Source organism: Mercenaria mercenaria, chromosome 15 (genome assembly GCF_021730395.1).
Source record: "Mercenaria mercenaria strain notata chromosome 15, MADL_Memer_1, whole genome shotgun sequence".
NCBI classification, from domain to species: Eukaryota; Metazoa; Mollusca; class Bivalvia; order Venerida; family Veneridae; genus Mercenaria; species Mercenaria mercenaria.
This window is the reverse complement of record NC_069375.1, coordinates 214,120-358,298: the sequence shown is the minus strand read 5'-3', so window position 1 is coordinate 358,298 and position 144,179 is coordinate 214,120. Positions and strand designations below refer to the sequence as shown.

Here is a 144,179-nt window from a genome sequence, read left to right as displayed (position 1 = left end):
GTGTCGGTGCAACGTTAAACCTAACAAAAACGACCTACTCGGACGGTAGCAGACGATATTGTATTAAATTGAACGAAGAGCGTTTTTTTTTTCGAATCTTTGGACGTAGACATATCATATCGATAATTTTGCGTCTGTAAAAATATTAGAATCGATTTCATAAGTAAAGTATCAATACATAGAGAAAAGTGGAAACTTCACAGGTCGCTCAACACGACAGAAACGAAAATGTTGCAGGCTCGGTTTGATTGAGCCTGTTCATGGACGGTAGTGGAAATGCATGCTACCATCCACGCCCTCTAGCCCCGGGTTGAGCAGAACTCAACATTTACACATGCTAAAAGTACCAAAAGCAATTTAGAGACATCCGCAGATGTATTCAAACGGCGGTGAACATGGAACCTTCAATGATACACGTGTTGAGGCGTGTAATTCCATGAAGAGCGGCGTTTGGTCCCCAGATAAAGTAAAGGGTTTGCCCCAAACGAGAAAACAATGGGCAGAACTAAACAAACTGGAATTTAGGAAGGGGATCTGAGGTTATGGAGCCTGCGTATCACAGGAACTGTCAAAAGACAAAATTAAAAAGCAGACACCATATCCAAGGGGTGATTATACAATACCCAAGGCTATGAAAGCGGGAGTATTGGAACCACCCAGGCCGAAATGATCATGTTGAGAAACTAAACAGTACCAATAACACGACATAAAAGTCGTGCTGAACGATCTGAGAAGATCGAAATATAACAGCCCTGATTGAATGTACGGGGAGACCTTTTACGGCCGCCACACGGCACAAACAACGCTGCTGTGATAATAAAATAGAGAAAAGTGGAAACTTCACAGGTCGCTCAACACGACAGAAACGAAAATGTTGCAGGCTCGGTTTGATTGAGCCTGTTCATGGACGGTAGTGGAAATGCATGCTACCATCCATGCCCTCTAGCCCCGGGTTGAGCAGAACTCATATACTTTTTCAGTAGAAAACAGAAATAGATTAGTTCATCTTTTTTCTTTAAATATTTGCATTGTATGCACAGGCGTTGGAAATGTGCAGAAGAAAGAGTTAATTTATACTTGCATTTGATTTTTACAATGGCAATGATCCACGGATGTATTTATCACTACAAATAAATAGGGATGAATTAATTATTTTTTTTTCTCAATTGGATATTTAGATTACATGTTAAAATAAATCGGAAACGCGCAAGATGAAATGATGGATTCATTCATGTCTTTGATTTTATACTGTCACAAACTGACATACCGGCCTCAATGTATCTGTAGTTTAAATGAATGTATTGCATCATCTTTTTGTATATTTTTGAGTTATTGAGGTAAATGTCAGATTTTTCGAATGAAATACCTCTTATGTTTTTCTGTGTTTCATAACTTAAATTTCCATGTAAATTTTATTAAATCCGTTCGGTAATAAGAAAGTTGATATTTTATAAACTTCAGTAGTTTATGTTTTCATCCTCAAAAGCCTTAAATTGTCAAATTTCAGTCTGCGCCAAAGTGGTCAGATTTCCCGGCTATATCATGATTCCCGTGGAAATGCAAATAGTCAGAGTACACGCATATGTCGTGAGTCCCATGAAATTTAATATTTGGCGGAACATTACCCTACAAATAGACTAGATTAGATATGCCTAGTGCACACCACTTTCGACATTAGACGAATTTACGTCAGATTGATTTTTCTTGGTAGAAATTTATGCTTGATCGAGGTAAGAAATTTATTTGTTAGATTTGTGTATAAGTTTTGAATCACGATTTTTATTTAGTAATTTTTTGTTCATTCTACAGGATTTTGCAACATTTACTTTTTGGCATGTGATTTTGGCTAGTTTCGGTATGTCAGGATTATTTATTAAATTTTTCAGGCTTTTGTAAATTATTTCGAATGAGGAATCTAAAATGTTTCGTTTATATAAGCTGTAAGATTTGTACTGAAAGTTGTGTAACATGATAATTGTAAAGTACTCTTTATCATAGACATATGTCAAACATTTCGTTTGTTAATTATGGAACGCCGTTACTGCATTGCATTGTAATGTATAAATCTATGTGGGAAGTCTAGTACCGTGTTTGTAATATGTTATTGTAATTTGAAATTATTGCCAGTCTACAGCATATACATACATTGTCCGTTGTATGGTACATACCAGCCATTGTATAACGTTTATTTACATTGCATTATGTTTTTTTTTAATTTAATTTGTTAATTTATAAATTTTATTATTATTATTAATTATTATTATTAAAAAGTTAATTTGTGGTTGTAAATAATAGCTGCAGTTTATCATTTTCCGTATCTATAATTTTTCATCATAAACTTTTCATAACTTTTCTATACTTTAGCTTTAGACTTGTAAGTAATTAATTTTAGAAATAACGGAAGTAATAAGTGACGTAATTTAATCACGTGACGTATGAACTTAGTAGCACATATATTTTGTATAAGTAGCACGTATTATTTATGGGAGCCTACGGAGGTATGATGCATCCAAAGGAGCAGTTTAATGCCCTGACTTGTATTTTGCTATGGTGCTTACCATATGTTATATATTTTAGCTTCTTCCACCAGACGACTTTTACCTGGTGATGTCACTACCCGGAAGTACAATACCCGAGGCTATTTTATCTTCACTCACCTGGATGTGATTTTCCCAGCGCAGAGCTTTCGTCTCAAGGTTGTGCCGTAAACCGCAAAGACGATGATTTTTGTGATCCACTGAAGTCAGCTCAGGAATGCAATCACCTACCATCATAAGGAGCCAAAACGGAGTCAACGTTTTCACGGTTTAGATGGACTTTACTTGAAGATATGTTGTTTATTTCTGTGCTACTTAAAGTTCGAAGTTAACGGAAACACATGTGTCACGGAACTTTTAGTATTAGGACTTTATACCTGTTAAAAAGAGATACTGAGCTCAGATTTATATTATTTTTGGTTCATTCTTTCTTACAATAAGATTTTTTCTTCACTTTTCATTTATTATCATTTTCTGTAAATAAATTTGTAAATATTGTAATGAGTGTTAATTTGTTAAAGTAGCTATTGTCCCCGGCACGTCCATCCTGTCACATATACCTGTTTTGGTCTGTGAATGATTTTCTTTTCCAGTTCATGACATATTAGTTTCTAACGTTTCTTTCTTTCAATATTAGCATTCATTCTGCATACATGTACAAGTTCGAAAACATGCAAAACTTTTCACCTTTGAAATGGCCGGACAATATAATTTTTACTACATATATTGATTGCATGGATTAATCAATCATTCTAACACGATCCGATTCATTTTCCTATTAAACAAAGAAGGCAGAAAACAGTGAAGTATTATACAACAGTTCACTGTTCTGACGTCACAACTTTTTACGTCATAGCGTCATTTCGGCGCAGTGGAAAAAAGAACGATTGAAAACAGGCCAATATTTAATGAATGCCGTCAACGTAAAAGTCCATGGTAGCGTGTTAGAATCGAAGTAATATATCTCATTTAGTGATTTGCTCTTCAGATGCGTATTATTATATCACTCGGGCATCGCCCTCGTGATATAATTCCTTCGCATCTGAACTCCAAACAATGATTTATTCTGCGACAAATCACTAAGGAGATATATTATTTCTTAATTTTTTCATTAGTATTGACATGGAAAAGAATGATAGCTTAGTCCATCCTAATTGCTTGTATTGAAAAATCAATCAATATTAACATTGAATCAGAATTGTTTGAAACATGCACGAAGAAGGATGAATTATTCGAGGTCTTTGATTTTATATTTGAGGTGGTCCACGAATGTTTCATTTTTTTTTAAGTTTGGAAACGCAAAAGAACAGAGAATTAATTATCCAATGTCTTTGATTTTCCATTTGAATGTGTTTTACTACAAGACATCCATCTTTTTCTATCAATATTAAAGGACCTGGACTCCAGATTTTTAAACTTTCCACTATTGATTAGATATGGAATGTTTTAGACACAGCTATACGTCAAGCATTTATCATGTAGCATGAACGTTTGTCACCTAACTCATGTGTAGCACTGCAAAAACTCACAAAAGCCAGATAATTTGATCTCATCTTGGGGCGTTAGTCGAATGGGAAACCTATACCAACGTAATATCTCTTAACACGACAACAACAAAGATGTCACCTGATTATTCTTCATGATCAACAAATAATATTATATCTTAAACTTTCTTTTTCTCTTTCAATCAATAATTTTTGCAAACTCAAATATGGTTAAAGTAAGTAAACAATGTTTCACAAAAATAAAACGCTTATTTCAACCAGAGCTACAATTCTATGTATATATGCAAAATATACGGTATCGTACTCGAAAATTATACAAGAAATATACTTCCTGTATTTTCCAAGAAGACGTGTAAATTCAAACCCCGTAATTCTGGCATATAAGTAACATATACGGGGTTGTAAACGAAGTATATACGGGAAATATAAGTCCAGTACTTTCGAAATGTACACATTTCTAAATCATGTATTTCCGGCATATACGGGAAATATACGCAGTTGTATACGAAGCGTATACGGGAAATATACAACCCGTATTTCCGAAATATATAAATTATTTAAATCCCGTATTTTCGGCATATACAGGAAATATACGGAGTTGTTTACAAAGAATATACGGGAAATATACATTCCGTATTTTCGAAATATATAAATTATTTAAATCCCGTATTTTCGGCATATACGGGAAAATACGGAGTTGTAAACCAAGCATAGACGTGACATATACGTCCCGTATTTTCGAAATATACAAATTATTATAATCCCGTACTTCCGGCATATACAGGAAATATACGGAGTTGTATACAAAGAATATACGGGAAATATACATCCCGTATTTTCGAAATATATAAATTATTTAAATTCCGTATTTTCGGCATATACGGGAAAAATACGGAGTTGTAAACCAAGCATAGACGGGACATATACGTCCCGTATTTTCGAAATATACAAATTATTTTAATCCCGTATTTCCGGCATATACGGGAAATTTATGGAGTTGTATACGAAGAATATATGGGAAATATAAGCCCCGTATTTTCGAAATATATACAAACTATTCATATCCCGTATTTCCAGAATATACGGGAAATATAGGAGGATGTATACGAAACATATACGGAAAGTATAAGCCCCGTATTTTTGAAATATACAAACTATTCATATCCCGTATTTCCAGAATTTACGGGAAATATACGGGGTTGTATACGAAATATATGCGGGAAATATACGTCCCTTATTTTCGTAATATACGGATTGATGTATTCCCATACCCCATACATATACGGAAAATATACGGTGTTGTATACAATCATAATAGTATACGGAAATCCGTATTTTATTAGTATACGGACTTTTAAATATTCAAGCCCCGTACACGCCCGTATTTTAGTTTTCCCGTATTTCTTCCCGTATATGGGTAATATACGGAATCCCGTACACTCCGGTATACTACCTCTTTTTTCGCAGCGGATTAGCCCTGATGTTAAAGGTTAAAATTCATTTTCGGGTAAAAATTCAAAGGATAGCACTGTTATTTCATTTCTTTGTTGAAAGATATCTTCTCGTTATAACATGATGTTAATTCGTTTTAATCAACTGCAGCGTATTCTGCAGGTCGCTGGCATCTCCCCATAGCTTTTTCTAAAATGGGATGTCTGTGGGCCAAACTTTCTGGCGTGTTTCTTCCAGATAGGAACAGCTCTGCAGGATGTGGAATGGTGTTATGATCCGCACTGACATTAAGCTGTCTCTGCAGCATCCAGCTTCTTCATATGTTTTTTTCAGACCACAGTGTCCAGTGCGCAGACGGAGGATAGTTGTTTGGCTCTGCCTGCTTAGCTTGTTTCATTATTGGGCAGGTAGCCTCCATTTATATTATTTTAGTCTGACGCAAAGCTATTCTTCAGCAGAGTCTAAGCTTCTCTGTATGAATTTGGAAGTTGGGCTGTATTTGCCTGATTGCTTCCTTTGCAAGTTGGTCCGCAGCTTCATTTCCGGCTATGCCCACATGTGCAGGAATCCATTGAAATGCTACATCGTTGTTCTCAGACAGGAGATTGATGTTTTGCAGCAGCTATCTCTTAAAGATGTCTGATGTACCTGCTGAGAGAGCCTGAAGAGCTGATTTGGAGTCTTTAAAGAAGACAATAGTTTGTCCCTTTTCTCCTCGCTCATACAGTTGTACTGTGGCGGTTGTAAGGGCTTGCATCTCGGCTCTGAAGTTACAGCATCTCTTGCCGACTTGATGAGAGAGTATGAGAGTAAATTTGTCTGGAAATTTGATGTAGGCATCACTCCCAGCATTCTGAGCTGCTTTTTCCACTGATCCATCGGTATATGCTTGGATCCAAGAGTGTGCTGGGTAGCGGTCATTGATAATTTCTAACGTGAGAGATTGTTGGAGAGTTTGATGTTGTTTTCCCTTTTATTCTACTCCTGCACCTCTAATATGATCATGGGAGCACATTGTCTAAGAAACCATTCTTCGGGCACGAGCGGCACTGCCTCTGTGTCCAGTGCTGCTGCGTTCCATTTTTGCAGATCTTTGACGATGTGGTTGCGACAGTTTCGTTTCAGTCTGTTCTTGGCTCTGCTCTCGAGTTTTGAGTGGAGAGGGTGTGATGGTACTCTCTTTGCTTTCTCCGCCTGCACAAGGGCTTTGTACTCTCGTTTTGTCTGTAATGACTCAAGATTGGCTGTTTTTTTCCATTTCTTTTATTCGAGTTGTTTTCCTTGCTCCGAGAAATATCCTCAGGACTGAATTTTGAACCTTGTCCAGTTCATCTTTACTGGTTTTGGAAGCAGTTACCCATGAGGTGGATGCGTTATCTGCTATTGGCCGCACGGTGCCTTTGCAGACTTGCCGTAGGATCTTTTCATTTGCTCCCCAACTTGTTCCAGCCAGTTTTTTCATCATTGCGAGTTTCTTGAAGAACTCCCCTTTGACCTTTAATGTCAGATTTGACCTTCACTATTTTTTTTTCATTATTACGGAAACATGATATTGTCTGTTATATATACTTTGAAACTGAGTGAGAACTATAGAGTCTTTAAATAATGATCAGTTACTAGTTTTGACAAAAATACCCTAAAATAAAAAAGAAAAAAAATATTGGAACAAAACGCTGTTTTTGTGAATGGTCAAACAAATGTGACCCTTGACCTTTGATAAAATGTTTGGCTTTGACTTATTAGGATAAGACCTACATTGCTGACCTTGCTTAACATGTATACACTAATATAAATTGCTTACAGTGAATTATAGCAACAAGCAAGTTTTGAACAAAGTAATGAGTAAGTATGCTACATCTTTTATTCAAAAATGTCCCCAGACCTTTAATATCAGGTTTGACCTTGACTTATTTTCTCTTCCATGACATCGTCTGACATATATACATTTGAACTTGTCTGATTCCAGACGATATCTATATTACTGACATTGTGGGACATATATACATTAAAATAAATCACGAGCAAATACTAATAATGATTAAAAATATATGTTATATTTCAAACAGGAAGGTATTCGTGCGATTTTTTACACAAATTTTACCTTTGATATTAGATTTACCCTTGGCAGTTTTTGGATTACATCAGCACTGCTGACTTTGCCTGACATACAAATATTAAAAAGAATCAACCTCAGTGACTAATAATGTGAAGACATATTAAACAGATTAGGAAAAGTAAGAAACATTTTTCACATTTCTGCATGAAAATGAAGTTTGATCTTCACCTCAGGGTTGACTTTGGCTTTTTGCAATGTGATTTGCATTTCTGACTTTGGCTGATATATACACATTACATATATAAAGAGGAGTGACTTATGATAACAAACTATTTTTAAGAATAAGAATAAATTTCAAATATGGCAATTTTTGTGATTTTTACATACATTTCACCTTTCACCTTGAATATCAAGTTTGCGCTTCATTCTTTTTTGTTGCATTTCTTATTGCGGCCATTGTTTGACATAAACTGTTACTGACAATCAGATATTTTCTGTAATTTTAATCAAAAACAGTGAAAAACTAGTAGGCGTAAACTTTACCCTACCCCTAATATTTTTGTGAGTTTTACCTAACCTCTCACAAACGTAAGTGAAGAAAATATAGATAGGCACGGTTTTGACACTTAAGAAATGGGTTTTCATGGAGGATATGAAATATTGTTTCCTAAAAAGTATAAACTTCTTTTGGCCTCTATTGTTGCAATAAAAGTCGGTGAGCTCTCGGACCATACGTATTGACTTTGTTTTACCCGTTTAAGCAAATCAGGTAGTTTTTGTATAATAAGTATAACGTACTTGCGTAGTGGGCTAAATAGATTAATTAAATTGCAGTACACATTTGATGAAATACGAATTATTTTTTTTAAATAAATATCAAGATTGCGAAATTTTCATTTTGCGCCGATAAAAAAGCATAGATATTAATCAGGGTCAATAAGTAACTAAATAAAAAAGGAAAATGGACTTTAAACCACGCACATATTGATGTCGGACCACTGTATATGGAATAAAAAAAGTGGAAACATAGAAATGTGTAAACAGCGTGTAGATTCGAGTAGGAAATTTATATCAAGTTCTTTCTTCGATAAATTGATTCTTGTGTGCTTGTTATTATGTAAGTTTTGTTCTTTTACTGACCTTACTATTTCATTAAAGGCAAAGAAAATCTCCTATATAAGTGACCCCCCTCAAAAAGCCAGACATTTCAATCCCCAATAAACAGAATTCTGTCTGGTCCAGTCTGATAAGGGTCCAAAAAAAACCCTGTAGACTTGACATGTAGTCCATGTCAGAGGATCATAAATTTTATTGATATGTACAGATAACTGGTTATTTCTAGTGCTATACACTTCACTGATTGAAATGCAGCTTTTTTCAGATTATACACAATTTTTTTTTTAATTGATAATATACTAATTGTAATTGCTCATTCTTGTTGAGTAACGTCCTGACCAGTTAGATTATAATTCTTACATCAAGACAATTCTCACCATTTTAGAAAACTCTCACCTTTATTTAATGAAAAATGAAATAATTATTTAAAACTCAATAACAGAAACGACAAGCATTTTTTTTCAAATTATTAATTAATTATGATCTTTTTATCTAAGTTACAAAATAAAAACAGAAAATTTGAATATTTCTGGATTTTATTAGAAATTAATGAAGCGTTCAATTGCATTTTAAATAAATGAAAAAAAAAATATATGGACCTTGATAATAAAATCCAGCAATAAACAGATATCATTGTTCAAAATACATATGATTTATGTATACATTAATTATTCATCATTTTTAAAGAGGAGCCTGAATGCATTTTCTTTTCTCTTTTTTTTAAATTAAGCAATAATGAGATATAATTGTTTTAAAGCTTGATTAATTGAAAAATAGATATGCTGCTGTATTTTATCACTTTGTTTATTTAGTCCCAATTTAATCAGGCTTTCTAAATTCGTTATAGAAGTGAGAACTGGTTAGCTATAAAGATGAAAAATATCACATGCAATTTATGTACTGCACAGCAGCTATACAGTAGCTTAATACGATAAACAGAAGCAAGTCTATCTATCGTCCAGTCTTGTATATTGGCTCTTACCGCCAATACGCAGACCATAGGCCACATACCTTACATACCAGAATCAGTGTCTTTAAGTCGTAACAGGTTTTTAGTTAATTGTGGCTTTTTAAGATTCGTCTTATAGATATTTAAATCTATTTTAGAGATCCCGATATGACATCATTCTTATGACAGCATTGTAAAGGTGTAATAACTTTTAGATGAAATTTAAACGATAAGAATAATTCATTGCTAAACTTTGCATAACAGAATATGGCCAAAGAACATCCACATCTGTACAACCATGTCTTACCTCAGCTGCCTGATGATTTCAGATATTGTACATACCCTTTGCAATTCAATCGTCTCCAGGAAAGGTTTGTTAATGCAAATTAAAAGTATGTTCTATTGACTAATACAAATATATTTAGGATATTTTTTATTCAAGATTTTCATTTGCATGTTCTAAAGTGATAATTTGTTAAAGTTAACATACATTAGAATTGATCTATTGGATACCTCTAAGACTCGGATAAAATTGCTACATTCAATCTAACGTTAAAATGTTTGCTAAGTTTCTACAGAATTTTCATTCATTACTAGTAGCAATACTTAATTTCTAGAAAAGCAATTTCCCTGATTTGCAGCCATTCTTGATTCCAGATATTTCCGTCCTAGAAATAAAAAGCTCAAATCATGTCATAGAAGTTCTGTTTAGTGATATAATCATTATTTGATTCAGTACTTTTTCGGCTAAATCATGGGTTACTGACAGTTATGACCATTAATTATTACCTGATTAAGGTATCCGGTCCAAAAGAAGCAAGTTCATCATAACAGTGTATTTTAAATATATTAAATATTGATGCCTGCTAAGCTCATATAATTTTGGTATCATTTGAATGTGTATATCTAGTGAAAAAGTAACATAAATAACATAACAATATATGTTATATAATGTGTTTTATTACTTTATAGCTTCAAGTCTCTGACCTGAAGATTTGGCTAAAAATAACCTTTCTTTCAAATTGAAGTTTGGTTATATAATGAACATGAGAGTATGAGTGTTTCTAAAATATTCTAAAAATTCCAAATCTAGAAAAAAAGACGACCGCGTCGGGAATCGAACCCTGGACCGCCGCGGCAATAAAGACATTCTCCCGTTGTAGTAACCAATAGCTCTACAGCGGAATTAGTGAATTATGAGTTCTAAATATAGATATGTATAGTCGACACAATTTACCTGGGGTAAAGCGTTACAAACGCGTTTCGATTTTCATCGTTAAATGTAGTAAAAACAACAAATTCTCGTGTGTTGCCGTAACATATAGTTTGTCAGTAATTAAAATTTTAAGCCCTCTTAAGAAATATAATATTTGTTTCCAGATATCTGAAAAAAAAATTTTTTGTCGTCGAAAGATCTGGGGCCAGTCCCATTAAAACGATACTTCTCAGTTATTACAGAGTAAGATTAATCATTTCGCAGTCAAAAGCATTTGAAGAGAAAATATTACTTGATTGTGCCCGCCAGTATTGTTTGTTTGAAATTGATAGGGAATTGTGTCTGTCTGTCCGTCTGCTAGTCAGTCCGGATGTGGTTTTGACACAGATTCCTCAAAACTCACATGATCGTTACTCAGCACGGGAAAATGTGTACCTGGTGCATTAAATCAGATTTCACGCAGCCAGACCCAAGTAATAGCCCTTGACTTAGTCGCATTAACTCAAAACGTATTTGACACAGGATTGTGAAACATTACAGGAATATTCTTCAGCAAATGAAGTTGTCCACCTTGGATTTTATAAAAAGATATCACTCAGCAAGTCAAGAGTTATGATCCTTGACTTATTAAAAAATATGTATAGGAAGGGCCTGAAGTTGTTTTCGCATTTAACTCAAAACGTATTTGACCAAGGATTGTGAAAAATACAGGAATATTATTCAGCATATGATGTTGCTCAACTGTGTTTGTATTAGATAAACCACTCAGCCAGATAAAAGTTATGGCCAGTAACACTGTATGCGTAAAAGGCATAAAAGTATGTGTCGCACATATCGTAATAGTTGTTTTAACCTTGGAATATTTTTTTTTTTTGGTTGGATTTAACGTCAAACCGACACAATTTAAGGTCATATGGCGACTTTCCAGCTTTGAAAGACCACTCCGTGCATTATTTCATCACGAGCGGACACCTGGGTAGAACCAGCGACCTTCCGTAAGCCAGCTGGATGGCTTCCTCACATGAAGAATTTAACGCCCCGAGTGAGGCTCACATCGATGAGGGGTAAGTGATTTGAAGTCAGCGACCTTAACCACTCGGCCACGGAGGCCCCCTTTAACCTTGGATCATGAAACATCATAAGAGTATTATGCAGTATTATGAGGTTGTGCACGTGGGATTTTATTCTGGATTCTTGAGTCAGACCAGAGTTATGGCCCTTCATCTACAAAAATAATCATAAAGGGGAGACGAATTTTGTGTCGCATGTATCTCATTGAGTATTTTACATAACATAAGAGTCATAAAACATTAGGGGATTGTTATATAGCATGTGAAGTTATGCACCTTGTCTCTTGTGAGGGATTTCACTGAACCAGACCACAGATATCGTCCTTTACTCAGTAATGCACACAATGCACATAGAGAGCTTTAAAATTTATTTTGCATACGTCTTACAAATATTTCACATAGAACCATGAAACGTGTAAGAAGTAAGAATATTATCCAGCAAATGAATATGTGCACTTGAGTTTTTATCCTTCTTTCAATTTGTAAGGTCAGAGTTATGGCCCTTGACTTAGTAAAAAGTTAAATTTTGTGTCCAATATATCTATCTCATAATGTACTTGACTTAGAGTCATAAAACATTATTTAATAGTATGTAAGGAGTTGTTCTCCTTGTGTTCTCTTTGAATGTTTACTAAGATAGGCCAGAGTTATGGTCCTTTACGTAGTGAAAAATATAAATTGCTTAAAATTTTGTGTTTCATATATTATGTACAAAAATTAACTAGTGTCATGACATCATGCCTATTTTTTTTTTTTTTTTTTTTTTTTTTTTTTTGTGTTGGGTTTAATAGTCATTCAGTTATGTAACGGCGAGCAGTTAACCTAACCAATGTTCATGGATTCTGTAACAGTACAGACCTGTTCTCCGCAAGTAAATACCGAATTCCCAACATGAATCAGAGGTGGAGGACGAATGATTTCAGACACAATGCCTTTTATCAAATCGTCACGGAAAACATACGCCTCGCCCTGGGTTCGAACTCACGACCCCGAGATTCGTAGATCTATGCTCTCCTTATTGAGCTAAGCGGGAAGCGGATGGGCTCATGACACCATATACAGAGACAAGAGTTAAGGTTGGGGGTGGGGTGTTAAGGCACCCATGCCCTATTGGGACACATCTATTTTGATTACTCTGGGACTAAATCGATGGGTCAGTGCAACATGGTCGTAACTTGATTTTTTTACCAAATACACTTTTTTACGTAATTTGCCTTACTTAACATAAAATCATCACTTGTTAAAATATCTAAATCACATTCTTAAAATTGAAGTGAAAAAAGTAAAACTGCCAAAAGGTTGTATCTCAGGAAGACACTTTCAGTCAGTGCAACATGGTCGTAACTCAACATACATCTTTGTTGCACAGAGTTAGTATGCCATTTCACTTTGACATTTCTGTGCAACATGGTTGTAACTAACATTAAACTGTACAATATTACAATATAGTTAAATGATAAATAAGGATGATTTTTGTCTTTAAACAACTTAGAAAATGGTATAAACTACAAAATTAATATTGTTACCATATTTTATCAATGCAAAGTGGTGTTAAGAATTCATTGACCAACATGTTATGGATTTTTCTATAACATTTATTTTGTTAGAAAATTACCCTGTTAACTATTTCTCAGCCAAACTTCTTCCAAATTCAATATTTTTTAGCATCAGAAGCCCTATTCATAATGTCTTGACTTAATTTTAAGGGGGAAAATGCACCTTTATATACTTGTAATTAAATAAACTTTCCATTAGGCAAGTTTATGTAAAACTGTGAAAGGATAACAATGACATAACATTTTTCATTTTTGTATGCATATTTCCATGAATTGACTTATACTCATCGAAGTTGCATGCAACTACTTTGGCAAACAAAATAATATTTTCTTAAAATATAGACCAAAAACTGCACCAGAGGCCACCATTTTATGCCTGTATTTCAAAATTTCCAGGAGGGGAGATGCCCCTGAGCCCATAACAGGAGGGAAGTATCCTCTCCTATACCTCAACACTGTGTGGTGGGAGACATATTGATTTACTCCTGTCCGTCCGTCTGTCCATCTATCACAAATCTTGTCCACACTCTTAGGTCGAACATTCTCATCCGATCTTCACCAAACTTGAACAAAATGTGTTTGCCAATAAGTCCTCAGCATAGTTCGATAACTAGCCAAATCGGCCCAGGCAGTATGGCCTTTGAAACATGGTTTTTGATAAACAAAGCACCGAAAGTCTGATTTGGTTTTATTTGATAATCAAAGTACTGGAAGTCTGATTGGGTTGTATCAAAGCTCTGAAAGTCTGATTGGGTTGTCTTTTGATAATCAAAGCACTTGAAGTCTGATTGGGAATTAAGAATATATAGGGAGAAGGGTTTATGCTTGAACATTTCTCATGCAATCTTATACTTCTATTCAGATGATTAGGCAGTTGTGGAAGACATGCGTTTTTCTCAAAAGCAGCTCTAGTTTCACATCTACATTTCAAAAACTTCCAGAGGATACCCCCCCCCCCCCCCCCCACCACCCCAATAGGAAGGAGGTATTATGCCAAACAGGAAGGAGGTATCCCTCCTGTACTTCAAAATTTAGACCCAGAAATGCACAAGAGGCAACCATTTCATACCTAAATTTCAGAACTTTCCAGGGCAGAGCCTCTCCTCACTTGAGTCTCACTAACAGGAGGGAAGTCTACCCTCTTGTACCTCAAAATTTAGACCCAAAATGCACAAGAAACCATTATTTCAATGCTATATTTAAAAAATTTCTAGGGGAAACCCTCTGAACCACTTCTCTACCTTTATATCCCTTCTCTACCTTTACATTTAAACCCAGTTGCCCAGAGGCCACCATTTCATACCTATATTACAAAAGAAAATCTAGGGAGAGATCCCTCACCCCTTTAATAGAAGGGAGGTATCCCATCATGTAGCTCAAAGTTGTGACCCCAAAAAGGCACCAGAGGCTTCCATTTTATACCTATATTCCAGAGGGAGACTCCCCTGACCAATCTAACAGGAGGTGGGGACCCTCTCAATACCTGAAAATTTAGACAAAACAAATGCACCAGAGGTTGCCATTTCATACATATATTTCAAAATTTTTCAGAAACAGACCATACTGACATTCAAATTTCACATCAGGTGTATGGCATCTTTCTTGATGTGTAATAGGAGCGGGAAAATGTGCAGCCCGATACAGGACTCGAACCTTCTGCTTGCAAGTCAGATGCTCTACCAACTGAGCTAATCGGACAATCGATATCATAGACTATTTATATAGTATTACATTATATACACACTGCTACATTCCTCTCTCCTTTTTTCAAAGACAAGCTCAGATTCTTTTTGACTAACCCAGCCACTGCTTCACCCTAGCTCTAGGATTCCAAGGCTAGTCACCACACTCACGGCACCAATGTAATAGGAGCAGAAAAATGTGCAGCCCGATACAGGACTCGGACCTGCGACCTTCTGCTTGCAAGTCAGATGCTCTACCAACTGAGCTAATCGGACAATCGATATCATAGACTATTTATATACATTATATACACTCTGCTACAGATGTTAGTTTCATGTGACTGTATTGTTGCGCTGATCATGTGCTTTGATTATGGCATTTTCAGTTTTACTCAAGCTAAAGAGCAAATTTATACCATTGATAATTGTTTAGGTGTAGATATTTATGCAATAAAAAAACTTTTAGACTTGTTTTGAGAAGCATGCACATGTTGTTCTCTTGCAGAATAGTATTGTGCTCCTGGGGCGTGCATTATTTATGCTGCAGAACTGGTGCATATTTTTTGACGAAAATCTAATAACACAGAAATATTCAAATACCTTAGACCTTAAAGGCTCATAATGCCTGCATTCTATAAAATATGCAAATATCTTGTAATTTCAAGGCACTCAGTGTCTACATACTGTAAAATATTCAAGTTCCTTGGACCAGTCAAGCTCTTACTGTCTATTTACTGTAATTTACTGTAAAATACTGAAAAAACTTTGACCTTACAGGCTCTCAGTGCCTATATTCAGTAAAATATTCAAGTACATTTGACCAGTCAAGCTCTTATTCAGTATTGCCTATTTACTGTAAAATACGGAAATAACTTTGACCATAAAAGCTCTCAGTGCCTATATTCATTAAATTATGTAAGTATCTTGGACTAGTCAAGTTTCTGTTGTCCATTTACTGTAAAATAATGAAATAAGTTTGACCATAAAGGCTCCCAGTGCCTATATTCAGTAAAATATTCAAGTACCTTTGACCAGTCAAGCTCTTCTTGTCAATTTACTGTAAAATACTGAAATAACTTTGAATATTAAGACTCTCAGTGCCTATATACAGTAAAATATGCAAATATCTCGGACCAAGTCAAGCTCTTAATATTGTCTTTTAACTGTAAAATACTTTTAAATAATTTAAAATGTGTTTTTATAGTAGTACATTTTTACTTCTACATATTATATGATTTTTTTTGACATTTTTTGCGAGTGAAACAAGTCAATGAAAGTACAGAAAAAGAAATATGGATATGCTGAAAAATATTGAATTAATAGTCTTTTAAATAAACATCTCTGTTATGAATTATCTCCAATAAATTATTTGTTATCATTTGGTTACGACCTTGTAGCTCTAACTTTTTTACCATATTTCCTCACGTTTCAGCGCAACATGGTCGTAACTGGAAAACTTCCAAATAACTCCCCAGTGAACATTTTTTTGACATTTTTCCCATAGTATGGTAGTTATTGCTGTTATTTGATCAAAATAATATAGATTGTATTGTTTTTCATTACATCATTTGAATACAAAAATGTTTTTTGCTTCTCCTGTAAAGTTTTCAAAAACTGAGTTACGACCATGTTGCACGAACCCATCGAAATGTCGATGTTTCCTAAAATTAGCGATATGATAACTACAGTTTTTCCTGGAAGGGATTCACATATTTTTATGCTTAAAGATCACATTCGGTAACACTATATAGACAAAAGACAGTATTTCTACAAGATCCGTTTCTTTGTGTGTGTGTGTGTGTGTGTGTGTGTGTGTTTTTGTTTTTGTTTTTTTTTTTAACCCTAACCCTAACCCTTTATTTTTTTATTTTTTTTTTTTATTTTTTTTTTTAACTGTGTGTAAAAAATTTAAGATTTACTGAAAAATATATCTCTTTATTTTATTTCAATTGTGCGTCACTTTTGAAGAAAACTTCCCGCATTTATTTCTTTTTAGACTTCTTCGTGACATTCTAGCGTGCTGTAATATATTTTGTTAACTGTTTTTACAATATACGTACATTATATATATTATTTAAAAGGACTATCATTGTAAGTGTATGCTTTAAACATTTAAACCTGGTGATTCAACAAAACTTTAAATCTTCATTTCTAAAGAACTGGTGGAGAATCCTGAAAAAGATCAGTGGAACTCCCACACGAAAATATAATGCAAGTTATTTCCTATCAGCAGAATCCCGTCGTTGGACGTTACTACAGTACGCCAAATACTTAACACATGCGACGCAACCGTTGGCGGCGCGGAGATTTTCATGACCCTTAGGAGTCGCACATCACATTATGTTATACTGCAGACGATATTGCCACTACGCCAAAAATCAGCTACTTGAACGACGGCAGGACAATATCCAGTAGTATAGTGAGATACCTACTTGGCACAAACCTTGTTTATCAGTCTAACTTTAAAGATAAAACTTCTGTGTATCGGTTTATGCTATTAAGCGGTGATAGCAATGAAAAGCTTTTCAAATGGATCCATGCAATGCTGCTTTAAACAACACACATGATTACCAGCCTAGACTAACCTTGATCCTGAATAGATGTTATAAAGAACGAAATGTCAACACTACAAAATATGTCAAACAACTGTAACCACGAAAACACTATGTAACGAAAATGTTCAAAAAATGTTGGAAAAGTCAAATCCGACACAGGCAAAGTTTCAAAACTGGTAAAAATATTCAAGAATTCATAAAGAAGAGATCCAATATCTATCATCAAGTATTTGCAGTAACATACTAACTTTCGCGGTATGTCAGGACATAAGGCAAAGAAGAATATAAGATAAACATATCTGACTATCCTTGATGTGGAAGCAACACATTTAAATACCACTTTCATGCAAATAAACATGTGAAAAAACTGCAACTAAAGGGACACTGTTTATTGTTCTGTTCATGAAAAAGGAGTATGTTGCAAAAATGTGTATTTGGACAGTAGTTAATATTATGATGGTGCGAGCCCTATTTAACCTAATTTAACCTTTAGTCTTTGGTCCGGACTGACCAATGCCGGACAATTAAAAACCCACAGGTTTAAACCCAGTAAAAAGTTTTAAACAAATATAATATAATGAGTTTACAGAATAAAATATATTGTTTGAAAGAAAGAAAATTTACTGATAATATAAATCCTCATTATGTTACAACAAAAAACGGGAGAAAAATGATAATGGCTACCTGTTCGTCTTGTGGAAAAATGAAATCAAAGTTTGTTAAAAGTACAGGGGGTAATTTAGATATCCATAAAGGAATGTTACCTTTATTACCTAAAGAAGGTTTAACACTTCCAGGATATAATTATTGTGGACCAGGAAATCCTTTAGATAATGGACCTCCTGTCAACGAACTGGATGCAGTATGTATGGACCATGACTTTTGCTATGACAGCGGTGTAAAAAAGGGTACATGCGACAAAAAAATGCTTTCCAACTTAAATAAAACTAAATCAAAAACATTTGGAGAAAAGATTGCAAAACATTTAGTTGTAAAACCCGCAATTAAAACGAAATACAAACTTGGTCTTGGACAAAAACGAAAGTCAAAAAAGAATTACACAAACCAATTAAAAGAAAATTTAGGAAACGAAGAGTGATAGTTAATGATATTGATGATACTTGGTCAGCTGATTTAGTTGACATGCAAGCTTTTTCAAAATACAATAAAGGAGTAAAGTACTTGTTAACCGTTATTGATATATTCAGTAAATATGCTTGGGTTATTGCATTAAAGAATAAAACTGGAGAATCTGTTACTGAAGCATTTGAAAAAATAATTTTAAAAGGTAGAACACCAACAAACACCAACAAATTTATGGGTAGATGAAGGAAAAGAATTTTATAATAAAACGTTTGAATCATTTTTGAATAAAAATAAAATTAACATGTACCATACATTTAATGAAGGAAAGGCTGTAGTTATTGAAAGATTTAATAGAAGTTTAAAAAGAATAATGTGGAAATATTTTACAGCAAATAATACTTATACTTATTTAGATAATTTGCAGGAAATGGTTGATAAATATAACAAAACAAAACACTCTAGTATAAAAATGACACCAATCGAAGCTAGTAAAACCTTAAATAAAGGTACTGTTTACTTTAATTTATATGGTAATTTAAAGATACCAAAGAGTAAAGCAAAATTTAAAATTGGTGATCGAGTTCGCTTAAGCAAACTTAAAAGACATTTTGAAAAAGGATATACACCAAACTGGACAGAGGAAATATTTATAATTTATAAAATTAATAATACAAATCCCAGAAGATACACTATAAAAGATTTAAATGATGAAATAATTCAGGGTTCATTTTATGAACAAGAACTTTTACCTACTACACAAGAGGTTTTTAGAATAGAAAAATTTATCAGACGAGACTATAAGAAAAAACAAGCTTTAGTAAAATGGAAAGGTTACAATGAAAAATTTAATAGTTGGGTTCCGTTTAGTGAATTTGAAGAAATTTAATTTAAAAAATATTAATATTAATATTAATTATATAAATGAGTAATAAAAATCTAATTTCTAATAATGGAATAGAAACAATAGATCAATTAATCATTCACTTAACTAAACTAGCTGCTGCTTACAGAAAAAGTTATAAATTTTGTGGGAGAGTAAGTACTGGGTTATATATTACAGCAGGTATCTTTGGTTGCTCAGCTGCATTAGCACTTGTTCCAGCTATTTCTATATTTATAGCAGTTGCAGGCGCTGTTCCATCAGTAATTACCATATTTACTAACAGACTAAAACTTGACGACAAGAAATTTATTTTAAAAACACATCATCACAAAATGAAACAACTTATAACAAAAGCACGAATCGGAAAAGTAAATAAAGAAGAAGAGAAAAAAGTTATTCAAAATATTTTTACAATACTATTAGAAATGCAGGAAGAAAAAAATTATTCAATGCCTTTTGAAATGTATATGAAGGAATTTAAACTTAACGGATATAAAAGTAAAAACGATGAAGAGTTGTATTAAAGATTATTAAAGATTTTTTCTATAAGTATTTTATATAAATGAGAAAAATTATATCAGTTGAAGGTAATATTGCATCAGGAAAAAGTACGTTTTTAGATATTATTAAAGAATATAATCCTAATTTTAATATAATTCCAGAACCAATTCACGAATGGCAAAATGTTATGGATCCACGTGCAACCGAAGGTTCCAGCTTCGCAAGTTATAATTCATATAACCGTTTTGAACTTGCTGCTCAAGAACCGTCCAAATATTTATTTCCTTTTGAGCTAACAACTTTAAACAGTCATATAAAAATGTTATCTTCTGCTAAACAGTTTGATGGTGTTTCTGTCCTTGAACGTTGTTATTTAACTAACAGTAACGTTTTTACAAAACAACATCACGACAACGGTGTTATAAATGACCCCGAGTGGGCAGTATACAATCTTTTCTTAACTGATCATATTATAAAATCATACGGAAAAAATCCAATTGATGGATTTGTTTATGTTAAAACCGACCCAGAAATATGTCTTAAAAGACTTCAAAAAAGAAACAGAACGGAAGAAAATAGAGTTGGTTTATATTATTTAGAAAAACTACACAAATTACACGAAGAATGGTTAAACAGAATGTCTCAAGAAGGTATTAAAATTTTAACAGTTGATAACAATTTAGAAAAAATAACCTCAAAAACCTATTCAAAAGATATAGAAAATATAAACAAATTTCTCAAATCAATATAATTTCTTTACGTGCGTTTTAAAGATTTTTTTCTATAAGTATATTATATATAGATGGTTAATAGAAAGGTAGATAGAATGATTATGCCAAAATTATCTAGCACTTTAGGAGAAATAATGAATCCAGACAAAAATTCATATAAAAAAGTTCTTAAAAGAAGAAATGTTATTAAATCAAAACTTGATCAAATAGTTAGCGATGAATATAAAAATCATGTCATTGATAAATTACAAAATGTTATAGATCCTTATCTTTTAAAAAATAATTTATTTGAATGGGACTGTGGTTGTCTATTAACTGAAGAAGAAAATGCCGAAAGGTTATGTGATTGTCCCAGACCAAATAATATTCGAAACAATCCTAAAAAAGTTATTGCAACCAATTATGATACTAATGAAGAGAAAACATATAAAAGCACTGATGCAGCATCCAAAGACCTTAATATTAATTCAGGGTTAATAACAATGTGCTGCAAAGGAAAAAACCAAGTTAAAAGTGGAATATCAAAAACCAGCTGAAAAAGATAAAAATTTAAATATTTTAATTCTTCTTAAACTTTATTTATTTTATTATTTTTTAATCCTTTTTTCCTTAGTGATTTTTTTTCTAAATATAATATATAGATGGAAATTGAGAGATCTACAAAACAATATTATAAGAAATTTGAAATTAAAATTACATATAGACGAGATCCAAAGAATCAATTATATTTAACTATAAACGACTCTTATGAAATACTTAAATCTGAACTTAAATTTTAAAAGGTATAAAAATAAACGTTGTTTTAAAATTAACTTTTGTAAAAATGAGTGCAACAGATACAATATATAAATCAGCTTATTTTCAATCAAAGGCTTTAGAAATTATTAACACAAATGAAATAAAAAACACTTTACGTCAAGCCTTTGATGAAATAATAAATAGAATTGGCAACTGGATTTCAGAAGGAAGCGGCTGGAGAATAGAATCAGTTGATGCTCATTATATAAATAGATATAAGTATAGTCCATTGGCTGCTTCAAGTTATTTAGAATTACCAAAACCATTACAAAATACAATGAAAGGATTAATAAATATAAAGAATGATGATAACGAATGTTTTAGATGGTGTCATTTAGCTTACAAATTTCCTGTTGAAAAAAATCCTCAAAAAATTTCAAAATATAAAAAACATATAGAAAAACTGAATTATAAAGGAATAAAATTTCCTGTTACATTAAATCAAATACCTAAAATAGAAGTTTTAAATGAAATATCATTTAATATATTTGGTTATGAAGAACCTGCAGGTATTTATCCATTGTACATATCAAAATATCAATACGAAGAACACTGTGACATGTTGCTAATCAATAAAGATAAGATAAATGGCGACTGTAAATCACCAGGGACCCCAATCCATCATTATGTTTGGATAAAAGACTTTAATAGATTAATGTTTAACAAAACAAAACATGCAAATAAAAAACATTTTTGTAAAAGCTGCCTGCAGCATTTTTCTCAAGAAAGAATATTAAATGAACACATACCAAATTTTTTAGCTATTAATGGTACTCAAGGTGTAAAAATGCCAAAAGAGGGAAGTAAAGTACAATTTAAAAATTATCATAAAGGTTTAGCAGTACCTTTTGTAATTTATGCTGATTTTGAATCAATAACTAAGAAAGTTTTAACTGCTTTACCATCACCTGAATCTTCATTTACTGAACCATATCAAAATCATATAGATTGTGGTTACAGCTATAAAGTTGTTTGTTGTTATGACGATAAATATACTAAACCAACCCAGATTTATAGAGGTCCTAATGCAGTTTATAAGTTTATTGAAAAAATGCTTGAGGAAGAGGAATATTGTAAAGAAATATTTAAAGAGCACTTTAACAAAGAACTAAGAATGTCTAAAAAAGATGAAAGTGAATTTAAAAAACAAAAGTTTTGTCATATTTGTGAAAAAGAATATAAGGAAAATGAAAATCCTGTTCGAGACCATTGGTATATAACAGGAAAATTCAGAGGAAGTGCTCACTCAGAATGTAATATTAATTTTAGACTAACACACAAAATTCCTGTTTTTTTTTTCATAATTTTAGAGGTTATGACGGTCATTTTATTATGCAACAAATAAGGAAATTCAAAAAAGAAATTAATGTTATTCCTAACAATATGGAAAGATATATATGGCATTTATGATTTCCGACTTGGTCTTTATTGATTCATTCCAATTTATGTCTCAATCATTGGATAACTTAGTAAAAAATATTCCAGAATTTAAATACACATCAACTGAATTTGATAAAAATATAGAATTATTAAAAACAAAAGGTGTTTATCCATATGATTACATGGATTCATTTAAAAAATTCAAAGAAACAAAATTACCTTCTAAAAAAGAGTTTTATTCAATTTTAAATGAAACACACATATCTGACAACGAATATGAACATGTAAAAATGTTTGGAATAAATTTAAAATTAAACCAATGGGAGAATATCATGATCTATATTTAAAAACTGACGTATTACTTTTAGCTGATACATTCGAAAATTTTATAAAACTATGTTTAGAGAACTACAAATTAGATCCTTGTCATTATTTTAGTAGTCCTGGTTTAGCTTGGGATGCAATGTTAAAAATGACTGGAATTCAGTTAGATTTAATAACTGATATTGATATGTATATTTTTATTGAAAAGGGATTGAGAGGAGGAATAAGTTATATTTCAAACAGATACAGTAAAGCAAACAATAAATATATGAAAGATTATGATCCTCAATTAGAATCTAAATACATTATGTACCTCGATGCCAATAATCTTTATGGTTGGGCCATGTGTCAACCTTTGCCCTCTGGAAACTTTAAATTTATATCTGAAAAACAATTCAAGAAATTAATTGCAAAAGGTAAAACTAACTTTATAGTTGAATGTGATCTTGAATATCCAAAAGAATTACATACTGTACATAATGATTATCCTTTAGCTCCTGAAAAAATTAAAATACCAGATCAATGGCTTTCTGACTATAGTAAAACTATTAAAGAAGAATTTGAAATAGGAAAAAGTAATGTAAAAAAATTAGTTCCAACTTTAATGAAAAAACAAAATTATGTAGTTCATTATAAAAATCTTGAACTATATACACAATTAGGGTTAAAAGTAACAAAAATACACAAAATATTAACTTTTGATGAAAGTCCTTGGTTAAGAAAGTATATTGATTTTAATACTCAAAAAAGATCTAAAGCAAAAAATTCATTTGAAAAGGACTTTTTTAAGTTAATGAACAACTCTGTATTCGGTAAGACGATGGAGAATTTATGCAAGAGGGTTAATATTAAATTAACTCATGATGAAAACCTTTTATTAAAATATATAGCCAAACCTTCATTTGTTAGTTCAACGATGTTTAACAAGAATTTGTTTGGTATTCATAGAATAAAAGAAAGTTTGTTATTAAACAGACCTTGTTATGTTGGAATGTGCATTCTTGATTTATCAAAATATTTAATGTATGATTTTCATTATAATTACATAAAGGAAAAGTACGAGGATTCAGCAAAGCTTTTATTTACTGACACTGATTCATTATGTTATGAGGGAAGCCATCCAGCTGGCTGACGGAAGGTCGGTGGTTCTACCCAGGTGCCCGCTCGTGTTGAAATAATGCACGGAGGGGCACCTGGGGTCTTCCTCCACCATCAAAGCTGGAAAGTCGCCATATGACCTATAATTGTGTCGGCGCGACGTTAAACCCAACAAAATAAATAAATCATTATGTTATGAAATAAAAACCAAAGATGCATATGAGGATTTTTATAAGGACAAAGATTTATTTGATAATAGTGATTACGATAGTAATTCAAAATTTTATTTCGACAATAATAAAAAAGTAATTGGAAAATTTAAAGATGAAGCTGCCGGCATTCCCATTGTTGAATTTGTTGGATTAAGAAGTAAAATGTATTCATATTTATTAGAAAATGAAGTTAATGTTAAAAAATGTAAAGGAATTAAAAAACTTGTTGTTAAGAAACCAATAGTTCATAAAAATTACAAAGATACTTTGTTTAATTCAACCCAAAGTAATCACACCTTTAAAGTTATTCGTTCTGATAAACACAATCTTTCCAGTTATGTTATAAATAAAACATCTTTATCACGTTATGACGATAAAAGATATATTCTTGATAATGGTATTGATACATTAGCTTATTCTTAAATTAATTCTTAAATTAACTCTTAAATTATAGAACCATAAATTGTTAACTGAATATTCATAACGTTTAAAGAATTAATATAAATAACATCATTCATTTTAAATTCATTAGCATAATTAATAGAAATAAATTCATTTTTTCTGTTATTTTTTGCATTGTAACTTTGAAGAATTACATTTTCTTTATTTTTTAGTTGTAATTTGGCTTCTCCTTTATCTAATTTAATTGTATCAACAAGAATAATTAAGATGGAATCATGCATGATTCTTACATTATTACCATTTTGAACTAAACCAGGACTAGCATTTACAGTTTTCCATTGAAATAATCCACTATCAGTATCTTGGGTATAACATGTTAAAAACAATGGAGGTTTTCTTATTATTTGTTTTTCTATTTTACTTACTTTTTCATTTATATTATTAAATATTCCCATTATATTAATTATTCCAGTTAAATAAAAACACAGTAATTAATTAAATCTTTAAATAATGTTTTAATTCAAAAGTTTACTTTCTTTATAATTTATATATTCCTCCAATATGTAGAATCTGACATAACTATCCGTTAAAAGTATAAATGATACTTCTGCAGATGTCGAATCGTCATAAGGATGAATGTCAAACATTGTCCTTTCTGTTAAATAAATTTTAATTTTTTTATGATATGTACATACCTCGGCCGAGACGGGCCCACTTTCACCGACTATGGGTGTTATATTTACACTCCCATCGGGAAATTTACCTGTAAAGCCATCTTGCCACCACCTAAAAAGAAAAAGTACATCCGGTACAGCTAGTTTATATTCTTGGTTTGCGTTTATAAAATCTTTATAATCTACGACATTACCAGATTCCAAATTAAATGCATCAAAATAGCCTATACCACTTTTAGTTAGAGTATCATATAATGAATATATCCAGACACCGTGACGATCGAAATACTTTTTCATTTTTATGTATGAATATGCTACAAGGGATTCTCCTTCATTATAACCGCTGTTATATTCAAAAAGAAACACTTCACGTCTTACTTTTTCTATTTCCTTTTCAAATTCTTCTTTATTTTTTTATCTTTCTTTTTAAGTTTAAGAACTACTTCAGCCAAATCATCAAGTCGTTTTGTTGTAGCAACTTCAAAAGCAGATAAATTGTCAACAACACCCTTTGTTCTTGCTAACTGTGTTTCTTGTTTTAAGAAAACATTTTTTACTTTTGTAATTTTTTCAGCATTAGTGGTAATTTCTTCGACATTAGTGGTTATTGCTTTAGTATTAGCAGTAATTACTTGGGTATTAGCAGTAATTGATTCTCCTTGTTTAGCTGATATTCCAACTACAGAGTCCAGTTCATTTTTATGTTCTTCAACTTTAGCATTAAATTCATTAATATCTTCTTGTAATTTTTTTTGTAATATTACTTAAGTCTGCATACTTTAAATTATGACGGTTGTCAACAGTAGTAATCCAAATTCGAAGTTGTTTCTTAAAGTCTTCTATTTTAGAATTGAGCTCTTTTTTAAGGTTATCTAATGCTGTGTCATGGTCATCACCTCTTTGTGAAGCTGCCTTTTCCAATTCAGATTTATATTCTGCAAGTTTATTTGAAATTAATTCTAATAAATCTTTATGCTTTTTTTCAGTTTCAGTATTTAGTTTATTTATTTCTGTTTTGATTTCTAACTGATACATATTTTGTAACTTTTTCTCAGCTTCAATAATCTTGTCTTTTAGTTCTTCATGTTTAATCATACTACCTTTTAATTCTTGAATTTGATTGTATAACTTTTCAAAATTGGTCCTAATTACTTTCTTTATGTTGTCATCTGTCAAATCAGATTTCTCTTCAAGTTCTTTAATAGAATTAACCATAGCTTTCATTTCTTCTTCAATTTTATCTTGTAATTCAACTATTAATAATGAATTCTTTTTAAAATCTTTTGTTAATTCTTCAATATTCTTTACTTTTGCTTCTAGTGTTTGTTTTATACTTTTGACATCTTCAAGATTATAGTTATCTATTACACTTTGAACTTTTTTAAACACAAATCGTCTTGAAACTGCATCGTTGGGTTTATCTGGATCTCCTAGGTTAATTATTTCATTACCTCCCATATCTAATGCTCTGTTCATTGTGTTATCAAGTTCCTTATTTCTGTGAAGATACGATTCTGTTTCCTTTTTAAGTTTTTTGAATTGTTTTTTAGTAGCATAATCACTTAAATCAATATCAAATTTAACTTTACTTATACTGTCAGGTTCACTAATTTGTTCTATATTATTAAAAACTCCCATTATATAATTATTATATATTACCAGTAAAGAAATCATATTTTTGATTTGTTGCATTAGCAAAAGAGTTAGGGTTAATATTTTGTTCATTACAAATCATATCATTTTCTCGTTTACCTGGACTTTCAAATAAAATATAATGTGAACAGTTAATTCGGATATCTTTTGGTGTTTTATAGTAAGACTGACTTAAATAGATAACACAACAGTTTTTGTGACGTCCTTGAATAAAGTATTTTGTTATTTCATTCTGAACCTTTTTATCTTCACATACAAAATCATCAAATATTACTACTTTTTGTTTTTCTGATTCAAGATTCTCACAAGGTTCAATTTGGTTGGAATCGGCCGAATATTCAAGTATTTCATTTGGATCTACTTTAATTTTTTTGGCAATTTGGCTTAAGTGGTTAATTAAATCTTGATATTTAGATTGTTCTAGGTTTTTAGCATATAGGTATAATTTATCATAATATATAAGAGGTTTTCGAAGTATATGCATTAGTGTATTTGTTTTTCCAGATCCAGAAGATCCGCATATTAACATTCTAAAACATGAATCTGGCATGAAAGGATAATGTTGTTTAAAGTTATTGGATTTATCACTTTTTGTATCATAATTTGGAATTTCCATTTTTATATAATAATACATTATCTTACAATATCTTACATTATTTTACATTATTTTACATTATCTTACATTATTATATAAATGCAATCAAAACTTAATGAAATAAGAATAAGAAAAAACTTAGTCGGGCAAAAGATGAGAGCTCTTAAACATTAAGAAAGCTACAAATCGGGATATGTACACTGAAATTTATAAACCAATTACTGAAGGAATAGAAAGTCAAAAAGAACAATTATCAAGTCAGTTAAAAGCATTACCTGGAATAAAACAACAATTAGCGTTATTAGGTGATGAAATAAAAGAAATACAAACATACCAGGGTTAACCACAGCTATTCCAAGAACCGCTACCAATTACAGGGTCTCCTGGAGAAGTTGAAAAATCTAAAAGACAACAAGAATATATACCAGTAGATTGGGGAGATAAACCTGTTGGATGGGTTCCTCAAGATGAATTTAAGAGATTAGAAGATTACGGAAGAGAAAAGACAGGAACTGAAACAACTGATGATACAACTGAAGTATCAGAAGAAGAAATGGGTGCAATGTCGTTCGATCCAGCGGTATTAAATAAAAAAATTGATTTAGTACTTTTAGATAAAAAAAAAATATAACACACCACAATAAGTGTTTGTATTTTTGAAGTTACACTTTACCAAAGACAAAGTATAAAGTTTCACCAAATGGACATTATGGTAATTTAATTATTAACTTAAATAAACTTTATAGTCAAAATAAATTAATTGCTAAGGATAAAAAAACTGGAAAAGAAGTAATTTAAACTAAGGTAGATAATGATTTGATTGATTTGATTAATAAAAGATATAACAATAATAAAAACATACAATTCTTCAAGAAAATATTTAAAGAATTAACAGAAAAATCAGGATTACCTATCAATAAAAAAGATCTATGAAATTTAAAAAAAGAAATTTTAGGGGACAAGGTTATGACGTTTGTCCATGTAATCCAAAAAATTGGTTAATGACTTGGAGTTAATTTGTGGTTCAATTAATGCTGGAAATAAAAAATGAAGAACTAAAAAAATGAAGGTATTAGAAAAATTTGATGAATTATTAAAAATGAATTCACTCTACCAAAAGAACATGAAATGTTATATAAAATTATTTTTCTTGAATTTAAATTTTATTATATAAAATGGAACAAAAAATAGTATTAAGTTCTGAAACAGTTAAAATAATAACAAAAATACTCCAAATGATTTTACAATCAATTTAAATCGTTCTTTAAATTTTTGATAAAAAATAAAAACTTATGTTGTTGGTTTGGATGTAAATTTAAAACTATGACTTACTCTTGGCATAAAAATTAGTGGGGAATATGACAATAAAAGAATTCGTTATAATATGGTAAGGGTTGGAAAGATATTATATTTACAATGGTTCTTACAGTTTACAGCATCAATAATTATGTTAGGAAAAATTAATAAGTAATGGTGATTATGAATTTGATAAATCAGACATTGCTGCCGCAGGCGACAGGGGACCAAGGTCCACCCAATTAGTTTTGAAAATTTTATTTAAGTAGTTTTTAAGATTTTGAATTCAATTCAAGATAAATTTATGTTGGATTTGGGAATATCAAAATTTTCATACATTGCTTGGATTTTGAGAACAAAAATTTTAAACAAAACTGAATGGGGAACTACAACACCAAAAATAACTAACTCTGTGGATACAATTTACATTCATTGTGATCTTATTGATAAATCACTTGTTGATGGTAATTTCAGTGATATTATCTATGCTTTAAGTACTGCAGATTAACAAGAGCTTATCCATTTACAAAGGAACCACAAAGAGTTGGATATTCTGAAATTAATAAATATATTATAAATTCAATTAGAATTTTATTACAGAATGTAAATTTTGGGAGAATAATTTAATTTAATGAAAAGTGAAACAAGTTTTACACTAATTTTAAAAGAAATTAATTAAATAAATAATTAATAAATCTTAGTTTTATATAATGTACAAAAAAGTTTATGACAAAAATAAAGGAATATTTATTTATGTTGATGCTCACACGGGAAAAGAAATCATACACGGTACAGGTATCTTTGACACTTTAACGAAATTGTTTTCAAGTGGAGTTGCATCTTCAATTAGCACAGCTGGAAAAAAGCTTTGGAAACAGCAGGAAAAGCTGCGTTAGAAAGTGGAACAAAAAAGTTTGGAACGGAAGTAGGAAATTTAGTGCTAATAAAATTGTTAAAAATTTAAAAAGAAACCTGCTCCGGCAGTTGTAATTTAATTGCTAAGGAATTACAAAAAAAGAATACAGTAAAAATAATAATGATAATGAGGAGGATATTCATATGAGAATAAATAGAATATTGTCAGGATCTGGAACTTCAACTCAGCGTAAACGTATTAACAGATTAATTTATAAAAAAATAAAATAATATATAATATATACATGTTTAGAACAAAACAATATTGTGAAAGATACGAACTAACTCCTATTCAAATAGATACAGCTTTAATATCTGTCTTGGGAAATAATGTTAAGCAACAAAAAAAACGGATATCACTTTACAATTAATGATAGAAGCTCATATTTTGATTGGTTTAATGCTTATTTTGAAGTAAGTTTTAAAGTAAATAAGCTTGCTAACGGTAATAATTATGCTGATGGAGATCAAATTGCTCTAATTAATAATGCAGCTTCAATAATTGATCAGTTAGTGGTTAAACAAAATGGAAAAATTGTATATGATTGTAATAATTTATACAAGGTAATAAATGTAAAAAATTTAGTTGAACGATCTAATGATTATGCAGAATCAACTGGAACAAATGAATTTATCTATTTAGATACTACTGCTACTGCTGCTGATGATGATAATAAAGGTTTTGCTTCTAGAGAGTTATTAATCCAGGGTGGTAATGAGGTAAATGCTAAAATTCCATTAAATAATTATTCATTTTTTCAGGGTTTAGAAACTAATATTTTACCTCCAAGTCAAATTCAAATAACACTGCAGCTGACAGATGATGATGAATTAATTTTAGAGCTAATGCTACTGATGCTGGTTAGAGTAATTGTAACAAAATTAATTCTATGGGTTCCACGTTTGATTTTTTAATGATTTGGACTTAATCTAATTTCTGAAAGATTTACAAAAGCAAGATGGTCATACCTTCGGGAATGGTGACACAATCAACTGATACACAACAAAATAATATAACCTTTAGAATAACAGCTGTATAACAAAACCACAACATGTATTTGTTTATTTACAACGACCTGACAAAAGTAATTCACAAGAACATAACCCACATTTATTAGATACATTTAAAGTTAATGCAGCAAATGATAATTGCACTTTGAGCTCCTGTCGTCTTGAAGTTGGTAATGGTGTTTTTTATCCAGAAACAGAATACACAAGTATATCAAGAATATATGATGATGTAATTAATTATTATTATAAACAAAATAATAAGACTACTGGAAGTCTGCTAAATACATCAAATTTTTATAAATATTTTGGATTTGTTCATTTTAACTTGGAATATAAAAAGGAAGTAACTACAGAAGATCCTAAACACATTACATTAACAGCTAAATTAAATATTCCACCGGCAGCTAATATTCGTGTTTACGCAATTGTATTGTATGAAGAAACAGTTGAAATAAATACTATTGGAAATGAACTTGTTATTGTTTAAATAAAATAAATTTTAAATATAAAACTAAATTTTATAAATTTAATATATAATGGTATCAAATTATATTGAATACAAAGTTAACCTAACAGATGGACAAAAGAAAAATTTAGCACAAGTTTATAATAATAAAATTCCACATACTTTTAGATTAAAACATGAACAATTATGTGGAAACTCCTTTCCTTTACTTTTAACAAAAACACAAATTAATCAAATTAAAAAAGCTGTTGCAAATAAGAAGGGATTAGAAATTACAATTTCAAAAAAACAAATGTCCAGTCAAGGTCAAAATGGTGGATTTTTAGGAGCTTTAGCTGGTTTGTTAGGAAAAACAATTCTTCCAATGGCGGCAAAAATAGTTCCAAAAATATTAGCTCCTCTAGGCATCAGCGCTTTGTCTGGGCTTGCCAGTACTGGTGTAAGTAAAATACTTGGAAATGGTATGATTTCGGTAGCTAATAATAAGCGAAACATAATATCACCATATCTTACACCTAATCAAAGAAAGCAACTAGTAGGATCTGGAGTGATTAAATTAACACAAAAACAAAAACAAGACGGCGGGTTCCTGGGTATGCTGGCTGCTAATCTAGGGATACCTTTGATTACATCTTTGTTAAGTGGTAAGGGACATGGTCAGGGTATACAGATTGATTCTCAACGGAGACCGTACAGACGAATTCCTATAGTAAAAAAAAATAAAATTTATAAACAAACCAATTTCTAACTTTGAAATTGAACAATGGGTAAAACATTAAAAATTAAAAACTTTAGGGGTGCACTTAGTAGAAATAATTTACCAAGAGTGAAACTCTCGGAGACCACAGGTTTACCAAAATTAAAAGTAAAGGACGAGTGTGGAATAATCAATTTAGATGACTCTGCTGGACTTGGAACACATTGGATTTGTTACTTAAATAATATGTACGTTGATCCATTTGGACTTCCTCCACCAAAGGAAGTATTTAGATATATACCTGGAGTCAAGTATAACAACATACAATATCAAGACAAAACAAGTACACTCTGTGGTTATTATTGTTTATTTTTCATTAAAATGTTACAGATAAATACCGTTGTATGATTTATTGTATAAAATACTAAAAGTAAACAATCAAAGAGTAAATGGACAAACAATGATAAATTATTTTAATAAAATGAGTTAAAATGTATCAAGAACGTAATATTCTTTACTACTAACAAAAATGTAACATAAACGTTATATTCCATACTACTCCCAAAAGCGTATACGAAGTGACGTGCGTTACATTGTAAACGTTACTATAAATAGAAGTATAGATATATAAAAATAAACTTGAACGGAAGTGACGTGCGTTTTACAGTGTAAACGTTACTATAAATAAAAGTATAGATATATAGAAATTCCACTAATGTTAAAAATAAATTGAACATGGTATACGGAAGTGACGTGCGTTTACAGTGTAAACGTTACTATAAATAAATGTGAACATTGTACATGGAAATTCCACTAATGTTAAAAATAAACTTGAACGGAAGTGACGTGCGTTTACAATGTAAACGTTACTATAAATATCCATGAACATTATACATGGAATCCTTATATAGATTCCTACTGTTAAAAGCTAATTTTGTTACCAATTCAACTCTGTACATATTTCTTCAATTAGTTTCCTGTTTTTGATTAAAGTTCCAGTGTTTAAAGCACACTTCAATAAATTCTTATGTTTCTCAATTAATTCATAAACTAAAACTAGGTTTCGACAGTAGGAATCTGTGTAAGGTACACCTCTGAGATGAAGATAAAGTCCCAAATTACAATCCTTTGGGCAAACTGATTTTAAATTTTTAATAATAAATCCAATCTGATGTGTACAATAAACAATATTCCGTTTGTTTCTGTATATCTGCTTGTCTAAATTTCTAATGCTTTCAATACATTTGTCCTCGCTTGAAATATCCACATTACAATTTTCTAAAACCTCCTCTTGTCCGAATGATTTCGTAATTTCTTCTTTAAGCTTTTCTTTTAACGCACTCCTTGTTTGTCGCTTTGTTGGTTTACATGTATCAACCAATTTCTTGTAATATTTTGAACTGAATGTTGTAGCCCATTCTTGGCAAACAATCTAAGAATTACATAAGTATAAGCAGGTAAAAATAAATTTATCTCTAAGAAACACAAAATAATATTTCTAAAGTTAGTGAATGAGATCCGTCAAAGATCTGCTAAAGCTTGAACATAGTGACGTAAATGTGTTTTAAAAAGTAACTTACATTGTAATTGTTTTCCTTGTTTCTGTTCTATCGTTGTATGTATTATAAGTTAGCAGTATAAAGTTATTTGCTTCTATGCGGCTTTTTATACTAGAAAAGAATGTTCTGGTGTTAATCAGTTAGGTTTGTGTTGCAAAATACGACCATTTTTCAGAAAATATCACGTAAATCCTATATAACATTTTCAGAAAATACGTCAGTTATTTATAACCAGATTTTCCGAAAATGCGATAAAACGAAAGTAAAGTAAATATGTCAGTTATTTATAACCAGGTTTTCCGAAAATACGAGAAAACGAAAGTAAAGTAAATATGTCAGTTATTTATAACCGGGTTTTCCGAAAATACGGGAAAACGAAAGTAAAGTTAAAACCTGTGGGTTTTTAATTGTCCGGCAATGGTCAGTCCGGACCAAAGACTAAAGGTTAAATTAGGTTAAATAGGGCTCGCACCATCATAATATTAACTACTTTGGACTTATTGCTTGAAATATTGATTAATATTTTATATACTAAACAAATAAGAATAATTATGTCTAAAATAAAACAAAATATATATAACTGCGTTGTACGCATTACTCAAAACATTAAACTTTGCACTCGATTTTCTCGTGCATGCACGGGCCAGTATAATCCACGTTTATAAAATCAAACGTTTAGTCTGATGTTATAGAATTGGTTTTCAGTAAGAAAAAATAATACGTTGAAAAGAAAAGAAATTTATTTAGTGTCCTTTTTTTTCTTTTTGAATTGCCTAGAATCCCATCAGTTAACATGAACGTGCCATTGGCATGCTTAATGCTGGTATGGAGATGATTTGAAGTTTCTAGGGTTGTTGGCAGTTTTAGCCGTGCTATTTGAATCCTTAGGCAACGTTTTCAAGCAACAGGGCGTATGGAAAATTTAATTCTCCTGCTGGAGCTAGTAAATTAGGTATCTGTATACTATGACCGAGAAAACATATATGTTGTAAAAGTATATTATCGGAAGGCACTCTAGAATCCTCATCACATAATAAATATATCTGCGGTGTCGCACCATTACATGTCTTACTTGAAGATACGTAAGATACGTAAGATTGTCTTTGAAAAAGATTTTGTCACTTTTTTCAAGGACCAGATTGAAAATGAAAACATGTTCCTATGCAATGTAAATTGTTTAGTGATAACTAAAATAATTTATTTAGAAGAGCTAGGTACATGTACGAGAACTTTCTAAATATGTTTTAAAATTAACAACACAGAAGTGGATAATTGACATATTTTACAGTCAATCTCTCCTTCTTTGGTTTGAGGAAAAGAGATTAAGTTATGTATAAAAAATGCAATGTTAATCAAGTCTCCCATATGATATGGAAAGATAAATATTTCTTTAGCCTTTTCTAAGATTTTCGCGATAGAACTTACACATCCTGTTTTAACAGAAATTTACTTTTTAATGCATCTTCCATTATTGGGAAAGGGCAAAAATCGTTTTTACCTGTCTGTCCGTTCCTACGAAATATTTTGTGACCAACTCCTCCCACACTATTGAAAGGAAATCTTGAAGGTTTCACAGTTGAAGAAACTTATTGTGAAGCTAACAATAAATAACGGACTTTCTTCTATGTTTTTTTTCTCGTAATTTTCGCCCTTTCTTAAAATTACGAAATAGGCCATATTGAAGAATGAAAGTTGTGTATGTTCAGCTCCTTATACACATTTTGAAGGAATGGATTCAAAGTTTCTAAGATGCACAACTTATTTATATACAATACTGAAACTGAAACTGAAAGTGAATAATTTGATTAAATGCCTATTTTTATACAATGATATATTCAATGGCATTGTACATAATAACAATATTAAAAAATGACAATAATAATAATAGCAGCCTTATTGTAATAAACAGTCATGACCGCACCCCTCCCTTGAGGTAATTTTATTTCCATTGCCAATACCAGTGCTTAAAGCACCTGGTATGCCCAGACAAACTGCATACAGAGGTTTAAACCCCCCGGTTAATGGTGCCATCATATACTTTTTAAGAAAAAAATATTACTCACTACCCTACCCATAAAGCCTCACCAACAAGTGCGTTTATTAAACAAGCCTTGGATATATAAATGTTGAAATGTAAAACCTTTTACAAAAATTTAAGAACTATCACCTGCTGTTTTTGCATTACAAACAGTTATCAAAAATTAAAACAATGCCGCGAAATCTCTGAATACAGTGTCTTAAGAATTATTTTGAATGTGTCAAGTGATTTACTTTTGCGTAGTTCTAACGGCAGTTCATTCCAAAGTTTTAGACCAATAATACAGAAACTTCTATCATTGAATGTTTTGCATTTGTTGTATGGAACAACATAACGACATTCAGAATTTTCAGACGATCTCAAACCTTGTCTACTAGGGATATACTCTGTAAGCAATTCTGTTAAGTACAGAGGTGCTTTGCCAGTGTGACAGCTATACATGAAAGAAAGTGTCTTGAACTCAATTCTTGCTTTCACCGGAAACCAGTGTAAGTGTACAATGCTTGTTTAGAACTGTCAAATTTCCTCCTGTTAAGGACAAGTTTTGCGCACATGTTTTGAATACGTTGCATCTTACGCACCTCACAGTTAGCTAAACCATACAGTATGACATTGCAATAATCCAGATTTGAAATAGCTAGAAACAAAACTAAAATTTCAGTTGCTCTTTTGTTAAGTATTTTTCGGATGTTCTTAATTCGTAGGTAATTCAACATGGCTGTATGACATTTGCGATTTACATAATCTTTAAAGTTCAAGGTTTCGTCAAGAAATGCACCGAGATATGTAATTGTGCTATCACGTCTGACATCATCACCAGCAATGTTAATGGAATTTGTAAAACATTTGTTCAATTCAGGTCTGCTAACAAACAAAATAAATTCAGTTTTAAAAGTGTTCATTTTTCTATTCATTCAGTCATTGATTATAACTGCATACCTTTCAAGGTCTCCGATCGTAGGGTCTATCAACTGCTTCTTTGTAATTTACAGGGAAAACACCTTGTTGTAATGAGAGATTCACCAATTTAGTGATACTAGAAAGAAGTTCATCTACATGTGATTTCAGAATACGTGTTGGCCAAATATCTTACTCTGAAGACGTAGTATTCAATTCATTGATGAGATTTTCCACTTCACCCTGAGTCAGTTCAATAAATTTGTTTAAATTTTGTATATCCTTTACTTGGGGTTCAAAGTTTTGGTATTCACTTATGGACTGACGTATTTTTGAGATTTTTGCCATGATAAAGTCAGCAATTTTTTCGGCCAATGAATTATTAGTCTCTCCTTGAGGCAGTGGGTTTTCAGATTTGGTACCAGTTAGCTCAGATACCAATCCATACAGAATCTTTTTAATCACCTTTAGCGTTCTCTGTCTTTTCACTGAGTGTAATTAATCTTTTGAAGACGAATAATAAAAATAAGTTTACGCACCACTGAATACATTCTACAGTCAGTGTGATATTTTGTTAATTACTTCAATATGAAGTAGAGGAAACATAAAACCCAACATATCTACATGACAAAATTTGAAATATACACGTTAAGCATATGTGAGAAATAAAAATACTACTACTAATTATGATGATAATAACAATATTATTATTATTATGATTATCATTAATGATAATTAAAAAAGATAAAAATTAACTTGAATAAAATCAAATTATTTAAAAGCTTTGTTTAGAAACAATAAAGGGAGGTAATAAAATGGCAATAAATTATTAAAATAATGGAAATTAAAGAAATCAAAATATGAATTAAGAATAATACTATAGAATCAAACTGATTTCAACGCTAGTATTCATACCAGAGTATTTAACCGGCGGGTCCAGGAAGTTTCACGGAATAGTATATCAATGTAGTTATCAACAATGTCAGCTGGTAAAAAAACTGATATCATCCATATTGTGACCAGTACTGTTCAAATGCGTAGGCATACCACTAGCATATGCAGGATTGCTGAAATTATGACTATTTATTAGTGTATGTTTAGAAACCTGTGCCCGTCCGCTTCGCTCTGTAGGGAGAGCGTTGGTCTACGGATCTCGGGGTCGCGAGTTCGAACCCAGAGCGGGGCCTATGTTCTCTGTGACGATTTGATAAAAGACATTGTGTCTGAAAACATTAGTCATCCACCGCTGATAATTCATGCGGGGAAGTTGGCGGTAACTTGCGGAGAACAGGTTTGTACTGGTACAGAATCCAGGGACACTGGTTAGGTTAACTGTATTACATGGCTTAAATACTGTTGACAAACGGCGTTAAACCTAAAACCAATTAGAATCATGTTGTCGTGTTTGGTCTACATATTGCATGTTACACTTTTTACAAGTAATGACATTTGATGATGTCCAGTCTGCGTTAAATTTAAGTTTGTACATTGACGAATTTGAAGAACTATTAGAATTTAGAATTTGTCGGTTTCTACTATCCTCTTACAATGTGTACACCTAGGTAGGGAGCATTTGCTGGAACGGGCGCTGACGGGTGTATGGACCAGTGCCAAATATCTAGACTTGACAAGAAAGTCTTTAAGATATATACAACGCCTTAAAGATAAAATGGGTCTATAGGAAGACAACTGGTAGACTCTTGATTTCTGACGAAGACATGTAATTCAAAACTGGAAAAAAAGGTGTTGTCTTTGTAATTTTAACTCCTTTTGATCACATTAGTTACCTAAAATATACCGGTGTCTTCGATTTTCTTTTTTATCAAAAGCAAAAATATACAGTTTTAATACGGGTGTTCTTCTTATATACTATATTGTCTCATCTGTTTTAAAAGGTATCGAAATACGATAAAACAATTAAGAAAGAAAGAAAGAAATGTGTAACTTCCTATATCCTTAGAACTACCGACACATTTGTAAAGAATATCGCCAGACATACGTATGTTTTTAACAACACAGAAAATGACGTCGGACGACCTTCAGTTTTATTCCGGAAGTAAAGAAAGTGAAAGTAAAGAAGCTTTACTTGAAAACGGGAATCGCATTTTTTGGGTAAATTCTATAGTCTACAGGGGTCACATACAGTGTTAAGAGTCTAAATTTGTTTTTTGTTATTGGGGAGTCAATTTTCAGCAATTTCACAAGTTTTGAAAATATATGTTTATATTGAAAAATTATAAAATGACTTCACACGCTCGCTTAGATTTTCTTAAATTCTAATAGAAAAGTCACGAACTTGTTTCGCCGTGAATGGCTCATCAGTGTGTGTAAATGTATAACAATAAAAGAAAGGGAAATAATTCAATAGTTATGACGTTGACGTCAAGGTAACAAGGGACGTAATTTTGAAGTCAAACGGAGGAGGCAATGACGTTATGACTTTATTCATCTATCCGTATCATGTGAATTGTTCCGCATGTTTAATTTCTGTTTAAAACAGTCAGTTAAGTTTTTTTTTTCTTTTGTTAATCTATCTGATAGACTGTTCGTTTGCATTTTATCAATGGGAATATAGTAAATTTGGGCTCTTTTGTACAGCAAATGTCTATATGACTACTTACAGGTAGTTGTCTTACCGATGGGTCCCTAATTTGTTGAGAATGAATTGTTCTTCTAGTTCTTAATTTGACTCCTGTTTGACCTGTGGAATATCCATGGCAGCCATTACATGTCATAACATAAATGACATTTTTCACATCAGAGGACATGTTTAAATAAAAAAAAAAATGTTTCCATTAAAGTTAAATGAATTAGTATCTTCTATTTGTTTACACAGGCTGCAGTTTGGTCTATTGAATTTATGAACTATTGTTTCTCTGTATACTGATTTCAGAACATTTTGCTCTAATTAATATTTTCTTCAAACCTGGTGGCTGTCTTTTGCTCCTAATGATGGCATTGGCTCTTAATAATTCGTTCGTTTATAGTTGAATCTGTCTCTAAAATTTATATATATTAATTCTAAAAATCAGCCATCATTATAAGTATTATTCAACATCGCCATCGTTGTTACTCATATTTATGATTATGAGCCATCATTAGTGTTTATTGTCAAACTTAACATTCAATCATCATTATTCCATTTAATTACTGCCATTAATCATCAGCAGTAGCAGTATCAGCAGCTTTTGTTCATTTATATGAAAAATGATGTTAAGCTGTAGTATGCAATGGAAGAAAATCACACGATATCTACGGCTCTCTGGTCAGTAATTTTAAAATAATACATTTCAAAAATGAAGACAAAAATGTTAAATTTATTTGTTTATCTATTTAAGAGCAACATGCATGGTAAAGTTTAAAACGCAAAGAATTGCAACAAAATTATATGTATGTATCACAATTTTTTTTTTCTGAAAATGTTCAATCGGATTTGTTTCCAGCTTTTAAAATGGGATTCGTCTCAAACCCAAACAAAATTAAAGTACAACACAAAACTAAGATAAATATACCATTTATTTCTTTGGTAAAAATTCAAGGTTTCTCGCCCGGAAAAAATCCAGCACGCCAAAATATGGGAAAAAAAGTCTGACTGAACTTTTAAAATATCTAATCGGACACCATATATCCAATTTGGAAAAATCCGATCTGACAAAACTTTTTAATTGATTTTACGTACATGAATTAACTTGAAATATTACAAAACTCAGTCTTTTATTACTCCATGGTCCCTAAACTACCATCCAAACCAAACTAGAAGTCCCTAAGCCACTTAGAACTGGTAGTGAAGTTTGCCACCACTTTAATATCATGAGAAAGAGAACATCTTAAATGAGTCTTTGTAAAACACAGTACAAATAATCACAGTATAGAGCTGGTAAGAGGACTGTCTAAAGTCAATGTCATTTACTTTACTTTGACAATCTTTAGTGAATCAAGGGTTTCTTCTTGAACCGGACAAATTATCCGTCAGGAAACAAGGGACAGTCCTCATTTTCCTTGTAAGGTTAATTAACGACTCGAGACACTGATAGTTTAGTATTCAGACTCAATGTTGAAGTCTGCCTCATAAATCAAACGAGTCAATGATGCAGCTAAATGTCAAGTAGTTAATAAATGTCAAATGAATTTTCTTGCTTCAAATAATAAAAATCAGAGTTATGAAAAAGAAACACCCTGTTGAGACAAAATAACATCTACTTAGTCTCATATTTAAGATTGACCCAGGCGACAAATACACCCTGAAATAACCTGTCAAGGCGGGATCAATTGAACGAGGCACTATATGTATTTCAAAAGCTGAACTGCCCGCAAGAGCTAAAAGCCCCACAGGGATTCAACACGCTTTTTCCATTTGTCTTTGTGTATGCGACATCATTGTGATATCTTTATCAAAATAAACATGTTCAACAACATAATGATTTGATATATATACTTATTCATACGATGAAAGGTAACTGTTTAGCAAGTACTTGTGTCAGGTATCAATAGCTTATCAATTATTTAGTTTACAGTGCTAAGGTATTCATAAAAAAATTTGAGATTTAACCAGATTGTTTACAAAACTAAGATAAAGTTTCAATTGCTTAATGCATTTGTGTCATTATAAAGAACTACTCCCACCAAATTATTTGATCACAGTTTCATTATTTATTGATTATAAGTAAATTAGGATTTTTCAGATTTCAAAATGTGCTAGTAATCTGGAATAGAAAGATTTAATATCCACAAACGAAAGCCACATACCAAGAAAGAAAATTTGAATTTAAAATTTTAGTGATGTGATTAGTAATTGAATAATTATTGAAATGAATCACTGTGTTAATGTAACACTAAACAGTTCGTTAAATAAATTTAGGACAAGCACATTGAAAGTGATAAATATTAATGAATTAATAAGAAAGAACATTTATCAAGTTGTATTCTTTCTTTCATTGTTATCTTTTGCGACAGTGCTGGCGAAAGATATTGAGATACATGAAGCAGTGAGAGAAAGCAGAATGGAATTCGTTCAACTAGAAATATCAAATGCCACTTCAAATGTTCAAGAGACACCGGACTATGAAGTTGCTAAAAACAAAACAACAGACATGTCTATGAAGCATCACGAAATAAAATACATTAACAAAACAAATGATAAAAGTGATGCAGATAAGAGACGAAAGGGAAATAAGTTTTATTTGAAGGACTACGGAAGTGATTATATAAAAACTAGATATGTAAGTACATGTGTCACGGTAAGTATGCAATATAATCTATATATAAGCAACTGCTGGTTCAGACTACCATTGTCATATATTTCAATAAAGCTATAAAGCTTTGGTCATTTTAGTTTTAAATGCAGGGGATAGGGATATGTCTGCGTGTACAAGAAATTAAGAAAAATTTCTCTACGCATGTTAAGACCAACTTCTAAGGTGAGAAAAATCGGGTCAGACACGGTTCCTTTGGAACGGACTTTCAAAAAATTTTAGACAAGTGAATTGACCCTTGTCCAGTTTTGAGCACAGAGACATACCCCAGGCACTGATTTTTCATGCAATAGCCTCCCCCTAAACATTCTTCTTTTTTAATTTGACCCCCGACTAAACTAAAACCCCAAAGAACAAATCCTCGGGACCACTCTTTAAAACTTGCTGAGACTAAAAGTTGACATAATTATTTATCAATTTTTATAACTGTTGAAAACTGGAACACCCTGTATCCATATAGCCCCTACAAACTAGATTTCTTAATCCTAGACCACCCCCCCCTAAAATAAATGTTACCCCTGCAGTTCATCATATAACGAAGCACTAGTTAAAAGTTAAAATTTTACTTGCAAGAATACTTCGAAAAAAAGGGAAATTAAGTTCTATTTTAAACAGGAAAAAGTTTTAATCTCGGTTAGTTTAAATAGTTTTAAAAAATCCCCTTTTATTTGGATAATTTTTTAGTTAAAAAAAAAAAAACCCCAAAACAACCCTTTGATTTTTACTTTGGGGAATGTTGTGGGGCCTTTCTAGGTGATTTGTATTGTCAGAAGCATAATTGTCTACAAATCAAAACATGTTGGGGCTTGCTTTGTATTATGACCAAACATTAGGGAAACGAAAAATGGGGTATTAAAAATAACTGCCATTTTGTTGAAAAGGCCTAAGAGAATTTTACACCCAAACATTTCCAAAAAACACAAGCTACCCTCTATTTATTAATTTCCGCAGGACATTTCAATTTATTAGGTTTTAATTTATTTTATATTTTGTGGGGGACGACCCAAAATAATCTCGTTTTGTACAGTACAATGTTAAAAAAACCTTTTTTTCTTATCATTTTATTTTTACTAAATAATAGTTTAAATTTTTAAAAATTTTTCCTGAAATTGTTTTCCTGCCTTTCTAGTTTTTCCCACTTGGTATGAGGCAAATTAATTAATCAGAACAATGTTAGCCTTTAAATCCCTTTTTTATTTATTTTTATTTCACTTTATACGTAATAACGAATTTCATTGAAGGTTTTTTTCGCTTCCTTAAAAAAAAAATATATGGTGCAACCTCCCTAAAAACAGCCTTTTGGCGTTTTGGGGGGAAAATATTGGTGAGTATTACCCCACAAACATTGTCAGCAATTTGAAGAAAACTTTTCGATTAAAAGAGCGGAAAAGGGCAAAATTCCCCCTTTTTTTTCGGTCATTCAGGACTAAATCAAAGAGTCCCTGGAAAAAAATTTGGCTAGTTATAAAAACGGCCGAGATTAATGCCAAAAAATTGTCAAAGTTTTGGGAAATCCGACGAAAACTGAATTTAGAGCAGACATGTTTTGGTGGACCGCGCGCCCGCTGCCATTCAACTTTCCATTTTGTTTCAAACCGTTAAATAAAAACTGCTGGGGTGCTATTCAGAAGTCGGGCTGATACCAATTTTGGGTTTTCGCCCGGAACGGCTTCTTTTAGCGCCCTTTTTTAAAAATTTTCCAAAAATCTGATGACCCTTTTTTACCCATTTTAATTTTTTTTTTATTAACGAACTTTTTATATCAAATCAGATGCATTTTTATCCTTGATCTTTTTTGGTTTTGAAAAAAAAAAACTCAAATTAAACCCAAATTTTCAAACGTAACAATTCTGTACAAGAAAAGAAGAAGAAGAAAAAAGCGAGAGCCCCTATTTATCCGTTTACTTTTCGGAACATTTCACGCGTTTGGGGCTTTATGTGTTTAACAGGGTCTGTTAAATCGTCCAAATACAGAAATAGGGAGGGGATAAACGCCCAAAGGGCCCCGCGCAGGGTTTTGCAAAGTGCGCATGTCAATTATGTTAAAAATAGCCCATTAAAATTTAGCCCCTACTGTAGGATCCCATTAAAAATATTTTTAGAAAAATTGCCCTTTTTCCGGTTTCGATCATCATGGAAGGGATGGGGAAATTTTCTTTTGGAAGAGAGTTCATATTAGGGGTTCAGTTGTATAAAAGGAGAAGCAAAAAAAGTCTTTGATGACTTTGAATATTGGGGTATAGAGGTTTGCTTGGAAATTTTTTAAATTTTTAGATTTGAATTTTATATAAATTTTTCATATATTTTTTTACTGGCATGCAAACTGACACCAAATACATTTTAAATTTTTGGCGTGTTATTTTTCATTGTATAAAATGAAAAATTGAAGCTATTTACGACTTAAACTGTTATTAAAAAACATCTTTTGATTGAAAAGATTTACGAAATTTAAAAAGCGAATGTTTTAAAAAGGTAATACATTATTATTCGTTGATAGAAAACGTTAGCATCTGCTATACCCAAAAAGCACTGTAAAAGAAAAGAAATTATTGTTAGAGTGCAATTTTCACTAGTGTCGCCCCAAAGCCGCAAAATAATGAAGATTTTGATAAGTGGTTTTAACTGCTATATAAATTTGAAATGAAACTGCTATAAAAAATTTTATATAAAATTATAGAGAAACATTCACCGACTTTTTTCGAAGATTTAGAAACAGAAAAACCCCTCAACAGACGGTGGGTTTTTGGGTTTAATTTAACTTTTAAAATTAAATCCTTTAAATTTTAACAAAAAATTTTAACAGACACCAAAAAAAACCATGTGTATGTTTTCGTAAATCTAAGTCTTGACTTAAAAAAAGGGAATGTTAAATTTTCGTAATTTTTACCCTTAGTACCCCCCACGTTGCAAGAAAACAAATTGGTAAAAAATTATTTGATGAGGAGGTAAAATTAAATTCCCAGAAATTTTTTCCCAAATAATAAACACAAATTGAATAAAAAGGGCTTCCAAGATAGGAAAAAGGGTGACACTAAAAAGTTAAATGATTTGGCCGCCCTGAGAAAACACACACAGTGCGTTTCCGCCCAGCACCCCGTGCAGTCGGGGTCCATGTTTTCCCTAAGGGGTTTCTGTAATTGCAATAGATTTTAAAAAGGAAATTCATCGATACTATTTTAAAACTAGAAAATCTCTGTGTTTTAAGGGAAGTGGAATACGGGTCTTATTTGACAAAGTAAAAATTTTAAAATTGACATTTTTGAGAAAATTAGTGTTGTACAACTAAAACCACCGTCTTTTGAGGCCTTAATTAAGTGCAGAAAAGCGGGGGTTTTGTATCATCTAAACAATGCCCTAAGGTTCTCGTAGTTCGATAGCTAGGGGCTGGAGAATGGTATCGTGAGTCCATAGATATCTCCGCATTTTTTCGTGCTTCAAAAGCATCAGCTGGAACAGGTATATATAGTTTTTTAGATAACCATGCTCTGCGTTGTCCGGGTTAGATTTTAAACTGGTGCATGGTTATATCATGGAAGTGACTAGGGTCCAGTAACCGGACCTCAAATAACCCGTGGGGGGGCAGGTAGAGGCCCGGCAATCAATAAAAATACTGAGAAGGTAAAAAATTTGAAAAAAGAAGATATCGGATACATATTTTATCTTAAAAAGAACGATGATTCAAAAATTTTTTTTTTAAAACTTGGTTAGCACGGGAAATAGGTTTTATTATTTTTTTCTCATGGGAAAAAAACGGCGCAAATTGACAAATTTAAAATAATTACACATGTACTGTAAACCAGTGTGAGCCTTAAGGGAATTTGGTAAAGTTAGTTAGTTGCAAAAAATTTTTTTTACGTTTGTTTTTTTAAATTTTATTAAAAAACTCAGCGACTGAAAAGTTACCACTCTAAAGGCCCTTATATTTTAAAAATCGCACTGGGACGTGTTAAAAAATAAAAGGGCTCATTTTTTACGCAGTGGTCTCACGGTGTAAAGATTTTTCAAATTGATAACCCATTTGGGCACGGGCTGCCGGGCTGCCCGTGCAAAAAAGTCTTTTTCCCGCAAAAGCGACATGTACGAATTTTCTATTCAAAACATTTATCGCACTTGAAAGTTTGTCGACGATTTAAAGGATACGTTAAAAAAAAAAAAAAAGAATATCCTTCAAAGAATGCCACGTTTAAGGCAGATCAACGCCATCGGCCATTGGCATGGTTGACGCCCCAACTTTCATGTGCGAAAATGCACGTTATATGCGTTCTCCTGACAGTCATGAAATGGGGGTTTGGGGACTGATCAAGGCTATGAGTAATAGACCCGGGACAGTTTTCCCGTGAGTTTCCAACCCCTAAACATTAAAGCAATGGAAAATACGAGAAAAAACTTTTAAAACGTCAACCCTTTATATAGATAAAAATATTTGTTTTTGTAATTCCAGTGCATAGATTACCGACCTTAGCATGTCCGTGTATTGTCTAGTGGTCCCGGGAACAGGGCCTCTAGACTCCGGGGGAGTTGCGGGTAACGGGGCCCCCAGCCTTCCAGATATATTCTTAGTTACCCTGCTCCACCTTTGTGTTTTCTGTTAACACTGGGCTTTTAAAAAAACGAAGTGTAGTTATCCATGCCAAAAAATGTAGGTAGGTTCGTAGCAAAGTTGTGACGGTCCATATAGGTTTATAAAAAAACCATGCCCTTTCTGTTATATGGGTTTTGTAACAGCAGGTAGAACATAGTATTTTTCAGCACTATGTTAAGTATGACCAAAATGTATTATGGTTCAGTACAAAGATTAAGTACGGGATTATGAGTATATCCCCAACTTTTCTCTTGGTTTTGACAAAGAAGCATTGTATTAAACAGTACTATAGTTTATTATGACCCAATGTAAATTTTCAACAGCTTAAGCCAGGGTAATTTTGCGACTAAAAAATAACAATTTCCCACTATTTTTCCGGTATGGTAAAAACAGCTGGAGCATGAAAATATCGTACTCTAGTTAACCATAATTGACCTTTTTCGTGGTTGGTAGGAACGCAGGAGCGCGGGATATATGCGTAAGTTAAAAAACCCTGACCCATCTTTTGTCATGGTTTGGTAACAACAGGAAAAAGCAAAGGTAATATCAGTATTACAGATGACCCTGTTTGGTGTTTTGGGTTCAGTCCAAAATGGGAGCATGGTAATAGAAGTACTACAATAACCTGGGCCCAACTGGGGGTTTATGGTTTGGAACAACAGGGGGGGGAGCATGGTAAATTCATTTTACAGATGACCATGTTCTGGGTGTTGTTGTGGTTTGAAACAACTGCTGGTGAGGTAAAAAGGTATTTACAAAGCATGCCTAACTGTTTTTCATGGTTTGGGAAAAAAATGAAGAGCAAATTTATATCAGTATTCGAAGAATTGTTCTGGTGTTTTTGTCTTTTGAATATAGGTACTATGATAACCATCCCCCAAAATTTTTCATGGTTGGTAAAACCGGAAAAAACTGGTTAAAATTTAGTTTACAGGACCCTGTTTTTTTGGGTGTTGTTTTTGGTTCGCAACAACAGTGGAGCAGGTAAATATGGTACTTTAAAATAACCATGCCCTAAATGTTGTCATGGTTTTTTTTTAAAATCAGAAGAGCATGGATAATCATATTACAGACGCCCTTTCTGGTGTTTTTGTGGTTTAGTAACAACATGGGAGCATGGAAAAAAAAGAGTACTTTTAAAACCATGCCCCAAAGTGTCCGGTTTTTAACAAAGGAAGGCATGGTAATATAAGATCCAGATGACCTATTTGGCGTTTTTGTGGTTTATAAAAACAGTGGGAGCATGGGGAAAAAAGTACTATAGATTCCGCCCCCCCGTTGTCAGGTTTGGGAACAACAGAGAGATGGTTATATCTTTACAGATACCAGGGTTGGCTGTTGTTGTGGTTTAGTAACAACATGGGAGATGGTAAATAGAGTACTATGAAAAAACCCTGCCCCAATGTTGTCAGTTTTGGTAACAAAGGGGAGAGCATTATATTCAGTATTACAGAACCCTGTTTTGGCTGTTTTGTGGTTCTATCACAATGCTGGAATCACGGTAAAATGATATTTAAAAAGCAGCCCAACTGTTGTCATGGTTTGGTACCAAAAAGGAAGAGCATGGATATACAGTATTTCAGATGACCCTTTCGGCTGTTTGTGGATAAGTAACAACAGTAGGAGCATGGTAAATATGGTAATTAGTTAACCTTTCCCCAACGTTGTCATTTTTGGTTTCAACGGAAAGCTGGTATATATCATATTTCGAGACCCGTTCGGCTGTTTTACGGTTCGTAACAAAAGTGGGGGGATGGCAAATATGAGTAATAGATAACCATGCCCCCCCCTGTTGTCATGGTTTTTGGTAACAACGGGGAAAAGCATGGGATAATCGTATTTCAGAGACTATGTTCGGTTGTTTTTGGGTTTTGTACAAAAGTGGGAGCATGTAAAAATGAGTATTTAGATAACCCTGTCCCAAGTTGTCTGGGGTTTTGGGAAAAACAGGAAAAGCGGTATAACATATTTCAGATGACCCTTTTTTGGCTTTTTTGGGTTCATAACAATGCTTTGGGCACGGTAAAAATGGAGATCTATAATAAGCAGCCTAGTGTTGCCATGGTTGGTAACAACAGGAAGAGCGGGATATATCAGTATTTACAGATGACCATGTTCTGGGTGTTATGGTTCAGTAAAAAAAGGGGGCATGGTTTAAAAAAAGAGTACTATATAAACCTGCCCCGCGTTTTCATTGTTTGGTAACAAAAGGAAGAGCATGGTATAATCGTATACAGATGACATTTTGGTGTTTTTGTGGTTCAGTAACACAGTGGGAGCAGGTAAATATGAAATTTAGATATCCATGCCCCCAAATGGGTAGGGGTTGTAAAAACGGGGAAAAGTTGTATATATCAGATTCGGGATACCATGCTTTTGGGGGTTGTTTTGGTTTAGTAAAAAACAGTGGGAGTGGTAAATATGGTACTTAAATTTCCCATGCCCCAAAAGTTTTCATGGTTTTGGATCAACGGGAAGAGCTGGTAAAATTCGTATTACAATGACTGTTTGGCTGGTTTTTTGGCAGTACCAAAAGTGGGAGCATGGTAAATATGGTAATTGAAAAAACCATGCCCTAAATGTTGTCATTTTTTTGATAAAAACAGGGGAAGAGCAGGGTTTTTATCTGTAACAGATGAAAATGTTTTGGGGTGTTTTGGGTTTTTTTAAAGTGTTCTATTGAAAAAAATGCTCTAACTATTTTCAAAGTTTTTATGACAACAGCTGGGATTTTAAATTTATATATAGTTTCCATGACCCCCGACAGCAGCTGGAACATGGTAACCCAAGAGTAAATAACTAACCAGCACGACTTTTTTCGTGGTTTTTAAACAACAGCCGGGCTGTAGTTTGGTTCGGAGCAAATTAAAAGAAATATGGTACATAGTAAGAGAGTATATTTATTATAAGTTAAACAGACCAAAAGTAGTGGTGGGTTTGGGGGAAAAGATTGAGTACGGTTTTAATGGGTTTTTAATAATCATGCCTAACTGTGTCTGGTGTTAAAAAACAGGAAGAGCAGGGTTTTTACAGTAACAGATAATAGTTCTGGCTGTTGTGTAGTTGTAAAAACTGGGATCAAGGGAAAAATGGTACTATAGATAACCATGCCCTAACTTTGGGCATGGTTTGAAAGCACAGGAAGGCACGGTATATTCGGTATTTTCAAAAACCCCGTTTGCTTTTTTGTACACATTTACCAGTGAGAGTTTTTTTTTCAATAAAGAGCATTGCAACGTATGAATTAAAAAAATGCTAAGATAAAAAGGGACAGAAAAGTGGAAAAAACTAAAAGATTAGTACTGATTTACACCATACACCAGCTGCTGTTGTAACACAACCATGAAAACAGTTGAGGCCTGGTTATATTTAGTACTGATTCAGACCATGCTCTAGCTGTTGTTACCGGTCAATGACCACAGCCGCAGCAAATTTATCCATTGTAATGATATAGACAATGCTCTAACTGTTGCTACCGGATAATGACAACAGCCTGAACAGGTTTATCTATTGTACTGATACAGACCATGCTCTTGCTGTTGTACACAACCATGAAAACAGTTGGGGCCTTGTTATTTATAGTACTGATACAGACCATGCTCTAGCTGTTGTAACACAACCATGACAACAGTTGGGGCCAGGTTATCGTTAGTACTAATACAGATTATTCCCGGCTTTTGTTACCGAACCATGGCCACAGTCAGACCCTTGTGTTACATATAGTACTGCTAAAGACCATGCCCTAACTGTTGTTACACAACCATGGACAACAGTTCGGGTCTGTTATCTATAGTACTGATATAACCATGCTTAAGCTGTTGTAACCTGACCATGACAACAACCGGAGCATGTTCATCTATAGTACTAATACAGACCATGCTGCAGTTGTTGTTACACAACCATGACAACAGTTGGGGCCTGTGAATTTATAGTACTAATACAGACCATGCTTCATCTGTTGTTACCGGTCCAGGGACAACACCCGGGAGCATTGTATCTTTTGCACTGATATAGACCAAGTTCTAGCTGTTGCTACCGGACCATGACAACAGCCGGACCATGTATATATATTGTACTGATACAGGCCATGCTCTAGCTGTTGTAACACAACCATGACAATAGTTGGGTCCTGTGTATCTGTAGTACTAATACAGACCATGCTCTAGTTGTTGTTACACAACTGAGAATAGTTGGGACCTGGTTATCAACAGAACTTATGCAGACCATGCTGTAGCTGTTGTTGGCTGACCATGACAACAGCCGTAGCCTGTTTATCTATAGTACTAATACAGACCATGCTCTAGCTGTTGTAACACAACCATGACAACAGTTGGGGCCAGGTTATCGTAAGTACTAATACAGATGATTCTCCGGCTATTGTTACCGGACCATGGCCACAGTCAGAGCCTGTTTACCTATAGTACTGCTACAGACCATGCCCTAACAGTTGTTACACAATCATGACAACAGTTGGGGTCTGATTATCTATAGTACTGATGCAGACCATGCTGTACCTGTTGTAACACAGTCATGACAATAATTGGGGTCTGGGTATCTAAAGTATTGATACAGACCATGATGTGGCTGTTGTAACACAACCATGACAAACGTTTGGGCATGGTTATCTAAAGTACTGATACAGACAATGCTCCAGCTGTTGTAACACAACTATGAACGCATTTGGGTCTGGTTATATTTAGTACAGGTACAGATCATGCTCTAGCTGTTGTTACATAACCATTAGAATAGTTTGGGCCTTGTTATCTACATTACTGATACAGACCATGCTGTAGCTGTTGTAACCGGACCATGACAACAGCTGGAGCATGTTCATCTATAGTACTGATACAGACCATGCTCTGGCTGTTGTTACACAACCATGACAACAGTTGGGGCCTGTTTATCCATAGTACTAATACAGACCATGCTCCATCTGTTGTTACCGATCCATAACAACAGCCGGAGCATTTTGTCTTATGCACTGATATAGACCATGCTCTAGATGATGTTTCCGGATCATGACAACAGCCGGAGCATGTTCATCTATAGTACTGATACAGACCATGCTCCAGCTGTTGTTACACAACCATGACAACAGGTGGGGCCTGTTTATTCATAGTACTAATACAGACCATGCTCCACCTGTTGTTACCGATCCATAACAACAGCCGGAGCATTTTATCTTATGCACTGATATAGACCATGCTCTAGCTGATGTTTCCGGATCATAACAACAGCAGGAGCATGTTTATGTATAGTACTGATACATATTATACTCCAGCTGTTGTAACGCAACCTTGACAATTGTTGGTGCCTGTTTATCTATAGTACTAATACAGACCATGCTCTAGCTGTTGTTACACAACCATGACATCAGTTAGGGTCAGGTTATCGTTAGTACTGATACAGATTTTTGCCCCAGCTGTTGGTACCAGACCATGACCACAGTCAGAGCAATGTTTACCTATAGTACTTATACAGAACATGCTCCAACTGTTGTTACCCAACCATAGCAACAGTTGGGGTCTTGTTATCTATAGTATTGATGCAGACAATGCTGCAGCTGTTGTAACACAACCATGACAACATTTTGGATCTGGTTATCTAAAATAATGATGCAGACCATGATGTAGCCTGGTTATATTTAGTACTGATACAGACCATGCTCTAACTGTTGTTACCGGTCAATGACAACAGCCGCAGCATATTTATCTATTGGAATGATATAGACTATGTTCTAGCTATTGCTACCGGACAATGACAACAGACTGAGCAGGTTTATCTATTGTACTGATACAGACCATGCTCTAGCTGTTGTTACAGAACCATGACAACAGCTGGGGCGTTGGTATCTATAGTACCAATGCAGACTATGCTCTAGCTGTTGTTACACAACCATGAGAATAGTTTGGGCCTTGTTACATTACTGATACTATACTATAATTCTAGTACAGACAATGCTCAAGTTGTTGTTACACAACCATGACAACAGTTGGAGCCTGTGTATTTATAGTATTAATACAGACCATGCTCCATCTGTTGTTACCGGTCCATGACAACAGCCGGAGCATGTTCATCTATTGTAATGATATAGACTATGCTCTAGCTGTTGCTACCGGTCAATGACAACAGCCGGAGCATGTGTATCTGTTGTACTGATTTATACCATACTCCAGCTGTTGTAACACAACAATGACAACAGTTAGGGTCTGGATATCTAAAGTACTGATATAGGCCATGCTCTGGCTGTTGTTACCGGTAAGTGACAACAGTCGCAGCATGTGTATCTATTGTAATGATGCAGACTATGCTCTAGCTGTTGCTACCGGACAATGACAGCAGCCGGAGCAGGTTTTTCTATTGTGATGATTCCGACCATGCTCTAGCTGTTGTAACACAACCATAACAACAGCTGGGGCCAGTTTATCGTTAGTACTAATACAGATTATTCTCCGGCTATTGTTACCGGACCATGGCCACAGTCAGAGCCTGTTTACATGTAGTACTGCTACAGACCATGCCCTAACTGCTGTTAAACAATCATGAAAACAGTTGGGGTCTGATTATCTATAATACTGATACAGACCATGCTTTAGCTTTTGTAACTCAACCATGACAACAGTTGGGGGTCTGGTTATCTAAAGTAATGATGCAGACTATTATGTACCTGTTGTAACACAACCATGACAATAATTGGGGTCTGGGTATCTAAAGTACTGATACAGACCATGATGTAGCTGCTGTAACACAACCATGACAAAAGTTTGGGCATGGTTATCTAGAGTACTGATACAGACAATGTTCCAGCTGTTGTAACACAATCATGAAAGCAGTTGGGACCTGGTTATATTTAGTACAGATACAGATCATGCTCTAGCTGTTGTTACACAACCATGACAACAGTTGGAGCCTTGTTATCTATAGTACTGATACAGACCATGCTCTATCTGTTGTAACCGAACATGACAACAGCTGGAGCATTTCTATCTATTGTACTGATTTATACTATACTGCAGCTGTTGTAACACAACCATGAAAACAGTTGGGGCCTGGTTATCTATAGTACTGATCCAGACCATGCTCTAGCTGTTGCTACCGGTCAATGACAACAGCCGCAGCATGTTTATCTATTGTAATGATATAGACTATGCTCTAGCTGTTGCTACCGGTCAATGACAACAGCCGGAACAAGTTTATCTATTGTACTGATACAGACCATGCTCTAGCTGTTGTAACACAACCATAAGAAAAGTTTGATCGTTCGTATCTATAGTACTAATACAGACCATGTTCTAGTCTTTGTTACACAACCATGACAACAGTTGAGGCCTTGTTATCTATAGTACTTATACACACCATGCTCTAACTGTTGTAACACAATCATGACAACAGTTGGGACCTGGTTATCTATAGTACTTTTACAGACCTACTTTAGCTGTTGTTACCGGACCATGACATCAGTTGGAGCCTTTTTATCTGTATTTATGATACAGATCTTGCTCTGACCATGACAACAGTGGGTGCATGGCTAAAGTAATTTCAGAACAGTACAAATAACGTTTGTAGAAAAAAATGATGCAAATATGATCAAATTCTGCACAATTAACTTTTGTGTATATCATTCGATATAGCACTAATATTTCAAATGGTGCGTGTCGTAGAAAAAATTGTGAGACCTTATCTTCATGTATATGTCAAATATTGAAGCTGCCATTTCAATGTATGTTGCCACAAAAAGTAAACTTATGATACCGTGTTTTTTGCCTCGTAAGTGGCTTATAGGCTGCTCCATGAGGGATATGTCACTGGGTGAGAAAAAATGTACAGCGTGACCAGGACTCGAACACGGGGCCTTTCGCTTACAGGACGAACTCTTTTGACAGAGCTACCCGATCCCTTACATATTTAATCCACTTCAAACATAGTTTGAATTTTAGAGAACTGCATTCATTTTTCTCGTTAGTTATCACAAGGGCAGTGACTGTGAAAGGCTGCAATAACTCTAAAACGGATATGTAAGATTAGAATTTTAATCAAATAAACATCACAATTAGGTTAGAAAGGGGAGCGGTGGTCTAGTGGATAAGGTGTCGTCCGCTCAATCCAGGGGTCGTGGGTTCGAGCCCCATTGGGGTCACGACCATGACTTCTCATATTACACCAGTGCTGGTTTTTCCAGGAAGCGGACTCGAGAGTGGTTCCAAAAAAGCTTGAAGCTTTCATCACAATCGAGCTAAAACAAATTAGTATAAACTAATTAGGTTTAGGAAATACATGCTGTTTTCCTTCCTCTGAAGTGCATGTCTAACTAACAATTTTAACTTGAAAGCAATGATATCTACAAAAGGAAACACTAAGTTACAGGGAGTTTTGTTGCATATGTTTTATATTGAAACATTATTTTAAATGTTCTGCTGGCGATTTTTGTTTATTTGTATATCTGTCTACTTGCTTTACACGAATTAAATATTTTGAACCATACCTCAAAACTTTCTATTTCAAGGTAATTAATTATTTTGAACAAAATTGCATTAAACGTGGCAGTTTCATGGGGTAAGTGTAACCTATGTATATAAGAAAAAATATACGAATTCAAATTGCACTAACCACTTCCAGTTAAATAAAGGCCTTAAATAAAACTACTACATCGTTATTTCATCCGCAGACGTGTCCACTTGATAGTTTTCAAGGCCACATAAACGGAAATAAATGAGACATATCAGGCTAATAATCATTTTGTTGTATGTTACATAACGTTGACAACCCTGCTAAGTCATACTGTACGGTAGGATACGTCACAATATGGAACTTAAATGATATGTAAATATTGGAATTTCCGACATCTATAAAAAGTAACTAATTGACGCATGCGCATTTTGCAACCATGCGCGGCCTGTTGTCGTTATCCCTCTCCCAGAAAATACAGGATTTTTTGTACGCGCGAGCGTCCAAATACAGAAAATACAGGATTTTTGTACGCACGTGCATCCAAATACCGTAATATATTGTACGGTCACGTGTTCCAAATGAACGTTCACGATTGGATAGATAAAATAGGTATAGAATAAAAGTAAATAAAAGACGCATAATATTGATTAAAGATTCATAAAAGTATTTTGGCAAGTAATGGCTATTAAAATTTTGTTTAGACAAAAAGAATGCTCAGATTAATGTACTTTATAGACAAAAGCTATTAACTTTGATCTGTAACGGACACGTGTCATCATGGCGTCGATTTTGTCATTTTAACGCAACAATGTTTCGTAGCGTTTCTCTGCTAATTTATTCATTATTTCAGCGTTAATAACAATTAAGCACAAGTTGGTGGAGAGTTCAATGAATTTGTTTCAGGAAGATGAATATTTAGTTTATCGCAAACCTGGTCGTAAATTATCACCTGAGGTTCTGGTTAGGCATGCGCACATACTAATGTTAAGGTATACTTCCTCCTCAAATGGAAAACTAATTTTCATATTTCAGTTGCGCACTATCTTCATTGATAAAATACAATGTTTTGTCTGTATGGAATATTCGTAGCGGTTGAAACATTGTTGTCAGTTGTAGATATCAAGCCTTTTTGTCAGGACATTACGAACTTTTAGTAACATCGACCTAAGGGTAAATTGATAAAATTGTCTATATAAACAAAGACGGATACAATTACTTAAATAGAAAAGGACCTGTTTAGAATTTAAAAAATAAATAAAACGGTATCTTCAAATTAAAGTTAATTCTTTTCCGGATCTTATGAATATTAAAAAACATATAGTTTAATGTTTGATTGGTCTTTTTTGTCTTTAAGGTAGTTCGATACATTTTGTGCGCATGCGCGAATGCTCTCGGTTTACGTAAAGTCGAAAAATTTAAGTGTGTTGAATTTTACTTATTTCTTGCTTGCTTTCCAAGAGAATCTTCAATAATCGGCGTCTTAATGGAAAAGGTAGAAGGAAACTATTCGTTGAGGCTTTAAATCTAAGTTTATCGCGGGATTTTTAAACGACATTCACCGGTTTTTGTAAAGCGGTCGTTTGTTTTGGGCGCAATGCGGAAGTGTCGTCTTGATGCAGTTTTTTGGCTAAAAAGTTGACGAATCTTCGTCTCACTACGTCTGTCATTTGTTTTACGTTTGCCATCAGTTTTAGGCAGTAACTGTTAGCTGTCGAAAGTACCGGAACAGACTGTGAAGTATTCTATAGATCTAAATATGGTTCGTAAAAATGACACTTGTCTGGCATTCAGAATTCCTACACTAGCGATCCATGAGGACTTTATCCAGTTTCCAGAATGGCAGGAAGGAAGGACTTATTGAATTGGACCCCTTGTCAAGGCAGCTTACAAAAGTCAGAAATTTAAAAGCAGCCACTCGGCGACAGTAAGCTTGTCTACATTTTCCATAAAATTTCCAAAATAAATACTGGAGAAAAAACATGGAAATACATACGACATCAACACAAAATAGCACAGCACCAGAATGAATGCGGAAGTTGTCACGAGTGGTGTGGCATTGTTCCTGTTCATTTATGGTTTACAGATTCCAAAAGTCTGGTGAGTCATGTTAAATATATTGTATTGTCATTTGATTGTTGATCATACTGTACTGTAATTGTTTAATATGAAAAAGGCAAAGCCTCTGAGCGAGCGTAGCTTAAACGGCAAAGAAACTATTCACTGCATAAAACAATTCCAAGAACATATTCACTTGAAAAGAAACAAAAATTTAGTGTCATTATACCTGTAACAGCGAATATCATACGTTGCAAAATTTATGGAAAGCCGGTGTCACGGTGACGTCATTACCTGTTTGTGGCGTTCTTATGCCTTTATGCTTATTTATGATATTTTATCCCATTTTCTGGCCAATGCTTGATCTTTTAAAAAAATCATATTTTTTTCTACCAACTGGAAATCTTTCTTGCCTTATTTTTGAGTGATGGATAATATGCCCGCAATCAAATGAAAATTCTGTATTCACTGCCAACAAAGCATTTCCTGTGAGCACCTGTCCTCTAGGGACACGCACTTTGTAAAATAAAAGCAAAATTGAAATTATTTCCATAACATAACTTTTTTAAAAATAAAGACACCTAATGAACATAGAGATTGTAACTCAAATATAAAATTTAAAAAAAACAACAATTTTCCCGACTTTGACGGAAGTAGAACAAAATGGCGGCGCCCAGACGAGAGGAAAATTTTTCAGCTACATCACTTTGCCCCATTCGGCACACCTTTGTTATATTCGCCTACACATTGCCGTAAGGCGAGCTACGTGCTCGCAATTGCGCTTCGCGCAATTGCTCGCGAGCTGTGCTCGCTATTAATTATTTTAGTTCATTCTAAAGCCCTCAACAGACGGTAGGTTTTTGTTGTACAACACCAATTAAATTTAAGATGTACAGCCAAATGTTATCGTGTGTTCGATGCTATTCCTTGATTTCGTAAATCTTTCTTGACCTACAGATTAGGACATATTCTATTTTGTAAGATTTGAGCCGCGTCATGAGAAAACCAACATATTGCCTTTCCGACCAGCATCAGCACAGTCTTGTCCATGCTGTTCGCTATGAAATGGTTTCTATAATTGCAATAGACTTTGAAAGCAAACACCATTGATCCTGATCAGACTGCATGGATGCACAGGCTGGTCTTATTCCATGCTGGTCGCAAAGTCACTATGTGAAAAGTTAAATGATTTGAGCCGCGTCATGAGGAAACCAACATAATGCCTTTCCGACTAGCATCCGCGCAGTCTTGTCCATGCTGTTTGCTAACGGTTTCTCTAATTGCAATAGACTTTGAAAGCAAACATCATTGATCCTGATCAGACTGCGTGGATGCACAGGCTGGTCTTGATCCATGCTGGTCGCAAAGTCACTATGTGAAAAGTTAAATGATTTGAGCCGCGTCATGAGAAAACCAACATTGCCTTTCCGACCAGCATCTGCACAGTCTTGTCCATGCTGTTCGCTATGAAACGGTTTCTCTAAATGCAATAGACTTTGAAAGCAAACATCATTGATCCTGATCAGACTGCGTGGATGCACAGGCTGGTCTTGATCCATGCTGGTCGCAAAGCCACTATGTTGGTTTTCTTATGGCGTGACTCATTTGTGTCATGCATTTATAATCATATTCATGGGATATTATTTTTTATTAAGAATGGTTACATTCTTTTCAGTACCTAATGCACTATGTATACTAGGGAGTGGAATACTGTTTAAGTGTGAAAGATGTGCAATTTTAAAATAGTACATCTTTGAGATAATTAGTGTTGTACAACTAGAACTTAACGTCTGTTGAGGCCTTAAAGTTCTTTTATCTTTTCTGGAGTAATGGACCATTGTGCTTAAATATGTTTTATCATGATGATTTATGAATGAATTAATAAAGACCTAGTATACATAATTTTAAAATATTTAATTATAAGTAATCAAGTTAGTATTCTGTAACAATGCGAATTGTATTGATTGTCAATTTTCAGAACCAGATATGATTATGTCTATTTTCAGAACCAGATATGAGTAGAGTACAGTTTGAGAAATGTCTTGGTAGAACAGATACTAAGGAAATAATAAAGAGCAGAACAGACCACATTTCTCCTTCTTATAACTGGTAAAGTTCCAAGTAACGGCGAGTACAATAATGCAGCCCCAGTGAGAGTTCGTGATGAGGTGTCAACTGTAAATGTGTGGTCGTTAAATGATGTGCAGTCAGATTGACAAGTTTTTGAAGTAACATTAATTTATAAATTATCAATTCTGAGAGAAATTTTTGCTGAGCTTTGTGCAGGATACTCACTAATTTTATATTATAAGTACAATGTCAGATGTACTCCAGACTTCACACATTTGTTGATGTTTATACATATGTGGTGATTAATTTGTCAAGTGAAGAAATTTTATGAATAATGTTAGTGGGTGACAGAACAGAAGTACAAAGTCAGTTACAGAGGTCGACAACACTGAGTTTAGGATACAGAAAAAAATCCGGTGATTCTGACGAAACAACATACATAGAAAGATTATACTAGTAAAATGAAAACTTTTAGTATATGGAAAAGTTTGGAAACAGGTTTATCATTGACAGAAGAGACAGTATTTACAGACTGGTCTACACTTATTTTGATATGTCTTTTACACGGTGATTCCTCCAGTAAACAGCTAGTGATCTGAGAGAATTGTGTTCATTATATCATACAGGTTTAGAGTGGATGTAAAATTAATGTGTATTTAAATCAATCAAAATTTTTCAAAATTGGATGTTGAATTTTTTACAACTGTTTAGTATTTCAGTAATAAGTTAGGATTTTTGAGTGATTTCAATAAAGTACAAATGAAAAAAAAAGAATCACTATCAGCCAAGATGATGTGCTATTGTAAAAGATAGAAAGAAAATTCACAAGTCACATTAACTTGGTAAAAGGGATTTTAACAGAATTAAACTATAATTGATGAAGGATTCTGCATGTTGTATCAAATAGCTATAATGTATTTTATAGTTCTTTGGATGTATCTTCTATCTATCTCTTTTCAAGCTAAATTTTATCTCTTAAATCTATTGAAATCTATTGAAATTGCCATCAAAATAAAAATTTATTTTAAAAACAATATATTTAACAATTAAAAGGTATATTCAACAAGCCAGTACTTTGTTACTAATCTTAGTCAGTGGAATTTATTTTTAGACTTGTCCTATTTTTTTTATTCAGTTTCTGGATCCCCATTTATTAGTTACAGTACACATTTTGGGATTCCAGCAATTTTCCACATCCTCATTACAAGGTAGTATTGATTTTTCATTGGTCCAGTGGTTAACTAATTTTAGCATAAAGTAAAACTGTTCTATTAATAGATTTTCAGAAAATCTGTTTGAGTATTTATACCCAGTATACAAATTCATGTACTTTTATTTGATTTGAACATTACTGTTTAATATTATTATGAACAAATTACAGGTTTTCTTTGCTTTATATTAGAGAATTTGGTAAATTTCATTGATGCAAGGTCCAAGGTACTTTTTCTCAAATAGTCAATTAATAGAATTTCAAAATATAATATCTTGTGCAGTGAATTAAAAAGAAATTTATTTATTTCAGTACTAGTCAGTTCTGAACTTGAAAGATACTTTGATAGGTTTTTGGTCTACTACACACTTTATATATTTCTATGGCCTGATTAGAAGTAGCTTAGTGGTTTAATTCAGTAACTTACTACAGGAAGAATTATTTAAGGTAGCTCAACACAACTTCTGGACATTAAGGTGATTTATTATCATATATGATATAAGATAATTTTCATTGAGAGTCCTACATACCAGAACATTTTTGAGTGACAATTAGAAATATTTTAGATTACTTGGGGTGGTTCACTACCTGTTAGAAATATTTAAGGTGATTAACCATCTGTTAGAAAATGATAATACGGTACAGTACTGGGACTTGTTTTTGTAGGAAATTATCACAACATGAAATTTTATAGGTGCTGAATTGAAGGTATTGTCGTGGTGTTTATAACTCCCCCGCCACAAGTGGTGGGGGTTATAGGAATGGTCTCTGTCCATCCTTCCCTACTTCTGTCCTTCCATCTTCCGTCCTTCCATAACATTTTGTGTCCACTCTGTATCTCCTAAACCCCTTGAACATGTTGAAGGATTTTCATGAAACTTGGTTCAATGATCACCTCATCAAGACAATGTGCAGAACCCATGAGTCCACCATGTCGGTTCAAAGTCAAGGTCACAACTCAAAGCCTTCAATTTTGTGTCTGCATCTGTATCTCCTAAACCCTTTCAAGTGTGCTGTTAACAGACAGCTTTTGTGATATATCAGGAGCACATAATTTCCCGGACAAGCTGGTCTGATCATACCCAAAATCGAGTTATTCCAAGAGCTTGTGCTCGTATACATTGCCATTAAATCTGATCAAAATTGTTATGAAAATGTTCAAACTAGAGCGTTAAAATTGTCAAATATTGCAACTTTTTATATAACAGGGACAGATAACTCTGGATTTGCTGGTCTGAAAATGCCTGAAATCTAGGTCTTGCAAGACCCTAAGGCCGTACTAATTGTCTATTTTAGACAATTTTCTAAGTTTATTAGAGATTTCTTTAAATAAAAATGATACAGTTGTAAAAAATGGGTAAATATTGCTATTTTTTACTATATCAGGGGCACATTACTCTTAATATACTGGTCGGGTCATCCCCATAATGCAACACATTCCAGAATTATGTAGCCATGAATATTGTTTTTTTACTTTGGTGAAGATTGTTATAGTATATTCATGCTGGAGTGTTAACAATGCTAATTTAATTCATATTTAACTTTAAAAAAGTGGGTGGGTAATATTACATCTGTTTTTTTATGATGAAATGTCGATGTAAATGGTTTGGAACTATTTTGTTATTTAAAATTATGTTTTGCACACATGTTCATATTGTTTAGGCGTTTTTTTTCATGAAAATATTTGTTGTTACAGCTTATTTGCCAGCAGACCCCAATATTCTAAAATTTTGGTCTTTCATGATAAAATACAGAATATCTGTCTTATATGTTCGGTGACCCCCAATTTTTTTACCCTTATTTTGAAGCAATTTTGAGACACAATATATACAAAAAGTATTTCAAAAATCTTAATTGTAGAAATAATGTTATGCTATCTTTAGACTGATACAAGTACTGGTCCCATTGGAAAAAAGTGGGTGGGGTAATTATATTGCCTTGTGAAAATGAGTAACAGTATTATGTGAAAAATCATTAAAATTTCATACTGACTTCATAGCATATTCAAACTGAATTGTTAGAAATACAATTATTTTACAACTGATAAAGATAGTTTGTGTTTTGAAATGTACCCCCAATTTTTCCAGGTTTTTCAAATTTCACATTTGTCTTGACAGTGTGTGTAGAAAATGGCCGATATAATGAAAAGGAGTTCGGTGACCTACCGTTTTTTTGCTTTTATATGAAATAGATACTAAAGATCTTCAAACATGCAAAGTATGAAAAAATTCTTAATTGTAGAACAAATTGGCCTGAAACGTATCCAACATCCTTAAATAGACCCACCTCAGTTTATGTAATCCCTGTTGGAAGCGGGACTTCTTCAAATATAACAGATTAAATGAGATAGTTTCCTCAAATAATAATAATAAAAAAACGCCAACTCTAAACATGTGGATAAATTATTCAATTTGTGTTACGTGTTATTTGTTTTAAAGTTTAAAATGGGTTTCTTGGTCCTTTTGCATTTTAGTGGGTAAAGTGAGCATTTCTTCAAATATTCTTGCTTTTTCCGCGGTTACCCGTAGGTACTCGGAAGCTGTTACAGAAAATATTGTCGTCTGCTAGCATCTCTGTTTTGCATAGGCTTTGTGTGAACAAATTTCTATAGGTCGTCAACAGATGAAAATGTGATTTTTTACTATCTCAGGGGCAATGACTTTAGAAATACGCGTATGAGCATGACGAAAAATAGAAGATGCTCAAGTTAATATCGTGATAAAGAGGCATGCAGGTTTTCGGCAATTTGTATCAATCACTTTTTGAGCTAGCTGCGTCACAAGGTGAAAATGAGCATTGCCGAATATTTGAGGGGCCAGCCTGTTCTGACCGCTTGTTACGCTATTTCTAACTAGCATGGTGCGCTTGATGTGTTTTAAGGGTTGACGTTGGTGCGAAAATGTGTGAGATTTATTTGGGTAGAGCGAAAACTACCGTTTTGTACGCCGTTGCTCTCTCGTTGTGTGTTGGAGCTGGGCTTTGAAGTAAAAAAATTCTGAAAGATTATTCACTTGCCCAAAGACGGCCAGGCATTGATACAGAAATAATTTTTTGAAAAAGAATAACGGACCAGGAAGCAATGCACATGTCAAAATGCTCATAAACAACTTTCTAATGGATCATTGTCATAGCGGCAAAACATTTTTCAAAATTACTCCTTAGCATATTTTGTTATCTGAGAAAACATAATAATTGTAATAATTTGATGTGTATATGGCTTATGGACTCATACTATATCCTAGGCAAGAAGCTGCCACCTGTGGTTCTCTGGGGGTGGGGGGGGTGGATATACAAGAATCCATATAGAGAATTATGCTAATAATTATTTTGCGTAAAAAGTGTAAGATTCCTTACATGGACCAGGTTTTATATTGGTACATATAAATCCTTAAATACACAGGATATACATATATCTTGACGATAAATATCGAAATATGACTGCTTTATTTTATGAATAGAGAGTAAAATATTGAAAGGAGGTTCAAAAAAGGCGAAATTATGCGTTCATCAAGGCTATGTGACTTTCGGAAGATCAAACTTGTTTTAAAAAAACCCTATTATAAGTTAAAATTTAAGAGTCCTTTTTGGGATCCGGATAAAACACCCTGTCCTTATCCTTTTGTCTATTCACTTTGACTTAGTGTTTTTTAATTATTTGGTTGAAAGTTGCTTTATCTATTTACTTATTTATCATTTTAGTCCCGTGATTGCACACGCTCGCATTTTTGTTTTGTTTTGAATAACATATAATAATTAATTGAATGAAATGTTTAATCACCCTTTAGATTTCAGTGTATTGTAATATTGCTTAGGGGTAAGCAATATACGGTCAGTGTTGTTTCAAGCTCGGTCAAAAAAGTTATGTTTCCCCACTTATTACAAGTGATAGGTGATGGTTACTGCATTTTGATATATTTCTCACTTTCTTTTGTCTTTATTTCGTACTATTTTCTTTCTCTCGGGAATTTAAATTGTCTGAGTTTAACGTTGATCTTATGACAGTAGGAAGAATCAGTAAAAAATATTTACAAGCTTTAGAATTAACAGTGATAAATTATTATCATGGACTTGACCACCTACGAATTTAGATTATACCATTAAATGTTAATAGTGTTGTTCCCTAAATATTACTGAGTAAATAGCGAACAGTAAAGATACTAGTCTCCATCGGTCGCATAGCAATTACAGTTTGCCGTCAGTTTAATTCACGGCTCGTGTTTTGTGTAAAACATTTTTTTCAGTGGTGCAGTATAATTAATGTAATTCCTGATTTTAATGTTTATTACAGACACTGTTTCTTTTGCGTAAATATTCCTTTTGTGTACATAGGTATATGTTCAGTATTATGCTTCATGTATTAACATGTGTTTAATTGTGAAGCTGACTATATAGACAGTCCGCTTAAGCTAAACAGAGTAATTCTTTTATAAAATCTAAGCTATCATAACATATTTTCATGTTTTATGTGCTAGACTACAGCTGCAATATAATTTCAGTATTCTTACTTAAAGCAAAAAATATATATTAGATGTGTAATATGTAATGTCTTTCTTAATATTTCAGATGTCATATTCATATTCTTAAATATTACTTTTATTTGGCAATACAGTATTATATACATTTTCAACTTGCTCTGCTTTTCACTTTAATATGAAAACTTCATTAAAGTACATAGTTAGGTAAAGTTTTGTTTCAAATAGATTTTGGAATATATCCTTTCGACTACCGCTATCGTACACCGACACACTACCTCAGCCGCCAGATGCAGACTATATTTTTGGGGTTCTCCATTACCACTACTGTTTTGCAGGCGGGCTACTGCAGACGACTAATACGTACCAGAAAAATGGGGGTGCTCATTTCCATAGCACATAATGCAGTATTTGGGTAAAAATCGTATTTTTTCGCAATTGAAAATAGAAGGAATTAGCAAAAATATACTACATTTTTACGCTGCGGTAATTTTTATGTAAAACGGTTGCTACACTATGGTAGTTATGTCCATTGTATTGTTATTGGTATAACTACACTGTGGCACAACTTATAATTTCTTGTATCTTGCAGTAGTCTACTATGGTGTTTATATGCATGTAAAACATACAGTTAATGTTATTTATTAAAAGTCACATATTTAAACGGTCACTGCATCACTGTGGCAGTACATGCTATTTTGTGTGAATATGTATTAATACGCTGCGTCGCTGTCTTGAGTTTCGCATGTCCTGCATTAAGCTACTGTGGTATTCGGGGCAATAGATAACGTCTACAGGATACACTTTGATTACTGCCTTAAAATTCAAGTTTCTCACAAAAGTCTACTGAATTCCTTAGTAATGGGACGAGTAAAACTACACTGCGGTACTGCATTGAAATTCATTCTTCCTGCAAACGTATACTATGGTACTTATTTGCAGAGTAAACATACAGTTAATGGTATTTATTGAAGAGAGGCTTTAAATTATTCGTGTCAGCAGATGCCGTTTCTGGGTATGTTTTGAATTTTCAAGTTTATATTAGAGGAAAAAAGAAGTAGGACTAACGAGGAGGTTGTTGAACATCTGGTTGAGCCAGTGTATCAAAGAAACCATATAGTGTTTCTAGACACATTCTACACATCAATCCCTTTAGCACAGGCGTTTCTTGCCAGCTCAACCCATCTTTGTGTGTCTTTCAATATAGAGCGGAAATTATGGTCATATGATTTGAAACCACAGAAGTCAGTCCGAAAGAAAGATGATTCGGTTAGGACATTGAACAGAGGACAACATATGACACGTCAAACAGAAGATGGAAAGATGATAGCTACAGTATGGAAGGATTCAAGGCATGTCTACAACTTGAATACATGTTTCAATTCCGTTCCTATAAGACCAGGATACAGTCCTCAGAAAGCAAGTAAATCCTGAAGGAAAATGGGAAAAGACGGTATACCCCTGTCCACCTGCTATTGTTGAATTCGACAAGTACATGGGGGTGTGGATAGGTACGATCACCTCCAAAGTAGCTACACCGTACAAAGACCAAGCGTTAGGTGGTGGACCTATTTCCTATGGTTTGCTGCGGACATAGCCCTGATGAACAGCTACATTATGTACAAAACCATAAGGTCAAGGGTTAAGCACCAAAAATTCCAGATGAGGGTAAGTTAACTTTTTTCTCGGAAGTATCATGTTTTAATCGTATTCCTTAACATTACATGTATTAACGATTAATCCAACTAAGGTAAAAGCCTAAACCTAAAAGTAGAGTGCCTGTTATGTCTAAATCAAATGAAAGAAATATCCTATAAATATAATAATATGAAAATGGATATTGTTATAACATTATTTTAAATAAAAATTGAATCATTTACATCAGGTTGCTGAAGAGCTGATTGGAGGTTACTGTTCAAGAATTAGGAAACCAAAACAAACGCATTGGCTTTTCGGTTTTGCAGTATCAAAGAAGCTAAAGACCACCGATGGTCTCCGAACATCAACGCCATCGTTTGGTTGTAAGCAGCGTAAAGTCAATTTACACAGTATAACAATACTCTTCTTATTAGAAAGTTACATTGATCTTATGAGTAGTTTTAATGATTTTATGGTGTTATTGAGTCCTTGCTATGTTAAGTGAACGTAATTTCTTATACACAATATATATAAACTTGGTCTGAGTCATTGTGATAACATAACAAGTCGCTCAAATCCAAAATTGTACTCAAATTATCCCTCTGGATCCAGTTATTCGAAACATTTTTAAAAGCATGTCATAAGAGGGTGAATCTGTTATTGCATTATATATTCGACTGCTCATAGCAAGATAATCTTCTTAGTACAGGATTAAATGTTTCGAGATATCCAGCCCTGAAGTACAAAAGCCAGTTCCAGATAATTTGTGCATAATCGTAATTGAAAATCAAAATGTCTTGCTTACATAAAATATTTCTCATCTAATTGCAGTGATCTTTTGAATAACACTTTCAGGGAATGCTTTCTTCCGTATCATGATGTTGCATTCAGAACTGGGATGGCTGAGGACAAGTCCACACAGACCCCAAATTCGGAAAACTTATGGCAACTAAAGCGAGATACGAAATTCCAGAAAATCGATAGGGCAACAGAAAACGGCGTCTGGAAAAATCAGGAACTAAACTACTGTGTCTCAAATTAAGTGCATGATGTATTTAAGTATTTTTTTTTGTTATTTTAGTATATATTACCATTGTAAATCACTAAATGTTATAATCTGATACGTTTTGTTATTGCTCATTATTACTACATTTAAAACAAAAGTCCCTTCCTTCAGTTTAGCTACATAACGGTTGCAAAAATCACCCAGGAAGGTACATGTTAAAAAAAAACAACACCCATCAAAATCATCTGGGAAATCGACAAAGAAGAAATCACTGTCTGACTAGCTTACATTAAGCTAAAACCGGAGAAAGAAACAGAACGTCATCGTAACGTCATTACTACGTAATCGTGATTTCATTTTATAATATGGTATAAAATAATAATCATATAATCGGATATATTAAATATATACACATAATTAAATGATTAAACAGTACTACCGTTGACATGTTTAGCAGACTTAATTTTGGACATTTTGTCTTTATATTTCACATTAACAATTCCAATTACCCTAAACTACCTTTACCTTCTAATATCTTGTTTAAGATTATATTCAGAAAATACATGTATTTATAGATTGACGGTTATTGTCGTAAGTTGTTGACAAAATTGTTTCATTCAAACTCAGTCTAAACGGACTACAGTACAAATTCAATAAAAAAAGAACAGGAAACATTTCATGACGTTAGGTGAACTGATTGTGTAACATTACACATGCTCTATGTTACCTTTTGCGATTATTTTAAGTTATGCAAGATCCGCATCTGTTATTTTTTTTACAACTTGCTTTCGTTTAGTTGTGATTCTTGTTATTTTCTGTAATATGTTTTTGTTTGCTTTTAATGTTTTACTTTTAGTCTCCTACCGGTTTTCCCCGGATCGGTTTGTAGGTATGACTGTCTATCATGAAATTTAGTCAAAATTACGTTGTTCAGGTTGTGTAGAATTTGATATATGATTGTTCTTACTCATACCCGTTCATAGGGAATTGCCTGTACTGTATTGATCTTTGTTTTCATTCAGTTGTTAATTTTATTATTTTCTGTTATAAGGTTGTTTGTATATACATGTACAAAGAAAATAATTTTGTTGCATTTTACTTTTAGTCTCCTACCAGTTATGTCAGTGGATGGGACCGTAAGTTTGACTGTCTATCATTAAAATGCGTCAAATATACATTATTCAGGTTCATTTAAATTGATACCACTTCGTGGTAAAACTTATAATATATAATATGATAATACAATAATATATAATAATAGTAGTGTCTTTTTCTTAGTTTGTTATGCCTTATTGACCTTCAAACAGATTTTCAAATAACTAAATTTATTAATGTTATTGTATTTAAATTAGAGCGTGTTTCAGTCGCGAGCTGTATTCCGTTTATTCTTTTCTTTAAAGTCACAATTAAGGTATCAATTGTCTACTTAAATAATGAAGAATTGTAAGATCTCATTTCACCGAAAACACATTCATGTACGGTTTTGGAAACAGTTCATACTAATACTTCTAAGACTTAAATGATTATGAGCGTTTATTTAGAAAATTCGATTGTTTCTTTTCGGAACAAGAGTTAAAAAGGAACATCTGATTATATTATGCTGTCTTCATTGAAATTAATATGAGATATTACAGGCTTTTGACAAAAGAAAAGTAAAATAAATTAAAAATATTATCATTTGTTCTGTTTTAATTGAATAATTTATGGGGCTTTCCGGTAATTGGGAGTTAAAGGTTTTATTCTGCCCGGTGCCCGTAGCTCGGTGGTTAGAACGTCTTCCTCATAATCGGGAGATTGAGTGTTAGACCCCGGTGGAATCACACATGTCGCCAGGCCATATTGCAAATGTATATATTACTATGCTTTAATATTTTAAGTATTTAGAACTGTCTACACATAGTGTTGATAGGGTAGGTTTAATTGCCAAAACCGCGCAATGACGATTTTACATCTTGAAGGAAATTGCCAATTTGCCACAGTACCAGAGTATATAAATGATTAGTTTGTTTTTGTTCGGATTTACGGCCGTTTTCAACATCATTCAGGCAGTTCACCTAACCACCGTTCTTGGGAAAGACCAGTGCTAGACGCCAAAGTCCGTAACCAACTGCCTACTTTCTCACATAAAAAATCCTAGTCGGTAGCAGGGCTCGAACCTACGACCCTCCATCAGTGAGAGGTTTCATAGATTACAAGTGCACGAATGTATCTCCTACTCTACGGACCCGGACTATAAATGAATACAATGAGCATGCAAAGTCGCATGTGAAAAACTGAATACCGTACCATTTATAAAGCATTCCAGAGTCTCCATGCATTATAATGCATAATGCATGGAGCTCAAAGACAAAATTACCATTATGTACTTTTGAATAATTTAAATGCATTCTTAAATAAAGTTTGAGTTTGAAAGTTGAAAAGTACAATACTTCCATAGTGAATAAATGTACACACGTCTACTGTGCAACTGGAAGAAGCGATGTGTGCATATATATTACCGTTGCGGCGTAAAAACGATAGAGCGTTCTTTAGAGAATTACCACAGTGTATATATGTATGTTCCATGTGCAATAACAATTTAACATATTACTGCCGTAGTGTATAAATGTACACTATTTCAGTCTAGAAAAATCGTATGTACTAAATAGCGATTGCACATCACAATCGATTACCACAGTGCATATTTGTATTTTACTGGAAAAAGTTCAGAACTACCGTAGTCCCACAGTGAAAGTAATTGGAGAAAAGTCTTCAAAACGCATCAGTGGCAGATCTGTGGTTTTCAGACTCCTAGAATGCCGAAGCAGCATAATGCAGACGTAGCAAAATAGCTTTAAATACCGTAGCGTAGAAATGAGTAATTAATTAAGTTTTAAAAACTGAGTTTGATAATTCCGCGACGTGCAACCTTCAGAATTTACTGGTATTTTTGGAGGGTAATGATCCCTTAATTGCCTGAAAAGGAATATCTTATCAATAGTTTGCGATAACAATGATTTTAGAACATTATTGTGCACGCGACGTTTGATATTGTTTTTAAATTTAGTGGACACCTGTGTTTTGCTGCGTAATAATATTTAGTATGTCATATGAATGACTTAACTTATTAGTTTAACTGATTTCATACCGTTTTGTTAATAACATAAATGAAAGTTTACACTTCAGATGAAATTCTGCAAAAAATTAAAAGCATTCAAAGTCCACCCAGATACAAAGAAAAACGAAAAATGTCCGGTAGTCCTACGCTGTACGATGCCGGTAATGTGGACCCTCGTTTTGATGGTACGTTTCAGGCGTCTGCGGTAGTCAGTCGGTGTATGATAGCGGTAATAGCGACCCCCGTTTTTATGGTACGCATTAGTCTGCTATGGTAGCCGAAAGGATATCGTGAAAAATATTGAATGCATGATTCAGACGGAGTTGCTTCGCTTAGTTTGAGGGTATTCAATTACTATCTAGACCGGAATACCAAGATAAACAAGAATAATCTAAATGGCACTGGACAAGGGCAGACGCTAAGGTCATTTTTGATGTTTTTACTGGCAATTTCTGTACACAAATTGTACTCGGGAGTTGACCTTTTTAATAATGTTATCAACAAATGCCTCACAAGTATTTATCAATAGTAAAACCAAGATAAGTAACAGATTCTTTTGCAGGTATGACACGATTGTTACAAGTTACATCAAATTATTTAATTTTGCGTAATTTTCTCGAATAGCATACATTCTGTTTTGCCTAAATGTAATGAAAATTTATTGTCAATTCACAATGATCCATAACATGTCCTAAATTATTTGAAATAACATCGGGATTTTTATGAGCAAAACGTATTGCACTGTCATCGGCATACAATATGAGCTTACATGATGGATCAATGCAGGTCGGCATATTCTTCACATAACAAAGAAAAAGGAGAGGGCCTAAACTACTACCCCGAGGAACTCCAGAAGACATATTCATAGATTCTGATAAACAATTGTTATTTGCGTACACCGATGCAAATTTCGTGCCCATGTCAGTGCCTTTTATTGGACTATAAAATTGCTCATTATAATGAAATGTCTTGTTTTTCAAAGTAAAATCTGTTGCAGAAAGTAAAAATGTCCAAGGGCGTGGGAAATGTTGGAATAAAATAACATCAAATGTTGTTAAAATAAATTGCTGATTATTTTTTTTTGCGGTTGTGTGTTAAGAAAATCCATAATGTCTCTTTTATTGCTTTGTACGTATTTCGTCAATGGGCGTAGCAGAATGTCCAAAAAATTACTTGAGCGTTTGACAGCTCGGTCCGGGAATTATTGGGCGTATTTTCAAACCTTTGACATTGGTAATTGTCACTACCTCTGAATTTTGCAAAGAGCATGTGTCATTTATCTTCTGGTTTTTATGAACTTTTGGTAGACTATAGAAATTTCTTTGTTTCACTTCAAAGTTTTTATGGTATTTATACTCCATTTGCGTACAGTAGTTTTTTAAAGATATTTGTCAATTTGTTATAACATAAGGAGTCTTTACTTTATGGGTCTGTGGTCAATTGCTCATAATATGCAGAGTCGTTTAGTTGTATTTAAATCTCTGTTTATAATGTGAAGAGTCCATGATAACTACCGATCCGCTTTATCGGCCTTTTTTATAATGATGTCATTTGGTAATTCCTCGATAGCCTTTCTCTCGTTTCTAGAAATATAAGATTTCAACTTCTCTTTGTTGGTTAAATTCTTTGGGTAGTTGTTTAGATTATCAATATCTTTTTTTCTAATGAAGAATTCCTGTTTTCCGGTGGTGTAAAATCGGTTTTGTTTCTTACTATGGATATATCATAATCATCCTTCTCATTTAAATATTCTGAGTCTTATAGTGAAGTTTTCAATATCAGTATTAATTTCTTCCACATTTCTCTTAGGTGTTGGTGTTAATTTAAACCCTTTACTTAGAATTGCAATTTTCGATTACGTTAGAGGTTTTGATGAAAGATTTATTACCTTGATACCATGTTTCATACTTTTTCCGTTTAAATTTACCGCAACTGTTGTCCCCGCCGGTCCCTGTACAAAAAGAATCACTGCGATTCCTCCCTCCTTCATAATAAGTTGTTTTTGTTCAAGCTATCGAATCCTGGAACTGGTTTTGTCTCGGATAAAATCGATTCTGAACGTTGGGATCTACATTTGATCTTTTCCATGGCTTTCTAAAATTATTCCGATGCGCTATCTCTTGATTATTGTTAAATCGGTTGTTTCTCATGTTGCTAAATCTGTTGTTAGGCTGCTTATTATAATTTCTCTGTTGTTTGTACTGTTTCCCAATATATGTTGTCACTGCTGTTTGAATGTTCTTTTGTGGTATGTAGTTAGAGGTTCGTTGTGTATTGTACTTAGAGGTTTTGACTGCAGTTGCGTATGATCTTTGGTTAGACCGATTAATTTCATTTTACTAGAAGGGCATCTCTCTTTGTTGTGTACTATTAGAATTAGATGCAACAACGACATTACCGTCCTTAATGAAGGGATTTTTGCTCTGGTAGATTTCTTTAAACTTGGTTTTGTATTGAAACTTACTTGATTTCTCCTACCGGCGTCTCTTAGACATATTTTCTTTGTAATCACAGGCTTCTTTCTCTTCTGACACTTGCCTCTACAAGCAACGCTGTATATATTGTCTAGACTGAAAATACACATTGTCCTATCAAAGGTTTAACGACTTGTTTCCTTTAAAACTTAAAAAGTTTTGTATAAAAGGTGTTTCCCTTCGTTTACAAGCATAAGTTATGAATGGAAGCTGTCCCCCCCCCCCCCCCCCTCCCCCCCCACTACACACACACCACTTGTTTAGACACAGCAATAGATTATAAAATAATATTTCAAACGTAAAACAAGACATCGAGTTCAGAAATTGATTTCAAAACCTTTCAAATTAGATTGTTTCTTGTTTTTTTATTTTACCAATTTATTGTGTAAAAGTTAATGTTTATAGAGATTCAAAAATGAAGCAACTGCCTCAGAAAGGTGTATAGTAAGTACTTGTCAGATCAATAATGCATATGTTAGTGTACTGTGCGTAAAGGAAAAATGCTAACTGTTCTATCATATTAATATGAGTTGGTTTATAAAACTAAGAAAAGAACTGTTAAATAATTTTGCAACACAAATGTTTTACTGATATATGATACTGACAAAAATAATATACAAATGCAATTTCTATTCGAAATACGTGTGTAAAAGGAACATAATTTAAGGAACTACCCATATGGATATCTAAATCACATAATTTGTACAACAGCATTTGAATGAACTTAATTTGTGTTATTGGTCATTTATTGTTCTGTGCATAATCAGTCCTTAATTTGTGCTACTTACATACCCATTAATTTGTAAACACCATACCCATCTGTTGTTATATGCATTGTTAAAGTTCTAAAATTACTATTCGTAGACCTGAAAATATTTCTTCTCATCATAAAACAATGGTAGTTATACGGGAAGCTTTTGTTGATACCATACTACAGTATATGTGCTAGCAATGTGCCATTTACAATGGAAAACAAAAAAGTCATATACTTAGCTTCTGCTAACAGGTCACCATATCAGATGTAGACTCACCATCACAGAAGGAGCGTGTTGAAATTAAGCTTTGTCTTATATGCCCAAAAAATTAACAAACATCCTCTGCAATGTCTTGTGTTATTAGATGGGGCTTCAAATTTGAACAGACTGAAAACAGGTTATTCTAAAGCGTTCACGGAGTATACACCATAGGTACTTCAACCAAATGTAATGGTTCTTCCAAGAATTCTCAGCAGGTGAAAAATCGTTTCGGACAACTACTTGCAGTATATTTCTAAAGCTAGATGTGACCAGAGCCCATTCTTCCACTGTGAAAATGGAAAATAAGCTGCAATTCCCTTGAAAACAACATGGGGACTATGGCATATGGTATCTGTGACTGTAACTGTTATTCAAGTAGTTAAATGGCTTGTTATCCTTTTTAATATGTGCCGCAGAATCATTTTATAAATGTTTTAACTATGATGCAATGTTTCACAAATTTTATACAATATGCTCAACTGGTGCACGATATGCCATGGAAAAGGTGAATTTTAGAGGACATCTTGAATTATGTTGGCCATATTGAATTTATTTACCCAAATGTCAGTGTTAAGGTGTCCACAGACGGTAGGTTCTAGTTGTACAACACCAGTTATCTCAAAGATGTACAATTTTAAAATTGTACAATTTTTACTTACACTCAGACAGTATTCCACCCCCAATATTTACCTAGTGTATGAGGTACTGTAAAGAATGTAATCATTAATAACAAAAAATAATATTCACCTGTTTATTGATTTTCAAAACTTTCCTTCAAAACTTCTAAACTCCCAAGTCTATATAGTTTTGCTTAGGCGTAAAAAATTGTTTGTTTCCGGTATCCCGACCAACCCTATTTGTTTGGCCCGACACTAAATGTTTTTATGGCCTTGGACTATTTTTATCAACTTTTAAACAAAACGTTGCAAAACTGTCCTTTTTATGCTTTAAACATGGTCAGTGATGTTAGAAATCAACTCACTGATGCTCTAAAGGCATACACCCTTTATTTGCATTCTTGTTTTGACAAAAGAAATCCAAAAACTCTCACCTAATATTTTTTTTTTTAAAATCCGACCTACCTACCCTAATTTGTTTCAGCATGTTACCGGAAACAAAAAGATTTTTAGGCCTTAGAATAATTCGAATTTTCTATGTCCTACGAATCCGACTGCGCATGATGCAAATCAATTAACTATTCAATGTCATCCTTTTCTTCCATTACGCATTGGAAGCCGTTTTGTTTTCAGATTTTTGTTATTTTTGGGCAATTATTTCTTGAATTGTATTCAATTGCCTCATTATCAACTAATAATTTACCAACGTGTTGCTTGTCAACGTTGGTGGTACGTAAGGCAAAACGTACGAAATAGAACATGTCCTAAATCTGTAAGTCAAGACTTACGATTTACGAAATCAAGGAATAGCATCGTACACATGATAATATTTGGCTGTACATCTTACATTTAATTGGTGTTGTACAACTAAATCCTACCGTCTGTTGAGGCCTTTACAATCGTTTAACGAGCGTACTTTCAGACATATGTATAGAGTATTTCTTAAGTTGTAAAGGTAATGAAATTATGTGATACAGGCGACATTGTTTCATATCCAAAGTAGCGTGTGATTGTTCTTCCTTATATTTACTAGATACACTGACACGGGGCGATAATGTTTTAATGATTAAGACTAAAGTTTGACACTGTACATAACACGTTTGGCTCTCATCTGTCTCTTACTCTGCTGAATCTGTTTTATCTCTCTTATCAATGTATAATTATAATATACATTATATATGCGATATATGACCATTTTGTGTCAATTCGCCGTAAAACCCAACTCACTCACTCACTATATATTATATATATTTAAGAGCAGTTATTCTGAAAACAAGCAAACTGGTTTAAAGATCCCGTCTAACCACCAAGTTTATTTTACTATGAATTTATTTCGAAGGTTAAAGTTTAGTGCACAACCGGCTGGTTTTTGCCACAATTTAGATATGGTTATAGAATGTTAGATCGTTGATACAGTGTACCGAATGAACAATGTCTCCCATTTTTGTGCCTTGCTTTTTTTCAGGTTATTGAATGGATACGACCATCGATTTTTGCTTGGCTACACGATACACGATTCATGATTCAGGCAGTGTTTGATTGGTCACACTATTAAACGGTTCACACTGGCTTGCACAGAAGTAATATTTTCGTTTCTGCGTGAAACGTGTAAACACGAGTCGCTCGCAAGTTAAACGGTTAAAAACGCATGAACGGGGAACAAACAATCAGGCGCCACTGTATAATTAGTTGTCATAAAGTTGCCATTATTACGTTCTTTTTTATAAATATTATATTTATTATTAATTTCATTCGGGTTCGAGGCATTTCACTATGAAAGTTTAACAACGATTTCCGGAAGTCACCCTTATTTATTTACTGAAGCAGTAAAACAATCCATGAGCATAATCCATGACTTAGAAACTAAAGAAAAAAATAAGTTATCAGTCCCGAAATAAACAAAAAAAAAACTGATAAAAGCTTGTTACTACGGCATACACATTGCTATTTATTATCTATTTTGCGATCGTATTTTTCTCGGGATTGAAAAATTATAAATATATCATAATTGTTTTCCGACATTTACAATGTATTTAAAAAGATGAGAAAAATATGAGAACAAATATTTGAAAATACCCGGTTTTAAAGATAAAATATAGGGTCCTCTTTGTAAATACAGTTTTCAGTATTCGTATTAATTACCGGACCTCTAGCCAGCCCGAGTAGGGATTGTCCAGAGGTCCGCGTAAGCGGGCCCCTAGCAACTGCCTAATACATAATAGGTACGTGCTTACTGTTTTCTTACAGAAATTATAAACCTCTATCAAAATTGAAGGGTAAGAGGGTGCATGAATATGATAAAAACATTATTCGACAAAAAGGATTAAGACCAATAGGTCTATAAATAGTTCTAGTATATGGAGAGCTAAAATAATTCAGATTCAGAGATGTTATAATTATCCTGTTGTGGTTCTCTGTGCTGAAACGAACCCCGTATTGAAACCTAACCAGAAATCGTATCAGAAGTCTCTCACGCTATAATTTCATCACATCAATTGCCACAGACTAACCTTAAAACCAGTTTATCTTTAATCCAGTTTTCTTTTGATTTGGCGTAAAATGAACCATGTAATATCATTTGAAAAACGTTATACCTAATAGTTTCAAATGGGTACCGCTGTCTGCAATTCTTTGCCCACTATTGTCAAGTGCTCGAGGCACACTTCATTTTGAAAACAAAGCTAGCGGTAAGGAATTTTTTGTTTTTGGTGAATTTAAACCTTCTATGGTATGATTTTTTTGAGTTTTGTTTTTCATTTTTAAGTTAATTAAGTTCATTAAACATAAAAATAAATGATCCCGAAATAACAAAATAGTCATGTGGTACAAACTTCTTCTGACCTCTTCAGTTTCTTGCGAGACTCGTTGCTCAGGCGTTGCGGTTCGACCTGGTTATGTAAACAAATGGGGTTTAGTCATGACCTAATGGAAGCGACCATCAAAATATAAAAAATAGCGTCAGTTAAGATATGGTAGCCAGAACTAGTATATGGGATCCTTACTATCAGAAGGATATAGATGAACTAGACAATTTAAAAGACAAATATTTGCAACCAATTATTATAGTAAGACCCTGGACACCATCTCAAGTACTAGTATTAAGAAAAGGACTTGAAAAAAAAATCGAATACATTGCAAATTCAAAGACAGTATAGTAGACTAATTCTATTTCACACATTGGTTTATTATCATGTAAATGTTGATCCAAAGCAATATATCACACGTTACACAAGACAGTCCAGACACTACAATCAGTACAATTTTTTTTTGCTTTTTTTCAGCCCTACTAACGTTTTCCTTTATGCACAACAGTTTAGGAGTATATATAATTCGCAGTTAATGGAATTAAGGTTTAAGAGTGAGGTTGGGTGCGCACCATAAACCGGTTTAAGCTCCCCAGTGGTGTTTTTGCCACAGACCGTTCCAAGGCGGTGCCCCACTGTGTTCTTTTGTTTGTTCGTTTTGTCCTCTTGTGTAGGCTTTGTGTGTGTGCGCGTGTATGTGTGTGTGTTCCTTTGTTTGTTCGTTTTGTCCTCGTGTGTTGGCTTTGTGTGTGTGCACGTGTATGTGTGTGTGTTTGTGGTGTGCACGTCTGCGTGCTGTAGGTTTCGTTTCGGGGAGGCTGCGATTTTGGTACGTGGCATTCCCTGTTTGATATTTGTCTTTGTTTTTAAGGTGTTAAGTTTTTGCACCTTTTTTATCACAACAGTCTGTTAGGAAGCACTAGATGGATTGAGCAGCCTAGGAAACCTAACAGTCTTTTACTCCCTCTAACCCCAATGCATGGCCATAATGTATCAGTAGTGAACGTTTGCCATTACTATAAAAGAAAGAAGAAATGGGAATTTCAATCACCCTCACCTTTAATGTAAACAAATAGGGCGACACTCATGATATTTTTGAGAAATACACTCGTGATATTTTTGTGAAAAATTCATGTTTTTAACGAAAATGTTTGGCGGTAAAACTTTGCATTTAGGTCAGAGACCACCAATTCAAAAAAGTACAGGGAACTTACTGGGAATGAGGTAAGTGTATACCTGGGAATAAGGTAACGTCTGTGCGTTCTGATTGGTCAGTCATGTAAACAAACCCAGGAAGTGATTATTTTTTCAAAATTGATATTTTTTCACTGCATTTACAGTATTTTATTATATATTTTGACAAAATTTGCTACATTTTATGTGTATTGAAAAAAAGTTTTATCAAACGAATTTCTCCCGCCATGTCAATGATGTAAACAGGGGGTCATCTCATTCACACGAAAATTACTTAAATAAAGTATCACTATTCATATGTTTTTCGTCCGATATTTTGGTAGAACTAGGATAGTTCTTGAAAAACTTGTAATTAGATATACATGTTTCGATGTATGGAAGGCCGTACACGCCACAATGTTACAATGTGAGTCTATGGGAAAACAATTGGTGGTCTCTAACCTATAATAGAGCTAAAACATGACTTTCGTCGGAAGCCATCACAGGTAATGTAAATGGCCACAAATCTGTTATAAATGATGTAGAAAGACGTTTTCGTGCAAAAATAAGCGTGAAATTTGATTTTTGTTAAATTTTGGCCTCTTTTTTTAACAGGTGTGCCCTTTTTTATCTGAGCTTTTGGGCGAAAAAGGATCATTTTTATCTCTGTAATGTTAGAGAATGATCAAAATTATTAGACCTTATTTCTATTTTTTACGGAATGAATCGTATTTCAGCTTCCAAGTCAAATCAACTGCAGATAAGTGAAATTTTCACGAAAAATTGCAATCTGACGACGACAGGGACCGAGTCTGGGCATATAAATCGACAGGGGGTGACCTCAGTAAACTGTCCATATCTTTCTTAAAACTGAACATTTCTTGATGAAACTTTGTAAGACATCTGGCATTGGATCGTGTTTTACAATATCACTGTAAAATTGGAAAATGTGATACGAAATATTCATCTATAGGTCAGAGACCACCAATTCAAAAAGTACAGGGAACTTACTGGGAATGAGGTAAGTGTATACCTGGGAATAAGGTAACGTCTGTGCGTTCTGATTGGTCAGTCATGTAAACAAACCCAGGAAGTGATTATTTTTTCAAAATTGATATTTTTTCACTGCATTTACAGTATTTTATTATACATTTTGACAAAATTTGCTACATTTCATGTGTATTAGAAAAAGTTTTATCAAACGAATTTCTCCCGCCATGTCAATGATGTAAACAGGGGGTCATCTCATTCACACGAAAATTACTTAAATAAAGTATCACTATTCAAATGTTTTTCGTCCGATATTTTGGTAGAACTAGGATAGTTCTTGAAAAACTTGTAATTAGATATACATGTTTCGATGTATGGAAGGCCGTACACGCCACAATGTTACAATGTGAGTCTATGGGAAAACAATTGGTGGTCTCTAACCTTTATTTGGTATTAAGGAGGTAGGTTACCTTAATATTTGTATGTGCGCATGTCCAACGTGACGATTTACGACGACGTTTACGACAAACTAAATGTGTTAATATATCCATTCCTCTAAAAACAAATCATGAACCTGTATCCGATCTGATGCCTAATAGTTTAATAATGCATAAATAATAAATAAACTGCCACAGAAACGCTTCAAAACACTGTTGCCTTAAAATGACGTCATTGACGTCATGACGTTACGTGTCAGTTACCGCGCAAAATTAATAGACTTTATTTTGAAAGTTCGTAATTCTGTGCATTTTCTTTATTTAAACAATTTTTTAAACAGCCATTATTTGCTGAAATATTTTTATGAGTCTTTCGCTCTGAATAATTATCAATATTTTGCTTCTTTTATGTAGTTATATTAGAATGTTTTGCGGAATGTAGGAAAATGGATGATGGTAATTGATGTTATTGGGAATATAGTTGGGTGAAAGGTTACTTTTTACGGCCATATTTGAATACAAAATGGGCGGTTTGATTTGTAATACCATTGTTTTTTTAATTTCCGTTAATAATATGTTACTTATATACTAAAACTAAGCTCTAAAATTGTTCAAATTTAGTAGAAAATTGTAGTTTCTTGAATTAAATTGATGTTACCATGGAAAAGAAGCCCGTTACCTATACACCTAAATGTAAAATTCAAAAGCGTCGACACTGGTCTATTTAAGAAACACAACTTCAGCTTTTTATTTGCATTTCTACAATATCTGTGAGAATATTAGCATCATGCATAACGATTTTTCCATAAATATGTCAGGCGAGGGGTACTGCTGTAAGTATTTTAAGCTGTGAAATGTGTTTAAATAAATGCAAATAACATGAAAATAAGAATTAAGTTAGAAATAAGATGTCTTAAAGCTACATTAACAGGAAAGATAATTTCATTTAATATTTATTTAAGAAATTACGATAAAAAGCAAGATGTAAGCTATTTTAAACATCTCTGTTGCCATGTTTACTTTAAACTTTATTAGACTTTATTGTCTTGTGTTATTAACAGATCAATAATACTTTATTTATTTATTTTGCTGGGTCTAACGTCGGATTGAGACAATGTTAGGTCATATGGCGACCTAAGAACAATTTTGAGAATGTGAAGAGCTCGATGTTTTCCGAACAAATGCAGTTATCATATTGAAATAAATATTGCTTTCTCTAAAGACCAAATAAAATTCCCCCAAGAGTTTCACTTGAAATTAGAACCAAATTTGTTTATAACGTTTAGTTACATTTTCAGATAATGCACAAATTGTTTAATGAAACTGGGCAAAGGCTTTCAGCGAAACAACGCGCAAACCTTGTAAGTGAAAGATGCCACACATTTCTGAAGGAAAACAATTTACGACTCAAAACCAATACAGAATTGAGCTATAACACAGAATTTGGGAGAAGTCGTAGTTATAACTTAACTCTTTGCTACAATTTCAAAGTGGCTTCGACGAATACAAACCGCGTGCTTTACGTTCTTGACCACAACTATACTGGTGATATCAATAATCTCACAGCACATATGGTAGATAGATACAGTAAGAAATGCATGACTAATTTCCAGCAAATTATGTGTGAGAAACATCGTATCAGTGTAATGATGGTCAGAGAACCACTAGAAAGGCTACTATCTGCTTATAGAGATAGACGACCTTTGATGTTCTTTAAAGACCGCTCAATTTCATTTAAGAAATATTTACAACTTACATTAGACGAACAAATGATAAACATGAACAGACATATTTATCCGTATTTTGAAAAATGTCGGCCGTGTGAAATGGAGTATGACTTTATTGGTCTCGCAAACCATTTTAACGATGACATTAGAGAGGTATTGCAACATATCGGTGCTAGTGGAAAAGTGGATATACCAAAAAGAAATGAAACAGGTTACACTCTTGAATCAAGTGATAAGCTGTTAAAACTGTATTTCAACGAAGTTCCAAATGGCATAATACATAAATTGTGGGAAAAATATTACAAAGACTATTATATATTTGGCTTCCCTTATCCATCTCACATGATGAACTGATAAAGGTAAAAAGTGTGTTTAATGTTGTTGTTTTTTTTCTTTCAAGTTCCAAACTTTGCAGAAATATTTCGTAACAGAAGTTGAGATGTTATTTGGCCTATGTCTAGACTTCTTTATAATAGATTTAAGGTGATATTCTCATGTACTTTAGCCATTTCGAGAGAAAATCTAAAATATAACTAAATCAGAACTTAATAGATAATTTGATGCTTTTACATTTTTAAAATTAACATATACGTATTAGCACAAATTTATGTTAGCACTTTTAATATCTTAAAAGTTGACAAGTTCATATAAGCATTTATATGACTGACAAATTCTTAAATGTACAGTATCACTAAGAAGTAAATTTAGGGAACAAAATAATATTTATTGTGCATCAAACTTATTTACCAGTTAACAATTGAAAAACATATAATTTAACCAATGTATTCAAGAGAAAGCATTATTTCATCGTTTTACGATGTAAATTAATCACTTTTTAAAGTTTTATTCTGCCAATTTCAACATTCGTAGTATACACATTAATGTATAAGAACATACATTATGGCTATATATGACATATGTGTGTTCAAATGGACAAGTAGATGTCAAGGATTTGTGTCTAGATTAGTACAGAGCATATTATTTTCTAAAATAGCGTGAGCACTGTTCAGAAATCCGTGAAAGAACATACAACATCCATTTAACCACTTTCATTTAAATCAATGTAAATAAAATTTTAATTAAACAGAAAAAAAATCTATGTAATCCATAGAAACCAAAATTACCGGCTCAATATATTAAATTATGAGTATGGCAACTTTTTGTCAACGACAAAAATAGGCAAGGACCTGAAACGTTGATAATCTGTTGTACTGTATTGTACTGCTTTCTCACATCAGTACAATCTAACTAAAGTGCTTGATCTTCTAAACGAAGATCTGAGATTGACCCATTCACATTCGTCTTCTGTATATTTTGGATTTCCAATATTGCTATTTTTATTTTTGCCAATCTATTTTTATATGAACCAATCAGACGACTTGTTCGAATGTCAAAGAGTAAGAAAAATGTGCAGTCAATTCAGGGCTCGAACCCAGGAACCCCCGTTTACAGAGCTAGTAGCTTACCGACTGAGCTAACCGGCTATCTGACAAATTACGACATAAGAATTGTAAATATCAAAAATCAAGGCTAGCTATAGATTTGCAAAGTTAAGCTCTGATTGGCTAGCGAAAGGGTCGTTAGGACGAGGCTATCAATAGCTCGTTCTCAGATCCTAAGCGTAGCGTAATAGGAGATGAACTTTAGTCAGATTGATATCAGTACTGCTTCTAGTTAAGTTCTGAATCCATTAAAATGACAAGTGATTTTAAGATAACAATATACTTACATCATTTTCGTCATCTTAGCCAACGCAAAAAGTAAACTACTAGACTTCCACATAAAAATAACGTGTAAACGGTTGTTCATCTTGATGTTTGAGCGACATATGCAGTTAAGGACATGTATAAACTTTTATGTCTTAATGTTTCGTCACATCCGCATATGAATGGAATTTACTTTTTGACGCATACTGCATAATCAGAAGCTTGTAAGCTGATTGGTCAAAGTTATTGTTAAGCAGCCAAATAAACAGATACGTTTGTTAATTAGAACTGTCATGTGTATGTGTGTTTGTTTCCCTGAAACCAAAAGATTACATTTTTTTAGAAACGTATTGTTTATTTTTCCTTTGTAAACACTCTTTAATTCAAGCAATCATTCATTGTCACCACAAGGGACGAAAATACGGGAATAACTGCAGTTTGATATCAACCCATTTGTGCGCCAACATTAAATCGCCCCTTTTGGTTGTACGCACGTATTGAGTGAACAATATACTGACTAAATGTTAGGGTTATGTTTTATGTAGGTTTAATAGTGTCCATTCAATACGTGCGTACACTCAATGTGGGACAATCAATGTCGACCTACCCATGCGTGGTGTATTAATTTCGAAGGCCATCAATTGTGGTAGATGTATTTTGGTGTTATGTCTTGAACACGCATGCTAGGTTATGATCACATTGTGAGTATTTTATATTTGCAGATGTCCCTGGTATTTTTATTTTTCGTACCGGATGTTTTAATTATAAATACACCTTTGAGTTGCCACAACTGTCCTGCTCGATTGAGAAACTGTGTCTAATGTGCATAATAACTGAAAAAAATGGATTCGTCATTTGTAGACAATAAACTGCTCTCAAACCAATTAATAAAATACTTCATAAATTACGCATATGTTATTACAAATTTTGTTTTCTAAATAGCAATAATCACTACACATTTATTTTTTCTCCTGGATGTTTTTATTTGAGGTAAGAAGTTCAAATCATTTGAAATGGGAACTCTTGCAATTTCCTTGCATTACCATTGCGTTTTTATTTCTTATAGCATCATATAATTTTGATAAATATTTTTATATGATCACAAACATCTTGAAATAAGTAGTTTTTCAAGTAAATTCCGAAATGTGTTCTGATATAAACTTGCAGATTTTGGTAAAAAATGGTCGATTTGTGCATGCTATCTAAGAGCATAAACTCATCGTAAGCACAAAACTTTCTCATGATATAATGTCTCGGAGCCATTGTATTTACACTAAAAATTCGATATAATTTGATATCGGAAAAAAGAAAGTGCATGTTGAATAGGTGGTGGTTACTTTAAGACTGGTTTAAACATTGAACAGTATGAATTAGCAACTTTATTATTATTGGATCAAGCTAAATAGTCGCAAGCACATGTTATTAAAACATTTGCCACCGGGTTAATTGTTTGCAGATTTTGCCAATGGGGTGGTAAAATAATTAATGCTCTCGGCGTGTTTCACTGGATAAATAAGGGGATTATAGACAACTGTCAAAATTATGCTTCTTGCTGACTTCACAAAGATTGGAGTATTGATTTCTGGGTTTCTCGTCGGACACGCTCTTATAAAAATTTAGTAGCCCGATGTTACTTCCTGGTAGCACACGGGATCCAGATATGGGATTTCTGAAACTCTGCTCTAAGTAATTGGTACTTTTGTAAAAGATATACCTCTTGAGTCTTATTGATAGAATTTCAGACTCAAGTGACAAAACGGAAAATTCTTTGTACAGCTTGAGGAAATAAGTCCTGCATTCTTAGAAAACTGTATACATAGGATATACTTCAAGTATCGGAAACTAACTTGCCTGAAGCCATCTAAAGAGCAATACAATATTATGATATTTTAAAGCTTCAAATTTTGAAGTGTTAAATATTTAAGTACATTCCATTTTTTCACAATATTAAAGTATTTACATGAAACATATTTTTGATTAAATATTTTATTGATGCAACACTTGCTTTGACTTTGTAAAAACATTTGTCTATCAATGTAAATAGCATCCCTGAATTATATTGGAAATAAAAAACTGACTTCTTAACGTGATCGCATATACATGTACCTTACTCCTGAGAACAGTGTTAAATGTTTCAACTTACTCGAATCTGGAAAACAGTCCACGTGTTGTGGGCTGAGATCGGTTTTGGACGTGCACAAGTCCAAAATTCCTCTACCTGGTAGTTACCTGTCTTAAGCATCCACTTTCACCACTTCCCTCAATTGGCTGCTTAAAACAAGTTGGACTGTATATCTTTCTATTTGGTTTGGTCAAATTAAAGATGTTTATTTATCGAATTTTGATACAAATACGTCTTCATCGTTAAAGACACTAATTCTGGTATGATGGCGAGGTTTGTGGCTTATGGGGATGATACGATCTGCGTATTGGCGGTAAGGGCCAGTATATAAGACTGAATCATTGTTAGACTGGCTTTTTTTATCATAATAAGCTACTGTATAGCATAGATTGCATTTGATATTATAGCAAACCAGTCCTCACCTTTATAACGAGTTTAGAAAGCCTGATTAAATTAGGGTTAAACAAACAAAGTGATAAGATATAACAGTATATTTCAATAAATTAAGTTTTATTACAATAATATCTCATTATTGCTGGACTTCTGTTAAAATAAAAAGAACATGCATTCAGGCACCTTTTGAAATAATAAATCACGTTTATTTGAAACAATGATACTCATTATTGTGGATTTTATTATAAATAATAGAAAATGTATTAAGGCCACTCACGGGGAAGTATATATTCCCCAATTTCAGTTCTTATACTATAATCAGAATTGAATGCAATTGATAAAGTTTTCTTATAAACTCAGTTCACATAATACATTTCATAGTGTCTCATTAGAAAGGTCTCCAGCCAAACACTATGTTCATCCATTGTGCCCAAATATTGTGTCCGTAATTATGTGTAAGTCTGTTAGATCCAACATTTTCATTCCAATGGATAATTGTCATGTTACTTCTCAGCATATAATTTGTGAAGTGTTATTGAAAGATTCAACAAAGAGTGTTTCCATGGCATATACGTAAATTTCTGTACAGTTATACACATATGTTGCTTTCAACGAATTTTCCAACATAGAAACTGTGATTGGGGCTGCTAGTAATTGGCCTTCTGTCCATATTTCTTTTTTATTTATTAAAAATGCAACTGAACGCTTCTTTGATTTCTTATAAAATCCCGCCATGATCAATTTCCTGGTTATTTTTTTTTTGTTGTTACTTAGATAAAAAGATCTTGATATCTGAATGAAAATACTTGTCATTTCTCTTTTTCAGTTTTAGATCATTATTTTATTTTTGATTAGATAAAGATGAGAATTATCTGAAAGGGAGAAAATTGCTTTTCTGTAAGAGTTATGATTAAATTGGTCAACACATTGCTAAACATTACTGAGCAATTACAATAAGTATATTATCAACTAAAATATATTCTGAAAAAAACTGCATTTCAATTAATAAAATGCAAAACATTGGAAATGACCAATTTGTACATAACTCTAAATTTAACGAATCATTTTTGTTGAAATTTCACACAACGATAAAGGCTATTAAAAGAAACTGAAGTGTATAAAATCATGAGTCTATCTCGCTTATTTTTTATATTATCTCCCTTTATAGAATTTAGTTGTCTGAACCATATCGTAAAACACTAAATGGCATTACTTTCTTTTCAGTGGTCTATATAGTACTTACGTTACTGGCATCAGTTGATCGTTACAAAGCTTTTGTCAAAATGTCTGTGGTACCCTACTTGCTTAAGGGATTGTTCAATTATATAGAAAACATATCAGCAGAAGTTCACAATCAATACTATGGACATAAAGATTAATATTTAACTATTATGTACTTGTTGAATCAGACCTCAGCTCCTTGACACTTACGTTATTATCAATATATATCGTGTACAGCACAACATACGATATTTGATAGTTGTATATTCCCTTTGGCTGCATATTTTGTATATAATTGAATACAGATATCTTAAGCATTGTTATAGAATATGGGATTCCTTTTTAGCTCATCTGATTTTTTGAAAATTATTGTCATCACTTGATCGTCATCGGCGTCGGCGTCGGCGTCGGCGTCGGCGTTGCCTAGTTAAGTTTTATGTTTAGGTCAGCTTTTCTCCTAAACTATCAAAGCTATTACTTTAAAACTTGCAACACTTGTTCACAATCAAAAGCTGACTTTGTATAACAAGAAACATAACTCCATCCTGTTTTTGCAAGAATTATGGCCCCTTTTGGACTTAGAAAATATCAGATTTCTTTGTTGTTTTGTGTTTAGGTCAGCTTTTCTCCTAAACTATCAAAGCTATTGCTTTAAAACTTGCAACACTTATTAACCATCAAAAGCTGACTCTGTAAAGCAAGAAACATATCTCCATCCTGCTTTTTGCAAGAATTATGACCCTTTTTGGACTTAGGAAATATCAGATTTCTTGCTTAAATTTTGCGTTTAGGTCAACTTTTCTCATTAACGGTCAAAGATATTGCTTTAAAACTTGGAGCAGTTATTCGCCATTTAAAGCTGACTCTGCACAGCAAGTAAAGTAACTCTACATCGTTTTTTTTTTTGCAAGAATTACGGTCTTTTTGGACTTAAATTTCATTGGTATGACAATATTTCTATTATACAGAGACAAACACATTCAGATGAGCATCTGCACCCTCGAGGTGGTGCTCTTGTTTTATTTCAGCATGCTTTCATGGTAATGTATGTACCGATACTTATATTTACTTTTGGAAAATATATACTGCATAACACAGGTATAATTCGATTTCTTTTTATATTTGTGAGTTCTTATTACAAGTCGCTTTTACATAATTTTAATGAATTAAATGCCCCCTCCCACAATTTACCACACTTTGAACAATGACTGTCTATCACTGAGTACTAGAATATCATGCTTTGTTTAGCGTACCATTTATTTCACCCAAATCTATGTTACATTATAACTGTTAAGATAAACAAACTTTCCAAAGTTACACAATGAGCATTAAGTTTCAGTGTTTAGTTAACAAGCATCTCTAAATGACATTTGAATAATTCTTTATGTAAATTATTTTAAAGTGCATTCTTTCGCCAGATGAAGCTTATTGGTACATACGTTATTCAATATTATTTAATTACAATTTCATTTCTTACTTCTTACCAATATAAAAATAAAATGCAGATATTAACATTTGAAAGCATTCAGCCATTATAGATTTCCAGACAATTTTAAAGTACATACCTCTTTATGAATTATTATTAGTATTATTATATTATACCAGCTTTATATAGCGCCCTTTTCATGATAAACACGTTCAAAGACGCTTTACATATACTGCAGCCACACAAGGCGCGAAGCCCCGGACCTCTGGATTGACAGTCAAGCGTGTTACCACTAGACCATCGGCCCACCTAATTATATCATACATATAGTTATAATTTATATACATATGCCATACAGTACATATCTCTTCATCAGTTATATAATACATTTAATAATCATTTATACACATATGCCCCCATAGCTACTTTGAAAAGGAAATGCTGTATTAGCATGTGGTTTGTGAAAAATGCCCCTAGACGGATGACATTGGTAACAATAGATTGTTTGATTTTACCAATCATCTACTTTGATCATCCTTAGTGGCATTTGTTGTAAACGTGCGAAGGGAACTGCATACAAAAACAAAAATAGGTGACATTAAGGGAGACTGCTGTTGTCAGGATACGAATTATATGGCCCAGGGAAGTGCCTACGTATTTTGAACAATGAAATGGGTCCAATCTCTAGGGTGACTATGTCTTAGACTAGCTGACAAACGATATAGAATGTCCTTTGTTAAAACGTAGAGCTGGTGAGATCAAATATTTCTTTTATAAAGATTTCCTCTGGCTACCTTACCTAAATGATTCGTGTACCAATGATTCGTAAATGGTTTCAATTATCAGCTAGATAATTTCAGGGATCAGACAAATCACTAATATGTTTCAAACTAACAATCTTCAATTGATGATAATTAGCTCAAACTCCTATAGGCTGGAGACCTTTTTGTTGAAGTTCCCGTCAGAAAATGTCTATGAATCAACAACATACTAGTCCTTTCGCATAGATGCTCGGCCTCTGTCCTCTTAATTGAAGTTGCGACTCTATGATTGCCCTGACTCCTGGAATGCTCAGCGCCTATATGCTATCACATGTAGCCTTCCACTACCATTTAGGTATATCCCCGATGCCTTGGATGTACTTCGCCAATAACGCTGAACAGTCTATAAGCTGGAACTCTCCTACTATTACCAAACTCTGGGTCTCTGTCTCAGCTTTCCGATGCTCAGACTGTTTTTGCTATCGTCTATAGCATTCATCTACTGTTAAGGTAAAACTCCTATGCACTGGTCCTATAACTGGAAACCTTGTTGAACTATTCTTTAGTCTATGAACTTCGAACGTCTTCTTTTTTAATAATTTATCCACCCCGACAGTGTAGTTGCAATATCTCCCTTATCAAGGTACTGGGATAAATTATTAGTTGAACCCTCGATGTGTCTTCTTCTATTGCCGGATACAGAATGATCTCTCTGTCATCCATCTACCTATTTATACCTTAGCAGACGTGAGCTTTGATTGATGCTATTTATAGAACGTGTTCTGATTGGTCCAAATTTATACATAGGGTTTGACAACGAGTACTTGCTCTAGCAAATATCTGATTCCCATTTACTATTGTATATGACATAATGTGTGATGCTGGGATCCATCTATCAACATTATGAACCCAAATCAGCCACAAATGACACAAATCCTATTATAAACAGCAATTCAACAATAATTATAGCAATGGCACCATGAAAAGGTAGTCAAGCACTGTCTGTGCTTATGTGTTACGTTATCAATATATCAGATATACAAATTATTCTGACAGCTGTGTACAAGAACCATTTCGGTTTTTCCTTATTTTATCTAATTGACTTGTCCAGGCATTAACTCTAAATGTGCTGAAGAGACTTTATTCAATCTGCATACAAAATTAGAGGACATTAAGAGACGTTCTTGTGTACCAGAACCATAACTTAACATTGCTTTCTTCATAATAACCTTCCTTTAATTAATATTTGTATTAGGACAACTCCAAAATTATTTTAGGGATTTTGTGGAACTTTTTCACATTATGACAAGGTACGTTGAGAGGAAGTGTTGCCATCGTGTTTACTTTTTCCAGTTATCTCCCTTTATCAAATTTATTTGTCCTGAACATTACAAATGGGAAAAGAAGTTTGTATAAACTGCATGCAGGAATAGATACTTTACTGGGAAAGAAAACATAACTCTTATAGGTCCACAGTTAGTCACGTTTAAATTACCCACTTTTAATACATTTTAAAAGATTTTCCAAGAAATGGTTTAAGGAACATAAGTGAACAATTATTCAAGGTATCAAGTTGACATTTTATTTCACATAATGAGAGGAGATACAATGTGCAGGAAACTGTCTATACCAGTTTATACCCTTTTTGTTATATTAAGCCAACAAAGCTCTTGACAGTGAACGTTTTTGTACATGCCACTTTAAGAAATATCTTCCGTTAAATGCAATAGAAGGTTAGACAACAAATTGTACGTTGAAATCGTTTCTATTCTGCGGGGTAAAGGTATTCAAGTTTATATAGCTTACATAACTAAACAAGCCTATATCCTGAATCTTTCTAAAGAGTATGCGTTTATTTGTGTTAAAGCCTTACTTCGGATACATAGAATGAAAAAATACGCCTTACAATTCTGAAAAGAGAAAATAATAATTTATTGGCATTTTTTTCTGTTCTTTCAAATATTAACGTGATTAAATGGATTGTCAATAAAAGTAAGCATTGTTACTTTTATATGCAAGGTTATGTATCTTTTCAGTAGGCAATATGATCATGTTTATTTATATTTCATAGCACTTACTGCGACCTTTGACATATATTTGTGACATTTAAACTGAGAAGCATCTGTGTAATCACAATGGTTGCAATAGTTAGATAAAGGAAATTATCTTAACAAGAAATCAGAAATATTTGGTTAAATAGTCTTAGCCCGAATTAAAACAAGTCACAGCTGTCCGTAAGACAGCGCGCTTGACTTTTCTCATTGCTTGACTCTGAATTAGAGCTTTGCTAGTAAAACTTTATAAAATTTAAACAAAAAATCTAAGTTAACAAGGGACATAACTCTGTAAAAATTCAAATCAGAGTTAGGGAGTTTGTTTCTCCTGGTGTAGACTTTGATAGTAAATAACTATTTAATGTTTCAAGTCAATAGCTTTGATAGTAACAGAGATATTTGACTTTATCAAAATCTTTAACCAAAATTCTTAGTCAAAAAGGGGCATAACTCATCAAAATTCAAATCAAAGTTATGGGATTGTTTCTCCTGATGTAGACTTTGATAGTAAATAACTATTTTAAGTTTCAAGTCAATAGCTTTGATAGTAGCAGGGATATTTGACTTTATCAAAAACTTTAACCAACGGCGACGCCGACTTCGACGCTGGAGCGAGTGCATTAGCTCTACTTTTTCTTCGAAAAGTCGAGCTAATAAAGCATTGAAAAGAAACATTTAAAACTTTACAACATATCCTGCCAGAAGGTGAACTCCAACAGTATTTCATGATAATACAAAATGTATGTATGCAAATATTACATAAAAATTTACTGGGACGTTTTTAATCTGTAAAATAAAAGCTTTTCTAAAATTGTATATAACTAATATATACTAAACAAAATAGCTAAGTGCCCCCTATATTTGTTTGCCAATATCTTCAAAAAGTAACATAAAATACTTCTTGAAATGTAGTGTACACTCAGAACAATATGTTATTGATAAAATGCCGAACTTTCAACAAAACCAAAACACGCCTTCAGATATAGTATTCATTCATTTTACGATTACAACCAATTTTTGACAGGTCACAAAAAGTAAACAAAAATGTTTACAATGTGCATGTACATACTAAAAACGGAAACGTATTTTGGGAAGATAATGAAATAACTTCGTTAACTTGTTTTTTCTAAAAACAGCATTCATCATTTGTGTCATATTTAACCATTCGCTTGAAAAAAAATTATTATGAACAGTTCTTATTCTTACAAATCGTATTCACTTGTTTAATAAAACACAGCTTTTATGTGCTTTTGTGACTTTTTTCAAATGGGGTGTGTTAGTTAATTGAATAAAATTATATGTTAGCGTCACTTTGTTCTAAAAGTGTGCTAAATTTCAAAATTGTATTTACAGAATTTGCAAAGATATTGAAAAATTAGCACTATTTTGTTCGGTATATATACCCTATGACCTTTAACCTTTATATATGAGCATACAATGCGTTTTCGAGTGCGAGTCATAATTTATTAATTGGATACAAGTGTATGGTTTAGAGGGCGTGGACGGTAGCATGCATTTCCACTACCGTCCATGAACAGGCTCAATCAAACCGAGCCTGCAACATTTTCGTTCTTGTCGTGTTGAGCGACCTGTGAAGTTTCCACTTTTCTCTATTTTATTAAAACCTATAACTGTAAACTAATCCTGTATAATGTGAAATTATTCATGAATCATTGCATCAGTGCCGAAAATTATGTGAACATATCAGTTTTAACGCATGACCTTTAGACCTCTATAATTTGCATATAATGGTCATATTTTTTTGGAGACAGCACCCAGATGAACCAGGGATGTTTAAATTTTAATAAAATCTTTGTCTACAAGTATTAACATTCCGGCCCTCATAAATTTTTTTTCAGGGGCTAAAACCACCAGACTAATATGTGAAGAAATTAGGCTGAAAAGATATAAATCAGCTCTTGTTTCTATTGAGCACTAAGTAAATATTTTCAACAGATACATTGTATTGCCTTTCAACATGTTCATAATTTTAGAAGCAACAACTTTATAAATGTCCATTTTACATAATCTGCAAAACATTGTTTGCATGTATATTTTTCATTCTAATATGGCTTGATTTGATTCACAATTAAAAAGAAAAGTAAATCAAGATCTGTATATTCCGCGATAAACAAAGGTTGACACGCGGACCGGTAAAATTGCCGCATGACGTCCGATACTTTACTCCTCGTGTAAATGAAGTCCAACATAATATTTTTTAAAATATGTCATTGAGAAAGTAGGAATGAAAACAATCAAGGCCTTCTTGTGATTTATCGTCAAATTTTACACGGTTCATTGTTGTGGCGATTATGTGGCGAAGATCTCATTTTTTAGATGTTTTGGGAATAAACACAATTTTACTTTATATCACTTTGTGGATACTACTGTGCAGCAGAAATATGAAGCATATGTAAAATGACTCACACAGACTGTGAATGGTACAGGACTTATGTTGCTTTATTTTAATGTTTTCTTGTCTAGGACAGCTTTTTTGGTTTACGTTATGACGTTAGGACATTTTCCAGTGAAAGGTACTTGTTTTCAATAAAAGAATCGACTTATGTTATTGACCTTGAACTTTGCGTGTTTTATTATTGTATTTAGTACATTAAGCCTAGCGGGAGTGTCGCCAATAAATTTAAAGTGGATTTATGTGGCTAGTAAAAATTAGAACCGGGAAAAATGAGTTCTTCGCACAAACGGCATCATTCGCAATCCATACAGAAATATTATCCAAACAAGATTCTGAATCACTGTACATTCCACTTGAATCAGCACTAACTTCACTGTGTTCTTCTGTTATTGACTGACCCTAGATTTAACCTGCCTTTTTAGTTAAAACATGTTTCATTGCAGCAAATAATGAAAATAATATTTGAGGAGACAGACAAATAACAATATTTGGTATCCCTCTCTTGGTATGTCGCAGTAAGGCTGCTATCCCTAATATGTTAACACGTCCATTATGGCAGTATTGACACAATAATTCTGTTGCACATGTTCTGTTATACGAAAGGACAACAAACTACTTATATAATGGCAATATTACACTACCCTGGGAAATTGCAATTGCCACACTGTGATCCCCGATGTTGCTTTCAAAGGCGGTGCTGGTTCTTCCATTTTTCACAACAGAATAATGGGGTCGGATCAGCTTTGAGAATATCCTACAAGTAGATTTCCCATACGATGTTACATCTGTTGAAATTCTTGAAAGAACCTTTACATGTATGGTTGAAGTACCAATGGTGAATTCTCAATAAACCCTTAGTGGGACCCGTTTTCAGTCTGTTCAAGATTGCAGCCCCGCATTAATTATGGATACTTAATGTTACACTCGTAGACAGATTCTCGAGTTATGACAGTAGTTCTAGAATTGTTTCTGACCACAAACTCCCCAACATGGAGGGAACCGGAAACGAATTCTAATTTTTCAGTTAACTGGGCAGGATGTTGAAAATTAACGAAACATGTTTGAATTCTTTTCCAAAAGGATGACAACGTCTCATATGTCAAACGGTAGCCTTCTTGAACAGTTAGGTGAGGTCAAATGTAAAACACAACATGATGTCTACTGATTCATAGTCCTAAGGTATAGTGTTTAGTCCATCTACATTTGTCTAGCAGGTCCCAAATAGGCTTCCATGCTGTTATTGTTATAAAACAATCCACCCGGTGTGATCAAAACCTTATTCTCATCATATGTTATCGGCCTATTTCGCTTTATCTGTTTAGCGATTGCATACAGCGGCTGTTCGTATGCCGTAATTGGAGTCTTGCGGAGACTGAGGCGATGGGCAGTAGCCTTGATAATGTACATCGAGTGGAACAACTTTTCTCTTAAGTCTGCATTACTGTGATTCAGGTTTGCAGGACATTGCAGTGGATGTTTGGCAGTTTCTGGGCATATGAGACAAAGCCTTTTTCATACCCTACTTACCTGGTGTATTCATAAGTAGAAGCCTAACATTATATAGATGTTAATTTTTTCTATTGTAAATGTCATATTGCAAGACTATATGCCATGGTAATAAAATCTGTAAGTCTTTAGATCTTTTGGACGCATAGAATACAACCATACAAAATAATAGCAGACTCGGTTTGACTGAGTCTGTTCATAAAATGTAATGGGTAGTGCAACTCCCCTTACGCCTTCTAGCATTAGCTTTAGCGGAATTATATTATAGCGGATATTGAACGCATTCCACAATCCTGAAGAACTATGAAATATAACAACCGCTGAATCCACGACCAAAAACTAGCCATAATATTACCACTGTTTTATGCTGAAAGAAAATGATTCAAACAGGTCTAGTAATAATTTCAGTAGTATAACAATACATAGCAGCAGGTGGGCAAGTTGTTAACAAATTAATGGGTATGTAAGTAGCACAAATTAAGGATTGCTTATAAACAGAACAATAAATTGATAATAGCACAAATTCACTACTTGATGGTTCTTTCACATTCATATACTATTACAAACTGTATTTTATTGTGATTTGGATATAAAAATGTGTAGTTTACAACTTTTATATACCTTTTATACACATCTGGACTGCAAATTGTATTTTTGTACTATTATAATAATTGGTAAGGAACTTATAGACTTCATGTATACATCTGTGTCTGTGTTGCAAAGTTCATTTTTCCTTTACGTCTCAGCTTTGAAAAAGAAACTATCTAAGCCAATTGTTGCACAATGTTTTGTAATCACAAATTTTTTATACATAACTGTTTAGTATCAAGGAATAAAAGTAAAATAAGATAAAAATATTGTATTTTTAGTCCGCACAATATATATGTAACATTTCTTGTATACGTTAGAAAAGAAAATCAAATGTCAGCATATAATCTATAGATAGAGTCATAGTGCTGGCCATCTTGGAATATAATGACCATTATGTTTTTGTTTCAATATGATGGTCTAGATTATATAAGGGTATATGTTTTTTATACGACTGTTCCCAGTAATATCCTTTTACGTGATGTAATCAATTATTTCGCCATTTTCAAATAAAAGATTATTTTTGGCGGCCATTTTGGATTTTGGCGGCCATATTGATTTTTTAAATATAAATCTAAATATATTCGAAGAGTAAGATATATTCCACTATTATTCCGGAGCTTTATTACAGGATACACACACGTGTTTTGCCATTTTTTTTCATAAACGGAATTATGGCGGCCATCTTGGATAGCCACAAACCGCTTCCCAGTCTTAAATGAAGCGTATTATATTTATGTACTACCGTGCCAAGTTTCATGCTTTTCACAGAAGGTGCACAATTCGACCCTTTTAATGCACGGATTTCTTGGACTAATGGTCGGAAATGTTCGGAAACCTTCGTAAGTATATACGATTCCGATCTGTCTTTTCCGTGAGAACTCCGTTTCTATTTTAAGCCACGAATTATTGCTTTCAGATGTTATCGTTCTTTAACATACAACCGCATATTTCGGGTGTAATATAGGTGGCGCTGCGGTCGGAAAACAGGTTTCCCCAGGCTGTCAATTTGCAGGTAGAAAAAAGTTAGAAATTGTCAGACTGGATTCCCAGGCTAGAAGCCATCAAGCTGGCTTACGGAAGGTCGGTGGGGCTACGCAGGTGCCCGCTCATGATGAAATAATGCACGGAGGGTCACCTGGGATCATCCTCCACCAAGAAAGCTGGAAAGTCGCTATAGGACCTATAATTATGTCGATGTTACATTAAACCCAACAAAAAACACAAAAACGACCCACCCGGAGTCGGGACCGTAGCAGACCAGGATCGAATTTAGCGGTCACTAACTCACGAAATTCGAGTAAGAATAAAAATGCGGTTAGGAAGTCATGGCACTAGAATATTTTCGCGATCATGTTCAAAAATCGTGGAAAATGCTCAAACTGTCCTTTTCTCTTTAAAAAAAAGCTCCTTTGGGGTAGTTGATTTATAATATCATTTATTTTGCGTCTGTAAAAATTTTAGAATCGATTTCATAAGTAAAGTATCAACACACGTGTTTGGTGTTATATTCTACGGAATGTCATATTTTTTACTGTATAAAACAGGAATGGATTAGTTGATTTTTTTCTATGATTATTTGCATTGTATACACGAGCGTTGGAAATATGCAGACAAAAGAGTAATTAATACATGCATTCGATTTTTACAATGGCAATGATCCACGAATGTGTTTATCACTACAAATAAATAGGGATGAATGATTTTTTTTCTGGATCGGATATTCAGATTGAATGTGAAAATAAATCGGAAACGCGCAAGAAGAAATGACGGATTTATTCATGTCTTTGAGTTTATACCTGTTTCTGTTTTAGTCCGCGGATGTTCTTTATCAGTTCATAAAATATTAGTGTTATACATCTATCTCTTTCAATATTAGCATTCAGTTTGCAAACATGTGCAAGTTCGAACACATGCAAAACATTTGGCATTTGAAATGGCCGGAGAATATAATTTTCACTACATATATTGATTGCATGGATTAGCGTTCATAATGACATAAATTGATTGCTTAATCAATCCTAATTGCTTGTATTGAAAAATAAAAAAAAATAAATAAAAAATTGGCGAGAAGAAAGGGTGAATTATTCGAGGTCTTTATTTTATATTTGAGATGGTCCGCGAATGTTTATTTTACAATTTTGGACGCGCAAGAACAAAGAATGAATTATTCCATGCCTTTGATTTTCCGCTTGAATGTGTTTTACTAAAAGAAAACCATCTTTTTCTACCAATATTAAAGGGCATTGAGTCCAGATTTTGGCTAATATCATCTTTCTTCAAAAATGCAAATTGGTCATATTATGTACATTAGAACAAGTTATTTTTTCTACAGTTTTTTTTATAAAAAGAATGCTAAGCCAAGCAAAAGTCTAATATAGAATATGAATGAAAAATTTAGTAAGAAGCAACTTATTCTTTTGCAAATATCGGGACTGGATTCTTTACCTGTATACACTGAATGTAGAAATTATGAAACACAAAGGGATATATATTGTACATTGTAGAAAGTTCGAAACGTGGAAGAAAGGATGAATTAATCAATGTCATTGATTTTTATACGCCCGAAGGGTGCGTATAATGATATGACGTCGTTGTCCGTCTGTCCGTTAGCGTTTCTGCGACCGCTCTATAACTATTGAAACCCTTCAAGGATTTCGAAGAAATCTTGACACAAATGTTCACAATATCGAGACAACGTTTTCATGGCTCGCTTCAATATCAAGGTCGTACATAGAGGTCAAAAGTTATATGATATTGTTTGGCGTCTGCTCTGTAACTACTCTTGAACTGCTTGAAGGATTCAAAGAAACTTGGCATAAATTTCAACAACATCGAGACGACGTGCAGAGCGCATGTTTCGGATTGCTCGCTTCAAGATCAAGGTCACACTTGTGCTTTAATAAAGGCAACTAACATGCACATTTCATTTCAAAGTATATATAAATTTTCTAAAGCTCTGTCATAATTTATATAAAGACAGCAATGTATCTTTAACCCATGAATCTTGCTGCAATTTTAACCTAAGAGTGTCATATACCACTAGCAAAACTTGGTGAACAGAATTTCCTTTTAATTATTGCTCTAACATTTTAATGACCAGATTATTATCATTTGTATTTTTGCCAAACATTTCTAAGTATGATTATATACACATTTCTGAATCCCGTATTTCCGACACATACGGGAAATATACGGAGTTGTATACGAAGAATATACGAGAAATATAAGTCCCGTATTTTCGAAATATACAAATTATTCATATCCCGTATTTCCAGAATATACGGGAAATATACGGGGTTGTATACGAAGAATATACGGGAAATATAAGTCCCGTATTTTTGAAATATACAAATTATTCATATCCCGTATTTCCAGAATATACGGGAAATATACGGGGTTGTATACAAAGAATATACGGGAAATATCAGTCTCGTATTTTCCAAATATACAAATTATTTAAATCCCGTATTTCCGGCATATACAGGCAATGTACGAAGTTGTATACGAGGAATATACGGGAAATACAAGTCCCGTATTTTCGAAATATACTAATTATTCATATCCCGTATTTCCGGAATAAACGGGAAATATACGAGGTTGTATACGAAACATATACGGGAAATATACGTCCCATATTTTTGTAATATACGGGTTAATTTATTCCCGTACAACAGAAATATAAAGTGTTGTATACGATCAGAATAACCCTTTTTTAAAAATCCCCGTATTTCAATGATATATGGTGTCGTATATCAAGAATTCCGTATTTCATGGTATACGGAAATCCGTATTTTACTAGTATACGGACTTTTAAATATACAAGTCCCGTACACGCCCAAATTTTAGTTTTCCCGTATTTCTTCCCGTATATTGGTAATATACGGAATCCCGTACACTCCCGTATATTAACTCTTTTTTCAAAGTGACACAGGGATTCAAGGTATGATATCTGCTTTACTTCAGGTAGTATTATTTCCAGTAGTATCGACCTAGATACTTGGTAGGAAAAGATTTGGATTTTTGTCCAATACGCTAAACATTTATTTCTCATGGATATAAATCATGATAGAAAGGACTAATGTTGACGAATTCTGAACACGTGTATGTGTAGGTAATTAGATATATATCTAAACATATGTATTATATTTACCAGTTCTTTGTAAGTATTGTCGTTTTTCTAACTTTTTAACGCGTCTTGGTACATGAAGCTAACGTCACAAATATAACATAACCAGTATAATATCTTACTGTTTATATGGGAAATATTGATGTTTGCGGTTAAATTGTTATTCAATAGAAAAAGATCATAATGTCAAAACAGACGTCTTTAAAGCTTATGTCAAGTTTTGAAGAAATGAATAAGACAGGCACTTGTTGGCACTGCAGATACAAACAGCCATTTTTTTCGATGTATATATTGGGGAAAACATGCAGGTTGCTATAAAAAAATAAATGTTTATAAATATCGTGCTTTTTGTAACAAACGCATTAAATGTTAGACTAAATGCTACAAAATATTTTATCAGTCGTTGTAAGCGGTTGTGTATATAATTATGCGCATCACCGTGTTCATAAATAGGTTACTTTTTTTTTTATTTTTATTTTTTTTATTTTATGGTTTCATTTGAAACTTTATTTATAGGTTTCCAATCGTGTAAAAGTTTCATGAGGATTAAAACAATACGCCAGCCAAAAAAACGCCGACTGAAACACCTTCATATATACATGTTGCTTATAACTGCAGGGAAAGTAAAGCATTAATTTCATTATGGTATTTGAGGTAATACAATTCTAGTCATAAAGGGTGGTAATCAAATTAAATGAATACAATCATACTTTCGACTACAAAAACCTAAATTGAAACCTTTGACCAATATTGAAGAAAACGTTTACTGAGAATTAACGTGGAATTATTCATTATGAAAATAAATTTGACAGCCACGTAATAAAAAGGCATTGTGAGCTTTTTAAAAGCCTGCGACCCTAGTTTTCCTATATCGGAAACTACATTGTTATATGTTAACATTTATCACTTCTTAGAGTGGCAAACACTAGTTTATTGCTTTCATATGTATCAACGACCTTTTCATATCATTAACCAATCTTTAACAACAATTGTACTTTCACGACATTGTGTTTTATCTGATTAGCTAACATTTCCGTTGTATATGATCTGACACGCGTGAAATTTGAACATATTTTTCCTTTAGAATGATTCACTATCTGAGGTGTATGCGATCTTCCAGTACTCCATTCCTTCCGGCAGAAACGAAAATGGTGAATCATTGCTGAACTGTCTTCAATGTATTTTGATCTAAAGGAAAAATAAAAGGTTTTAGCAGCACAAAATATCATGTAATGCAATATATAACACTGGTACTCGGTTAACTCTTTTGATTACGGACTGCTGAAAATAAGTCTACAACCACCAGTAAGTAGACTAGTTCGAATAGACTTTTCCTGGAACCAGTTCACGTCTTAACACTTTGCTGTCTTTTTTACTTGTATTTTAATTGATAATCAATCTTAATTTCTTATATGTTTACCTATTAATTTAACTAATCCAATATTGTAAATAGAGAGGGATTCATACGACAAAAGCAAATCATTTTGTTCTACTACCATTCTAGTTATAAACAAGAGATCCATCAAGCGTGGCAATATACGCCCGAGGGTTACAGCAGAGGATGGGAGCAAAATTTAAAGAACTTGACTGTTGACGCCAAAAGGACAGGAACAACAAAGGGAAGAAATTTAAAAAAAAAATTTAAATAAAAAAAAAATTCTAAGTCTACAAAAATTATTCTTAGTCCACAAAAAAAATATCCTTACCGGGTACAGGAATGTCAAAATATACCTAAAATTGGAGGTTAGGGTTAGGGTTAGGGTTATATCCAGTTCCTGTGGTTAAATATAGCTTACCTGTTTCTTGTAATTGTAACATGGCTCCGGGACTTTTCTGTAGGACAAACAGATAATCTATTTCAGTTACATTATTAAAATGTATGTTTTTTTACTTTCACACACAAAAAAGGTATTGAAAGCTAAACCATGGGAGCTTTCATCCATCTACTATGGACTTCATCAGCCAACTGATTTTCTTTACATCGACTGAGGATTAAGATTAACACCACCCGAGGGTGAGAGCGATGTTAATGCTGTGTCCCATATGTGCGGTAACTGAAAACGGCCCCCGTCCCTGTTCAGCGCCGGCTTGTATGCTCTGATGTACACCGCCTCCTTGACCCCCTCTTTCAAACCAAGAGGGTTCCCGGTCAAGAATACGCACGGATTCCAATGAGACAGCGTGACCTGGGCTGTCTTGGTGTATGTGGCGTGAAACCTCGCTACTGCTAGAACTAGGTCGTCTATGTTCCGTGAATCTTGCTCTCAGTGTTCGTTTCGTTTCACCTATGTAGACCTTGTTACATTGAAACTTTTCGTGTCCTTCACATTTTATATGGTAAATAGGACCACTGATTTCTTGTTTACTTGTTTTATCCTTTGGTTTAACAAGGATTTGTCTAAGAGTGCGCTGTGGTTTGAAACATACATTTGTCTTGTGTTTATCGAAAATTCTCTTCAGATGTTCACTCTTTCCTTTCATGTATGGGAGGATGACGCTTCCCTTTGAAACTGTACTATCCGATGTTCTCCTTCTACTTTGGTCTTTCTTCTTCAACAGATGTTTCTTAACTTTGTTAATTGCCCATCTTGGGTAATTGCACACATTTAGGGCTTTGTTTACATGTTTTATTTCAGCCTTTAGATCTCTAGGATCTGAGGTCACCACTTCCGCTCTTTGGTGTAAAGTTCTTATAACTCCAATTTTGTGTTATTTTGAGTGCGCTGAGTTAAAATCCAGATACTGATCAGTATGTGTTGGTTTCAGAAATACTATTGTCTTTAAATGACCATCACTGAGTCTTATAGTGTTCGTGTCTAGAAAGGCCAAACTCCCGTTGTCTCCCTTCTCTATGGTGAACTTAATATCCGGGTCAATACTGTTGATGTGATCTGTAAATTCATCAACATACTGCCTCATTTGCTTGATATAAGTGTCGTCCACATAGCGGAACCACCAACCCGGAGGGTGTGGTGCTGTTGAAAGTGCTAACGATTCAAAATGTTCCATGTATAGGTTGCATACTATAGGGGATACTGGTGATCACATGGCTGCTCCGTGAATTTGGAGGCAGTATTGACCATCATACACTGGAGTTCTTACAGTCTAGTTATCCGGTCTGCTGATAGGGGTGTTCTCTGAGAAATGGTCATGTCTGTAGAGAGTTTGTCCTTAATGACCGTCAATGCCTTGTCCACGGGTACACTTGTAAATAGCGCACTTAATCATATGACACCATGATCTCATCCTCATTCGCCGTTTTATCTTTGATAATCCCAGCAAATTGTTTTGAACTCTTAATGTGATGGTTAGATTTCCCCACAAGTGGTGACATAACTTTTGCAAGGTATTTGGCACTGTTGTATGTAACTGATCCTACACTGCTCACAATGGGGCGCAAGGGCATGTTGTGTTTGTGCACCTTGGGTAGGCCATAAAATTTAGGAGGAGTTTCAGTGGTCGGATAAAGTTGCTTACTTAAAACAAAGTCAATTTCTTCATTCTCTCTGAGTTCTCTCAGATAGTATGACAGTTCTTTCTTGTATTTAGTGGTGGGGTCTCTAGGTAACTTTTTATACGTATTTGGATCTTCGAACATAGACTTACATTTCTCTTTGTAAGTGGATTTGTCCATTAGGACTGTGCACCGGCCATTATCGGCGGTTACCGCACATATGGGACACAGCATTAACATCGCTCACACCCTCGGGTGGTGTTAATCTTAATCCTCAGTCCGTGTAAAGAAAATCATTTGACTGATGAAGTCCATAGTAGATGGATGAAAGCTCCAAAGGTTTAGCTTTCAATATATTTTTTGTGTGTGAAAACAAAAAAGATATAAACATTTTAATAATAACTGAAACCACACAGTTGAATTTTCATTCAAATATTTTAGCTACAGTTAAATTTGCAAGGAGGTGGAGGTTAAAACCGTACTCTATCAGAAGGCGGGACTTTATAACTGTTCTCTATCTGAGTACGGGGTCGTAGAGTACAGACTAGCAGCACTGAAAACATTTAAGAATTTTATTGCAAACATTTTTTTATGTACATATTCAATACAGTTTAAAATTTAAAATGAGTTTATAAATTACAGTTTATAGATAAGAATACATACGCATAAAAAGAAATACACTTACTAGTAAAAATTATAAATGTCACTTCTATTAAATTTAATAAAGACCTGCTTTTTAGCAGAAATCTTATTGTTTCGCAACACAACCATATTAACTTAACGAAAAGTTTAAGGGGCAGTTGGTAAAGCAGTTTCTCTTACGCAACGAATTATTTATGCAGACAGACAGTTTAAGACAATGTTCAAGACTCAAACGATTGCAAATCATTCTGTGAACTGAAGTTTCTATATTTCTATACTTTGCCTCTTGATGAATATGAGCATTTAATCTCCTTTCAACAACCTGGGGCGTAGCTCTTATATATTTTCTCACAGCTGTCCCTTGCGATACAGTTGAATCAATTTATATTATTATATATTCATACATGTATACATCACATTAAAACAAGTACATAGAAATGGGCTGGGTCAAAAGTTATTCCAACATTATCTAGGGCCCTCCCGAGAATCTATGATTCTGGAATTCATTATCTCCTGTTCATCTACATTCTTTTCGAACAATACAGTCACTAATGTTTTCCTTCCACTGTGGTCTGTGTATTTCCCTACAGACCATCATTTTAGCTGTTGTTTTCATAAACATTTTGATTTTATTTACTCCAACGGGTTGATTGACATATCGTACTTTACCGGGTTGTACTGTTAACATAGTTATACCATACAAGTTTATAGAAGTAGCCTGTAGCCACTGCTCGGAGATATTGCTCAAAACATATCTGCCAAGCATCTTACAGGAGCAAAAGTCAAAGAGACACTGACGGTTGGCTGAAATAGGGATAATTACTTGGCATGTCCGATCATCCCACTTAGTTTCAACATTCTGAGCCTAGTGGTTCTCCAGTTAGGTTGGCTGAAATAGGGATAATTACTTGGCATGTCCGATCATCCCACTTAGTTTCAACATTCTGAGCCTAGTGGTTCTCCAGTTATGAACTGGAAAACAGTTTTCCATGTTCAGGCCCCTGTGACCTTGACATCTGATCAAGTGACTCTCGAAACAGTAGGGATCATCTACTCTGCATGTCCAATCATCCTATCAAGTTTCAACATTCTGGGTCAAGTGTTTCTAAAGTTATTGATTGAAAAGAGTTTTCTATGTTCAGACCCCTGTGACCTTGACTTTTCATGGAGTGACCCCTAAATCAAGAGGGGTCATCTACTCTGTAAGTCCTATCACACCATAAAATGTGAAAGTTCTATGTCAAATGGTTCTCAAGTTATTGACTAGAGATGGATTACCATGTTCTTTCCGCTGCAACCTTGACCTTTAACAGAGTGACTCCAAAAACAATAGGGGTCATCTACTCTGTAAGTCCTATCACCCTATGAAGTTTCAACATTCTGGGTCATGTTACTTACCAAAATGGATTTCCATGTTCTGTTAGCTGCAACCTTGACCTTCAATAGAGTGACCCTAAAATCAATAGGGGTCATCTAGTCTGCTTTTCCAATCCTCCTATGAAGTTTAAACATTCTGTGTCAAGTGGTTCTCAAGTTACTGACTGGAAATGGTTTTCCTTGTTCAGACCCTGTGACCTTGACCTTTAATAAAGTGACCCCAAAATCAAAAAGGGTCGTCTACTCTGCATGACCAATCATCCTATGAAGTTTCAACATTCTGGGTCAAGTGGTTCTCAAGTTACTGATAGGAAACAGTTTTCCATGTTCAAACCCCTGTGACCTTGAACTTTGATGGAGTGACCCCAAAAACAATAGCGTTCGTCTACGCAAAACGCCCTGCCAACCTATTAAGTTTAAAGGTTCTAGATCAAATGGTTCTCAAGTTATTGATCGGAAATGAAGTGTGACAGATGGACGAAGGGATGGACTGATAGACAGGGCAAAAACAATATGTCCCCCCAGTGGGGGTTGGGGGAGATATAATTCATAAAACATTGGTGCAAGAGTTATGCACTTTAATCCATATGATGCGGGTGATAATGTGGAACAACTACTTTAAGTCTGAATCAAATCCATTTAGGAACAACAGAGATAAGGAGAAAAAAGACAAAGTGCAAAACAAACTTAACCTAGGTGAGGACGCATAAAGATGCTGATGCCGGGTTGAGTGGGATAATTCTCCTTATAGTTGAGCTTAAAAGCAACAAGAGGGTCATGATGACCCTGGAACGCTCACCTGAGAAATATGAGCTACATGTTTCAAATGTCAAACTGATGATTTTTAGAATTTTTTTTGGAATATTTTCCGATGTACAATCAAGTAACCCCTGGGGCGGGGCCAATTTTACCCCGAGGGTCACGATTTCAAAAAAGTTTGTAGAAGTCTACTAGGCAATGTTACATATCAAATATCTAAGATCTAGGCCTTCTGGTTTATTTTTAGAAAATTTATGAAGTTTTCAATCAAGTAACCCCTTGGGCTGGGTCAATTTGACCCTGGGGGTTCAAGATTTGAACAAATTTTGTAGAGGTCCACTAGGCAATGCTACATGTCAAACATCTAAGCTCTAGGCCTTCTGGTTTATTTTTAGAAAATTTTGAGGATTTTTCTATGTACAATCAAGTAAGCCTATGGGGCGGGGTCAATTTGACCCCGAGGGGTCATGATTTGAACAAATTTTGTAGAAGTCTACTAGGCAATGCTACCTGTCAAATATCTAAGACCTAGGCTTTCTGGTTTATTTTTAGAAAATTTTTGAAGATTTTCCTATGTAAAATCAAGTGACCCCTGGGTTGGGGTCAATTTTGACCCCGGGGGTTATGATTTGAACAAATTTTGTAGAGGTCCACTAGGCAATGCTACACGTCAAATATCTAAGCTCTAGGCCTTCAGGTTTATTTTTAGAAATTTTTTCGAGATTTTCCTATGTAAAATCAAGTGACCCCTGGGGCGGGGCCAATTTTACACCGGGGGTCATGATTTGTAGAAGTCTACTAGGCAATGTTACATATCAAATATCTAAGATCTAGGCCTTCTGGTTTATTTTAAGCATTTATGAAGATTTCCCTATGTACATTCAAGTAACCACTGGGGCTGAGTCAATTTGACCCTGGGGGGGGGGGCAAGATTTGAACAAATTTTGAAGAGGTTTACTAGGCAATGCTTCATGTCAAATATCTAAGATCTAGGCCTTCTGGTTTATTTTTGAATAAATTTTGTAGAAGTCTACTAGGCAAGGTACATGTCAAATATCTAAGCTCTAGGGCTTCTGGTTTTTGAGAAGAAGATTTTTTAAGATTTTCCTATGTAAAATCAAGTGACCCCGGGGTCATGATTTGAACAAATTTGGTAGTGGTCCACTAGGCAATGCTTCACACCAAATATATAAGCTCTAGGGCTTCTGGTTTTTGAGAAGAAGATTTTAAAATTTTTCCTTTCGGTTGCCAAGGCAACCAGAGTTCTGCATGGAATTCAATTCTTTGAATTATTTTTGTAGAGCTTCACCCAAGAAACATTCCTGTGAAGTTTGGATGAAATTGGCCTAGCAGTTTATGAGGAGATGTCGTTTAAAGTAAAAGTTTACGGACAACGGACGCCAGATGGTGAGTGATCCTAAACGCTCACCCTGAGCCTTTGGCTCTGGTGAGCTAAAAAGAGAAATCACCAGTACTGTAAAAATTTCTGCTTGTGTTTTATCACTACTTTATATTTTATTGACAATGGTCTTTAATAACACTGTTCTCCAGTAATATCAAGTTTTTGGAGGATAAGTGTCAACAGTCCCTATTGTACACATTTATCTGCACAAAATAACCAAGCATGATGTTACCTTAGTTTTGACCAGTCCTCAACCACTTTTGTTCTAGCCTTCATCATTTGACAAAATGGAGTTTCCTCAACAAGCCTGACCAAGACCTGAAAAACTCTTCCTCATTTACATCACCATGACAACAACCCCATTCTTTACTAGGTCAAGGCTGAGTATCAGATGTTCACTCGCAACTGTAAATATACATTATTATCTGAGGTTAAGTCATCTGTTGCTTTAAATTTTATGCTTCAATGACATGCTCTCTATATCTGACAATGCTTAATAATTTGTTTAAGTTGTACATATCAAAAACTTATTCAATACAACTGACAAAACCGCTGGTCAAATATTCATATCAAATCCATACTTCTGTAAAGTGAGTTACCACAGATATACAATGTAAGATATAAAGAACTAAATACAATATACTTTCATACAGTATCTATCTAGCATTACATAAATGTTTAACTGGTAAAGAACAGTTGTTTTCCCTTTCGTGAATACCATACATTACATGCAGCAACTCATACATTGCTCCCTCACTGAAATAAATTCAATCTCTAAAACAAGACACCCATGGGCAACATGTCAAGCCTACCAGCTCTCATAAGGACTATGGGTTGCACACAACGCTCTAACTCCACACAAAGTCATTCTTGTAGCTGACCTTTGACCTCTAAATGTGAACTTTACCTTAGACCTAGGGACCTGGTTTTGTGCATGACACTCCCCATTGAGGTTAACATTCATGCCAAATATAAACAAGACCAGTCCATGCATGTTCAAGTTATGGTCCAGACACATACACCAAACCACCAAAAGTAACGACTTAGCCGAGCTCACTGCAAGTGGGCTTGACAAAAAACCAAAAATATCCTATGCATCTACACATTAATTTCGAATTCAGACTAAATTGATCCAAAATCAAGAATTTACCTGGGTTAGACATTGTAGTGCTAGGCTGTAAATGCTCCCTAGCCATTTTAGTAAGCACTTTCGATAAAGTTGTGATCTATATAGCACTGGTTGTGTATACGTGCTGCTGTCTGTATCATCAGTTTATTGAACAACTAGGAGGTTGATCCATTTATTGCCCTGGAAACAGCAGATGTTCCATTTCAAAGGCTTTTCATGAAATTGAATGTACATGAAACAATAATGCTAAAGTTAAATAAATGCTGTTTACAAATGTGCAAAAATTTGTCTTGTACGTAGACTTTAATCATTGTGTATGTAGATTTTTATCATTGTATACATAGCCTTTTATCATTGTGTATATAGCCTTTCATCATTTTGCGTATAGCCTTTTATCATTGTGTATTTTATCATTTTGCTATACGCCTAGCCTTTTATCATTTTGCGTATAGCCTTTTATCATTGTGTATATAGCCTTTTATCATTTTGCGTATAGCCTTTTATCATTGTGTATATAGCCTTTTATCATTTTGTGTATACAGCCTAACCCCTCTTAAGCAGCCAGCCAGGGGAAACAGACAATTTGGCTGCTAAGCGAGGTGACTGCTGATCAGATGGGCAGCCAGAATAATTATATATTTCAGACTTCGGACTTGTGCTCAATCATATTTCAGACTTCAGACTAATGTTCAATCATAACTCAAGGCCCATTTCTTCTTCGTTTTACTTTTATCATTTTACCAGAATACACTGATGTTGCATTTAACTTTGCAATTCTACGATCTTCTCAGCAATTCACAACTCCAGTTGTGTTGGAAAAAAAAACTGTCAATTTCGCCATTTCAGTAGAAGGACACTACTCTACGAGCTTTTAGTCTAAACTAAAATCTAAGATCGCTGTTAAGTCCCGTAAAAGAATCAGTAGGTTTATATATCTTTCAAAACAATTATTTTTAGTATCTTTAGTATCTTGAGAAAAAAGAGGGCCAAAATGGCCCTATATCGCTCACATGTCATCATTGCACTTAAGGACAAGAAGGTCAAAAAATCATAATCAAGATCAATCAAAAGAATCATGAGAAAATATAGTTGAAATTTTCTTAAAAGTACAGGTATGTCCAAAATACACCAATAAATTGGAGGTACCATCCATGTTGTACCACAGGAAAGTGGTCTCGGTGTTTCCTTATGGCCAATAATAAAAAAAAGTTACTAAATAAGCTATTTATAGTAACATAAAAGGGAAGTAATTAAAAAAAATTATTGTAAGTAAACAAAAAAAAGGATCTGAATAAAAACAAGAGCACTGCAATGCAGAGCAATATACACACAAAACAAAGTCATATGATCTTTGACCGCTAAGTGTGACCTTGACCTTTCAGTGAGCCATCCGAAACATGCGCTCTGCACATCGTTTCGATGAGGTGAACATTTGTGTCAGGTTTCTTTGAAATCCTTCAAGGGGTTCAAGAGTTACAGAGCGGAAGGGAAATTGCTAACCAACAGACAGACGGACACCGAGGCGATAACATAATACGTCTCTTAGGGCGTATATAAAGGAATCGAGATCTTATGGTGACACAAGTTGTGTGCAAGTTTGGTTAAAATCAAATTATAAATAAAGCTGCTATTGTGCAGACAAAGTCAAAATAGCTAATTTCGGTCCTTTCAGGGGCCATAACTCTGGAACCCATTATGGGATCTGGCCAGTTTAAGAAAGGAACTAAGATCTTATGGTGACACAAGATTTTGTGCAAGTTTGATTAAATTCAAATAAATGAAGCTGCTATTGTGCAGACAAGGTCAAAAAAGCTAATTCTGGCCCTATCAGGGGCCATAACTCTGGAACCCATAAAGGAATCTGGCCAGTTTAAAAAAGAAATCAAGATCTAGTGATGATACAAGTTGTGTGCAAGTTTGGTTAAAATCAAATCATAAATGAAGATGCTACTGCGCAGACAAGGTCAAAATAGCTCATTTTGGCCCTTTCAGGGGCCATAACTCTGAAACCCATTATGGGATCTGACTGGTTCAAGAAAGGAAATGAGATCTTATGGTGACACAAGTATTGTGCAAATTTGTTTAAATTCAAATCATAAATGAAGCTGCTATTGTGCAGTCAAGGTCGAAATAGCTAATTTTGGCCCTTTCAGGGGCTATAACTCTGGAAGCCATTATGGGATCTGGCCAGTGCAAGAAAGGAACCAAGATCTTATGGTGATACAAGTTGTGTGCAAGTTTGGTAAAAAAAAAATTATAAATAAAGCTGCTATTGTGCAGACAAGGTCAAAATAGCTAATTTTAGCCCTTTCAGGGGCCATAACTCTGGAACCCATAATGGGATCTGGCCAGTGCAAGAAAGGAACCAAGATCTTATGTTGATAAGTTGTGTGCAAGTTTGGTTAAAATAAAGTTATAAATGAAACCACTATTGTGCAGACAAGAAATTGTGGACGGACGACAGACAAAGGGCGATCACCAAAGCTCACCCTGTACGAGACAGGTGAGCTAAAAAAAATATAAATAAAATCACAAATCTCTTGATATTAATTAAAGCTGAGTTTTATCTTTTACTGAATAGCAAAACTGACAGGATTTGACATACTAATTGCCGATAATTACGGGCCATTTGATCATAACAAAAAGACGAACACACCTTTTGTTATCGGTTTGAATTTAGAAGCTTCAACGACCGCGAAGTGAGCATCCAGTCATACACTTCCATTTAGAAGACAAAATCCTTGTTAACACATAGAATTTCAACTAAGAGATCAAAATCAGAAATTAATTATTATCAAAATGCTAAAAATGATTGGCCGCTGATAGGGGTAAATATGGTGGCAGTTGACCGCAGATGAGGGATGACTGCCGAAGCGGGTAATAATATAGAGTAACTAGAGATGCTTTTGTGAAAAGCGCATGTCTCCCACAACTGCCCCTATGAAAAATGTCTAGTTTCTCTAGATGGTTTAGACGAGTGGATCCAATTAGATGGTCTGGATGAGTGGATCAAATCAGTAATTCAAGGGCCATAAATCAAAAGTGCCTGGGCGGATTTGGCTAGTTATCGAACTTGGCTAAGGTCTTATGGCCAAACACATTTTTTTCAAGTTTGGTGAAGATCGGATGAGAAATGTTCGACTTAGAGAGCGGACAAGAGTAAAAAGGCCGATTTTTCGGTAATTCAAGGGCCGTAACTCAAAAATGCTTAGACCTATTTGGCTAGTTATCGAACTTGGCCAAGGTCTCATGGTCAAACACATTTTGTTCATGTTTGGTGAAGATCGGATGAGAAATGTTTGACTTAGAGTGCGGACAAGAGTAAAAAGGCAGATTTTTCGATAATTCAAGGGCCGCAACTCCAAAATGCCTGGACCAATTTGGCTAGTTATCAAACTTGGCCGTGGTCTCATGGTCAAACACATTTTGTTCAAGTTTGATGAAGATTGGATGAGAAATGTTCGAATTAGATTGTGGACAAGAGTAAAATGGCCGATTTTTGGTAATTCAAGGGCCATAACTTCAAGACACCTGGACCGATTAGGCTAGTTATCGAACTTGGACGAGGTCTTTTGGTCAAACACATTTTATTTAAGTATGGTGAAAATCGGATGAGTTTTTTTTTTATTTTGTTGGGTTTAACGTCGCACCGACACAATTTTAGGTCATATGGCGACTTTCCAGCTTTAATGGTGGAGGAAGACCCCAGGTGCCCCTCCGTGCACTATTTCATCACGAGCGGGCACCTGGGTAGAACCACCGACCTTCCGTAAGCCAGCTGGATGGCTTCCTCACGTGAAGAATTCTACGCCCCAAATGAGGTTTCGAACCCACATCGATGAGGGGCAAATGGTTTGAAGTCAACGACTCTAACCACTCGGCCACGGAGGCCCCACGAAAATCGGATGAGAAATGTTTGGTTTAGAGTGCGGACAAGCTTTGTGACTGACAGACACACGCACACACAGACTGGAGTAAATCAATATGTCTCCCACACCACTGTGTGGTGGCAGACATAATAATCGACGGGGGCATCACAGACTGACCGTTGGGAAGGGGCGACCGCTGACCAGGGGTGACCATTAGCAGGGGTTAGACTGTAGTGTATTAGACATTTGCGAATTAAGTCTACGTGGACTGTGAACACCTAAGACGATAGATTTTTCAAGGTAGATCCTTTTAGAATATTACATGGAGAGAGTAGAAGATTTACATGGAGGCGTATTAATCCTTTACAACAAGCCAGATTAGATTTTTTTCTAATTACTGAAAATATGTTGAATTTTGTTAGAAGTTCAGATATTTATATTAGTTACAGATCAGATCATTCTATTGTTAATACTTCTTTATGCTTTGAGGATGTCGAACATGGTAAAGGTCTGTGGAAGTTTAACAATTCATTGTTGCTTGATATAGAATAGAGTGTATAAATAATAAAATAGAAGAAATAAAGAAACAATACTGTGTACCAATATATAATTTTGAAAAATTGTCAAACATAGATGATAAGAACTTACATTTTACCATTAATGACCAATTATTTCTAGAGACACTTTTTATGGAAATACGTGGTAAAACAATATCATATGCCAGTTTTAGAACTAAAAATAAAAATAAACAAGAACAAATATTGTTAGAGGAAATAAAGAAATTGGAAAACAATTTAACAACTGAAAACAAAGAAACATATTTAAATTTACAAGATAGATTAAATACACTAAGAAATGAAAAAATAATTTTTCCTTTTTTAATTTTGGTCCAATGATTAGAAAATGGATCACAATGTTCTTAAATAGTTGCCGACAGGGTGACCCAATCTCATCTTATATTTTTATTCTCTGTGCTGAAATACTGGCTATAAAAATTAGAAATTGTTCAAATATCAAAGGTATAGTTATTGATGGAACAGAATATAAGATTTCTCAATTTGCAGATGACACCTCATTATTATTAGATGGTTCAGATAAATCTTTGAACTCAGCACTTGACTTATTGCATGATTTTTCTCTTCACTCAGGATTAAAAGTTAATTTTGATAAGACTAATGTTATTTGGATAGGCTCTCTTAAATATAGCACAAGGTCAATAAAAACAAAATGGAAACTTTTGTGGGGTACAACTAGGTTTAAGCTACTGGGTATTATATTTGATGTTGATTTAAACAAAATAGTAGATCTTAATTTTCAAGATAAAATCAGTAAAATTGTAGAAAGTATATCATACTGGAAGAGAAGAAAACTAACTCCAATTGGTAAAATTATAGTTGTTAAATCATTGTTACTTCCCTTGTTGACACATTGTCTGATATCGTTACCAAACCCAAGTGATCAAGTCTTACAGGAAATTAATAATATTTTTTATGATTTTGTATGGGAAGGTAGAGTAAAAATCAAGAAAACAGTTATCATTAAAGACTATAAAGAAGGAGGCCTGAAAATGATAGACATATTTTCATATACACACAGCTTGAAAGTATCATGGTTCGAGAAATGTGTTAATGGAAGTGAGAGTAGATGCTTTAGATTAGTTAGAACCTTGTTTGATATAGATAAATTATTTAATACTGGTAAACTGTATGCAGAATATACTATAAGAAAACTCATAAATAAATTTTGGATTGATGTTTTAAAATGTTTTATTAAATTAATAGAGTGTACACCAATTGATACAGCTGAACAATTGTTAAATATGCCACTATTCTATAATCATGAAATTCTCTCTGGTGGAAATGGTATCTTTATAAAACCACTCTATGATAGAGGGATTCGATTTGTTAGTGATATTATGTCAGATTCTGTGTCTTTTCTTAGTTTGCAGTATTTAGAAACAATTGCTGGAAGTAAAATAAACTTTTTACATTATGAGATATTAAAAAGAAGTGTAAAAAGTTTTATATTAAGTAAAAATAACAACTTTGTTATTGATTACAATGTGATACATCCTTGTATCAGTAGCTATTTAATGCCTGCAATTCTGAAAAACAATAAAACTATTTATACTATATTTATAAAAAATAATGAAAAACCAACAAGTCAACTAAAATGGAACACTTTGTTTAATATTAGTCTTTTAGATTGGGAATATATATATATAGCTTACCTTTCAAATATACAAGAGATTCATATATTCAGTGGTTTCAAACTAGAATAGTACATAGAACTTTAGGTACAAACTCTTTGTTGTATAAAATGAATATGAGGAACGATAATTTATGTACATTTTGCAGAATGGAAGAAGAAACTTCATTACATTTATTTTGGAATTGTCATATTGTTCAAGAATTACTTAGCGGAATAAAAGACATATGTGCAAATGTTAATATAAATATGGAATGTATGAAACAAGAATGTTTTTTACTTGGACCCTTCAGTTGTAAACCCAGAAATGTTGAATATGATATTTTGTTTCTGGAGATAAAAAGATATATATATTTGTGCAAAAGAAAAGGAATTATACCAACTGTTACTGGAGTTAAGAAGAGCCTTTCATTCGCATGGGAAATTTATAAGAATTTGAACATTACAGATTTAGAAAAACAAAACTGGTCAGTTGTAAGATTATTCATCAGATAAATGTTTGTAATTAGATATTATTTCAATTATACTTTATAATACTAATCCTCAGTTTGTGCAAGCTCGCTCAGCATCATTATATATCATACATGTATAACCGCTTTTTCCTTTTTTTCCACCTTTTTGATATGGTTTTGATATAAAGAATGTTCCTTGGGTACCCGTTTATGACTTTTTATACCATACTTGTAATAGTATTGATAGTATTGTAATATGAAAATACTGATGTTTAAAATAAGTAAATATTACAATATGTTGTAATATGTTGTGTGTAAGGTTAATTAGGGATGGTTCTCTGACCCTAGTTATACCTATGACGGGGAAAATAAATGGGGTTACCCATTTGGGGCCTCAAAAAAAAAAAAAAAAAAAAAATTTCGTTTTTTTTTTTTTTAGTAACAGTGACCCAAAATACAATCCAAAGTCAGTTCTTATATACAAATTTATAAAACCAGCTTTTTGATGATGAAACTGAAAAACAAGAGGACCATGATGGTCCTGAATCGCTCACCTTTTCTCACATGACCCAGTTTTGCATATGACATCGTTTTTCCTATTATTTGACATAGTGACCTAGTTTTTGAGTTCACGTGACCCAGTTTTGAACTTAACCTAGATATCATCAAGATAAAAATTCTGACCAATTTTCATGAAGATCTGTTGAAAAATATGGCCTCTAAGAGAGGTCACAAGGTTTTTCTATTATTTGACCTATTGACCTACTTTTCGAAGGTACGTGACCCTGTTTTGAACTTGACCTAGATATCATCAAGGTGAACATTCTCACTAATTTTCATGAAGATCTCATGAAAAATATGGCCTCTAGAGAGGTCACAAGGTTTTTCTATTTTTATACCTACTGTCCTAGTTTTTGAGGGCACGTGACCCAGTTTTGAACCTAACCTAGATATCATCAAGGTGAACATTCTGACCAATTTTCATGAAGATCTTGTGAAAAATATGGCCTCTAGAGAGGTCACAAGGTTTTTCTATTTTTAGACCTACTGACATAGTTTTTGACCGCACGTGACCCAGTTTCGAACTTGACCTAGATATCATCAAGGTGAACATTCTGACGAATTTTCATAAAGACCCCATGAAAAATGATGTGACCTCTAGAGGGGTCACAAGCAAAATTTTACGCACGTACGACGCAGACGCTGCGCAGTCATAAAAGCTCACCTTGTCACTTGATGACAGGTGAGCTAATAATCAAATATTTAATAAAACTTTTGACCATAGTTTTCTATTTTGAGTTTACCTATGGCATTAAAATGACATTTTGTCACAAAAAAAAAACAATAGAGACCATGATGGTCCTGAATCGCTCACCTGTTATCTATTATTTGACATAGTGACCTAGTTTTTGAGCTCATGTGACCCAGTTTTGAACCTGACCTAGATATCATCAAGATAAAATTCTGACCAATTTTCATGAAGATCCATTGAAAAATATGGCCTCTAGAGAGGTCACAAGGTTTTTATTATTTGACCTACTGACCAAGTTATTGATGGCACTGACCCAGTTTCGAATCTGACCTAATATCATCAAGATGAACATTCTGACCAATTTTTCATGAAGATCCATTTAAAAAGTATGGCCTCTAGAGAGGTCACAAGGTTTTCTATTTTTAGACCTACTGACCTATTTTGACCGCAGCTGACCTAGTTTCAAACTTGACCTAGATATCATCAAGATGAACATTCGACCAACTTTTGCAAGATCCCATGAAAATATGGCCTCTAGAGAGTCACAAGTTTTTCTATTTTTGACACTGACTAGTTTTATAAGACACGTGACCCAGTTTCGAACTTGATCTAGATATCATCAAGGTGAACATTCTGACCAATTTCATGAAGATCCATTTGAAAGTATGGCCTTACTAGAAGAGGTCACAAGGTTTATTCATTTTTTAGAGGACCTGATCCTGACCCTAGTTTCTATGACGGGCACAGTTGACCCATTTGAAGCATTAACAAATAACATCAAGATAGAACATTCTGACAATTTTCATAAGATTTCCTTGAAAAATATGGCCTCTAAGAGGTCACAAGGTTTTTTATTATTTGATACTACCTAGTTTTGAAGGCACGTGACCAGTTTCGAACTGACCTAGATATCATCAAGGATGAACATTCTGACCAATTTTCATAAGATCCATTCAAAAGTATGGCCTCTAGAGAGGTCACAAGGTTTTTCTCTATTTTTAGACCTACTGACCTAGTTTTTGACCGCACGTGACCCAGTTTCGAACTTGACCTAGATATCATCAAGATGAAAATTCTGACCAATTTTCATAAGATCCCATGAAAAATATGGCCTCTAGAGAGGTCACAAGGTTTTTCTATTATTTGACCTACTGACCTAGTTATTGAGGCACGTGACCCACTTTTTCGAACTTGACCTAGATATCATCAAGGTGAACATTCAACATTTTTCATGAAGATCCATGAAAAGTATGGCCTCTAGAGAGGTCACAAGGTTTTTCTATTTTAGACCTACTGACCTAGTTTTTGACGCACGTGACCCAGTTTCGAATTGACCTAGATATCATCAAGGTGAACATTCTGACCAATTTTCATGAAGATCCATTGAAAATATGGCCTCTAGAGAGGTCACAAGTTTTTTAAATTTGATTACTGACCTAGTTTTGATCGCAGTGACCCAGTTTCAACCTGACCTAGATATAATAAGTGAACATTCAGACCAATTTCATAGATCATGAAAAGTATGGCCTCTAGAGAGTCACAAGGTTTTTTTTATTTGACCTACTGACCTAGTTTTTGAACCGCAAGCATTAAAACCAGTTTCAACTTCTAATACATCAAGAAGAAACATTCAGACCAAATTTTCATGAAGATCCTCATGAATTGCCTCTAGAGAGTCACAAGGTTTTTCTATTATTTGACTACTGACCTAGTTTTTGACCAGTGACCCATTTTTGAACTGACCTAGATATCATCAAGATAAACAATTCATGACCAATTTTCATGAAGATCCATTGAAAAATATGGCCTCTAGAGAGGTCACAAGGTTTTTTATTATTTGACCTATGACCTATTTTTGAGGCACGTGACCCATTTCGAACTTGACCTAGATATCATCAAGAGTGAACATTCTGACTAATTTTTATGAAGATCCAAAATATGGCCTCTAGAGAGGTCACAAGGTTTTTCTATTTAAATCTACTGACCTAGTTTTTGATCGCAGTGACCCAGTTTCGAACTGACCTAGATATCATCAAGATGAACATTCAGACAACTGCCATACAGATCCATGAAAATATGGCCTTTAGAGAGGTCACAAGGTTTTTCTATTATTTGACTACTGACCTAGTTTGAGGGCATTGACCCAGTTTCGAACCTGACCTAGATATCATCAAGGTGAACATTCGACCAATTTTCATAGATTTTTAAAATATGGCCTCTAGAGAGGTCACAAGGTTTTTCATTATTGACCTACTGCTAGTTTTGAGGGCACGTGACCCAGTTTAACTAACCTAGATATCATCAAGGTGAACATTCTGACCAATTTTCATGAGATCTTAAAATATGGCCTCTAGAGAGGTCACAAGTTTTTCTATTTTAGACCTACTGACATAGTTTTTGACCGCACGTGACCCAGTTTCGAACTTGACCTAGATATCATCAAGTGAACATTCACCAATTTTCATAAGACCCATGAAAAATGGACTTAAGTGGTCCAAGCAAAAGTTACGCACGCACGACAGACGCTGCCCAAAAAGCTACTTTCACTTTTGACAGGTGAGCTATAATCATTTTTTATTAAAACTATGACATAGTTTCTATTTTGAGTACCAATGGCATTAAAATGACATTTTTGTCACACAAAAAAAACAAGAGGACCATGATGGTCCTGAATCCCTCACCTGTTATCTATTATTTGACATAGTGACCTAGTTTTTGAGCTCATGTGACCCAGTTTTGAACCTGACCTAGATATCAGCAAGATAAAAATTCTGACCAATTTTCATGAAGATCCATTGAAAAATATGGCCTCTAGAGAGGTCACAAGGTTTTTTATTATTTGACCTACTGACCTAGTTATTGATGGCACGTGACCCAGTTTCGAATTTGACCTAGATATCATCAAGAGGAACATTCTGACCAATTTTCATGAAGATCCATTGAAAAGTATGGCCTCTAGAGAGGTCACAAGGTTTTTCTATTTTTAGACCTACTGACCTAGTTTTGACCGCAGTTGACCTAGTTTCAAACTTGACCTAGATATCATCAAGATGAACACTCAGACCAATTTTCATACAGATTCCTTGAAAAATATGGCCTCTAGAGAGGTCACAAGGTTTTTTTATTATTTGACATACTGACCTAGTTATTGAAGGCACGTGACCAAGTTTCGAACCTGACCTAGATATCATCAAGGTGAACATTCTGACCAATTTTCATGAAGATCCATTCAAAAGTATGGCCTCTAGAGAGGTCACAAGGTTTTTCTATTTTTAGACCTACTGACCTAGTTTTTGACCGCAGTTGAACCAGTTTGGAACTTGACCTAGATATCATCAAGATGAAAATTCGGACCAACTTTCATACAGATCCCATGAAAAATATGGCCTCTACAGAGGTCACAAGGTTTTTCTATTATTTAACCTACTGACCTAGTTATTGATGGCACGTGACCCACTTTCAAACTTGACCTAGATATCATCAAGGTGAACATTCAGACCAATTTTTATGAAGATCCATTCAAAAGTATGGCCTCTAGAGAGGTCACAATGTTTTTCTATTTTTAGACCTACTGACCTAGTTTTTGACCGCAGTTGACCCAGTTTCGAACTTGACCTAGATATCATCAAGATGAACATTCAGACCAACTGTCATACAGATCCCATGAAAAATATGACCTCTAGAGAGGTCACAAGGTTTTTCTATTATTTGACCTACTGACCTAGTTTTCGAAGGCACATGACCCAGTTTCGAATCTGACCTAGATATCATCAAGGTGAACATTCTGACCAATTTTCATGAAGATCTTATGAAAAATATGGCCTCTACAGAGGTCACAAGGTTTTTCTATTTTTAGACCTACTGACATAGTTTTTGACCGCACGTGACCCAGATTCGAACTTGACCTAGATATCATCAAGTTGAACATTCTGACCATCTTTCATAAAGATCCCATGAAAAATGTGACCTCTAGAGTGGTCACAAGCAAAAGTTTACAGACGGACGGACGGACGGACGCCGCGCGATCACAAAAGCTCACCTTGTCACTGTGTGACAGGTGAGCTAAAAACAAGAGGGTCATGATGACCCTGGATCGCTCACCTGAATAATATGAGCTACATGTTTCAAATGTCAAACTGATGATAAAATATTAAGAAAGTCAGTAGGTCACATTCATGGTCAATGAAATTCAGTTTTACAATTTGTGGGCAAAACTGTGTATGTCATCCAAATTTCAATGCTGTATCTTAAAAAAAAGGAAGTAGGTCAGTAGGTCAAGGTCACAGTCAAGTGACATCATATTACTTAGGGTCATCAGGTAATTATAATTAAACAGTCTTGGAAATAGGATCAGATGATTTTTTAAGTATTTTTCCTTTATAACTCACATAATAACTAAGTGACCCCAGGGCGGAGCCTCTTTTAACCCCAGGGGCATAATTTGAACAATTTGGTAGAGGACTACTTGACAATGCATCATACCAAATATCAAAAGCCTAGGTTGTAGGGTTTCAGACAAGAAGATTTTTTAAAGCTTTTTCCTATATAAGTCTATATAAAACTTGGGACCCCCAGGGCAGGGCCTCTTTTCACCCAAGGGGTACAATTTGAACAATTTTGGTTGAGGACCATAAGACAATGCTAAAAACCAAATATCAAAGGTCTAAGTGTTGTTGTTTCAAACAAGAAGATTTTTAAACTTTTTTTCCTATACAAGTCTATGTAAAACAAGGGACCCCCGGGGCGGAGCCATATTTAACCCTAGGGGGATAATTTGAACAATTTTGGTAGAGGACAACTAGATGATGCTACACACCAGATATCAAAGCCCTAGGCCCTGTGGTTTAGGACAAGAAGATTTTTTAAGTTTTTCCTTTCGGTTGCCATGGCAACCAGAGTTCTGCACGGAATTCAATTCTTTGAAAAATTTTGAAAGGGGGCCACCCAAGGATCATTCCTGTGAAGTTTGGTGTAATTCTGCCCAGTGGTTTTCAAGAAGATTTTTTTTTTAGAAAATGTTGATAGACGACACACGACAGACTATGCACGACGGATGATGGACTATGCACGACTGACATCAAGCGGTCACAATTTGACCCCGGAGGTCATGATTTGGACAAATTTTGTAGAAGTCTACTAGGCAATGCTACATGTAAATATCTAAGATTTAGGCCTTCTGGTTTATTTTTAGAAAAATTTTGAAAATATTCCTGTGTAAAATCAAGTGATCCGTGGGGCAGGGTCATTTTGACCCCAAGGATCATGATTTGAAAAAAATTGTAGAGGTCCACTAGGCAATGCTACATGTGAAATATCTAAGTTCTAGGCCTTCTGGTTTATTTTTAGAAAATTTTTGAAGATTTTCCTATGTAAAATAAAGTGACCCATTGGGCGAGGTAAATTTTGACCCCGGGGTCATGATTTGAACAAATGTTGTAGAGGTCCACTAGGCAATGCTACATGTGAAATATCTAAGCTCTAGGCCTTCTGGTTTATTTTTAGAAATTTTTTGAAGATTTTCCTATGTAAAATCAAGTGACCCCTGGGGCAGGGTCAATTTTGACCCTGGGGTCATGATTTGAACAATTTTAGTAGAGGTCCACTAGGCAATTCTACATGTCAAATATCTAAGCTTTAGGGCTTCTGGTTTTTGAGAAGGTTTTTTAAGATTTTCTTATGTAAAATCAAGTGACCCCTGGGGCGGGGTCAATTTTGACCCCGGGGTCATGATTTGTACAAACTTGGTAGAGGTCCACTAGGCAATGCTTCACATCAAATATCTAAGCTCTAGGGCTTCTGGTTTTTGAGAAGAAGTTTTTCACCAGAGTTCTGCACGGAATTCAATTCTTTGAACAATTTTGAAAGGGGGCCACCCAAGGATCATTCCTGTGAAGTTTGGTGTAATTCTGCCCAGTGGCTTTCAAGAAGAAGATATTTTTACAAATTGTTGACGGACAACGAACTACGCATGATGCACAACAAACATCAAGCGGTCACAATAGCTCACCTCGTCACTTTGTGACAGGTGAGCTAAAAACGAAAAACAAAAAAAAATCTGGATCTCTGAAATTTGAACTGACACCCTTTCATTCCACAGCACAAAAATCTATTTCTTATTTTAAATATGACCCACTCTTCTATCTTTAATTACACTGACCTTGACCCTGATCCAGGTGCCCTCAAATACATTCCCAACCTTTTGTGTTTGAAGTATTCTGACAATAAGTTTACCCAAACTAAAGATACTGACTGGAAGCCAGTAACAGTGACCCCAAATATCATTCAAGCTAATTTTGCAGATAAGCTTGCCGAACACAAATTTTGGTGGCAGTAAGTAAGTGTAAACTAAAATTATAAAGCAGAAACCATCTTTTTTATGATCACAAAAAAAGAAAAAAAAAGAAGATTATTTTTATCTCCATAGAATTTGAACTGAGGCCCTTCCGTCCCACAGACTAAAAGTAGCTTTTGGTTCAACTGCGGGAACTTCTGTAAAATAAATAGTTTAGTTTGCACTGGTGATTACCGCAAAATAAAGTACTTTCTCCGAGCTAATAAAAAACTGAAAATGTTCAAGTCTGATGAAGAAATTCTAAGAGCATGTCTTCAGTCATTCCTAGGTCCATCCAGTTTAGACCAAACTAGGTTCGTGACATCAACCCAAAAATGGGAAGCAGTGAACAAATTATATCAGCCATGTATGCCTAAAAATTTACCATTTTCTCGGAACTGTTTCAGTAGACTCCATTGTCAGATACTTCAACTGGTTTTGCTGATTCTATACTGATTAAATCTAAGTCTTTGTGTGCTTATCTAGCTAAGGGTACATCTGTGATAAATCATTTGCTAAGAACCGACTCTGTTCAACGCAGATGTCAGACATCACACTATAAGCTAAAGGCAAAATTGTCCCAGTATGCAAGAAATACTCGGCGGTACAAAATACATGAACAGTTACATTATTCCAAGGGATAAAATGACATAACCTTTGAATAGTAGAGTTACAATTCAGCTGTATAGCCTTATACCTTGGACATTGTACAGAAGATATAAAAGTTGATTCAATTCCTTGTTCAGATACTGTGAAAGCAGAAATTTTCACGACTGTTTAATTTTAGCTATATTTACATGGCAAGGCCCTACATCTTGTGAAAATTAATCCTTGTGTAAATATTCATCACTAGTATAATTCAAATTCAAGTAGGATCCCAGTTTTACCATTTTGTGAATATTAAACCTCGCGAACATACTCGAAATTTAAAATTTGTGAAATTTTGACCCAGCGAAAATATGTCAGCATATACCATTATCTTTAATCACACTGTGCATCAAACTACCTGTTACAAGAAGCTGTCCAACTCTGATGTTAACCTGAATGACAGACATTCCGGTCCTTTGGATCTTGTACCTGTTGTATATTGTCTTTTCTAAGGTCATTTTCCTCCTTTGCCTGCAAGACAATCTTAAATATATAACAAAGATACACTTAAACCCTTACCCTACTAAATTTCTATAATGAACTTGTCCATCTTCCAATTTTGACAGTACTATTAACCCTGAAAAGGGTTGCTAACCAAAAAGAATGGCAACCAGTGCAGGTCTTGATCAGACTACACGGATGTGCAGGCTGATCGTGATCTGTACTGGCTGCAATGGCAGAATCAACTTTGTCCAGCAGGATAAGGATTAACTGACAAAATTATATCTTATTTATATATTTCTCTCTTTATTAAATGTGACAGCCTAGAAGCATTAGAGTGACTGCCAACATCATTTAATAAAGCCCAGTGTGATTTATATATGTGCCCTTTTTACATCTCGGTACACAGATATTTTTCTAGATATTAATATAAGAAAACTAGATGCCCATGGGCAACATGTCAAGCCCCTAACTGCGACCAGGCTTGACAAAAAATTATACATGCATATAAGGTTCATGTCTAATTTCATTGTTTTACATATATTAAATATACCTTTCACCAAGCTAGCTTATCCTGTCTACACAACAGGTAAAACGTTCTATCAGGTTGTTGCTTCAAATCTGTACAAATCAGTTGTATTCATTTCATATGGCTACTGAGCAGGCTTGTAGTGTCTGGGATTTCTAGAGAAGCAAACAAACATGTTTAATTTTATTCTAGCTAAATTTAGAGCCTAGTCTAAGAATGCTGAATTAAAGTTCTGATATTTAGTCTCTTATGTTATGCATTTAATCCGCTATGCAATTCCTTATATCGCACAACAAGACCCTGCAAAGACCTTGGCCTGTATGACTAACTTCTAGGTATGTAGCTTTTCTCTCTCTTTGCATTTATGCAGCATCACTACAAACAGAATCCAAATAATCAAAAGAAACACACAAACACTTATAGTTCATTAAAATACTGTATTATTTTATATTTCAATGTGATATTTGCAGAAAGGAAACTGCAAGATTACTATAATAAGATTAGTAAGAAAATATTTAACTGAGTTACTTCCCTTCAATCATACAATCAATTTTCTAGTACTGTATAAAATCAGTTCCTGTCAACAAAAGGAGTAATCAAAGCCTTGATGTCTGATGGTTGCGGGGTTTTTGGTAGATTTATTTTCTGTTTAAATGCCAGTCTATGAATATACATTAATGAGAAACAAATACAAATTTAATGTGCCTCATATCTAAGATGAACTCTGCCTGACCCAGCTTGTGATGTAACCATGGGCTGGAATACCTCATCATTGATAGATCTTATATAATCTAAATGGTCAGTGGGAGTGGATACAGGTTGAACAAGCAAATTCAATGAATTGGAATCCCCCACCGAAAAGGTCAGAGGTGAGGAATGGCAAAAAAATATATCCAGCAAAAAGTTAAGAATGTTACCAAGAAGCAACTATTTCATTAGTCAAAATCAAATTAAAAGAAAATGAATGGTTTGTTTGGGTGGGGGTGGGGGGAGGGGTGAGGATACAACAGTTTACATGTTGATTATAAATATTGATAGAAAACGAAAAATAAAAAAAAAAAAAAAAAAATGGGGGGGGGGGGGGGGGGGGGGGGGGGGGGGGGTAGGTGGGCGGGGGTACTGCGAGGAACCAAGTAAGGGTGGGTGAATCTCAGGTGTAGGTACACAATCACATCAGTTTTATAATAAATGTTCATGGAAAATGAATGAAAGAAGTTTAATGAAATTCTTCCATTGGTTTGTTTTGTTATGTACAGATTATGGATTTTTTAAAAATAAAGGGCAATAACTTAAGAAATTGACCAATCGAAAAAAAACTTGGAAGGGCATCATCGCAGTATCTTGGTTCATGTCTATTTCAAGTTTGATGAAATTCTACCTGCTAGTTACTGAGAAATGGCTGCAGACGGACATTTTTCATTAAATCAAGGGCAATAACTCTGACAGAAATTGACCTATCAAAAAAAAACTTGACGGGCATCATCGCAGTATCTTGTTTCATGTCTATTTCAAATTTGATGAAATTCTACCTGTTAGTTACTGAGAATGGCTGCGGACGGACGGACTGAAAGACAGACAACGCCATTTCAATACCCCTCTCCCGATTTCATCGGCGGGGGATAAAAAGAACTGCTTGTTCATTGATAATTCATCCGCACTGTTCATGAATGGGACTATTTTGTGTAGCACATTAACATCCTTTGGATGTGATTTGGAATCAAATAAAGATGCTATGACTGTCAGAAATACACTTTAACTTTGGTAACGGGATAAACCCGCAACCAAGAACCTAATTAAGCAGTCAGCCAAATGAGTGGCACAATGTGACTGTTTATGGAAGACGGCTGCTGAAGTTAAGTTAGAACAAAATCTCAATTTAGTAAGTCAGCAGACTGGCTGCTATAAAGCAAGCAGTTGCTGAGTACAGGTGGCTTCAAAGGTAATCTTTAGGTTTAGAGTTCTTACTAGAAAATGAATTAAAATGACAAAAAAATCTCACATTAGTTAAATATTTTGTATGACTGTCATGTAAATTTAATGTAACAGGGTCAACTTAGATTTGGTAAGGGAGACAATTCTGTCAACCTTGTATTTCTAACCTGTCAACAGTTACCTGTTTGCCATGCTTTCGAATTGCTTGGAAAAAAAACTTTCAGTATTGTTTTTTACCTTTGGTAAAGAAATTGTATTTCCAATGGGTTGTAGTTTATAAATTGGTTTATAGTACAAGGAGTTAAATATTTGTACAGTGAAACACCGCTCTCTCAAGCATTGATGACTCGAGCACCCAAGCTCGCTTGAGCATTCATATGGTCCTGGCAGATTTCCTTCTATTTTCTATGTGAAATTACCATGGATGGGCCAAGCATCATTAACTTGATTGCTCGAGCACAAAACCTGGTCCTTGTGTATCAAATTACTCTTTGTTGCTTCTGGCAAACTCAAGGTGTCAAAATGTATCGGTTGATCTAAAATTTTTACACGCCATGAAAATGATGTGGTCTATTCCTCGATTAATATCTTACTTGTTTGTTTGTCGGTTTATTTGATTTGATAATGAGATTAATTATTGATAAAGATTGAATAGAAGTTTATATTGAAATATTAAATATTATATCAAATATTGATCAATTACTGTTTGTGTTATATTAAAGCAAGTATGTTATTACTTATTACATCTTTTCTGCTGGATTGAGAAGATAATTATGAGATCTTTATATTTCAACCAGCAGTTGTTTGCATGCAAATAAAGAAAATAATATAGCTTTTTCATAAAATGGAGACGATAATTATGAGATCTTAATTAACAAGAGCTGTCTGTAAGACAGCGAAGCTCGACTATTCGAAATATTGTCACAGAAGCAGGAAATTATTACCCAAAATGTTAAATATCAAAAGAGTTTTAAGTTCGAAAGGGGACATAATTTTACCAAAATACATATCAGAGTTATGGGACTTGATGTTATCAACTTGTTTTATAACCCCGAAGAAACATGTTAAGTTTCAATTCAATATCTGCATTAGTTTTGGGGATAGTAACTTGCTTGTAAAACTTTAACCAGAATTTTCTAAGTCCAAAAGGGGGCATAATTTGCTCACAATACAAGTTAAGAGTTATGGAACTTGACCCAGTGAGGTAGGTAATTGACCTAAAAAAAGAATAAATAAGTTTCAAAGCTATATGCCTTTTGGTAATAGCTGTATGTGCTTGCAGGCAAAACTTTAACCAGGATTTTCTAAGTCCAAAAGGGGGCATAATTTGCCCAAAATACATGTCAGAGTTATGGGACTTGGTGCTATCAACTAGTTTTATAACCCCGAAGACACATGTGAAGTTTCAATTTAATATCTGTAGTAGTTTTGGAGATAGTTACTTGCATGTAAAACTTTAACCAGGATTTTCCAAGTCCAAAAGGGGGCATAATTTGCCCAAAATACATGTCAGAGTTATGGGACTTGAGACAGTGAGGTAGGTAATTGATCTAAAAAAAAGAAAAAATAAGTTTCAAATCTATATGCCTTTTAGTAATAGCTGTATGTACTTGCACGCAAAACTTTAACCAGGATTTTCTAAGTCCAAAAGGGGGCATAATTTGGCCAAAATGAAGGTCAGAGTTATGGGACTTGGTGCTATCAACTAGTTTTATAACCCCGAAGACACATGTGAAGTTTCAATTCAATATCTGCATTAGTTTTGGAGATAGTAACTTGCATGTAAAACTTTAACCAGAATTTTCTAAGTCCAAAAGGGGGCATAATTTGCTCAAAATACATGTTAGAGTTATGGAACTTGACCCAGTGAGGTTGGTAATTGACCTAGAAAAAGAATAAATAAGTTTCAAAGCTATATGCCTTTAAATGATAGCTGTATATACTTGCATGCAAAAACTTAACCAAGGTGTGACGCCGACGCCAGGGTGAGTAGAATAGCTAGACTATTCTTCGAATAGTCCAGCTAAAAACAAATGTCTTAGTTGTTTCTTCACATGTGCCATTTACAAATTACATGTTAAAACGTCTATCTTAGATAATGTTGGTAATACATTTTTTGAAAATGTCATGAATGTGTTATTATTACACATCACCGTTTCCTCTGCAAATGGTCTCGATGACAATTGGTAAATCAAACTTCAACTTTCTTTGTATGTTGGTCAATGTTTGGGTCGCTTGAAACAATGGAGAACTCGAGCAGTTTGCTCATCCACTTGCAACCTTGAGTGAGCGGTATTTCACTGTATTAGATTCACTTGGAGTTTAGTAACTATATGTTCCTGAATTTCATGATTGATGAAAAGTGAGTTTCAGAATGACACTTGTATTTCTCCAATCACATCTCTCTATTCTATTCACTGCTAACATTTAACTTTGCAGAATCAAGTAACAGTAATTGGTTTAAGTGGTGTGAATTTGTACAGTTGTTTGTGTATCATTCATCCCATAGACTGTATGTCACATGATGTGCTATGTGTAACTATATGTGTTATAAGCACTACATACCTTATAGGACAAATAAGGTTATCTGGCCACTATGTTGCTATGTTCTAAATGTGAATATACGTTACTTACAGGAACATGTGCATGATGAATTGTGTATTGCTTTTACTATGTTTGACCATCTATTGACTGTCTTTTAACTTTTGTTTTCAGAGTGTGTTGCTGTTCTATATTAACATACAATGCGGTTGTAATAAACTGGATTGAATCAAACTCATATTGTGTGTGTCAGTATCATTTACCAGTTTCACATGTGGACAGAAATCAAACCCACTGACCCTTAGATCCTCGGGCTGTTATTATACTGCTGAATAACCCTGTAACATTAAACCTGCTATAGCACTATATGAAGCCAATAATGCAGAGACAACATGCCCGACTAATTTGATGATAAAAATTGAAATGGGTCATATCTGAAGAAAGTAAACTAAATTAATTATATTCCTGCCATAGAAAAGTACTCTGTGTCATATGGTATGGGTGATGATGTGAAACAAGTATGAATAGTCTGAATCAAAATTTAATTTAGTAATAATCGAAATTGGGTGAAAATGCTCAATTTTTTAAATTAAAATTAAATAGAATAACTGATAAAAATATTGATGTGAGAGTTATGGCCCTTGTCTCATGCGATGTGCATGATGATGGTGAACAACTATTATAAGTCTGAACCAAAACCATTCAGTAATAACAGAGATGAAATGAAATTGCAAGAAAACTTTCACAACTAAACTGCAGACACGGAAGTCGATGCCAGAGAGACTAGGATAGTACAAAATACAATTTTTACAGTCAAGCAGTTTAGTTGTTACCTTTTTCTTGCAACTTCATTTCATCTCTTATAATAATTGTTCCCCATCATCACTTGCATCACATGAGACAAGGGCCATGTTGATTCGTTTACACATTTTTTTTTCAGTGGGTACATACCTGGTATTCTTACCTTCTTCTATGACAATTCCACTAAGGCCAAACATGTGGAACACAAATCTGTGCAAAACAATGTGAACTTCTTGCTGTGTCTCTGGCATACTGCTGATAGCTCTGCCTCATATGTTTCTCTATAAAAGAAAATTTCCTCATATGATGTACAAAAAGCTAGTTTATTAATGCAAAGAATATAAGACAATATTTGCAATTCAAATGACTGTTTTCTATAAATATGTGTTAGGCCACACCGAACTGATTACTTGGTCTACAGATTTCCCGCTCCACTTTTTTTCAAAATCAAATTTTTTTTTATTTTTTTTAAATCAGCTTCCGCTTGCTTCAGTTTTTTCAGACTGGTTTCAAAATTTCACAGCGGGCCTTTTTCCACTGTTTATGGGCCTTTTTTTTTAATGTGAAGCGACATGAAGTAATAAAATTTAATACTTTTTATCATTATTTTCCATTAAAACACCAGGAGAACATGTTTTAGGCTCTGTATTACACCAGTTTGCAAAACTGACAGCCGATATGACAGTTAGATTGTGTAAATAAATCTTGGAAAGGTCATTATTTTTTGCAAGTCATTTTCTTCTCAAGAGGAACATCAATATCTCATTATTTAAAACAGTGTCATCTAATAATAATTGGTGATAAGAACAAAGGTTTTGCTGTGATCCTTAAAATAATACACATGTATCAGCAATAACTGGGTAGCAGTTAAATGATGAATAGGTGGTATAATTCGATTTGGACTACACATTCAGTGTTATATCATGGAAATTTGATTCTGTATGTGTGATACAATAGTAATTGTTTCAGACAGCTATGATAATAATGATTCTATCATCACAAATTTGTTGCGATTACAAATTATCCCAGCAAGAAGGCAGTAGGTATTGTTAATAAACTGCCAATTTCGCAAAATCTCTTAGCCGTAAAAAAAAACATGACTCGTATCAAATACAGTTTCTGAATATCCTCACATAATTTGTCCATTCTAATATGCCCACCAAAATTATATTGGTTTAGAGTGAATTCTAATTTCAGAGCTTTTAATACTTTTTGTACACATGAGTAGAATCGAGTTACCTACCCAATCCATGATGAATCCATAATGTGTATACCTTACCATGAGACTAAAAATGGGCAAAAACATGTGATAGAACTGGACAAGTCTGTTGTGCAGTCTGTTTGCACATTCTCTGGACAAATATAGTAAAGGGTAATGGAAATATATACATGTGTTTGTGTAATACAATCTGACATTTCCAAAATACATGTTTTTGATTTTATTTAGGGTTTAAGCCTTTGACATCTGCACATTCACCTATTCCAAAAGTTATGTAGAGCAGGAGGCATGAGGTATTTAACTTAGTTCCTATTCTTCATAAAATTTGAAAAATCTAGACAGACTGGACAAAAGTACCAAATTTTGCACAGAAGTAGTTTGGACCAATACAAAACTTTTGGCTGTAAGGGCCAAGGTTACAGCTCTTTGGAATTCTATTTTTAGAACATTCAAAATGACTGCCATTAAAACAAATAGCTATTTTAGTAAAAGTTAGTTTTTATCTTATTCTTGATACATATTTATGTGTAAACTGATTGTACCTACTCTTGCGGTCAAGTAATGCATTTGCATTGAAATGATGTCAATTTTCACATCCGTCTGTCTGTAAATCTGTCTGTCTCTATGTCAGAAATGCCGTTTATAAACAATATACATGTGGTTATAACTATAAGATGACCCCCCTGTAATGTGCAGCTTGACTTTAATTATGTATTGGTGCAGTGGAAAACAATATGTTTGACCAACTTTTGGGTGAAGCATGTTATTATTTGTTCTGTCCGTCTGTCCGTTGAAAAAATCATTTATCTTAGACCAGCTGTTTTGGCTGAATCTGAGGGATTTTTAAAAAGATTTTTGACATTATTTATTCTAAAAATTGTTAAATGCCTATTGCTATTTGTAATATTCAAGTGACTGTTCCTGAAATACCCTGTTAAAAATGCAAAAAAAATGTATAAAACGATTTGTTTTAGCTGCTAAAAGGGCCACAATGGCTTTGTTTACTATGTGACTGCCTCATGTGCTGTTATGAATATAACATATATTAATAACTTGTAAAATCTTACTTTGATACTTTATTAATAACATATTTTTCAAAGGTATTTAAAGTATGATTCACGAAGTAGAAAGAATTACTGAGTCCGTTCTTTTTTATTACCTCCCTTTTATGTAAAAGGATAAATACATGTGCCGTACTGAAAGAAGTGCTTTTCCAACCATGTATGCTGCAATCTAGGCTTTGACTGTTTCATTATGCTATACAATTTTGTTGCATAGTATTTCCATTTATATATTCATAAGGAATATGTCATAAAGGTGCATATACTTCTGATGATATAATTTGTAGTGAAATGAAGGCTATATATTTTTGTCCTTAACAGTAAATATTTAGCCGATACACTAGAAGATGTAAGCTTAGCACTATAATTACTTGCGAAGTGGGGAATATACATTTTTCCATTTCTAAAATAGGCCTAAAGTTATAAAGAGAATCAAAATCCAATGCCAGTAGAATGTAACATATTACAAAAGTCACAGAAAACTTATACTTGGTGTTAATTTATCAACTTCGACATGGCTAGAACCCTTTTATACATATATATAACAGTATTTAGTAATGCTCACACAGTCATTATTACAAGTTTATGCATAACAAGTTGAACAGAGTTGTCATAAATAACATAATCATATGGGAGCTTTTAGTGATAAATGTTTGAGAATTAGCAACCTATATCTCCTTTTAGCTTTTTATCATCATACAGATGAGAATGTCTACATAAAAATAGCAAGCTTTTAAAAGTCACAGAAAACTGACACTTCTTAATTATTTTTTAACTTTGACATTGCTAGAACCATTTTGTATACATATATGAGACAATATAAGTAATGCTCACGCTGTTCTTATATTACAAAATTACTACAAGTTTATATATAACAAGTTAAACAAAGTTGTCATAAATAGCATAATTATGTGGGAGCTTTTAGTGATAAATGTCAACATTCTAAATCTACCTATATCTCCTTCTGGCTTATAATCACCATACAGAAGAGAATGTCTATATAAAAGATGCTTTCTAAAATAAAAGTAAACAAGGCAGTCTGAAAGACAGCTAAATCCCCCGCCACTGGTATGGATAGTGAAAGGGTAAACCTTTGACCTTGAGCTGTGACCTTGACCTTGAACTGACAGGGCTGACCCATGAATTCTGCATATTGTCTAGATGAGGTGATCATTTGACCCAAGTTTCATGAAAATCCTAAAAGGGGTTTAGGAGATACAGAGCTCAAACCTTTTAACTTGAGTTGTGACCTTGACCTTGAGTTGATATGGCTGACTCATGAGTTCTTGATGAGGTGATCATTTGACACAAGTTTAATGTAAATCCTTCAATGGGTTTAGGAGATACAGAATGGACACAAAATGGAAGGCTCAAACCTTTGACTCCAAGTTGTGACCTTGACCTTAAGCCAGCATGGCTGATTCATCAATTCTGCAAATTGTCTTGATGAGGTGATCATTTGACCCAAGTTTGATGAAAATCCTTCAAGGGGTTTAGGAGATACAGAGCGGACACAAAATGGAAGGCTCAAACTTTTGACCTTGAGTTGTGACCTTGACCTTGAGCCGACATAGCTGACTCATGAGTTCTGCACATCGTCTTGATGAGGTGATCATTTAATCTAAGTTTCATAATTATCCTTCAAGAGGTTTAAGAGATATAGAGCGGACACGAAATGGTAGTCTCAAACCTTTGACCTCGAGTTGTGACCTTGACCTTGAGCCGACATGGCTGACTCATGGGTTCTGCACATCGTCTTGATGAGGTGATCATTTGATTCAAGTTTTATGATTATCCTTCAAGGGGTTTAGGAGATACAGAGCGGACGCGAAATGGAAGGCTCAAACCTTTGACCTCGAGTTGTGACCTTGACCTTGAACCGACATGGCTGAATCATGGGTTCTGCACATCGTCTTGATGAGGTGATCATTTGACCCAAGTTTGATGAAAATCCTTCTAGAGATTTTGGAGATACAGAGCGGACACAAAATGGAAGGCTCAAACCTTTGACCTCGAGTTGTGACTTTGACCTTGAGCTGACATGGCTGACTCATGAGTTCTGCACATCGTCTTGATGAGGTGATCATTTAATCCAAGTTTCATAATTATCCTTCAAGAGGTTTAAGAGATACAGAGCGGACACGAAATGGTAGGCTCAAACCTTTGACCTTGAGTTTTGACCTTGACCTTGAGCCGACATGACTGACTCATGAGTTCTGCACGTCATCTTGATGAGGTGATCATTTAATCCAAGTTTCACAATTATCCTTCAAGAGGTTTAAGAGATACAGAGCGGACACGAAATGGTAGGCTCAAACCTTTGACCTTGAGTTGTGACCTTGACCTTGAGCTAACATGGCTGACTCATGGGTTCTGCTTATCGTCTTGATGAGGTGATCATTTGACCCAAGTTTGATGAAAATCCTTCAAGGGGTTTAGGAGATACAGAGTAGACACAAAATGTTATGGAAGGACGGATGGACGGAGACCATACCTATAACCACCCACCACTTGTGGCGGGGGATTAATAAGAAGGATCCCATTATGTTCACAAAATGCATGTGCACACATCTATTCCATCTCTTGTCTATATGAATAACTATAGCTTTTTAGTTTATACTAATTTATTTTTAAGCTCAACTGTGATGAAAGCTAGAAGCTTATCTTAACCACACTCAGAGTCCATTTTCTTGAAAATCAAGTACTGGTGTCATCTGAGAAGACTTGGTCATTGTCCAAGTGGGTATCAAACTCTGGGTTGAGCAGCCAACACCTTAACCTCTAGACAACTGCTTCCCTTACCTATAGTTTCTTGACGATTGACAACAAAAATGCTCCAATACCAGAAGACTCTGGCATGATATGTGACCAGGATAAACATGAATAGAATCACACCAGAAAATGCTGGTTTGATGATTTGAACAGGAAAAATGTCCTGTGTGGTCAAAGCTGTCAGTTGCAAGTAGTGTCAAAATTGTTTTGAGGTAACTATTCATGCAAAAGATGAAGTATCCCATACACATTTAACCCTTTGTCATGTATTTGCAGAATATATTTTAAATATTTGTTTTCTCAGAAACTATATTCCAAGTGATTGCAAAGTATTTGCATCAGATTTTCGCAAACAGTCTGCAAAACGTATCACACTGAAGCAAAGGGTTTGCAAATAAACACTTAGATAAATTACAGACTGCAAAGGTTTTGCAAATAAATACTTTATTAAATTAGCAGACAGCAAAGCATCTGCAAACAAACACTTAGCACATTTACTTAGCAAAGGTATTGCAAATAAACACTTTGTACAGAAATGAAAGAGCAAAGCATTTGCAAATAGTTAACATAGATGAATTTGCTTTCCTGGTAGACTCTAGGTACAGGAAGTAATTAACCATTCTGTTTTCTGATTGGTCTATATTCAAATGGCAGGATTTTTGAAAATATTGTGAGGAAATGTTTACACATCAGTTAGTAGAAATATTTTGGTGATGCAAACTTGTGTTAAACAGATTATTTATATAATATTCTAATTATTTTTTCTGGATATAAACTTTGTTGAATAAGGATAATGCAATACCATGTTGTTAAGCAATTAAGACTTCCAAGAACCAGAGAATATTGCAGCATGTAGAAAGGTAATGTTAATCAATGATAGTTATATAAAACACTTTTTACTCAAGCAATTGTTGAAACTTACATTATTACACGATTTTAGTTATTGTTACTGAATGATCACTGAAATGATTGACTTTTAATATTTATTTAAACTGCAAAATTTTAATGGTTTTGTGAATTTACATCTGTTTTTCAGAAATTAAACAAAATCCTTTTCTTTGGACCTCAGAAATTCATTTTATGCTGTTTGTTACGTATTTGCGAATACTTTGCATATTATTTGCATGCAAGTTGCGATTACTTTGCTATCACTTTGCGATTACTTTGCTATCAGTTTGCGATTTATTAGCCAAAGTTTCAGCTGCGAATTGTAAATTGTTTGCGAAGTATTTGCATTCTGTGTGCGTTGTGTATATTTGCAAAAGCTTTGCAGAATAGTTGCACGTTTCGTTCCATTTCTACTCGTCTGCGGAATATATTCAACAATCATGTGCTGCAACTGTTCTGCAAAGGTTATGGCAAATATTTGGCAAAGATAAAAAGTATATTCTGCAAAGGCCCTGTTTTTGCATGGGAAGGGTGCATATAAATCATGTAAACACCTCTAAATGATAAATCATAACAAGGAACCAGTAAATAAAGACATAATCATTAAATAAACATTTTAACTTACCATTACAATAAAGCTTTTCAAGATACATTGTATATAGATATGACCATATTGATACTTAGCTATATCAAAATAAAACTATTTGAATACAGAGATTTTATACAAATATATGTAATATGTGTTCTATTATGGAAATTACAAAGCTTATCACAAAGCTTATTTAGTCACCATATGACCTAGTTGTGTTGATGTGATGCTAAAACTACCAAAATCAAAAGAACAAAGCTTATTTTATGACTACCGAAGTAACAACAACGGATTTCATGTTACACATTTAATAAACCATTTAAAAACATGTTGTTCCAATTACACAATTTAATGTCAATAAAACGAACGGTATTAAAAGTACACATTGATCTAAGACCTAAACGCTTGATTAGTAGATAGGAGTTGTGTGGCAGAAATGGCCGCGAGAAAAGGTACTCAAGGAGTCACCACTGTCGTACCAAGAAAACCTGCTGCGGGACGAGCGAGCAAGCGCACGCGTAAACAAATAATTTCAAATTTAATGTTAAACAAAAACATTGCCTAGTACACACGCACGAGAAACTAGGAATTACCGAACACTGTCATGGGCAAAACCCTGTTCACGTACTTAAACCAACCAGCAAAACACACGGGTTTACAGGACTTTACACCGTAACCCTACACACGGGTTTTCAAACTTTACACACTGTAAACCTACACACTGGTTTACATAACTTAATGCTGTAACCCTATACACGGGTTTACATACTTTTAAAACCGTAAACGTTTACATTATACAGACACGTACAGGCAGCATTACTAACACGGACCAACCGACATATGTATACGATATTACATGATATCACGGACTTTCTAGCATTTGTATACATTATTACCTGAATCATACAGACTAGCGGGCGTGGACGCTATGCGGGACATAATGGCATTTGCATACTTAAACGGACAAACTTGAAGGTGTACATTACTACTTACAGGGACAAACTGGCGTTGTGTACATACACGATAAATCGACTCCGGGTGATTTATGTGAGGCAATGAGTATTACTGAGATTGTAACGATTTGAGAAGATTTGATGTAAATAACCGCTACCAACTACCAATGGAGAAACCAAAGTATAATAGACAGCCGCAATTTACATAACGAAATAACGTATAAAATTATGGAAAATGATTCCAAATGATAGAAAAAATGACTGATGAAGATTTGATGTAAACGACTGCTACCGACGACCCCTGGAGAGCCAAAATGTCACCGGCAGCCGCAATTTACACGTTGAATGTACAGTTTTCAAAACCTTGAAATGACGAAATATAAAACACGCTTGTCCAATAGTCCCACAGCTAAGCCTTAAATTCTCGCGACAGTATGCTTTGTTGGTTATTTTTTCCAATTAATCAATTTACTGATGTAAAACGATTTACCTTAAAGAGATATATATATATATACACACACATATACATGAAGGGGTCAAAAATACAAATTAAGATACTGGGCATAAGATTACGAAATCTACCTGCAACCCTACGTAACAATAAGCAGGAATGCAAAGCAATCAGCTAAAAATTCAAACATATTCATACAACAAACATTTTAAAACAGATGTCTGAGAAGAATGCACACATTATATCCAAAAGGCCTATATGTCATAAAGTTACTTTGTACATACTAAATTATAACCACCCAAGTGTTTTACAAAATACATGACAAAATAAGAAATTCACTATTCGTTAAACATAGCCTTATCGTAATCACATGCATTGCACCAAAACAAAACTTCCATGTCTATTAGTCACTTTTTCAAAATAAACCCTTTCACATGAAGAGAGTTCCTTTCCCAGCACACCACATGCAATACGAGTACATTGCACCAGCACCTTCGTGTTAAAAAGTTCAATTGTCGCATACGTTACATGTTACTCCAACAAACCTCAATATCGCCAAGAGTAAATTGCAGCACTGATTAGAGCAAACTCAGTCACATAATGTTTCAGCAATTCCAATATTGACAATTTATGACATCACATATTGCAGTTGATTAACCGTCAAAGTAATGTACCTCAATGATAAAATGCAGACACTTCTAGACAATTTATAGTGTAGTTCAATGATTGAGTATTCTTCTAACATCACTTCCTACAAGTTGTTAGGTGCCAAGTAACTGAACATCGGTGATTAAAAAACGGCAGGAATATTCTCCACGACATCTAACGCAATTCTAAAGTAACAGTTTGTGATAATACTAATATCGGCTATTGTAGATAGATAAGTATCCTGTATTGTATATGGGAGTTTAACGCAGTTAATTGTCTAAAGTAGTTCCAATGTTGAAGATTTTCTGACAATACTTCTTGTAGCTAGCAAAGCGTCAAGATATTGTACGTTCAGTATCTTCCGACTGTCACTGTTACATGGAAGTGCCGTTTGTCTTATCTCCCAGTGCTGGCTATTTGGTATCTCCAAGTGCTGGCTATTTGGTGCTTATGACACTTATTCCAATCAATTTCAAACTGAAAGCATACAAAACTCGGCAGCAGAAAAGTGTAAAACCAAACTTCTGACAAGAAACAAACATTTTCTTAGCTTCCTAATATATAAAGCAATCATGATGTGATTGTTAATTAACTATTCATTAAGATACAAACTTAGGGTGTGGTGGGTGGGAACTTTGAAAAGCGATGTTGTCCGTTGGATAGCACGAGACTGAAAGAAATCGGAAACGGAAGTTTGCACAATCAATATACGAATACATCCGAATGAATTACACCGCCAGTAACCATGAGTACGCACGACGCTTCGTGCGCAAAAATAAAAACCATTATTTGCTAATCAGAAATAATGGGTCTTATTTTATGACTACCGAAGTAACAACAACGGATTTCATGTTACACATTTAATAAACCATTTAAAAACATGTTGTTCCAATTACACAATTTAATGTCAATAAAACGAACGGTATTAAAAGTACACATTGATCTAAGACCTAAACGCTTGATTAGTAGATAGGAGTTGTGTGGCAGAAATGGCCGCGAGAAAAGGTACTCAAGGAGTCACCACTGTCGTACCAAGAAAACCTGCTGCGGGACGAGCGAGCAAGCGCACGCGTAAACAAATAATTTCAAATTTAATGTTAAACAAAAACATTGCCTAGTACACACGCACGAGAAACTAGGAATTACCGAACACTGTCATGGGCAAAACCCTGTTCACGTACTTAAACCAACCAGCAAAACACACGGGTTTACAGGACTTTAAAACCGTAACCCTACACACGGGTTTTCAAACTTTACACACTGTAAACCTACACACTGGTTTACATAACTTAATGCTGTAACCCTATACACGGGTTTACATACTTTTACACCGTAAACGTTTACATTATACAGACACGTACAGGCAGCATTACTAACACGGACCAACCGACATATGTATACGATATTACATGATATCACGGACTTTCTAGCATTTGTATACATTATTACCTGAATCATACAGACTAGCGGGCGTGGACGCTATGCGGACATAATGGCATTTGCATACTTAAACGGACAAACTTGAAGGTGTACATTACTACTTACAGGGACAAACTGGCGGTTGTGTACATACACGATAAATCGACTCCGGTGATTTATGTGAGGCAATGAGTATTACTGAGATTGTAACGATTTGAGAAGATTTGATGTAAATAACCGCTACCAACTACCAATGGAGAAACCAAAGTATAATAGACAGCCGCAATTTACATAACGAAATAACGTATAAAACTATGGAAAATGATTCCAACGTGCGCACGCCCCGCGCAACCAATTGAATTTTTGCCGCCACGATAAATTTGTAAAATTTATTCCCCCAAAATTCTAATTCAATTAACTAACGAATATGAAATCAATTATGACTTTTATTGATATGACTAACACGGACCAAAGTATTATAGGTTCTTTATAATGGCATCATTAACAGCATCCAAGTAAAAGGCGAGTCCTACGTCTGACAAATGAACCCCATCGTCTCTGAAGAAGCCTGGTGTTTTATAGTCAATATCAATGGACACAATGTCATGCTGCGGATGAAGACTGACCTGCTGCCTACCCCAGCGATTAATTCGCTTTCTGATTGACTCAATTTCCTGAATTCCGTATTTGTCGGTTCTCCATGACAGGCGTTGTAAAATATTTACCCAAATTAGTTTGGAATCAGGCATAGCCTCCCTTAGATATGTGACCTCACATTGAATTATCCCTCTTAATTCTGATACAGGCATTTTGGTTATGTCATTACCACCTAAATGTATAAGAATCATTTTAGGGGGTTTACCTAGCAAGACATTTACTTCTATCGAATGGCGAAAGTCTTCCCAGGACATCCCCCGTATGCCCCACCAGCCAATCCTGATACCCGCAGGTGCCTTCAGGTCTGGGGTACTTAACTGCTGGGCTCTCACGCCAGCCCAATAAGGCAGCGAGTCACCAATAATCCAGATATCTATAGAGCAGAAATAAATTCACATAATTAGTATGATAATTGGCAGGATAGAAAATAATTTGGTATTTATTTACGAATATATGACTTATAAGCGTCAGACGACCAGCGACCCATTTTTTGAATAGCCGACACTGGCATACCCAAAATTGCCAAATCTGTTGCCCTGCCTATACGAAAGCTATGTGATGTAAATTGCCCACTGTTATAGCCTGCACTGAGAATACACTTTTGTAAAACTGAAGAAAATTGATGTCTTGTTACTACCTTCCCGTCAGAATGACAGAATAAAGAACCACCCATCTTAGGACGTATTAATAGGAAACTTGTCAGTGCTTGAACTGGACAAAATTTCTGATCTGACTCCGCTGTAATCTTTAATATAGTTGGCTGGCTGTACTGATTTGTCTTAAATTTGCCCAAAGTTAGGGCAGCAAAATGTTTGTCATGTGAAATGTCTACATCTTCGAGTTTTATACAATAACTTGATCCTACGGCGTGGCATGCTACTAACTCACTTATCCGAAACAAACCGAAATAAGCCAACAGCCACATTGAAGTGAAAAAATTTTATTTCGTAAACGTTATAACAAATTTTTGGTAATTCTGTCAAAATACTAGACAAAATTTGCCTTGTGATGGGTGCTCTTATATCTTTTGTTTGCTGTAAACGAAAACAGCCTTCCAATAATTTCGATATCAAAAAATGATCCGTTACAGGAGGCCATGAATGAATTCTATGAAAATAATCTATACCTGCAATGTAAGTTCTTACAGATTTTGGGGGCAACCCTTTATGAAACGAGTACGCAATGAAGAAAATGATTTGTTGTGAGGTTGCAGGCCATTGTTCACCAAAGTTATAAGAATTTCTGAACTTAGAAAATACATTAAGTGCTGTATTGTAAGTTTGAAAAGTATTCGCTGCTAGACTATTCTGCATAATAACTACTGCTGTACCCTGAAGATGTTCCAGAGATACTGCGGGACTGGTGCCGGGTACGAATCTGCTTCGGGGGCTAGTTCTCTGAACCTTGTTTCCTGAAATCGAGATAGAGCATCACAAATATTGTTCCGACTTCCCGGAATGTGCTTTGCTCTGAACATGATATTCAGCTCTAAACATTTCAGTGTGAGAGCTCTAACTAAGCACATAACCAGGTCTGATTTTGACGTTAATGTATTAAGAATATACACCACCGCCTCGTTGTCACAATTGAATCTTATCTTTTTATTCCTTAAATCTTGTCCCCAAATACTTATCGCAGCTAAAACTGGGAAAAGCTCCAAAGCCGTTATATTATCAGTAATTTTCTCAGCATGCCACGACTCTGGCCATTTTGCGTTACACCAATGATTTGAAAAAAGATGCCAAAACCAAGCCCCTTTCCTCCTGCGCTATCAGTGAATAATTGTACATCCGAGTTCGATAACCAATATCTGTCATGGAAAACGGAGATGCCGTTATGGTTTTCAAAAATGACAGCCACATTTGCAAATCCAGCTTTATGCCTGTATTGATTCTGATGTGATAAAATGGCTTAGATAGGCCACAAGTTGCATTGATTAAACGCCGGCAAAACGTCTACCGGCAACAATTGCCCGGCAGCAGAAGTTAAGCGAACCAATGAGGGATTGCATTTCGCGTAAAGTCACTTTGTTTTTGCCTAAAATGATTTTAATTTTACCGACTACCTCCTCGATTTTTTCTATGGGGATATGCACCTGCATTTTATCTGAATCAAGAGTTAATCCTAAAAATACAATAATTTCAGACGGACCCTCGGTTTTCTCGTCTGCTAACGGTACGTTTAAATCCTTCATGCAATTTGTAAATGTATCCATGACATATTTACATAAAGGCATTGTTCTGTCTCCACCCAAGAAGTCATCAAGATAATGAATCAGCTGCCCTGACGTCAGCTTGTTTTTAACGACAAATTCCAAGAAGGTTGAAAACTGTTCGAATGTTTTGCAGCTTACAGATGCGCCAAAAGGGAGTGCTTTATCTACATAATAAAAGTTATTGAATTTTATACCAAGTAATTTAAAATCTTGCACTCTTATTGGTAACAAGCGAAATGCATTTTTGAGGTCCATTTTGAAAAGTTTACAGTGTCTGCCAAATTCCTGAATCATAGTCACTGCTGCGTCAAAATTAGTGTACGTCACGGAACAAAATTTTGTATCAATATAGTCATTAACTGATTCTCCCTCTGGAAATGAAAGATGGTGGATAAGTCTGAATTCCCCATGAGTTTTCTTAGGTACCAGACCCACAGGCGAAACTATGAGATTTGAAAGAGGTTTTTCTAAATACGGGCCGGCCATTCTTCCAACGTTTATTTCTTTATCTAATTTTTGCTGAACGATATCAGGATTCGATAAAGCAGATCGTAAGTTTTTGCTTTCCCTGGACACTACCGGACCCTCGTAATGCATATTAAAACCATTAAGAAAACTGCTCAACAAAACTTCAGAATCTTTATGTTTGTACTCTGATAAATAACGACGCAATGCGGACAAATTTATTGGCGTATAAGCTAAGTTAATCAAATCTAAATTTTGAGCCAACCTCGCCGATTTACTTTTTAATGGGCGCTCTGAACTGACCCCTGAACTGACCTCTGAATGCGCCACGTCCCCTGGGATTGGAAAAACGAAAATTTCCGGTCCGAAAGTTTTGAGGGTAATTGTTGAATTGTGATGTATTATTTATTCTGTTTCTTGGGCAGTGTATAGCTGCGTGTAACGCACCGCACTTGGAACATACATGTGGAAATCTACACATTGGCCAGGTACACCTGCCCTCATTGAAAGGATTACATGAAAGATGATTACGCGGTGTTGCCGGCCTTTCAGATGGCAAGTACTGCGGCCTAGTTTGTACGCATCTCCACCAGAGGTCATTATTAATTGATGCCCAAGATGTGGGTCTGATAGCCTGTCTTAGCCTAAACTGTTCGTCATAATCTCTCCATGACAAACCGCCTTGCCTAGCTGCGCACTCCCTAATCAACCACATATAATGCAAAATCTCATATGTTTTTTCCACGTGCGATGACAGATAAATGGATGCGTAAAT

General features: G+C 34.1%; 2 protein-coding genes and 1 long non-coding RNA gene across 3 annotated transcripts; 1 reads left to right on the top strand and 2 right to left on the bottom strand.

Annotated features, from left to right (window-relative positions):
* The first annotated feature begins 41,387 nt into the window (after nt 1-41,387).
* On the top strand, nt 41,388-82,938 carry LOC123545014 (carbohydrate sulfotransferase 11-like). The gene is made up of 2 exons (XM_045331230.2): nt 41,388-42,129; nt 81,550-82,938. The coding sequence occupies exons 1-2, from the start codon at nt 41,719-41,721 to the stop codon at nt 82,330-82,332; spliced, it is 1,194 nt and encodes a 397-aa protein (XP_045187165.1). The 5' UTR covers nt 41,388-41,718; the 3' UTR covers nt 82,333-82,938.
* Nucleotides 82,939-95,274: 12,336 nt separating this feature from the next.
* On the bottom strand, nt 95,275-103,309 carry LOC123559389 (uncharacterized). Its single transcript, XM_045351146.1, has 3 exons — nt 103,073-103,309; nt 102,097-102,133; nt 95,275-95,564 (listed from the first exon to the last, which is right to left on the bottom strand). Exons 1-3 carry the CDS (start codon nt 103,307-103,309, stop codon nt 95,275-95,277), a joined length of 564 nt encoding a protein of 187 aa, XP_045207081.1.
* A 20,748-nt stretch (nt 103,310-124,057) lies between these two features.
* Nucleotides 124,058-130,348, bottom strand: LOC128548660 (uncharacterized). The gene is made up of 3 exons (XR_008367209.1): nt 130,218-130,348; nt 124,818-124,948; nt 124,058-124,294 (listed from the first exon to the last, which is right to left on the bottom strand). It is a non-coding gene; the product is annotated as an uncharacterized LOC128548660 (long non-coding RNA).
* Nucleotides 130,349-144,179: the final 13,831 nt, after the last annotated feature.

What these genes read in the sequence shown, in the direction of transcription:
- LOC123545014 (XM_045331230.2), top strand. Translation starts at nt 41,719, where the DNA reads ATGAATCACTGTGTTAATGTAACACTAAACAGTTCGTTAAATAAATTT. An exon ending in ATTATATAAAAACTAGATAT is followed by an intron (nt 42,130 to 81,549) that starts GTAAGTACATGT and finishes TTACATTTTCAG; the next exon opens with ATAATGCACAAATTGTTTAA.
- LOC123559389 (XM_045351146.1), bottom strand. Translation starts at nt 103,309, where the DNA reads ATGGAACATTTTGAATCGTTAGCACTTTCAACAGCACCACACCCTCCG. An exon ending in ATGGTCATTTAAAGACAATA is followed by an intron (nt 102,134 to 103,072) that starts GTATTTCTGAAA and finishes TTTGTCCTACAG; the next exon opens with AAAAGTCCCGGAGCCATGTT. An exon ending in GTTACAATTACAAGAAACAG is followed by an intron (nt 95,565 to 102,096) that starts GTAAGCTATATT and finishes TCATATGCCCAG; the next exon opens with AAACTGCCAAACATCCACTG.